This window comes from Sciurus vulgaris (genome assembly GCF_902686455.1).
Source record: "Sciurus vulgaris genome assembly, chromosome: 9".
NCBI lineage: Eukaryota > Metazoa > Chordata > Mammalia > Rodentia > Sciuridae > Sciurus > Sciurus vulgaris.
The window spans coordinates 13,183,874-13,328,052 of record NC_136469.1 but is presented as its reverse complement, the minus strand read 5'-3'; the positions used below and the strand labels follow the sequence as shown (position 1 = coordinate 13,328,052).

Below are 144,179 nucleotides of genomic sequence, written 5' to 3'. Positions count from 1 at the left end.
AACACAGAAAAAATCTATGACTTTTTTTGAGGACTATTTTCTAAAGATGCACAACAATGTCAATATATCAAGGGACAAACCAAGGCTCTTCTGTGGTGAAGTGATCTAAAATTAACTAGAATTAGTCAATACAGCCATTTACAGCTTTTCATAAAAGCTGCCTCCTTCTCCTCTTTCGACTTTCTGAGCTCTTTTGGTTTGACAGCAAACTATTATACTTTGGCAAATTTATTTTCTGGCATTGAGAAGGGAGCTGCACACAGCCGAAAGCCAAAGGCCACATCTCTCCCAGTTCCAGTGGGAGTGAGGCACATAAAAGGTTCACTATGGCACAATGCCTCTCAAACCCATTTCTGGTCTAGGGTTGAGCCCGAGGGGAGTAATGGGTATGCGGGCTGCCAGTTGGTTTGCCCTTTTCCATCTCAAAAGTTTATTTACTGTTTATGACTCATGATAATATCATGAGTGCCTAATTTTTGGACCTACAGATTCATTTTTCTGCACTTCCTTAATCACCTGGTGTCATTCTTCCGTCCAGCACCTCCAAGCAATAGGCACTAATTACTTGTTAGTCGTTTAACTATCCATCTCATGTATCAGATTGACTATTGCAGTATCAAAATTCTGTGTTTAAGTAATTCTCAGATGGCATATAGTTCAAAACTTGTGAATTATTTCTGGATTTTTTTTTATAAAATATTTAGGACAATTGCTGACTTTGAGTTTATTTTGTCTCATAGTTTTGGAAGATTTAGTCCATGATGGGTTGCCCCCATTGTTTTGGGTCTGTAGCAGCACATCTTGGCAAGAGAGTATAATGAACCAAAATTGTACCCATGGCTTGGAAGCAAAAAAGAGAAAGAAGAAGGGGTTGGGGCCCCATTACCAGATTCAAAGGCATGTCCCAGTGATTGAATATCTCCCACTAGGTCCCACCTTTTAAAAGCTCCACCATTTCCCAATAGCACCTCAGTGGTGAGCAAGCCTTAAGCTCATGGACCTTTGGTGGGACACATAAAATACAAACTATAGCATTGCGTACAAATTTTATGTTCTTGAAGAAATCTACTTTATTGCTATCTAAACTGTTCTCAACTAAGTTAGTTGCTTTCAAAGTCATATAAAGTCATTGTTTTGAGATCTTTCTGTTTTGAACACTCTTGCGTGATTTACTCTATTATTTTGAAGAGTGCCTAATCTAATAATTTATAGGAACATGCATAAAATTGGGAGAATTGTCTGAATCTCACATATCTCAGGCTATTCAAATTTTTATTCACATTTAAGCAGTGATTTTGACGGGTAGACTGCTCTAACATTAAAAAAAGAAAGTTGTACAAAATTGTGAGAGTGCCTGAGATAAACACACTAAAAGGAGGAAAGGTTTACCTTGTCTCACAGTTTCGGAGCTTTCTGTTGAGGGTTGTTTGGCTGTGCTTTGAGGCCTGTGGCAAGACAGCACATCATGGAAATGCAGTAAATACGTGGCAGAGGAAACATCTCAACTCATGAGGCCTGGGAAACAAAGAAATAAAAGGAAGAAGGCGCTGGGTCCCATGCAGCCCTCAAGGACAAGCCCCCAGGGACTACCTCCTCCAGCTAGTCCTATCTCCTAATGTTTCCACCAGCTCCTCCAGCTCCATTCCCTGGAAGCAACCCTCTGAAACAAGAGCTTTGGGGACATTAAAGATCCAAACCTTAACTGCATTGTTCCTTCCAGTTTTTAGCATACAAATTGAGAGGTCAGCTCTATCCTTATTCTTGATCCTTTGTATAACCAATGAAATTCCGGAAGTTCAGAATTAACATATCAATATGGGTCATTTTTATAAAGTTTGGGGACATTCAATGGAACTTTTTTTATCAGGAAACTCATGTTCATATATTCTGAGAAAGTTTCCTGGTGATTTCTTTGATGGTGTACTGATCTTTATCTTTTTTGTACTGTTCCTTTCTGGTTGCTGAACTTCCTGAACTGGTCCTTAAACTTCCTTCCCTTTTTCTCCATTTCTTTACTTCTTTGTACTTTTCCTTGACTTTCTGTGTTTTTCTCTTTACTCCTCTCCCGCATTTCTTCTATTAGACTTTTTTAAAAAAATCCAAATCTCCTTTTATTTTTTAATGTTTCTTTGAATTACATGGTGTCTACATTTTTCTGAACTAACCTCTTCTTAGTATGCGTTTTATTAATAATACATTTATTATTAAGAACCTTTGTTTCTCTAAGTTGCATTTTTGTCCGTCTGTTTGTTTTGGTCTTTCCCTCTCCTCTGTGGGCTTTGCTCAAATGTAGGGAGCACTAGTTTTCTGCTCATAGTAAAAAATGATGCACTAGAGCCCTCTGCAAGCCTGTGTTGGAGGATGAACATGGACTCAAAGTCGTATTCAGCGCAGAGTGATCTAGCTATGTCACATTTGGTTGTGAACAGTTAAGTCACTACATATGTACCTGCCTTCTTATCTATCACATGAACCAAACTGCACAGAGCTTCCAAACACCACATAACCAGCAGCTGCCAAAATTTTAGATGCCAAGTAGGAAAGCAAAATTAGTAAAACTGCCTTAATATTCATTGTTTTATAAATTAATAAATTCATAACACATTTCTTTAATAAATTAATAAATTTATAATAAATTTCATTCTATCTCACTCTCTTAGACATACTTCCCACTCATCCCCAATTTAAGGAGACAGATATATAGACTATTGCCTGGGACAGGCTGGGACATTCACCATCCCAGAGCAATTGAGAGAACTGGTCACCCAAATCTATACGTACTTTTGGTCTGGTTCCCCAGCCATGACTATGTCTTCCCCTTCTCTTTCAATGAATTCATGACCCTGATTTCTGAGGCTTTAGGATCTTCATGGAAAGAGTCAGGTTGCTATTATGAGTAGTGCAAGTTTGAAAATAATTTTCTTGTGTCTCTTAGGTCAGTTAGTTACTACTTGTTTTTCTGAATTATAGATTCCAAAACTTTTGTTAATCACATCTCTATCTTTTTAACTTGAGTTCTTTTTATTGTAGTTTTATTCCATTACACACACACACACACACACACACACACACACACACACACACTCATATATATATATATATATATATATATATATATATATATATATACACACACACACATATCTCTTAAGTGGTGGAGAGATGTGGGGTAGGGGAAGAGTTCTATAGTCCTATTATTGGGAAGCCATCTTTTAATGAGCCTGTGCCCCAGGGTTGTGACTTTCACAAGTACCTCTGTTTTTCCATCTCCCTTTAGATGACACAGGGAAGTTGAAAGTAGGCGGAAAATGGGTATTTCCCATTTTCTAGATTTATTAGGTTCTTACAAAACCTTAATCTGTTACAATCTGGCCAAATGTCTCTCAAAGCAGACTCTGTTCAGAACAGACTTTGTGTTAGTCAGTTTTCCATCCCTCTATCCAAAATACCTGGCAAGAACAACTTAGAGGAGCAAAAAAAATTATTTTGATTCATGGTTTCAGAAGTTCAGTCCATGATTGGCTGGTTCTGTAGTTCTGGGCCCAAGGTGAGGCACAACATTATGGGTGTTGTGGTGGATGGAAGTTGCTCAGCTTATGGTGTCTGAAAACAGAGATACAGAGGGGTAGGGGTGACAAGGGACAAAATATATAATCTCCAAGGCACACCCACCATGACCTAACTTCCTCTGGCTATGTTCTACCTGCCTAGAGTTAGTCCACTCCAATTATTATTTCAACAAGTAGTTTTATCCACTGATTAAGTTACAGCTCTCACACTCTGACCATTTCATCTCTGAATATTCCTTCATTAACACAGGAGCTTTTTGGGGACACCTTATGTCCAAACCATAAGAGACTTATTCCAAAATGGTTACTCTTTCTCTGCCCTTGCTAGAACAAGGATATTTTTTTCCCAGTCTTCATTGTGAGAACATATTGAGATCCTGGAGGCAAAACTCATAAAACATGGGGACTTGAGAAGACTAATTTTAAATTCTAAAATGTGTTCACATGAAGCCTCCAACAATTTGTCAATTGAAGTTTTCTATCACAATGTTGGTTTCCCTGGGGATTTCTGTATATTATCTTATACGCCTATCTGTATTTTTAGTTTGAGCCATGGATTTGTGATATGTGATCTCAATTATCTGATGGATCTTGAAAGGGTTGTTGATTTTCTGCTTCTTAAGTTGTTTTTGAGTTTGTTTGCTACTTTCTTTGTTTATTCTTATTGTAAGGATGGAAGTGATGGGTAGAAATCAGAAGATACCACAAACTTTTTAAAAAATTATTCACTCTGGATTTATTATGCTAAGGACAGTAGCCTCCCTTTGTTTAGTTTGTATTGCTTCCATTGATATAACTCTTTTATTGCATAGCTAAGACCCCTTTGTGTTCTTATTTCCTTAAATGAAACCTCAGAAAACCTCTTTTACTCCTAATCAAGTCATACATTTGACCTTTAAAATGTTTCTGCTGTTTCTCTTCTTACAACATTCAAATGTTTGTTTTTTAGTTTCTGAGGTATTAATCTTATTTTAAATAGTAAGTATTTTAAAGAGATAATGTTTCGATTCATAAAAAATTGCCTTTTTATCAGTAACCTTTTTCTTATCCACAATATTTTTTTCTTATCTTTACACCTGCATTGATATTTTAGATGGTTTCTTTGAAAACTGATGTGCCTATATTCAGGAATTTTAACTTCAATGACAGGTAAGGCAGTAGATAAGTCATGGCACAATGAAAAAGGGGCAAAAAGAAAATTGTAAACACTCTGCCCTCGTCACATGAAACTTCTTAATTAACATCATCACAAATTATTTTCTACAAGTGGTGAATTTATATAATTAATCATGTTTAATTGCATAATAAAATTAAAATATTATCAAGTAATGTTTTAATTTTTTTCACTAAGGTTTTACTATATGCTAGCTTTGTATAAGTATTTTAGTCACCTTTTTTGCTGCTGTGATGAAAAGGTCTGACAAGAATTTTACAGGAGGAAAGTTTATTTGGGGGCTCACAGTTTCAGAGTTCTCAGTCACAGATGGCCAGATCCATTCCTTGGGGCTGGAGGTGAGGCAGAGCATCATGGCTGAAGAGTGTGGTGGAGGAAAGCATCTCAGGACATGATCAGAAGCACAGGTTTCACTAGCCAGATACAAAATACATACCCCAAAGCCATGCCCACACAGCCCACCTCCTTCAGCTGTATCCTACCTGCCTTCAGTTACCCCTCAGTTAATCCCCATGAGGGGATTAGTTCACTAACAACCCAATCAATTCACCTCTTCTTACATTGTATCACACATGAGCTTTTGAAGGACACCTCATATCTAAACCATAACAATAGGTACTTTTTGTGTGTGTCTGTGGTACTGGGTTGAACACAGGGCCTTGTGCTTGAGAGGCAAGCACTCTACCGACTGAGTTATAGGTGCAACCCTAAGTACTATTTTTATTGCAAGGAAAGGAAGAAATGAATGTAACCAGGGGAATTAAAGGCTGTGATGGAACAAAGGATGTCTGTATGAGTTGGGAAAGAAACATAAAATGAAGTACTGTTATTCCTGGAAGATCAGAGAGAAAAACAGAGCTAATAGTTGAAGGGAGTTAATATAATCAGACAACTATGTTCTAGGATCCTTCCTCCACGACAAGTCTTAGATTCTGTAATGTTGCATAGTTTTAATGAAAAGTCAAGAGATTGTACCCTAATCTATTCGGAATTCTGGGGGTAACCACTAAACATAAATTCCCATATCAAGCCACATGAGCTAAAGCAAACTAAAAATGGTGGCAAGCAGAGGAGGCTGAGGGAGGACACCAGTATTAATAATCCTCCAACTTCTGGCATGTCTCAAGGCTGGGTTGAAATCCATGAGACTGTTGTGCAAGAGGAGAAATAACCTTGCCCAGAGGATGATGGATGGAGAGTCTATGCCAGGTTCCAGGTAGAAGACTTGACTGAAACTGAAGCAGAGTTAGTAGCATTTCTATGATTAAAGTGGGTTTGGCAGAGAGAAGCTCTGGGCACTTACCCAAAAGGAGAATGGAGAATTTCATCAGTGGTCATCTTGACAAATATAAGTACAAGCAATTTAAAGACCACTCCAGCCAAGTCTGGCTGATGAGTCCAACCAAGGTCAAAGAAGAAAGCCCTGTAATATGTTACAGAGCTTCCTCCTCCAAACTGAGGATGGCAGAACCTTTTTCTGGCACTCAAATACCTCTGAGGGAAGTGAGTGGGAGAATAAGGTGGCTTTGAAAAGACTGAATAAAATAGACAAAAACCCAAACAATAACATATCAAAATGCCATACCCTGAAAGTTTGAGTCCCTTCATTTCAATAATGGCAAGGGAGTGAGAATCTTGAGAATAAGTTTAGAGAATGCATAAAAAACAAAAAGTCATTTCATTCCTTTTCCTTTGAATAAACAGTTTTAAAATTTGGATCCAGATACAGCTTAGATCTTTCCTGTTAAGCGTTTGAAGCATCTTCGTTAAAGGTTCTAATCCCAAATTGAATCAGAAAAATGTGACTAGAACTTTGGTGAGAACGGTATTTGCCTACCCCAATATCTAGTCTCCCTTAATTTTTTAGAAACAAAATTAAAAGACTTTTAGCTAATCTTATAGACATTCAAAGTGAATACTGGCAATGTCCTTACCACTGGTAATGACTAAGTTTCTGTACAAAGAAACGTGAATTGTGGAGTGACATCATCTGTTGCAACATACACTAGAAAGTACCTATCTTCAGCCTTCAACAGGTCCTTTCATTTTTAAGTCATTTTAAGAATAGTGTACCAGAATAAGTACAAAAGGAAATTATTAACACTGTACAGAAAATCTTAATAAAAAATAAGTATAATAGGTGTCTTTGTTTCAGAAAAAGTTTTGTAGCACAAATATCATAAAAGCTGAAAGGACATTTCTTTCTCTTTAGTAGCAAAATAAAATTATCCAAGGTCTTTTACAAATATGTTGTATGATAAAATCTGCTGAATGTCTCACTGCATAAGCATACCATGAACCTTTTTATTAACTATATATATACATGCAAACACCCGCACATATATCACAAATTGATCCTTGATTTTAATAAATTTAATTAGGATATTATACTCTGAAACTCATCTGAGATTCTATTTACACTATCAGATTCACCATCATAGTTAATCTAGAACAGAATGACAGTTCTGTGTGTCAGAACTGTGTGAGCCACAAGCAATTACAAAATTGTTTGTAGACATATTGGGAATCTAAAATGGTAAAATTAATTCCAATACTATATTTTATTCAATGTTATATATCATTGAAACTGTTATTGTTATTTTCCAATTTTTCATGATGAAAACAACTTAGAGTACAAAAAAGTGTAACAGTAAATATCCACAAATTTTTCATCTTCACCCAACCGTTTATTACCTTTCTGTCCTATTGCGTTACATTGATCTACATATGGGTAAAAATAAATATTTTTGGCAAAAATATATATCAACATAAAATTAATATATAATATAATGAAATTTTATTTTTATGCTGAATTTTCAAAATCTGGTATGTGGCTTTTGTAGTTTGTGGAGCATAATTCAATTGCTGTTTGTTGCTCCTGGTGGCCACCATTTTGGATAGTTTAGCTCCAGACAGATCTGAAATGTCTCTTGGCATTTATCTTCTAAGAATTGTGATGCACATAACTTTACATTTTTTTTCTTATAAGTGGAATTTTTAAAAATATCTGAAATTCCAATTCTAGTCAATAAAAGCTAACAACTAACTACAAAGATGGATTTCTTAGAACCTTCTCAAAATTGCTATTCAATAACTGGAACATTAAAAGATCATGATGACATTATCACAGTACCTTTTATATATCTGTAGCCCTTTTTTACATAGTTCGGGATAAGTTGGAATAATTGACAAGTGAGGAAATAATTTTATAAGGTGATGTCATAACAAAGAATTTGAAGACATAGCAAAAATAAGAATTCATAATGTGTTTATGACTATAAGAAGATGCAATGGATTCAAAGAGAAATGCCAAAATGAAATAAATTTTATTCTATTATTTAAAAAGGAGTGATTTTCTCTGAATTCTTTGGAAGAATGCAAGAAAGTCATGAAATATTAATTATTGCAAATATAGAAATGTTAAAAAGTAGAAACTAGAAAACTAAGTATAAGGTTCACTGATAGAATAATGAAGTTTACAGAAACATGGTGCCTATTACTTTCCACTGTATCTTTGTCAATCCTTCTATTCAGTTGCCCGGAATGTGACGTAAGAACCTGCTGGAGTCGTCTCCAACCACAAAACACAAAGCACAAACACTCAGAGATAACATAATGGTGAATTGAAATAACGGAGTTTCAAACCGGAAACTCCCTCTGACCTAATGTGAAAGATTGCATTGGGGGTTGTTTTCAATACAGTGCAATTACAGAATGATATACCCATAAGATTTATGCTTATTTTGTATTGCCATGAATGCACACAAAGAGACTTTCACATAAAACAATGATAAAGTCAATACTGAATTGCACTGAAAAAAAAATCATGTTTTACATATTAAAAATCTTTTACCTAAGTTCAGTTTGTTCTCTTTTCCTCTTTTTGCTTGTTCAATAAATGACCAGACCGTTCAAATGTCACTCAAGGTTTTTTTTCAGCTTTAAGACTACACTGATGTTGCAATGATAAGAACTGGTGAATTATAATTATCATGTAAAGTGAAATTTACTGTAAAAATACAGACAGGTTTTTGAATAAATGAAACATCTGTCAGTATGTATATTGCCATCTCCAAAATAGCGCTGGTTCATTCAAATTGGAGTGCAGTTGTTAGAATGTAATTTTTACCCTTTGGATTTTTTATGCTTTCTTAAGTCTGGGCACTGTATTATCTATATTTGTTCCATAGTTGAATATGAATAAAACATCAAAAACTAAGTTATATGTCCAGGTAATATAAAACTGGCTTGACCTCTTTGTAGATATCATCAAATCTATCAGGGAAACACATTTTCTTTATTTCTAAACTAGAGGGTACTTTCTTTAGAAATGACTAGGTCAAGAAGGAGATTATGTGCATTTTAAAATATGGATATAGGAAACAACAAAGGAAAAGGAGCTTTCAGGTCAGGGTAATGATTCTTTGCTTATCACACCCTGATGAAAATCTACAAATGTTAAAATACTTTTAGGTTATTTCCACCACACGAATTTCAAGTATTTGAAAGACTGGCACAGAAATGCTTTTTTATACCATTGTTTTCTAAACCCAGCCAACTTCCCCTTTGGTGTTAACACTTGTGAGGAAATACGTAGATATGGAGCTTAGAAGAGAAGTCCAATGACTAATTCTGGCATAAAAGATTCTGCAGGTGAAACAAAAATATGAAATAAACATTTTTAAAGAAAAAAATCATAAACTTCATGCATTCTCTTTAACACATTTTTGCTCTTACCAACTTTTGGCACAAAATGAAATTAAAGGTGAAATTTACTGAGGAATCAAGATTTCAGATTTTCATATTTTGATTATTCATATATAACACCTGAAAATAGCATTGCTTTTTCTTTTTTCTAAAAAAAAAATCTACTTTTGTACAGATTCTATTGTTTGAATTAATTTGTTGGAAATTAAAGGCATGACAACAAACACATGGAAGACAATAACTGCATTTTGAGTTCTGCTCTGACCTTTATCTTTCAAAACAGTAACTCTCCAAAATTGCTGAAAGGTTAACTAATCTCTTAAAAGGTCATCTGTCTTTAAACTAGCTGCAGTATATAAATGCTTTTCTGCTGTCCTGGAGCAATTCATCAATAACTCATTAAAATAGCACTGTTTGTTTCTTAAGGTTTTTACTTTCTTGTAAAACTATTTCCTCTCTGTCAATATAACATTTAATGCATATCATAAATTGCAAACATGTGATTATAAAGAACTATGTAGTTCTGTTCAGTTAATTAAAACTAGTCTCAAGAACATAGTATATGCCAGGTATTGTTGCTAGAAAAGAAGATTCATATTTTGGCATTAATATGTGGCTCATATTTTTGCATTAATTATATGTTCAAATAAAAAGAAGCCAATATAATGACTGATAAATCCTTTGAAAGATAATGCTCTTATATCAATACTACTGAAATTAATTAAACATTTTCAAGACTTTCTAACTCATGAGAGCCTGCAGCACTTCTTTTCTAATATTCTTAATATTAAACATAAATTAATGCAAAAATCTGTCCTCAGATATACAATTGGATTTTTACTGTGATCAAACAGTATTAACAATGTAATGCCTTGTATACATTGACTGTGATAGATAAAAAGAGGTGGCTATTTGCAAAGATCAGATTCTGAAATAATGACTCAGAATTTGACTTCTGTGTTTGCAATTTTACACCAAAGATATTTTTTGTTACCCTAAAGAAAGTAGAATATTTTCACATAATTTTTGCTTGTTGTTTATTAGTGAATCTTACTACATCCCACTAAAATATATTCTCCCTTACCACTCAATAATTAGTGCCAGGTTTGCCAATTTACTGTGAAGGACATGTTTATGGTTCATGAAAAATGAACCCTGTCTTTCAAAGAAATAGGCAGTGTCCACATGCTGGATGAACAATTATATTTAATTTATAAATTCATTTTGCTTAAGAGAGTTATCATTTTTGCCATTCTTCAATTTCATGCTTTGAAAAGTATGGATTTGACATATATTCTCCAGGTTTTGCTGCTCATGATGACTTGAAAACAGAACAGAGAATTACAATAGAAGTTATAAGACAAAGAGAAAAACAAATGAAAATAAGGTGATTGACTTATATGAGCACTCAATATATAAAAGCTCATTCATCACAACAATAACTTAAACATACCCATGAGATAAACTTAAATACTACAGTTTATTTGGAGAAGTATTTACTATAGTTGCTATCTAAACAAATACTTAAAATAAAATTTTATATCATACATATGCTTTAAAAACATTATAACACCCTCATAGTTTTTAATGTTGGTGTGGTTCTTGTTGTCGTTTAGCTATCCAGGTGTACTGCTTACTCAGTTCTTTAATTTTGTGTTTGCATTCTTGTCTGGTGTTCTTTAGGGTACCACAGTGACTACTTTGAAAGCTATATGGGTTCTGCTTCACTGGAGTCTTACTACACAGTTGTCAAGAAGTCAAATTTACTTTTCATGGTGACACTTATCACACACTTAATTGTATTCAAGGAGAAGAAGGATGCATTTCTATATATAAATATATTTTATGCATTAAAAGCACAAAAATATCAGCTGGTAGAGTGCTTGCCTCGCAAGCACAAGGCCCTGAGTTCAATCTCCAGTACTGCAAAAAAAAAAAAAGAAAAAAAAAAAGCGCAAAAATACATACATACCATTGTGAATATTTTCAGAATTGCCCTCCCTCACCATAAACAAACAAGGGTAATAACTAATGTGGATTTGGGTTAATTAACCCTTTACTTTAGATATATGAGTCATGTATAATCCCTAAACAGATGCTACTTCCTTATAAATATTTTTAACTTTATACAAATAGGAAGCTTATTGCATGAATCCTCAACTCGAGTCCTCTCTATTCCATTAGCGCAATAGATAGTAGATAGTGTGAGCATACTGGCTATTCTTTCTTCTGTTGCTAGTCGTTAGGTTACTAATAACTCAACAGCCACTGTTTCCTCCTCAGTTATTCCAAGAATTGTTCTTGTTTGTCAGCAGCACCAGTGTTTGACAGTGTGTGTTTCCATGTAGCACTGGTGACCCCAAAGCTAATGACTAGCTGAGAAGAGCAAGTATCTGGTCTACACATGCTAATAGGGAGAAACATCCTTAAGTGATCAGGGCTTTAGAGCCCTACCTTTCGGATCAGGACAAGATCAAAACTTTGAGTATGTAATTTTATTCAGCAGTTCACCAGTATTTCTACTGGTATTTTTTTTTTTTTTTCCTAGAAAATCATTTCAACAAAGGTCACTTTTACCCAAATCCCTGTTTTATGTTCTACTTCATGATACCCCAACCAAAGTCAATGAAGTTTAGAAATGACCCTGGAATCTTGGTCTCCAGTCAAGATGGGGTATCGGGATGGATTTCCCTTCCTTCATGAAACAGACAAGATGTGTGTTCAAGACACTGACTCTCACAGAAGAGTGGACAGTAATCACTGAGAGAGAGAGGAAACCAATGAGGCAGGCCCTACAATTGTCCTTACAATTATACTTTCCAGGATTTGGGTGAAGCCCATAAGTGTCCCTGAGTTGAGTAATGAAAGCGTGGAGTCCAAACAGATAGAGGTGGCTAGATTCCACAAAAAAGAAAAATACAGCAGACAGGAGAGAGCATTAGTGAGGGATGTTGGTCATCTCTTAGTTCTTTGGTGCATAATCAGAATGCATATCCTTATTTGATCACTCACTGTTTCCCTAAATAAGATGACTGTAGTAAAAGCAATCAATAGCATCCCTTAAACTGAACATGCTCCCCCTTAACTGTGATTTCTCCTTTCCAAACACATTTCATGTATGATCAAATCCCAACATTTTCACTACCTATATCTTGGCTCCTAGCTAACCTCACAAATAGATTTTTTTTTTTTAAAGGCTTCTAAAACTGGTGACACATTCTCCTCTTGTCTCACTATCAGTCAATAATCAGTTCAGGAAAAGAGAACAGCTATAGTCACTCTACACAGCACAGAAACGGTAAACCATTGCTTGCATTCTTCAGTAATTTCCAGTTATTCTTTACAGATATTCAGTTGTGGAATGGCAGGGTCACGTCAACCTTCAAACAGAGCCTCCTTCCTTTCACCTGGAAGGCCCTTGTTAAACAACGTACATTCTCTTGAAAAGCCTAAAACCGTCTCAATGACTCTTTACTGTAAAATGCATTTCATACCAACTTTTTAATAAAAATATAATATATAGTTAATTTTTATAAGGTAACAATATTCAATATACCAGCAATATTTTGTAGTTCATAGTGTAACAGTCTTATTAATATAACTATTTTTAAAATGTGGATTTGAGCTGAGGATATAGCACAGACTTTGAGTGTGTTTCTTAGCATGAGTGAGACCTTGGGTTTGATGCCCCCGCATCACATTAGGAAAAAAATGTGTAGTTTTTGTTGAAATTTTCTTTGCTAATGAGGAAAAAGAAAAGAAACAACACTAGACCTGCTTAAAAGTAGTCTGACATCAATGAAAGCAAAAATAGCTCAGAAATAAGCTATTATTGGTATTGAAAAAATTAAAAATTGTTTAGAAATCATCAGTGGCATGTGCTACAAAACAGAAATAACAAATTGTCCAGACAGAATAACTATAAGGGAAAAAATAAAGAAGATGAAAACATATCTAATTTAGATTTTTAAAAAAGAACCGAATATATCCCCAATAACTCAAAGAAAAAGTAAGTGATACTATTATCAAAATAAAGGACATAAGATTTCAATCTGGGTTTTATAGAAATTGTTAAGAAATTAAAGGATTATGAATAAAATTGTAATTTCATAGAAGAAAAAGTATTAGAAATGAATAAAAGTTAAAATGAGAAAAAAAGGGGTTTTTGTTTGTTTTGTTTTTGTTTTTGTTGTTATTGTTGTTGTTATGGCTCTGATAGTGGCCCTAGATTTATATTTTTTCATTTCAGGAAATAGATTCTTTGAAATTTCTGCAAGTCCCCTAAACAAATTTATAAATTAATGCAACACTTAATATTGTGTTAATAAATTACTGTGTTTTCCAAAGTTTAAAAAATAGTACTAGAAATGAAAAAGTTATGAATCTGTATGTCACCTATTTTTTCTACTTCACTGCCAAACAAGGTGAAATTCTTTCAGGGGTTCAGTCAAACATGTATCTGGATAAACCTATTAGCATAAAGCAGATTGTAAATGAGAGAAATCATTCACTACAATTTTTAAATTTTGTACGCAAAGCATAAACTATGTGCTGGTACTATTAAAATTGCCAGAGTTGCTAATGATGCATTGTTTTCAGATAATTATAGTCTTGTGAGAGAGACAAGGCAAAAAATTATTTGACAAGTTAATTGTAATTAGAGAATCACACTTTCAATGGTATAGATTTACAATAATCACAAGGTTGAAGTTACACAAAAGTTTATGTCACACACACGTGTGTGTGCGCGCACACACACACAGCCTCTCATTGCTGTTTTCTATGTTTTGTCTTTATTTCTATTTTTGTTTTCTTTCTTCACTACTGGGGACAGAACACAGGGCTTCTCACATTCTAGGGAGGCACTCTGTCACTGAAGTATATCCCCTGACTCTTTTTCAAATTTTTCTTTTGTGACAAGGTCTCACTCATGTCTGGGCTGGCTTTGAATTTGCCATGCTCCTATCTCAGCCTCCTGAGTAGCTGGGATTTTAGGGGTCTGTGCCCCCACACCCAGCTATGGAGGTGCCATTGCTCTTCAAGTAATGAGCAGGAGATGGACTCTCTGCACATCTGTCATGTGGAGGCAGATTCAGCCCCTAGAATTCAAGAGGCAAAAATAAGAAAGAAAGAATGGCTACTTCAACATCTGGGAAGTCAACACTGAATTGAACAATGGATACTTTTGACAGTATTTTTGTTTGTTTGTTTGTTTCATGATGCTGGGGATTGAACCTAGGGCCTTGTGCATGCGAGGCAGGCACTCTACCAACTGAGCTATATCCCCAGCTTGACAGTATTTTCATAGTAAATATGAGTTTATGTAAAAGAGGGTAAAAAGAGATATGAATTGAAAGTAATGGGCTAAGTGAAAAAAAATCAATTTTTTGATTTATTTTCGTGAGTGACACAAAATTGCTCATAAGAAACAAGACAATAGGCACCACAAGACATCAAGAAATAATTGCATAAAAAAAAATCACTAAAACGAGAACAGGATGTCTTTGATAGTATCTCATTCTAAGTTTGAGCAAGAAAACCACAGAACCCTTGGACTGTTTCAGTTTCACAAAAATTATGAATTATATAAAAACACACAGTATATATCCAAAGCCAGATGAAGGGTTACCACTGGCACAGAGACGGAGGGCAGGAGAATGAGTGTCCTTGGGAAGCAGCTTGGGAATGGCCTCGGTCCACAGTGTTGCTCCAGTGTGCAGATCCTCCAGGAGGGATGCAGCAGTACACGCCTGTCCCCATGAGTTCAATGCCTGCTGCCAACTTTCCCACAGCAAAGAATGTGTTGTGGTTGGGAATTTAAACACCCCCCAAAATCTCCTGCATTGAAGGCTTGGTCCCCAGTGCAGCCAAGTTCAGAGGGACCACTGGGAAGTGATTGGACTAGGAGGGTTCTGACCTGCTGAATGGATTGACCCACTTACTGGATGGGGGGATATGGTGTGTGATAAAAGCACTCTCCCTGCAGCTGGCTGGCAGGAAGTGAGCAGCTCTGCTCCACCCAAGGGATCCTCACCATCATGGTCTGCCTCTTCACAGGCCCAGACACAACTGAGCCAAGTGACCACGGACTGCAACCTCTGAATCCATGAGCCACTTTTCTTCTTTTTGAGTTGTTGATCAGAGGTATTTTACCACAATAATGGAAGGATTACTATCACAATACACATCTTTCAATTCACCAAGAAATGTAGAGTTTTTCAGTTTGTTAAATTTCATATAACACTATTTCTTTCCTGGGTAGTACATGTTGCTGATTATTGTAAAAACCATAGGTATAGAAAATATACAAACATTGTAGGACGATAAGAAGTAGTAAAATTGGCAAAGTGGAACTTGTAAGAAGATAGACTAAGGGAGGCGAATCACAGGGGAGGATCTTAAGCAAACCTACAGTCTACCTCTTTTGTTAAGTTGCCTTTGTTTCTTCCTGATTGAAAGGAAACACTCAGAACATATGGGAATTTATGACTTGGGATGCTTACTCCCCTGAATCTAAAGTACCAATCAATACTCTGCATGGGAAGCTTCCTTTGTACACAAAGGTTTATAAAGGACTGTACAATAAAGGCACTTTCCTCTTTTTTTTGGGGGGGGGGGGAGGGGGGTTTGCTGGGTTTCGAACCCAGGGCCTTCTGCTTGCAAGGCAAGCACTCTACCGACTGAGCTATCTCCCCAGCCCCTCCTCTTTTTTTGCAGTACAAGGCATTGAACTCAGGGCCTTATTCATGCTATGCAAGTGCTTACCACTTAGCTGTACCCCCAGCCCTTTTTCCACTTTCTTTTGGGACAGGGCCTAAGGGCCACTTCCCCATTCTGGCATCAAATTTGCAATCCTCCTGATTCAATATCCCAAGTAGCACCGCGTGCCCAGCTGTACCTTACAGGAACTTCTAACGTTTTATTGTTTCTGTTTGTTCCCTACAATCAAGGGCTGTCATTTCTATACCAAATTGCTATCAAGAAAAATTAAACAGAATGACATTTTGAAGAGTGACAGGCATTGCAGACGGGAATTGTACTTTAGACTGGAGAGGAAAGGAAAGTCTCTCATAGGAAAGTCACGGAAGCTAAAATCTCATATTGTCACCATACAAAGCTTTCCAAGAAGAATTTCTTTCTGCATAAAAGGAAAAAACCCTAGAAGGGCATAAAAGAAAAAAAAAAAATGTAGATGAAGTAGAGAAGAAGAGAGGAAATGTAGGAGACCAGGTAAGAAAAATTACAAGATCATGGGGCAAATTTTAAACCACAATAGCAATTGTGAGTCTTATTCTGTATAAAATGTCAATATTTTGGATTTTATGTAGTAAAACAGTATCACTCTGATGGCAGGGCAGTAAAAGTAGTGTAAGGACAATTTAATTTGATGTTCTAAAAACATCTTTGACATCTTCTATTTTCCAGGATTAGAGATCTTAGACTATTATTTCCAGTCTCCATTTTAAACCAGTTTTGAATACAATGAAGATTCTGTCAATTAGACCCTTTATTTGGAAGAACAAAGTGAAATGGGGGCCATCGCCAGAAGCTTCTGAATTTGGCCAATAACAAAGTTGCGGGGCTTTGCTTAGAGGTTTTAATCCCGAAGTTTCCTGGGTATTATAGAACCAAAGTAACCTTTTTTTTTTTTGGTATCAGGAATTGACCCCAGGGGCACTTAACCACTGAGCCACATCCCCAGCCCTTTCTTGCATTTTATTAGAGATGGGGCCTAAGGCCTCTCTAAGTTGCTGAGTCTGACTTTGAACTTGTGTGCTTCCTGACTCAGCCTCCGGAGACCCTGGGATTGCAGGTGTGTACCACTGCTCTGCTGCAAAAATAACCTCTAGGTTGACACCAAATCTCCAAGTCAGAGCTTCAGTGCCTCCTCCTCATCTGTTGAATATCAGTGTCTTCTGTGAGCAGTGATGATTATCCCAATTTATACAAAATTTGACTTCTGATAGGTTATGGAATTACATATAGAAAGAAAATCTGCAAATATTTGAAAAAAGTAGAAAAATCTAAGATCTCAAAAAAAAACACAACAGAAATAATAATGAAAACCTAGTTAGAAAATGAGCAGCAGACATGTCAAGATATTGTAAGGAAAAGGATATACGGTTCCAAATAAACACATGAAAAGATATTAAAAATCATTAGCCATTGGTAAAATGGGAATTAAAACTAGGCGGCGATATCACTATGTGTCTATCAGAATGACCAAAATTTTAAAAAATGCAATAAAAAGAAGGACTGGTGTAGATGCAGAAAAACTATATCACTATTAGCTTGCTAAGTGCAGTATAAAATGGTACAGTCACTGTTGAAAGCACTTTGATATTTTCTTTAAAAAAACTAAAAATGCAACTACAATGCAACCCCACCAATTTATGTCAGGGAAATCTAAATTTGCATTCACAAAAATCCTGCACAAAATGTTGAGTGCAGCCTCATTCCAGCCATCAAAAATGGGAAAAAAATTGAGATGTCTTTTAATGGTTAAACCAGTACACACATACCATAGGATACAACTCAGAAATAATAAAGAAATGAACTTCTGATACCTAAGACCTAGATGAACCTCCTTGGAATTATGCTGAGTGAAAAAAGTCAACCCCAAAGGCTGCAGACTGTATGATTCTGTTGGTGTAACATTCTCAAAATGGCAAAATGTTAGGAATAGATAACAGATTAGCAGTTGCCAAGGGTTAGGGGATGGTGGGTTTGAGAGAGGGAGAATTTTTCATTCACAATTCTAATTCAAATGCACTGTTATTGTATAAGACATGATATCTTACACCATCAAAACTGTGTAGCATTTGGAGGGCCAAAATATAAAAACTTGAGGCCAAATTAACTTTATTTATAGAAGGATTATAAACTTGTGGACAAATTAATTTTCTTTAGAGAATGATTATTTGCAAAACTGCTTGAAAACCACATTGTGTGAGAATTGCAAGAACTATGAAAAAAATGCCTCAGTATCTGTAAATAGTTGAAAACTTGTGTTACAAAATGGACATCCACTGCAGATGTTCCAATCTGCATTAGGACTAATGAGAGGAAGTTATGAATAGGCAGACTTTGGCTCATAGTGAGGAATCTAAAAGGCATAACAATGACCAACAATTGAAGTGAGGTCTCGTAAGCGACACATCACTCAAGATGTTCAAAGCCAGGATTATAACTGTCCTAACAACGAAAAAGAAATGTAGGATGTCAAAGACAGAAATATAAATGCCTCTATGCTTCAGGATATTAAAAAACCATATATATTCTTTCTCTTTTTAAGGTCACTGAAACTAAAAAAAAAAAAATCAGTGATCATTTTGATCATCAAGAGAACAAATGTTGATTCTTTTAGTGAGAATGTCAATTAATTATTGAAAGCATTAGGTTTTTGACTCAGATGTTTTTCAGAATCAATTTAATATAAGTGCATAATACCTAAAATATAGCCAATATAATTCATGTATTAATATGACAGGAAGTTATATGTATGACAAATTTTAAAAATGTTAAAGTATTCAGTAATATTTTCCAATAATACATCAGAAGTATTAAAATATAATTTATATTAAGTAACAGGGAATGATTTTGCTGTAGCACAATATCACAGAATTATATAAAGAGAACAGAAAGAACCCAAAGGTCATCTCTATGAAGAATTTTATCTACAGATAAGAAAACTAAATCAGGGATAAGTAATTTGATTTAGAACTCAATTGATAATTTATTCCAAACCAATGATGAATTTAAACATCTTCATGTTAACAGAAGATATAGTGAATCTACGAAGTGATTAATTTGTTGTAGTTTGTTTTGAGTACCATATTGTAATAATATTATCAAATTAGAACTCATCCTTAAAAATGTGATCAAAATGATAGGAAGCCTAGGTAAAACAACATGTATGAAGGAATTTTATCAACTGCAGGCAGAAAGGAGTGTTCTTAACTATAACCATGTCTCAGGTAATGAATGACTGTCTGAAATACTGGAATTTAGAACTCAGAGTAATTCTGGACACTTTTCTTCCTTGAATTCAATACAATCTGAACTCTGTCAAAACCAGTTTCTCTCACTTTTACCATAAAACTATATATCAAGAAATTGGATGTGGATGCATTTATAAGAATCCAGCTATCTTCTATCCCAGCCTGATGTTAAAGAAACTTGGGACAATGGGAAAGAAGAACTCTCTTCTCATCTTCTCAATATATTTTTTGTCTGGGAAAATATGGTTATTTATTATGAAAGTATATTATTTATATTAGTATATACTCATTTTTAATTTTTAATTTAAAAGAAATCAATACTTATATATTAAATTTCATTTAATTTTCATCATAAAAATTATCAATAAACAAAACTCATCTAAACAAAAGGTTATTGCTCTCAATAGGTTTTAAGTGTTCTTGAGTTTCTGACTGAGAAGTTTGAAAACCACTGTGTAAATATATATGATATATTTGATCAAACACAATTCTATATGATCTTTTGAACTAATTTTACCAAAGGCAGAATTGTTGTTAGTATATTTTAGAGCATGAACATCAAAGTGTCTTTTCAGGATAGAGAGGAAATATTTTCCAGAATTTTTAACTTCACCAAAGCATTTTCTTCTGCACACTGAAGAGAAAGCAAGGACAAGATGCTCAGAAGTTCTGCTCTCATGCAGCTTGTATAGAGATGGTCAGGTACAGAGATCAAGCAGGTGACCCAAATGTTTTCAGACTGTGATCAATGTTATGAAGAAAATAAACACAGAAACAGACCAGAAAGGGACTTGCAAGGAGTTCATTAGAATTTAAGTGGGGTAGGGAAGGTCTTCCTGGGGTGAGCTTTGACCTGAGATTTGAAGGACAAAAAAATAAAACAGACATGTAAAGATTCATGGATAAGGAGCAGAGAGAACAGCTAGGGCAAAATCTAGAATGGAATGTTTGTTATTGTAAAGACCACTGAAGCTGGCACTCAGTGAAGGAGAGGAGAGGACTGGAAAATTTAATCCCATAAGTACACAAAATTCATGGAGGACCTTTAACTCTTCAACACATTGACTTTACATAGAATACAATGAAGAACCAATGGAAGATTAAACTGGGGCTGGGAAGAAGGATATGTGGAAGGAAGTGATATGATCCAAATTTAATTTATAAGAGAACTTCAGTCTCTGTGAGAATAATAGCATTTACTGAATGCCAATGGACATCTCAGAGAAAGTACTAGACTCCAGTTCAAGTGTAGAATGGGGCTGACAAAGGATGGTAGAGGTGATAGACTGGTGTCTAGGCCTTGGGAGGTGAAGAAACATTAAAGGATGAATTCCAGTTATTTTGCCCTGGGAAATTGTGTGGATGGTGGTTTTGTTGATACATGATGGTATCAGATAGCAATGGATGCGGAGAAAAATTCGTCAAAAACTTGGCCTTGGACGTGCTAAGTTTAAGTTTTGGGTCAGATATGAAAGTAGGAATTTTGAGCATTCAGTTTATTTTGTGATTCTGGGGATTAAACCCAGGGGTGCTGTATCCTTGAGCTACATTCACCAGTCCTTTTTATCTTTTATTTGAGATTAGTTCTTACTAATGGGCTGTCCCCCATACTTGCGATCCTCCTACCTCAACCTCCTGAGCTGTTGGGATTACAAGCAAGTGCCACCACATCCAGTTGAGTATGCAATTTGATTTTTTTTAAAATTGTACAGTTATAGGAAAACGGAAAGCTCCATTACCTCTGCAGTGAATCTGAAATCTGGGAGTGCCTAAATGACCATCCACATCCAATGAATATTTGCTAGATAAATAATGAAGCATTTACTTCCTTTATTCTTGACTTATTCTTCATGTAGTCTTCTAATTAATTCCTTCATTACTAATTCCCTAATCTTACTCCATATGAAAAATGATGATGGTACAGACAGGAAATCTGAATGCCTCACTTTCTGAAATCTTAAATGATTTTTACATTCAGTGATTCATATACATTGAAACAGCATTAATATTGACATACCATATGAAAATCTATGAGATACCTGATACATTTTAGGTTCCTATATCAAAGTTGCCTATCATTATTGTTTATCAGATAGACTCTTCCATGATGAGCATATGTAGTCATATGTTTATTCATTGATTTCTGGAAAACTCTGAATCTTCACCCTGACAAATTGTACCCTGCTAAGTATTAAATATATCCCCGTGGAAGGGCAATGTCTCCACTTTAGAGTACAGTGGTGGAGTGTAGTCACACCACAGAAATGCCAGCTAGCACTTTGGATTAAATAGAATGGCAATGTTGGGAAGTTTATTAGAAACATGAAGTGAGGTATTGAAGCAACTTCCTGGAAAAGTTAAAAATATTTTCCAATATTTTGGAAAAGAGGGTAAGAAAGGTTAGTCAAGGTGAGGGAAATAGAACATATTCACATTGACATAAAATGTTGTAGTGATAATTTAAGGCTAAACTAAAGAGGCGGATGAAAGAAAGAAAAGAAAATAGGGAGAGAGAAAAGCATAAGGAAGTTATTTGAATAACCCCACAAAACTCCCTGAACTGAGGTAGAGGCAGCTGGGGTAAAGAGGAACTTCAAATTTCAGACTACAAAATGTGGGGACAGATCATGTCATTCACATGCATGGAGGTGCAGAGGGGAAGGTGGGAGGGAGATTGAAAATTCCAAGTGGAAACATCTACTTAGTAGGATGGGAAGAATTAGGGGAAGAAGAAAATACAATCTTTCAAGCATCGAACTATCAGTGTGCTTAAGATATGACTACAAATTTGATAATGCAGCAAAAGTAAATGGGAATAATGCAGATGCAAATCCTAAAGAAATAAAAGTTAGAGGGCAAAGAGCATAAGTAAGAAACTCAGTAGACACAGAGATACCAACATTGAGGTATGGGATGCAGTTTCATGAAAACAGAATGTTCTAAGGAGAGGTGAATTAATAGTGTCAGATGATGCAATTGAAAATCAAGTAGCATAACATTTTAAACAAATTTTGATATAGTGAGACAAGATGAAGGAAAAGAATATAGTAATTGTCCTGCCATCATTCCAAGTGATGTTCAGAATTTTGCTAGGAAATTTTGTCAATTATTGAACAATGTAATTCAAGAAAAATTTCTTTGGTGAAAGTTTGAAAGAGAGTGAAAAAATGCTTTCAGACGACACAGCAAAAAGAGATTAAGGAAAGTAGAGATCTTCACTCTATAGAAAGGATGACTTAATACAGGTCTCAAGTACTCCTTCATATGAAGGACTCTTAAATGGAGAGTTTCCTTTGGAACAAACCCTTGGAAGTCAGGAAGTTTAGACCAAGATATTTCACTGGGAAATGCTGTATTCTACTTTAGAAAAATGGAACAAGTTGATGGTAAACACAAATGTATCTTTGAGCTTGTTTGGGGTGGGAACATTAGAGATGAATAATATAGATGCATGTTATGGTACCTATGGGAACACCAATGTTAAATTGAGGAAAATAATGCCGTAAGTGAAGTGTTTTTGCAGGTTTTATTTTCAGAAATAACAAACAACATGGTTTTATTTACAGACTAAGTGTAGCATTTTATAATGATTAAATAGGTTTTGCTTCCTGTTAATAAATAATGTTACTTTAATATTTCCTTGAAGTTTCAGATTTACGTTTTTAGAAGAAGTATGGCTTGAATAAAGAAATCTCACTTTTTGTCTTTGATGGCCTCTGCACTCGGAAGGATTATAAGCACTAGAATCATTATTTAATATTTATTAGGTACTCTAATTTCTACACTGTGGGAGCATAGGAGAGCTGCAGCTATAATTTAGTAGCAAAAGTAGATGTCAGTTTGCTAAGATATTTTTGCAATCAAAGAAAATAGTGCAAATCTAAATTTTCCTGATAATTCTTGCCTACTATGAATTTTATTGATCCCTTTAGTATGAAAATGGCAAAAAAAACCTGCCTGCTTAGCTATGCACAAGAACTATCTAGACTTTGCAGAATAGTGTGTTTTAGGACGATACCATTGACCTTTCATAACTAATGGTTTTTGATTTATTATTTTACCTCCTTTCATAAAAATGGACTGTAAGAGAGTGACAGATACTTAAAAAGGATTGAGGGTCTTATTCCTGGCCAAATTTATGATGGAATTTACTGCACTTCCAAGAAGGAAAGAATATCTTCAAGGATGGTCTTCTTGGATATAAATTTAGACATTATTGATTATATTACACTCTAGTTGAAGTAACTAATCCTTCAGCGGAGGGCAAATGGAAGTAAAACGGGTCTGATTGTTTCACTTTGAATTTTAAAAGGCATATAGTCAAGTTTAAACTTAGACAGCTAAAAATAAAACAATGGGAAAAGGTGTTGTCAGTTCACTCAACAAAAATAGAAAATTTTCATTACTTCAAAAATAATGAAAATATATTTTGGTAAAGAAGGAATCAACACTCCATTTCCAAACAGTATTTTGGAAACAGATCATAGATGCATAATGCAAGAAGATTGGATGCAAAACACAGGAAACGAAATTTAGACTTCCAAAATAATTCATGGAAATTAACTCCATGCTTTATAAATATTTATTATTAATTAAAGAAAAATTTTCAAAGATCTTTATCATTAGGGATAAGAGGAAAAAATTAAAGTCTGTGCATATACAGATATATATGTATACATAACATAAAACACACATACATGTACAAGTGTGTGTGTGTGTGTGTGTGTGTGTGTGTGTGAGAGAGAGAGAGAGAGAGAGAGAAAGACAGAATGTTCATATGTATGCATGCATTAGATATCTAGGTCTCAATTAAATTAAAGAAAAAATGGAAGCAAAATTTTTAAGGTCTTGTAAAACATAAACTTGCAAAACCTTTCTGAATGTTATGACATATACTATGGTGTTACATTTAATCAACTATGGCATATTATAAATGTTTTTAAAAACACCTGCCTATTACAATATAAGGGAAATTACTGCTAATATTTCTCATTAGAACTGGTGATTTGTATTTAAAAAGAACGCCAAAGAACAATTGCTAGGGAAAAAATCTGCACCCGCTGATGTTTTTAGCACTAGTAGCATTTAGCATATTGCTTTTGGGAATAATAGGGTTGGTCATTTCTTTTCAGTTCAATAATTGCACACCATCTAAAGTAGGGCATCACTAACATATTGGTTAAATATGTCAATTTACCCAAATTTCAGTGCCAATTTTTTTTTAAATCTGTAGATTTTTAAAACAAGTCCAAATGAACAAAGTTAACTGAATTTTTCACATTTGTAAACACCAAATAGAATCAGAACTCCCCCATTTATTGGGAGATCAGCATACTATTTCATGTGACCTCTTAGGCAAAGTAAAAATATGTGAAAGGGAGGTCTTGTGGTATTAATGCAGTAAGCAATTAAAAATAGGTCTTTATGGTTTCAAATGATATCATTAACCCTAGAAAAGAATATACTGAAGAAGATAATTAATAGTCTTATGAGTTTGACCTATTAACCTTTTTCTGTAAATACAGTTTAAACTCTGTATTAGAAAAGAAAATTGCAAAATACTTGGAAATAATTATAAAAAATGTTGCTCTTCATTCATTTTGTAGAATGAAGCTTGCTAATGGTCTAGAACTGTGCAAGCTGTTTACAATAGACAAGCATAAACTGTGATTCCTCAATTTGAGCTACTGAGGATCCTGTTCAGCAGACTCATGTTATAGCCTAGCTTCTGTGTCTCTGAATCCATCCTCAACCATGAACATCACTCTCCCTCCTCTCAGACCACCTCTGTTCCTCAGGCGTGTGAAAGATTTTCCTACTTGAGATGTTTGTGCTCAAATTTCCTCTGCCAGGGATGCGGGGCCTGATCAGCTACTTCTCAACCTCCAGGCCTTTGGCATTTGCGGCTAGTTGCTTCCCCAGTATGCCTATCTTCTGTTATTTTCCAAGTTTTCTTTTGGAGAGGAGATTATGTTTATTGTAAGCCAAACATATTAATAGTAATCTACAATTTCCAAGACTCCTTTCCCATCAGAACACACATATTTCCCAGTTGTGAACACACAAATCAAGCAAAACTCTGCTGAGCACTTTCCTGAGATAGCTTTTGCTTCCCCAAATGCACTCAACAGAGGTGATTAATCTTTACCTATTTCTGTTTTAAAAGAGGCAGGGAACGATATTGCTATGAACTGTTTTTTTAAAATGAAGAAACTTTAATCAGGTTATATGGATGGGGTTGGAAAAGTACAGACATATTAATGAGCATTAGGGGTAGAATCTATAGTTTTTTTGATAAAATAGAAGAACAGTGTTAATAATTCCTTGAAAGTATTCCAGAAGGAGGAACACTTCTGCCAGAATAAAATAGATTTTATTCACATCAACTATAAAATTGTAAGGTGCCAGATAAAATTACAATCATTCAGCGACAGTTAATCCTACATTGGAACGCAGATAAATTTCCACCTTTGAAAATACAAGCATTGGTGGGAGCATGGGAGCAGATAGATTCCTTTTGGATAGGGTATAGAAAGTGAAGTAAAAAAGAAGGTCTAGGAGAGAAAATTGGGAATCTCAATATTGAATTATTGAGGATGGAAAAAGATAGAAGGAATCGTCAGAGACCTGAGCAAATAAAAACAAGAATGATCCCTGAGAATACAGTTAAAGGACAGTTAAGTATCTGGTAGAAGATAAATTCAAAATGCATGCTAGATTTAATAGTGAAGGTTCTAGAACAATAGAAAAACTTATGTTACATACAGTTTTTTCCTATTTATCTGCATTTGCACACAAAACTTTCTGCTTTCTGTGAAAGTAAAGCAGGAAAAGAACGATCCATGTTAATGACCAATGGTGGACATCTCTCTATTCTGACAAATGTGATTGGAAGCCATATACAATTTAGGACAGCAGATTTTCTTTTTCTAGCACACTCATGTTTTGTAATGTATTTAGCTAGGACACACAACTTAAATTGACAATACAACTGAATATGACTACCTGGAGCAAAATAAATAGGATAAAATTCACCAGAGCATATTATTCCATCAAGAAAATCCTATCCACTCTCAAGTTATCATTTCCAGCTGTTTTAAAATTCTAGGATGACAAACCACTGGTAGTGAATTTTGTTGAGTTGGAGAAAAGGTTCACATTGTTCTCTCTATCTGAGGAAACTAACCCTCTGTCAAGAGAAGGGTATTTCTGAGAGCTATACAGCAATAGTTGAATTTGTACCACTATGTTACAGAGTATTTCATGCACAAATATAATTATGGCATTTTTAAGTTCTCTTGGCTACTTCCAGTTCATGCATGATAGGCAATTTAAACAAAACAATCCACAACAAAATTCTTCAATATTTCTGAGAAGGGCCTTTTCATTTCTGTATACCTTTTGAAGAAGAATGCTCTTTACAGTTTCTTTCATTCTTTGCTGAAATTTAAGAGGCATATCAAAAAGTGCACACAGAAATCATAGGGTTTACTGAATTTTCACAAACTAAGCTAATGAAATAATCAGTCCTCTGGATAATAAATAAAATTATGCCAGTACCCCAGAATTCCTCCTCATTCCCCTTCAGTACTACTCAATGGAAGGTAAGTATTACTTTGAATTTAGTATCACATATTATTTTACTTCTTTCTTTATTTGATACAAAGTGAATTTTACAGTGAGTACTCTTTTGTGTCAGATTTTATTAGTCCAATAACATATATAAACATTTATTTAATAGGTAATAGTATAAGTCAGTCTTATTGCTTTATCATATTATATTATATACCTACACTACAATGTATTTATTCATCTATATTGCTAGTAATTTAAATAGAGTATTTCACCCTGTTTTTTTTTAATCCCCTATCTGAAAAGCAGATGGCAAAGCTCTCCCATTCTGTAGGCTCTCTCTTCATGCTCTTAATGGTTTCCTTTGCTGTGCAGAAGCTTTTTAATTTGACACCTTCCAGCTTATTGAGTCTTGATTTTATTTCTTATATTTCAGGGATCTTGTTAAGGAAGTCAATGCCTGTGCCAATACGTTGGTGTGTTGGGCCTACATTTTCGTCTAGCAGTAACAGAGTTTATGATCTAGTTCCTAAGTCTTTGATCCACTTTGAGTTGACTTTTGTGCAGGGTGAGAGGTAGGAGTCAAGTTTCATTCTTCTACATATATATAGTCAAGTTTCCTGACATCATATTTCAAAAAGGCTGTTTTCTCCAACATATGTTTCTGGCACCTTTATGGAGTATCAGATGTCCAAATCATTGTGAGTTGGTCTCTGTGTCTTCTAGTCTATTCCATTGGTCTTCAGGTCAGTTTGGTGCTTTTGTTATTAGAACTCTATAGTATAGTTTGAGATACACCACTGTGGTGCCTCCAATGGGGCTCTTCTTGCTCAGGATTTCTTTGGCTGTTCTGGGTCCCTTATTCCTCCAAATTAATTTTAGAACCATCAGTTCTGTGAAAAATGACATCAGTGGTTTGATGTGGATTATGTTGAACCTGTGTTCAGCTTTTGCTAATATGACCATTTAACAACATTGACATGCTTTTCCAGGAGCATAGGAGACCTTTCTATCTTCCATGGTCTTCTTCAATTTCTTTCTTCACTGTTCTGTACTTTTTATTGTAAAGTCTTTTGAATGCTTGGTTAGATTTATTTCCAAATTTATGGGGTCTTTTTTCCCTTTGAGGTTATTGTGAATGGGATGGTTTTCCTAATTTTATTTTTAGAAAAAAATCATTATTGGTCTACAGGAAAGCAATTGGTTGTTCTGTTTAAGTGTGTTGATCTTGAATTCTGCTACTCTGCCAAATTTGTTTATTAGCTCTAGAAGTCTTTTACTGGAGTTTTGTGGGTCTTCTAATTATAGGAAACAGAGATAATTTGGTTTCTTCTTTTCCTATTTGTATACTTTTAATATCCTTCTCTTGCCTGATTTCTCTGGCTAAAGTTTCAAGGACTATATTTAATAAGAGTGGTGAGAGTAGACATCCTAGTTTCATAGCTACTTTTATAAGAAATTCTTTCAGTTTTTGTCCATTAAGTATGATGTTGATTGTGGGTTTTTCTACATAAAGCCATTAGAGTATTGAGGTAAGTTCCTTTCACCCCTAGTTTTTCTAGTATTTGAGACCTAAATGCATTCTTGACTCAGTCAAATGCTTTTCTACGTGTATTGAGATGAGTGTGTGATTCTTGTTTTAACTTTATTTGTGTGGTGAGTTACATTTATTGATTTGGGGTATATTGAACCAAACTTGCACACCTGGGAACACACCCACATACTTTTCTTTATCTATCTTCTTAATATATTCTGAATGAGTTTTGCCCATGTTTTATTAAAATCCTTTGCATCTATGTTGATCAGGAATATTGGTCTGAATTTTTCTTTCCTTGATTGTCTGGTTTTGGTATCAGGGTGATACTGGCTTCATAGAATGATTTTGACAGTATTCACAACGCTTCTACTTCATGGAACAGTTTAAGGAGGATTTCTTCTTTAAAGTTCTGGTAGAACTTGGCTGAGAATTAACCTAGTCTTGGACTTTTCTCTCTTAGAACTTATTAATTGCTGCTTCAGTTTCATTACATGATATTGGTCTGTTTAAATTTTCTATGTCTTTATGGTTTAATTTGGTCTGTTAAATTTTCTGTCCCTTTATGGTTCAATTTGTCTAGGTCATATGTGTCAGTTTCTCCTAGATTTTCCAGTTCATTTGGATTATAAATTTTCAAAATACTTTATCATAATCGGTGTAATTCCAGTAGTGTCTATGGTGATATCTCCTCTTTTCAACTCTACTTTTGTTAATTTAGGCCTTTGTTTTTTTTCTTTGGGTGGGTTTATCAATCTTATTTATCTTTTCAAAGCACCAACTATTTGTTTCATTAATTTTTGTGTTGATTTTTTATTCACATTGTCATTAATTTTGGCTCTGATCTTGATCTTATCCTGTCTTCTTCTGATTCTGGAATTAATTTGTTTTCCTTTTGCTAGGGCCTTAAGGTCTAATGGAAGATTTTTGAAAAATTTTGTATCTTTCTATTTTTTTAATGCAGTGTTGAAAACTTTTCTTCTTTGAACTGTCACAGGGATTTTGAGATACTTCATTTCTATTCTCATTTGTTTCTAACAATTTTTAAATGTTCTCCCTTTTTTCTTCAGCAATCCATTCCTTCCTTAAAAGTGTGTTATTTAATCTCAAGATGTTGGAATGCATTCTACTTTTTATGTGGTCATTGATTTCTAATTTATTTCTTTTATGATGTGATAAGATGCAAGGAACTATCTCTATTCTTTCTGTATTAGTTAACATTTGCTTTGTGCCCTAATATATAATCCATCCATTAAGTATGATACTCCATGTGCTGCTGAGAAGAAAGTAAATTCAATTGGTAATGGATAAAATATAGATATCTGCTAGTTCTATTTGATTAATAATACATTTAGTTCTGAAGAAGTTTTATTTAGTTTGTGCCTTGATAATCTACCTAATTATGAACTAGGTATGTTGAAATTGCCCAATATTATTTTATTGTGGTTCATTTGATTCTTAATATTGAGAGTGATTTGTTTTATGTGTGTATATGCACCATTGTTTGGGACATAAATACTTATATTCACTATATCTTGTTCTTGTGTGATTTCCTTAAACAGTATGAAGTGACCTATATTTTTTATGATTAATTTGGCTTGGAGTACACTTTGTCTAATAGGAGAATAGCTGTACTAGCCCTGCTTGTTTATAGCTACTGTTTACATGGTATATATTTTCCCATCATTTCACCTTCAATCTGTTAATGTCTTTGCCTGTAAGGTAAGTCTCTTATAAATAACATATGGTTGATTCTTGTTTTTTAATCCAATCTACCAATGTATGTCTTTTGATTGAAGGGTTTAGACCATTTACATTTATTGTGGGATGATTTTTATTTCCTGCCATTTGGCTTTATTTCTAATGCTTAATTCACTGTTGATTCATCTTTAATTGGCTAATCTAGTACAATTCATACATATGCTGTTTGTCATTTTAATTTTTATTTGCATTATATATTTCATTGAGTATGTTTTGTAGTGTAGACTTAGTGGTTATGAGTTCTTTTGGTTTCTGCTTATAAAGGAAGGTTTTTATTTCATTTCAAATCTGAAGGGCAATTTTGTAGGATACTGTAATCTTTATTGACAAACATTTTCTTTCAGGGTTTGATATATATTATTACAAGACCTTTCTGACTTTTAGGGTCAGAGTTGAGAATCGGTTTTATCTCTAAATGTGACCTGCCATTTTTCTATGCCAGCTTTTAAAATTCAGTCCTTATTCTGTGTATTTGTTGCTCTCTGGAGGTGGTGACGTGCCACGTTAACCTTTATTATAGGAAACTGTCTAGCTGTGGGCTCCACAAAAAGGCAGTCATGCCCAGTACGGCTTTCTGCCCAGGATTTGAGTTAACTGCTTGATCTCCTTCAATGACCTGGATGTCCATGTTTCTGTTGCATTTCAATTTGGTCTACTTTTATTCTAAGTTCTTAGCTAAGGGCATTAACCTACATGCTTTTCCTCACCCTCTTTCTCTCTCTGTATTTTCCCTCCCTCTTCCCATCCTGGTTGGGGTTCAGGGTTAGGAAACTCTGCTCTTCTTTCCTGTTATAGTAACTGAACTTCAAGTTCCTCCAGATCTCAAACTGTAATATTGGGTGTTAAATCATGGGATTCTGTCATTCATTTCTCAGGTCAGCTGTTCCTTCACTGCCTCTTTATGCTGTGGAGGGGTGAGGGACCATCACCTAGCTCTGCTCCACCATCTTCCCCAAATCCCTCATTGTGACCTTACCCTGCATTTTTCTGGTGTCCAGTGCAGCTTAGCATAGTTTTGATGTTCACTCCACTTTATCCTTTTATAAAATCTGTGTACAGTTTTTGTCCATATTTATATTGGGCTTATGACTTTCACTATCAATTTGAAAGTATTCTTTCATTATTTAGGATACAATATTTTTTTCTTTGATTCATGTATTATGAAATTTTCTCCCACTCTGTGATTTGCTTTTTCATTCTGTATGAGAGTTCTTTTAATAATGGAAGTTCTTATTTAATATGCATCATAAATAATTAGTTTCACTTATCATTAGTCCCAATCAAGAAATCTTACCCTTTCCATGAAAATACAATTCTTTTATAAAATAGAAAATTTTTCTGAAATTGATCTTTGTGTAAAGTGTAAGACATGAGTTTAGACATACATACACACATGTGTATACATGTGAATAGTCATCTTATATTACTTACTTCAGCTTTACTTATATAGAATAAATCAATATTACTCAAAATCTGTATATTATAGAAGCCATTCTTTTAAGGGCACAATTAAAACTTTGAGAATTTCTTATAATTTTAACAGAAGATAGCATTGCACTAAGATATTCTGATATGAAACCTATGACAAGAAGTGATCACAACAGGACACAGAAGCTCTGCATTCTCATTATACAGACCCAGAGGAGGGAGATACCAGACAGATGGGGAAAGACAGATGCAGAGATGGGAAAGTAGAGCAGACAGATGTTAAAGAGGTATACTGAATGGAAGTTTTCACATGAAAGGAAGCATCCTATAACATATAAATTCCCTTCCTTAAGAAAATTTTTAGTAAATTTTAACAAGGCACACATAAGAAAGAATATTAGTTTGAAAGACACACAAAAATTAATTGCAATATAAAAGCTGTATTTCTTTCTCAAATCTTATACATAAAGGAATTCATTTCACGAAGTGATGCAACTTAAAGTAGCCCTTGTATTATTTATTTATCTTATCATCATGTTTCATCTCCATTTTCCAAGAGTGAGGAGTCTGATACAGTTTCTGAAATTTCAAATAAATCTGGTGGATATGAAATAACAAATAATATCAATAGCAGATTTACATAAGAAATTTAAGCATAATCTTTAAATTGGTTTTTAATTTATTCAATGACCCACAGTAGTTTTATAGAAAATTAGTGAAAGGTATCATATTGTTTACAATGAGAGTACAATGACAGAGATGGCTTAGATTATCTGCAACATAAAAATGCACAAAAGAGAAATACATTCTGTAAATTCTGTCTCTGAAAACCCAGAGTTAACTATTAAAAGAATTAATGAAATATATTTCATTAATATGTAGATCAATTAATAACTTGCTTAACTTACTTTAATGGGAAAAGAAAATCAGAATTTGTTGCATATGCAATTCAGTAAAATTTTTATTAGGTTACTTATGTTTTCTTCCACTTTAGACTTATTCTCAACCTTGAAAAATATTTTGCCCTTTACAGCAAACCTAAACCTGAGAATATGCTCAGGAACATCTATTCCAGAATTTTAGGAAATAATAAACAACAAGCACACTAGAAGGTATAGAGTGGGGAGTCTTCTTTAAGTGCCATATGCTCAGAAGTATATAACACAAAGGTACAAAGTAGGTAACACAAAGGGACACATGGCACGAAAGTCAGTAGTTTGGAGAGCATTTTTTTATCCTTCGTAGTAATTTTTTTCCAGTGACAAAGTGGTGATGGTTTTCTGATCTTGGTGGTTTTCCGACTGCAGCTGTGACGGAGTGATGTGGCACCTGCTGACGCTGGACAAGACAGTGGTTCTCTCAGAAAGTTAATCGTGAAGCATGACTTGTAATGGGCTGCTCAACAAAACCCTCTCTTTAACCCTACCTAGAGTATGTGAGCCATTTAATAATCTGTAATGAGTTCCTTTGCAAATAAAATAACTTGAGGGGTTATTTGTGTTCTAATAGTCCTCTGATCAAGAGTGTTTGTTGTCATAACTAAAGGTAACATAATCTGCTTCCTAAAGTAACTGTGACACAGTCCATGTTCAAAGAAGGAGAGTGAGCATTGTGTTTATTGAGAGGTCCTCAAACGTGCATGATGAGTGAGCTATGCCTCAGCTACCACAGCTGAAACATACTTTTAAGCAAGACTAAAAACAAAGTGAATTTCTGGCAATTTTGAGATATTACTGGCAACTTTTAACGATTTTTCCTTATTTCAAGTGCAATTTAATTTGGGAGTGTTGGCCTTCATTCTTACTTTCATGTTTGAAGCCTCTGATGCCATTCTTCCTCACTTACAATTCAGAGAATATCAAAAGCACATTTATCATAGCTGGTCTTAAAACAGAGCATAAAACATAAGATACACATGTGATGATTAAATGAAGCAATATAACTCAATGAAGGAGTATAATTCCATCCTAGTTCGTTCACCCTCAGCGTTCTGCACAATTAAGAAACACTTGTGCATGGTGGGAATAGAATATGAGGTTTTGAACTCCATATCTATCTTATTGTCACTGTGTGTCCTGATCCTAACTCAGGGCCAGCTGTGGTGGCTCACGGAAAAAAAAAAAAAAAAAATGTTGCTATCCTCAAAAAATGAGCATTTGTGAATGTCTGCCAATTATTGTCACTTTTTTAACTTTTTCGTTTATGAGTGTTTGTGGAAAGGTATACAAATCCAAATTCACCCAGGAGTTCTGAGGCTTAGAGGGATTACTCACAGTTGCAAAGACAGAAACTGGCAAGCCAAGCACACTGAACACAGATTTGTACAAAACAAATCTTCCTGAGTAAGAGGAAGAACCCTCAGTGTGATTTTGTTCCTATTTGCAGGGTTGGGGGCTGAAAGCAGGAATGGCCTGCTGAGCTGCTCCCCAAGCCACAAGGTGCTGTCTTCCAAAGGCATTCAGAGATGTGCCACAATCTGCCTACCCAACTCTCATTTTCATTAGCGGTGCAAATGGGAATTTCTGGTCCTTCTGTTTACCACTAAAATTATCTTGCCTGCTCAAGTGTCTCCTCTGAATTAAAGAAAAAGTAAAAGCCCTGTGGTAGTGTCCTGCTCTGTGACTAAGTTAAATAATCGTATCTAAAAAAAATTTACTATAGTAAGTAGAAAAAGAAAATGATACTTCTAGATTTATATTTTACCTTTTTTTTTCTTTCAGTTTTAGTAATTGAACCCAGGGCTTTGTGCATGCTAGGCAAGTGCTCTACCACTGAGCTACATCCCAAACCTATATCTTGCTTCTTTTAAACATTAAAGTAAAACATAAACATAAAATATTGTGAACATTTTTAAAACCAGTTGTATGTCTATACACTTCTCTCTACAACCTAAGTTAGTTATTCATAGAACTCACATCATTTCATTAAAGACAATTAGGCCACACTATCAAAATACAATTATAAAAGGTTTGAAAGCTATTCAGATGGCCCTTCTGCTCCAAGGTCAATTTGTCTCTCCTTTTACAGCATGTCAGGAAAAAAAAATTTATTACTTCTTGATTTAATGCAAAACATCAACCTGAACTGTATATCTTCATTCACTAATCTTTTCAACTTATATTAATCTAAAATCTACTAAGCACTGGTATGTCACTAAACTTCTGAGATAAAAATAAATGTGTATATATATATATATATATACACATATATATAAAAAAATAAATGTGATATATATATATATATATATTCTTTATAGTTTCTTATACTGAGAACATTGCTGCCAAACTAAATATTGGGAATGAAAAATCCTTTCCTAGTCATATAGACAAATATGAGAAAGGAACCTCAAAATGCATTATGTTTCAAAGTTCTAAAATAATCTAGTCTTCATTTAAATGACAACATATAAATAAGACAGTAGATAGTATATTCAGCAACAAAAAAATTATTCTCACAGCCATTCAAAATTCATCTGATTGTTGCATTTAATTATTCATTTCGTCAACCTATTGCTTTCATATGTGAGTATCCAAGACAAAGGAGAAGTGTAGAGTCCACCCCAACATTTATGGTAAGAGCATACTATTTATTGCTGATTATAATAAAGACCACATACTCACTCAAAACTAAGATTCATTTGCCTTCTATAAACCCTTCTTAAATATCATCTCCAGAAACAATCCCTTCCCCGTACTGTACCTGGTTTTCACGCCATACTCTAAACCACATGAGCACATCTCTGACAGCACTTGGACATTGTCCTCCTCCTTCTTCAGCACTTTTGGTATTGTTCTTGGACGCCTCCACATAACAAAAACCCTGAAGACAAAAGCCATTCTTTGATTCATTTTCAAATCATAATAGCTTTCTGGAAGAAGTGAAAGAAAATCAAGTAAAAGACATATAGACGTCTATCTAAAGTCAAAGGCATCATTGAAAAATCAGCATGTGAGCTGTTGAGGAGGGAAGAGTGAGTAGGGATCCCCAGGTGGAAAGCAGCTGGGGACACTCCACACCACAGGACATACGTACCAGGTGCAAGGGTAAACAAACTGAGAAAGAAAGGGTCACTCAACTCGGGGGACATCCAGTTCAGGATTTCCAAACTGAAACACGTGAGGTTAATTTAGGAAAAGAGAAGGTTGAATTCATAGGTCATAGTATGCACTGGAATAGTTTGTATTTAATCTACTTAGTTGTGGTGTTCAAGTATTTTTAGCAATGGAAGCTTTTTAAAAAATATTATTTCATTCTATACATAAAGAAGATAAAAACGGAATGCCAGTAGTTGAAATTTTGAGCTGAATATCTAAATATCTTCTGCTCCACAACCCTTGCCTAACACATAGGTTTCAGAAGGGAAGACAATTTCTACAGCATCAAACACAGGCCTTACTTCCCAGATGTGCTGAGTTTGAGGGACAGGCTTGAAAAACAGGCATATTGCGTCTGAGTATCTGAGCAGCGGCAAACTGAGACAAAATGAGGGATTTTACCCAACAATGAATCTAGATGTTGTGGAAGAATAAATTTTTAATTTAGGATACACTGAACACATTGATATACCAAAGGTGGGAAAAAAAAGGAGAAGTTATTTGGATTGCTCCAGCACAGGGTCCAGAGAGGCAGGCAGGAAGAAATGGGATTTGTTATGGTTTAGTATGAGGTATCCCTCTTTAAATTCATGTGTGAGACAATGTAAGGAAATTCAGAGGTGAAATCATTGGGTTTTAAGAACCTTAACCTAATCTTAACCTAATCAGTGCATTCATACCCCACAGGGTATTAACTGGGAGGTAACCGAAGGCGGGGAGTCACTGGAGGTGTGTCTTTGGGGATTATAGTTTGTGTTTGGTCAGCAGAGCTCTCTCTGCTTCCTGGAGTCATGTCCTGAGCTTCTTTCCTCCTCCACACTTTCTACCCTGATGTTCTGTCTCACCTTGGGTCCAGAGCTATAGAATCGGAAATCCATTGACTGAGATCTCTGAAACTGTGAGCCCCAAATAAACTTCTCCTCCTCAAAAATTGTTCTTGTTAGGTCTTTTGGTCACAGTGATGAAAAAGCTACTAAAACAGGATTAAAAGCACTAATGACTAGCCTTGGAATTGAAGAATCAATCTTCTCTGGATCCTGAACACACACACACAGACTTTTTGGTCAACCGAGTCAATGTTATCCTGCTCACAGAGTCCTATTATAAATGGTGAGGAAAACGTTTCCTCTTGAGATGTAGAGATGGGTGCAGGTGACTGAGAGTTTCTGAGTCTCTTAGAGGATGACATAGGATCCTTTCCAACGTCACAATTATTCCTCTGCACTAGGAAGCAAGATCATACACTGTAAGTTGTGGATGAAGCAGACCCGCATTTCAGGCTTGAGGAAAATTATAATGAGCTCACACCATGAAGGGAAGGAGAGACCCACAAATTGAGGTCAGAGCAAGGCTCACTTTCTGCAACAATGGATCTGATGAAGTTTCACTAATTGATGGAGAAATTGTTGGTTAGATTATCAAATCACATTACAAAGATTTCTCCCATGACTTATTGTAATCAATTTTTTTTCTGTTAGCTTTATATCTCCTGTTTCTTGGATTGGGGAGATACACATAATAGAAATATCCAAATATGAAAACATTGTGACATGATCTGTTATTACTGATAATTGTGCACAACAAATATTAGTAAGGTAAATCATGTTAGACAGACTTTCCGTAAGGAAAGAAGAAAAAAAAAATCATCATTTCCTCCAACTCTTATTCCCTTCTATCCAAAAAGATGTTCTTTCAATCCCCTTTTAATTAAGAATAAGTAATACAATTTATCAGTGTCTTTGAGAGTTCTTATCAGCCTTGATTACATGAAAATTGATTATTAATAATATGTTTTTAAACAGATTATTTTTATTCACTCATCTTTGAGAGATGACAGCTATCCTGTACTTTCAGATGATTAGGTTAAGTGTCTATTAAATAAAAAAATACATACATATGGATATGACATATGTGAGACTATAATACATGTGTGTGTATCCACACACACTCCACACGTAAGTATATATACTATGAGGATGTCTGTCTCTTGAACACAACTTTCTAAAAGTGTAGTTTTAAAAAATATATATTTTATTTTCTGATCTTATAAATTGGGAAAGTCTAAACATATTGAATTATTAAGTAAAGATGAATTCTATGCTTATAGTAATTGCACTTCATGGAAAACAAATTACTCTAAAATAGTTTTCTGGAATAGTAAGATCAATAAAAAGTGTTTTCCTATGCAGACAGAAAGAGAAGGCATTTGTTTAATTTTATTTCCATCTCAGCTATTCAAAATAATGTTGGAAAACATTATTTTTGACAGTCCCCAATTAAAAAATAATTTCTTTACTGAAAGTTAATTAATAAGATGAATTTTTAGAGCATAGTATTTATGTTTCCATGGATCTAATGTTACAAAAGAGTTCTCAAGTTCCCTGGCTACCACATAAAGATCACTTGTCTACAAACAGTTGAAATCGTTTATGTTGATAACAGAAAATAGTTTCAGAAAAGTCAGTACTGTTTAAAATAGTGAGAACATCTATCTAAAGCTGCTCTTATATGAGTATTTGATATATAATTGAAAAAACTTCAAATGTGGCACTCATTCATAGAAAAATGCACATAACATATCGCATTGTTTATCTCATATGATGTGGGGCACAGGGGAAGACAGGCAATATTTGCCTGAAAAAAAAAAAAAAAAAAATAGAAGTCCATGTTGAAAAAACCAACTTTTTAGAGAACTCTTTTCTCTAGTGGAATAGGATTGAACTGGTAAACCATATGTAGCATGTTTGTGTGCGTATGGAGTCCATGTCCTCTTCTTCAACAGCATTCTCCAAAAAGCAGTTTGCAAAAATCACTGGTGTCACCATATAAATGGTATGATCAACTCTGACATCTTGAAGATAAATCATTGCAGGGTGTCGTAATGAGGACCAAGACACGTGCTTTTGGCACATTATTAAGTAAAGATATAATTTACTGAAGGACTTATGTGGTCCTCTGGTGATCTTATGAGTGTGGTAGTTACCTGCACATCAATGACCCTATGAGAGGTTTAGCCAGAATTTGAGCCTCCAGACATAGATTCCAAAGTCATGTCACCATGCTAATTATTACATGGCAGGCAGTAAATGTGATCATGTATATGAGAGTTTTCAAAATTTTTTTTCTTTTTCTTTTCTTTTTTTTTTCTACCAAAAATTAAATCCAGGGGAATTTTAACACCGAGTCACACACCCAGCCTTTTAAATTCTTTATTTATTTATTTATTTATTTATTTATTTATTTATTTATTTATTTATTTATTTATTTTTAGTTTGAGACAGGGTCTTGCTAAATTTCCCAGCCTGGCCTCAAGTTTATGATCCACCTGCCTCAGCCTCCCAAGTCACTGAGATTACAGTCGTGTGCTACTGTATGTAGCTCCAGAGGTTTGTTTTTCTTACAGTGAAGTCTCAGCAAGATTGTCTCATACTTGCTAGCAATTTACAACAGCGATCCTAAAGTTCTCTTTTCAAATTTCAGGAAATAAAACACATAGACCCAGTAACACCTTGTGATGTTTCTTCTTAATCTTCTATAATCTATTTAACCATATGGAACATAATACAACCCAAGTAATTGTGTACTATCATTACTACATATCTTGTTTAATATTAATAGTTTAATGTAAATTTTATATGTATCATCCCTGCAAGTTGTCAGTAATTTTATGAGGAAAGTTTAAGTATGAGTCACAAATAACAAAAACTAAATAAAATAAAATTAAGGCACAATTTGGCAAGAAGTTTTTCAAAAGTCACCCAGATTTAGAATATTAGAATTAGGACTTTGACTCAGGCTGTTTAATTCCACATCCTGGGGTTGGCGTGTGCTAAATATTTACTGCCTTATTGTACTTTAGTTCAAATTCTGCTATTTAGTGGAAGAACTTGGAGCCACACTTCTCACATCCCAGTTTTCCTTTCCTACAAAATATAAGTAACTGTTAATCAACATTTCCCAAAATATGTGCTTTATAACTCCCATTTAGGGATGTTAACTTTAGAGAAAAATATTCCATGGTCAGTGGTTTGGAATACTAGGTCAAAAAAAACTGTTAAGCAAGGACTCCTGACATACTCCCAACATGCTAAAAACTGTAAATCTTTCAGAAACTAATATGGTGTGCAGTGTTCATTTGAAAATGACAATGTCTGTACTTCTCTCCCTTCCTGATCTTCCACCCTCAGTCCAGTGGAAGTTGGGTTCAGGGAGTGTATGTTGGGGAATGTTAAATGAGATGTCTACATTTTGTTTTGCTCCAATATACTTTACTCCCTACTAAATTCTTCACCAATGTATTCCTTTCCAGCATTGTTACCATTGATTCCTACCTCATTTTACACACTCAACATACTTTCAGGCATACTGTCTTGGTCTTGAGATATAGAAAAAAGCCTATGACCTACAACTTAAGCATTAGACTCTTCATATAATTTCTAATGCTTGCACCATATGCTCTGTTTAAATCACATTTCCGTGTGGTTCAAGTGTAGGAGGGATTTATGTATCTAAAATAGTTTCTCTTTAAAATTCAGCATATAGTATATCTATTTGGAACCTTTCCAACACAGCATTATTTGATATAGGTCTTCATTTTATGTCATCTTTTTCTTCCTACTATTTAAGGGAACTAAGAGCAGATACCTAGGTCAGAGTTTACTTTCGAGCACTAACACTCGCAAGCTTTGTGATCAGGAAATGAGAACTTTTGTTCTCATGGTTTCATGGTCTGCAGATGGTTTGAAAATAGCATGTTTTTCAGGTAAGTGTTGAAAACATTAGCACGGTACTTGTCAAAAATGGGGTACCCAATGAATACTAACTTTCGCTATAACCTTAAAATTACCTAGTTTTGATTTTACAAAGCCTTATATGCTTCTTGCCAGAGTTTGGAGTTACACAAAAACTCATGGTAGACATGTTCTTTTATTATCTTTAACAAGATAATTTGTACCACCTGCCAAACTACTAATGACTGTTCTTCCACTAAAAATAAAGGAAACACTTTTAGTATGTTTTTAAATGTACAGCTGGGTCATTGGGTTCTTTTTTGTGGGGGCAAGTTTGTTTCACTTTTTTATTTCTACCCAGAATTTCCATTGAGCAAGAAATGGCACAAGAAAACATGGGAAGGGGTATGTTCTAGAAGGCTCTCACTGTAAAATGGAGATTGTTTTGACTAACAATTAAAATTCAGTTCATGACAAAAATGTACATATTAAAACTAATTTGAATGTCTGAGTTTACTATAAAACTTTACCATGTTCCTCTGGTTTTACATAGTAGAGTTAAAAGATAATCCAGTTTGCAGTAATCTTAGAGCTATCAGTTATCATGTCATGTATTATGCATTGTCTATGTATTTCTTATACTGTTGGCTAATGGGGAATAGTTCTGATCTACATCATTCATTAAGCTGAAATCTTCAAATTTATTAAAAAATAGATGCCAGTTATTTCAGAAAAATGTGTTTTAGTAGATTGGTTTTTTTTTAAAGAGCATAATTTCAGAGCCAAAAAATAATTGTGATTTCCTCAACTGCTACTTGAATGATCATCATTTCTTCCATAGATACTTTGCAGATTAAGAAGGGTCAAGCTTTACAAAGAGCCAAGCGTGGTGAAACTTCCTAGCCTAGGTGGAATACAAAAGTGTTATACTCATTAAATACCCAGTTCTGCTTGAGTTGCATTTGTTTCAAAATGTATTTTGTTCAAAATATTTACCCTCTTCCTTTGACTTCAACTGTTTCTTCTTAATACCTGTGCATTCTAGAAACAACAGAATTTAGGGCATTTATCTTAAGTTTTAAAACATTTCTCTTTACTCACAAACCCAGCCGAGGTGCCTATTCTACTCACTTGTTTTGAATATAATTTCAGGAGAGGATATGCCCTTTAAGTAGAAAAATAGATTGTTTATGCATTGCTACCGCAAAAGAACAATTTTAAGATGTGCTTTTACTGAACCCAAAGCAGTCAGGATAATTGCAGGATAATAAAAGTTAATTGTATACACTCTTTCAAAATAAAGTTTTTTAGAGTCTGTTTTTAAATAAGCATAGTATTGATTTCCAATTGTGAACATATGAAAACCCATGTGTTCTTTTTATTGTTTTATCTTATAAGGAATGTGGGTGCTTTAAAAACCCCTGATGTGTCTGTCGCTGGCACGAGGATTTTCCCTCCTGTGAGCAAGGAGCCCTGTCAACTGGGATCTCTGGGGAGGCGAGGATTGCCATGTGGGTTTTCTATTGACTTCCTGAAATGCATCCTCCTCATCTAGTCTGCCATTTCTAGTGTGACAGATCAGGCAGATGATTTCATCATTAGACCACACTGTGTTTTACCATTTGGGGCCAGGTGTCATCTCTGGGGAAGAGAAGAGAAAGAAAGCTTTTGTCAGAGAGGATTTCTCTTGTTTCACTTAACATGGACTCACCCTTTGGTACTGAAAGAATAAAAAATTACCACCTGATAAGGCCATTCCCAGGCAGAGTTTTCGTGCTACCCACGGCAGCCTCCGCAATTATAAAGATCCTTCAATAATCTGTCAAAAACTGACATCACTGTGTAAAGAGCTGTTCATTTCTATATCTCGTTTTGGATTGATGTATGTGCACTTTTATATCCTTCAGTTCGATATAGCATTTGGCCTTTCATGTTCTCAGTCTAAGCTACGGGGAATTCAAAGCTATTTCAAAGTGTAATTATGCCAATCTGCATATAAAAGGCTATATGTCCTACCGAGGGTTGGATGGAAAAGCAAACTCTTTCAAAGAAGAAAATTAGAAGTAATTCCCACAACTAAAATTCACTAAAGTTAATACATTTTTCATCTGATGAGAACAGTTTTATTTTTTTAAGCTAATAGATTAATCCAGAAAATGGTGAGAAGTGTGTGTGTGTGTGTGTGTGTGTGTGTGTGTGTGTGAGGTAGAGAGGAAAAAAGAAGATCTGAAAATTGAAGAGGCAAACAAAGAAACCATGAACACACATTATACATAATGTTTGGGAAAATGGACACATCACACCAAAAAATCAAGTCTTTATATTACTGTGACAGACAACAGAATTCTTACATATTGTATAAGTTATCTATTGCTGCATAACAATGTTCCCCAAAACACAGCAGTTTCATCCTTAAACACTTATCTCACAGTTTGTGTGGTTCAAAAATGTCAGTGAGCTTCACTGGATGCCTGTGGCCCAGGTCTCTCTCTGGAGCTTGCTTGCTGTTCAGCTGTTGGCAGTGTCTCCTCTGAATGCTCAGCTTGGGAGTCTACTTCCAAGCTCACTCTTGGTGGTTGCTTGGCCTCCATCCCTTGCCACATGGGTCCCTCCACACAGCTGCCTCCATACTTCTGCAAGCAATCAAAAAAAGAACAAGGGAGTGTATAAGAAGTTCCTCAAAATGGAAACCAGACACTTTTTTTTTTTTTTTTTTTTTTTTATAAATGTCAGCTGTGATGTCCCCTTACTTCAACCACATTGATCTTTTGGAGGTGGTTTACTGTGTTGCTCCTACATGGAAGAGAGGGGAATGCACACCATGGGCTTGAACACGGAGGTGGACATCATGAGGGTCTTCGCAGAGTCTGCCCACATGCATTCACATTAGGCTGCTTTGGGCCCTTCTTTATATTACAAAAGACTTTTCAAGATGCAAGTCCTTATAGGCAGTTCTCCACTCAAAGTAAGGCTACTACACAAATTCTTCACTTTTTTTTTTTCTTCTAAATATGTTGTTCTCCAAGTAAAATCGTGGTAGTTTTAGAAATTTTCATAACTTTCACATGGTGAAAAAATTACTGAAATCTTTAAATAACAGTTTTTATCTTTTTTTTTTTTAATGGAAATTGGCATAAAAAAAAAACAAAAAACAAAAAAAAAAAAACTCCCAAACATAATTGTGTAAATTCTGGAGCTAACAAAGTACTTAGCACAGAAGTTATGTAGCATATGGTTATCCTAGTCCTAAACAGTAAAATGTGTCTGTATGTGCCAATTCTTAATTACCAGCTCATTAACACTCAGGTGTCAATTGCTGGTGGCAAAGGCAATACCCAAATGGCCTAGTTTCTGTCATGCACAGTGTAATTAAATTGACCTCGAGTACTGAATCTTGCTAGTTTCCTGATACTATTTGGACATTAATTTCAGGCACTAGTCAAAGGAGAGTAATATGGTGAATAAACCAAGGTAGTAAGACGAAAACCATACTGGGTTTTAAATTGTATTTTCATATATAATTTTAATCTTAAAGAATTAAATAAACATTGTTCTAATCTATAACAAACATAACATTGCATGCCGTAATTTGACTTTTATATTATTGATCTAAACTCCTTTAAAATTTAAGATTCGATGGAGCTGTTGCAAAACCAAAGTGAAAAATAAATTGCTATAATGGGACTATTTTGGGAAACCTGAATAATGTATTCTGTGATTTTACTTGTTGACATGTAATGAAAGGAATTAATTATTTAACTTTACATTTTAACTATTAACTCCCAAATATGACCAAATTTCAAAACTCCAGTGGTTTTCGACACAATCCTAATAGCACTAAAATAACATATTAACAAGAATCCTACATTCAGACTCTCAGTAATGTCAAGTCAGATCCTTATGACATTCTCTGAGATTTGTCTCATTATGTCCCAAGTTCATTTTCAAATTTCTAGTTAAAGAGATAGGAGAGATAAATCCACTCACTAACCTTTCTTCCCCCCACACCCATAATTTGCTAAAATGAAAAGAAAATTTGAAAAGCACAACCAGGAAGGTGTAGTGTAAGACAAATAAGTGAGGAAACAATGATGAGGATATTTGGGGAATTCTGGATTGGAAAAAGAAGTTGTGAAGGACTTTTAGTATTAAAAATATTTAATCTTTAGAGTATGAAGAAAGAGAATAAAGAAGAAATATGACTTAATCCAAAAAAAATCAAAGACTCAGGAACCAATAGGGCAAATTAGCTCTGAAATAGGAGTGAATAGAAAAATTTAAAATATGGTCAAAAATGTTAAACTTGAAAGGCTGTGGCAGGAGGCTCTCTAGTTTAAAACCAGCCCCAGCAGCATAGTGAGTCCCTAAGCAGCTTAGCAAGAGCCTGCCTCAAAGTAAAAAAATAGGGGCTGGGGATGTGGCTCAGTGGTTAAGCACTCCTGAGTTCAATCCCCAATACCACGGGTTGGGGGGAAACTTTAAGAAGCTGTGAGACCTCCCAGATATCCTCATCTCTGGTGCTCACACAGATGATCAATGATTCCCAGGGTTGGAAGATGGGATGCATTCTCTAGGGGGCTAGAGAAAGGAAAGTCGGGATCGGAAGACAGCAGGCACAGTCTAATGAGTGATCATCACTGCAAGAAAAGTTTGGATCTTGAGTCCACCAGATTTCTTTCCTCAATTATTTCTCAGAATATAAGTACCCATGCTCATACTTGCAGGCAGATCTGAAAATATTTCTCTTGCACACCTAACTAGCTCATGAAGAAAATCATGACTAAACATAGTAACATTGGGAGCTCTCCAATTAAATGGTTCAACAATATTATCCCATAAATACCCAACAAGCCCTGCTCAGCAATGGAGTTTACTTTCAGCATTTTAGGGTTCCTATATTCTTAATTATGAAAACTCCAACAAGTATTACATTTCTATTTTTTTTTTTTTTTTAAGTTTGTAATATCAGGAATCAAGTCCAGGGCCTTGTGCACACAAGACAAATCATCCACCACCTAACTACAATCCCAGACCAACATTTCAGAAGTCTCTACTATAATTCCAAGAAAGAGACCTCATTCAGGAAAAATAAAATATAAAATAAACTATCATCCATATGTTAAGATGAATAAGAAAAAAGGATTGCATATACAAAAACTATTCAAAATGCTTATCATAAGGAATATTCAGGAAAAAAGTGTCTCAGAATTAAAACAATTATAATAAAAGGCTCAATAAAAGTTTGGAAAATAAACACTGTGGAAGATAAAAAGTCACTAATAGGTTTTAAGATAGATATGGTAAAAATAACAAAATCTCCCAATAATTAGATTCAGAAATATTGAAAATAAGAAAAAAGTGTAAAGGCAATCAGCTGGACAGTAGAAGAGATTCAGTATCCAAACAATAAGAGGAGGAGGAGGAGAAAAAGCAGGAGGAAGAGTAGAAGGAACAGGAGGAAGAGAAGGAGGAGAAAAGGAGAAGGGAAAAGTGGTGAAAGCATTTATTCAAGAAAATTTTCAAAAACAGTCTCAGGTTTGAAGATTGAAAGTTGACTAAATACATGCAGCACAGATGAAAATAGATCCATATAAAATTATGTGATATTATGAATTTTCAGAATTCAATAACCAAGAGATCTTCCCAAGAATTTCCAAAGGTGCCGAGAGAGCTTCGCAAAACATTTATTCATGAAAATGTTCTACATGGGAAGACAATATGGAAACCCTTTCACACACTCTAAACCTAGCATCAGGCAGATTTAGCTTGGGTCAAGCCTCAAAGGATTTTTAAAGTGCTCCTAGAAATTTTTGGTCCACTCTCCTCACCGTTGAGAGAGATAACACCTAAAATTAAGGCCCAATGTCATGTGCTGCCTCAATCTCTAGCCTCAGAGAGCCCCACTTCAAGTTCTCTTCCTCCTTGACTCCAGAAGATGAACTCCCTAAGCCAGACAAACCTGCATACAGAGGACCAGATGCAGGTCTTGTTTTCTTGAAGATCGGGTTTCAGTTCAAGGTGTTATTCAAAGAAGCCTTTCACATCCGCCATGGAAACCAGAGAAGCACCTGACTCTGGAAAGTGCAAAGCCCTCCTGCCAAGGCCCCAGGTTCTTCCTTTTGTTTCCAACTTCTGTGCCCCTGTGCAGGTGCAGTGTCCTCCTCCCCAGACTATGAAACTATGAGATGAACGTTGCTGTCAATCTCATCCATTCAGCATCCTGTGTAGCACATTCCCAGCTCCATACTCTAGTTCAGGACTCCTTCCTTCACCAACAGGGTAAATAAAAAGCAAGTAAAATAACCATTTCCAGTCTGACCATGACTAAGAACACCTGACTAGTTTTAATTAACTGCTCTTGAATAACTAAGTGGTTTCATGACACAGGGAAGGCTGCCTGAGACCTCACCACCAAGTACTAGCAAACTTGAACTTTGACCTGATATTTTCCTCCCTAAAATGAACTTTGTCCCAAAAGGTGACTTGGTAATTGACTATGTCTTAGCATGACTTACTGTGGGGTTCAGTTTATGTCTGCAGGTGATCTGAAGTCCCTGCCGGCAAAAATAACGATAGGACAAGCACATACAGGGCAGGTTGGCGCTTGAGCACCACTTATGAAGGCAAACTAGAGGTCTCTCGTGACTGCATCTAGCTTGGTGAAGACCATTAACTGCTGGCACAGTCATGTGGACGTTATTTGTGATTGCGCACTGTCAGGAGGAACCCAGGAATGCCACAGGGTGAGCTTTGTAGAAAGGAAGGACACAGATATCCTAGGAAGAATTAAGCAAGGCACCCATGGTACCCAGGTCATCTAACGAGAGTCGTTCTTCAGGGTAGTCACCCTGTGGATTCTGTGCTACTATTTCCCTTGCTGCTGTTCCAGGCAATCTCCTGGCTCCCAAGGGAGTGAAGGTGTACATCGTGCCATTCCAAGGCCCAAGCAGTCATGACTAAATGATAGAAGGTTTAAGAGCATTAGGCAGCAGCTGCTGGCAGACCATTGGAGAAGTGATGCAATGACTCTCCCAGTGAGAAGCCCCTGCCAGTAAGCCTGGCTCATCTTAGCACTGCTGCTTACCAGCATGCCAAAGGGCTGATCTGATCACAGAGCTTGGCCACCTGCCAGCAGCACAGATGAAATGACCTTACCAAATGTGGACCCTAATAGAGAGAAACTGACCGGAGGAGACAACCATCTATGGGTGGCGCTCAGCTCCTGAAATGGTCATCCTTAACCACCAAGAATATCTTCACCAAAGGTGATCAGGAGAACAACAGAAAGCTGTGACTACTTTAAATGGTTAGAAATCCAAAATATTCTGCACAGAGACAAAAGAGAAAAAGAAGAAAAGGGAGAGGAAGCCCACAGGGCTAGAGCTCTTTCAAATGATGATTCTGAACAACTGATCTCTGGGTTTTGAGTCCGGAGTCCTTCCCCTGGGCCACTTCATTACTATTTCTCCATTGCAATAAATACCCTGATGTCAGTGAGAAGAAAACCACCCCTGGCAGACACCTCCATGGTAGAACAAAGGGCTTAATCCGAACCCAACTCAAGTCTGGGGTCTGTTAACCCTATGATGTAGCCACTGCCTTAATTAGGAGGACCCTAACCCTGATGATGAACACTTGAGGTTTCTAAAAGAAAAAACTTTCTAAATATAAACAGAGTAAGAAAACATCTCCTCCATTGTCAAAAAAGGAAAGGGAAAAGAAGAAGGAATCTTGAATAGAGGAGGAGGAAACAAAAGCTTGAAGCAAAGGTGCAGTATTTAACCACTTACGGTTCCTGGACTTTCTGGACCCATGTGATGGCTGTAACTTGCCCATGGACTTCTCATCAGAAGGCTGTCCCTCGGTCTTCTACCAAACACCATGAGAGTGGCAATTGTTGGCCACATACTGGGCTCTACTTGAAATAGCTCTCACAGACTCTGAGCTTCTGATCCAGCAAACCGAGCTGGATATTATTCCTTGGGTCATGGATGCAGCGTTCCATGAGCTTCACGTCATTACCCAGGCCTTCTTTCAAAATACTGGAACCAAACCTGTAGCATCTAACCTATATTAGGATTGCCTCACCCCTTCTCAGTCTCACACTAGACTTACATGGTGCTAAGGAGGCCCATCTGGTCTGAGAACAATCGACAACCTCCAGAGTCACTTGAGAACAACTGAGTGCATGCTATGGGGGCTTGTGCAGACCACCTTGCCACCATGGGATATGAAGCTCAGGGGGACATTGCTATTTTTCATCCCTCAGCTGGGGTGTTCTTAAGAATGACAGGATGAGGCTCAGCACAATTGGCCACATATCAAGATGTCATCATAAAGTTGGATGCCTTGCCTAGGAAATGGGCCCTTCTGCCCTTGTTTACAAACTCCTGTTCTGTTGCTGAGAGTTGATCAACTTGAGTAGCTGGGGTTCTCTCACCTTATAGATTCAGAATACAGATTAAGGTAGCAGGCATAACTATATGATTAAAACCAAGCATTCAGGACTCCATATTTAATTTCCCATGGCCCTTGATTTTCTTCTCTGGGCAGCTTCCCACTCTATCTTATCCACTGTGTAATATGTCTGGAACTGCATGTAAACAAAGTGATCAGTATACCAAAATAATTACACTTTCTATTAAGATTTGCAAAACTAAAAATTATGTCTTGACTGGGTGATTAGGATTAAATGTGCATCATCTAGCCCACACGCTGTGAAAAGATGTTCACCAGTTTGCAAACACCAATCACCTGCCCTAAACAACTCTGGACAAGCATCTGGACAAGATGGACCTTGGATACGAGTTCTGCGTCTTCTTAACCATCTGGTTTTTGGGATGAAGTTATCTTCCTTGCCTCAGTACTTTTCCTCTTGACTTGATTGGCTGCCCGACAGCAGCCAGCAGCTGGACTTGAGTCTGGTACAAAGGCCACAATTGAAGGCCTCACCAGAACAGTCCTCACTCCCTTTACAGTTCTAGATATTATTAATAATGCTCAAGGTACTTATTTAAATTCTAAAAATAGACAGTGTTGGGCACTTGGAGAAAGCATTCAAGGCAACTTCCATGTCTCTCTAGACTTAGGGAGCCAGTTTTTAAAACAGACGTAATGATGGCCTCAAATAATTCCTACTGAAGGTAAAAAGTGGCAAGTAGACCCCGTTACAGACAGAGGCTGCCGTAGTCTAAATTTTTGTTCCCTGGGCCACACATTCTCTACACCAATGGCACACAGGCTCCTCAATGCCCTCTATTGTCTGTAAAGAGGGACACCTCTGAAGTCCATGGTTTTGAGGACCACCTCCCACATGGCATTTTATCCTCTCCTCATGCTCCTATTTCACATCCCAGGGAGACTCTTACACTCCCCAAGAAATCTCATTTCCTCATCAAGATATAAATTGATGCTAAGGTTTCAAGGAGACAATTGTGATATAAGGACTAAAATCAAGACCAATAGAGAAAGTGCTGCTTTGATACCTAGCGCAAGTAGGTGGGCCCTCGTGGCCTAACGTGTCCTTCTTCACTCTGCTCCCAAAGGTAGGATTTCCATAGCCAAACAGCTCTTTTTTATCAGGGGACCAGCAGTAGTTCCTTCTTGCTCCCAAAGAATAGGGCTTCAGTTCTAGATATGCACTACAGAATTGTAAGCCAACCACATTGCTTAGACAGCATCTATGGGGTACTATTGGCTCATTTGAGCCTAGGGAGGCTGCTCACTGTCCCTAAGTGCAACCTCAGCGTGGCCTTCTGCGTTGTGGAGTGTGCCCACCCCCACCCTACCCCAGGCTGTGACAGTATGTGACTAGCAAACTGCATTCATTCTCACCTATTTAGGGTCAGCTATGTGTGTTCTCCACCTCTGTTACCAACTGCAAGAACAGTTGGTGATTACATGAACCCTTTCTCTTTCTTCCAATTTTCCTTATGAATCTGCCCAAATTAATTGATGGAAGTTGATTTCAGCTGGATGAATTTATTAGGTGGGATGATGATGATCTGTAAAGTTTTGTGATTTTTGATGATTTTCTAAGTTTCCGGCACAAACTTTCCTATTCTTTTTTTATTATCTGTTTAAAGGCAACATCATCCACTCAATTTGTTCTTGAAGAAGCAACATTTTGTTACATAAGATTTTTCTAAGAGGTGCTCATATTGGTTTGATTCTAGTTTTACTTATTCACCGTCAACATAACATGTTATTGAGAGAAATAAAAATACATATATTAAAATATTTTATTTTAATGCAAATTCATAAAAGGACATTGAGAAACGTCTTGGGTTTCCTAAGCCAAATTTAATGATGTGTGAAAATCATCCATCCAGGTGAACCTGTGGTATAGGAAGTGCATTGAAAATTCAAAACATAAAGTAAGATTCTACATGCCATAAATTATTTGAATGTTATTAAATACACATACTTCTAAAATTTTAAATTAAAACTAGGCAAAGAGGCCGGAAATCTGACCTGAGAATTTAGTGAAGGGAAAGGGTAAATGTGAGTTTACTGTCAGGCTCTTTCATGAGTTGACCCATAACTGTCTCATCTTCTTTATACATAAAATTAGGACCATAATATTATAAAGACCCTGTTCTGCAGTAAAATTCTCTTACTGTAAAGGAAAACAGAAAATAAGGTTAATTTCTAATAAATGTTAGTTGGTAGTTGAAAAATGTGGATTCATCAACATGAAAGTTTTTTGACTCTTTAAAAAATATTAGCTAAAATCATTATTTGAACTCAGATAAGAAGAAAAGATAAATAATGTCTTACAATTATTATGTCTTTATTTTTTTTCAGATTTCTTCCTCTTCATTATGTATTGTCACATGTGTCATGAAAAACACTGGCTAGAGCGACCCAATCTGTATCCTTTTTATGTGCTCATATGTACTTCTCTCATATTTAGCCCAAATTGTCCAGATTTTTTTTAAAGAAACTTGAAAAATATTCAAACTATACATATCATTCATTTCTAGAGTCATTTCCAAACATAATTTGAAAGATGTTAGCTTCAGATAAATTTTAAATAATGACCATCAAATGTTATACAGAATATAAAGCATAATGCAGGACAGATTCCATCAATTGGTCCTAGAATCAAAATCAAAATGTTCTGGAATTGTTTAAATATCATGAAATTCAGAGCCCACTTGCATGGTAAGCATAGTAAAATTAAGCAATAATGAGAAAATTAGAAGGCCCATCTACAAACAGGACTACGTTTATGCACAAACTTTTTTCTTTCTTTTAGATTATCTTGTTTAAAGATAGCACGATCCACTTAAGCAAAAAAAAAAAACAAAAACAAAAAAAAAACTTATCTTACAATTTTTCCTTCCTGTCATCAGCCAGCTGAAGGAGGGCCATCTATCTGTCCTCTGAAATGTCTCTGGATTCTGGCCCTTCCCTGCCATTTGTCCTAGTGCATTCTGAAAGTTAATCATGATGTACTGTTACCTAACTAGAGACTCAAAAAAAAAAAAGCCTCTCCTTACCCTAACTTTTTTATTTTCCTTTTTCAATGTTATGAGTTATCTTACTAAATCTAACACAGACAATGCTTAGTTATTTGCAGAATTCATGTTTGGGGTTTTGTTGTTGTTATTATTATTATATCTAATTTTGGGATAAACTCTTCTATAGACTTTTAAAATTGTTTCTCAGAAGAAAATTTTATGTCCTAAACTAAAACTGTATAAAACCTAAACTTCAAAAATGACCTAATGCACATATTTCACTTCACAAAGTGAATTATAGCTGGAAACTTGCTTCCCATCTCAGTCACAATACCCTCAGTAATCACAGCCTGGTAACTTTGTCTTGGAGTTTCAAGAAAGGCTACACCAGTATCACAAGTTTCTTCATGATCTGTTCGTGGTATTGCCGGTTTCTCCCAGTATAGCTTCTAAAATTACAACATTATCTCTGGATCAGTATGACATCTTTAAACTGAGTAATATTTGCAAAAAAAAAAAAAAAAAAAAAGTATGCTATCCCGGTGAACCAATTCAGGATCTGAAGCTTGCTAGGCAAGTGCTCTACCACTGATAATTTAACTCCCCACCCTGAAAACCTGTTTGTGTGAATTCATGCATCTTTGTCACAGAAACAATAGAAACAAGAGATCAACATTAAGGCATCCCAGTGAGGCAATTTGATATTATATTTTTACAGAAAATTTAATATAACTCTTTTCTATTTTACTTTTTCCTAAGGTTTACTGCATCACTTTATTTCATTCTTGGTTAGATTTTAATTCAAATTACCCAATGACCATCTGTTTTCATTATTTTTCTCCTTGCTTGAACTTAAGTTCTTTCCCTCCCCAGCATCTTTCTCTTTCTCACACACACACACACACACACACACACACACACACACACACACTTATGCCCTCCTCTGGATTCAGTTTTATTCAGTTTTTTTTAGTATTACCATTGCACAGTTTTTGTCTTGTCATAAATAAGGGTGGTTTTCACACAATGTCAAAAGCAATCAATTGTTGATTTCATGGTGTTGAAAATCCCAAACCAACTTTTGGATCATCAAATACTTTTGCTTTACAATTGGGTGCTTTGATGTTCTGCTGCCTATTTAGTAAAAAGACATGGGACACCCCTGATTTCCTGTGAGATGACCGTGTTCAGGTGTTCCTTCTTGTGGGCCTCTTTTGTGCTCTTTAATGTTCCTTTTTATCACACAACCACCCCTGCATCACATACACACACACACACACACACACACACACACACACCCCACAGATATTGAAAGGTATTGCCAGAAAACTTAGAAATGGGCCATTCACTCCATTATTAACTAGAAAACACAACTAACAATAAGAGAATGCTCACACTTCAAGTTTCAGACTCAAATCCTTCACCAGCCAACACTGTCTGTTTTTTCATGATCAAGAGAAGAGTTACTCACAGTGATGAGGGAAAGGAGGGGATAGAGAAGGTTGCGTTCCTGATTTGGTGATTGCAATGTTAATTCAACTGCTCTCAAAGGAAAACAAATGAGCAAACAAAAATGTATCTCTATCCAGGCAATATTCTCATTAGAAGTTTCTACATGAATTAATTAATACCTTCTCTTTAAAATAAGAATACTCCCTTACAACACTGATGTAGTTACAGATTAATATGAACTATCTTACTTCATGTAGAAAATTTAGTTTCATTTCATGATAAGAAAAGAGAACTTTCAACTAGTTGATTCAAAAGCAAAGGGGGAATTTTAGAAATATTTTAAACAGCCAAGGACAGCTCTAGGGAGCAGTCTGCCAGACTAGGGATTGCCAACACCAAGCAGTCTACAAACAGAACAGTTAAAATAATCCAATATTATTGAGCAGATGCTGAATACTGCCCAATTATTTCTAAAATGAATAGTAGTTATATGCAAACAAAGAATGTCATATGCTAAAAAAAAATATGATTCTGTCAAATATGCAATATTTCCAACACATATTTATTTGTATGGAAATAGATATTTAGAAAGGACATTGGCATCAAAGGGAAAAAGCAAGGTAAATATGTTATAGTGCAATCACAATGCTTTTTTCAAAAGTAGGGATAAAGGGTTGCTCAAGAGTTGCAAAAGGGAGATGAAGGAGAGGACTGGAACTCAGACACAAGTTGTATTTCCTGGACTCCACAGCACTGGTAAATGGGGAGACAGAGGTGAGCAGGGCCCACTGTCATCTTGAGGTTTTGAAGTTCAGGGCCGCACTTAGATACAAATCTACAGCAGTCTGGAATGGTGAGTGAGGAAGTTTTTCCATTTGGAGGGTGTGTTCTCTACTTTTGGTAACCAAGAATAGTTGGCAAAGCAATGGGAAATAATATTAATAATAACATACACCACTTGTATGTGACCACCATGCTGTGCGTTTCGCGGACATCAGTTCACATAAATCTCAGAAAAATGCTACAACTAGTCTACTTATCCACATTTTCAAAAAGGTAAAGACGAAGATTCATCTGAGAAGTAACTTTTCAAAGATATCTTCCCTGACTTTCTACAGCATTAAATAAGTTTAAATTTAAAACAGAGCTCATATGGTACAGTACTTTTCAACATTTGGGGAACTGATGCACAGTAAGAATTGCATTTCAGATTGTGACCTATTTCACACATGTATCTGAGAAAAAACTTCTCAAGGAACTAATTACTTTTACATAAAAGTGGTATGTTTTGATATTTCTCTATCATCTATTTTTTTTTCTATTCTACTGACCTATATTTCTTTTCATGTCATTATCTTTGTACATTAAATTGATTCTCATGATCCGCTGATAGATTCTGACCATGATGTTTGATTATTTAAATATTTGGTCATTTAATTATTTAATATTTTCCTGCAATTTCTTTGGTTCCTAAAACAAACGATAATTTTCTTAAAGATACATATTACCATATATTCTTATATCCCCTCGTTGTCGGACTTCAATCTGTAATTACTAAAGTTACATTTTGCCTCTAAAAATTTACAACCTTGGTTTGATGAAACAGTTCATGATATATGGTATTTGGAGAGGGGAAAATAAGAGGGTTTCCAAGGAAGAAGATCTATAGGGGAACCCCGGCACACTGTAATTAGAGCTGATAACATTTCATGGAGAGTTATCATTCCTATGTATTTTATTCAGTTCTTTTTCACCACAGGGTGGAAAATGCTAGATATTTAAAGCAAGAAAAATACATAGTTTTCAACCTTATTGCCTTCTAAATGAACCTTGTTTGTGTGGTTTGTGTGATTTAAACTCAGAAGTCACACAAACCGCACATGAGATTAAGAAGCAGGGTGTTTCTTCTATCACTGCTTAGGTATCTCAGCATTGAAATTTCTATAGGGTTAATTTAGACTATCTTAATATTACTTAAAAAATTTAAACCTTAATTCATATGTTCTTCTTTGAAAATGATACCCATAAGAATTTTGTTCTGTCATTTCTATGAAACTTAAATATAAAATGTTTCTGAATTTTAGAAAAACATCTTTCTTTTATTGCTTAAAGGCACTCATATCTTATGTACAACCTCTCTATTAATTTGTGGACCCTTGATTTTACTACAAATCAAAAAAGTTTAAAAAAGAACAGTACTGGGTGGAAAAATATATACTTTGAGGATTTATCCTGGGTATCATGAAAATTGTGGGGAATTGCCTACATTCAAAACTATAAATATAGTGAAATCCTTTAAAACCTAGCATATGTTGCATCAAATGAGAATCGGTTTTGAACAGATGTCCCCTTAGACCCGTTATATTAAGATTAAAATTACTAAGTCAGCATTAGTTGTTTTTAAACTTAGGGTCACACTTTTGCCACTGATTTTATTCAAAGCTCCCACAGGCGTTAGTGGAAGATCCATGCATGGAAAAATGGCATATGTATCCTAGTTTTATTTATTTCATATGTATACAGCAGTATAAAATAATATATTACATTTACACTCATTTTACTTATGTATTATTATAGCATTCACAGTAACAAACACTATAGTTAAGATCAAAACTCATCTTTTGTTATAATACCCTGTTTTCACTCACAGATAACTGTCTCAAAAAATGTGTTTAGAGCTGAAATTCCCTGCTTACTTTCAGCTCAAGAATGTATGGATGTTTGGAAGTCTAAGTTCTGTGGTTCAGAGATTTTTGAGTCTTGTGTGAAAACGTAATACTTTTGCATCCTGGATGCAAGATTTTCACACAACTCAAAAATATCTGGAGAGTAAAACCTCAAACTAAGCATGTGACAAGTTTTCAAGAAATAAGTCATTTTTTTCTACTTTTACAAATACTTAAAAAATAACAGTGATTAGAAATACATGCATGCACACTAAAGGTATTAGGATTTTAGTCATATTATTGCCTGCAATACTCTGGCGGTATCCATCTACCGGCATTCTTAGAGAATGCTATAGTCTAAAACCTATGCCAAGTTTTTGAAGAAAAAATACTCTACTGAACAGTTTCACAAATTACTGTAGGAGGATTTTGCTTGACTTAGCAGAGGGATAGTCCTTGAAGTACTAACAATATATAAAATAATTTTACTACTCCGTGGTGTAAAAAATATGGAATTTTGTTATTTTCTGTTTTTCCTTGTTAAAAAGGAACATAAAAAGGATGTTAAGTGCAAAGCCTTACCACTACAAAATTAGACTTGAAAAAGATAAAGAACCCAAGATATCGCAATATGAAAAATATAAGATTTTTCAGAAAAAATCATCAAGTATACTAATGTTTTCAGTGTTTTTGATTTCCTTGGGTATTCATAGCACACATAGAAATGAGCAGGGAAAATCACATGCAACGTCAAAAACCATCCTGCTGTCAGTCAAGAGTACAAATACATCCTTTATCTTGCTTAAAGATTGCCACATTCCAGCTCCACAATTATTTCAAGATCAACTGAACTACAGTCGGTAATTTTTGGAAGGTTAGATAGTACAATCAATGCAGTTAGGAAAGCTTAGGTCGAGAACTGTGTGGAATTTTTTCTTCCTCTTACTGAAAAGCAGGAGGGCTTCCAAATGGTAGAACATCTGATGAATCAAACTAGAGCACAATTAAGAAATGAAACAGAATGAGTAATTAAAGTATTTCAGTCTTCTACTGTAGTTCTTAATTTGCAATGTTTGATATCTTTCTGAAGAAAATATACATATATCCTTAATATTTCCCAAGAAAAGATGATACACTTATGTTATTGACATTACTATAATTTAGAGTAATTCTGATGTAATATTTAATTATTTCATTGAAAATGGTTTCACAAGATTATTTTTATAAGCTAATAATTAGAATTTTATATATGGATGAAAATTTTCTAAAAATTGTCATTTGACATACCATTGAAACATTAAAACACTGTTTCCACAGGAAAATTTTCTGACTTTTACTGCTCTAAAACTCATGATGTTAACAAGGAGTAAATGGCATGATTATTCATTTATGAAATAATTTATTTATGAAATAACATCTACTAATCTGTGTATTATTTTTCCTTTACATGTACAAAAATTATGGAAGACTGGATGTTAGAATGACCAGATTAAATAGAAAGCCTATACTATAATTCCTTGATATACTAGCTTAGTAAATATTTATTTAGCAAACTTCATTGTTTATCTCCATTTTTTAGTCCCCCTCAAGGATGGATAACATTTTTGACAATTTCCTAAAATTATATCTTTATTGTAGCTTCTGACTGACTATGGATGCAATTGTTGATTAATGAGCTAATCATTTACTATTTTGTATTGGAATAATTTGTCCCTCAAAATAGGCAAACTTTTTGGAATTTTTTGTGGAATGATAATATAATTGAAGAACTAAAATGAAAATTACTGTAGGGAGATTACTATGATATATAAAAAATAGCTAATATTCAAATACATGGTATAAAAAGTTGATTAAAGAGAAATTATATACAATGATATAAAGGGCTAATGATTAAAGAAAACACCTTTACATCCAATGAATTAATATATCTATTATATATGAAGTGATTATAACATTCTTTTTCAATAGAGGTAATAAAAAGGATGGATGTGGATTTTCCCCCCTGATTATAAAATGATGCATGAAAGAATTTAATCAAAGCAGTGATTTAACAAGAAAATAACTTTCTTCTTTAAAAAGCAATTAGAACAAACTGACTTTTATCCAGTTAAATTATATATAAACATTTACTTACTAAGATAGCCTATCATTCAAAATATTGATGTAGTAAATGCCAAATGTTGGGAAAATGTTACTGCTGCACTTGGTGAAGGTATGTGCTTTTTATATATGAATGATGCATTAACTTGAGCTTTAAATGGTCCCCCAGAGACTGGAACATTATACATTATTTTGGTATATAAAGTGATTGGGATTATGACATCTTATTACCTTATTTGATAACAGTCAAATGTGTGATATTGAGACATCCTCTAAAGGTAAACATCAAGGACTTGTGAATTAGGTATGTATTTTAATGTTAAATCTAAAGAAAAAATTTCACTTCAATTACCTGAAAAATAGGTGGAGACTATTTGTGAAGTTTTAGTCTATTCTTGATTAACATTGTGCAGCTCAAACTATCACTGTACATAAGGTCAGTTAAAATTAAGGGCAGTATTCAAAATAGCTCTGTCATTTGGATGGGACATAGGTGGACATCATGATCAAGGCGTTTTAAGAGGGGAGTCATGACAATTTTGCTTTTGGCTTAGAAAATCATCTCACATTCTCTCATTTTTTTCCCTCTCTTAATTGTGTTTCAACAAGCAATAAACCATAGTAGAAAAAAAGTATGTAAAAAGAAGGAAAAATGCATCATATTGAATTTAATAATTAACCTTGTTAACATAAAAGGCAAGCTTGATTTTTCCAGGCTGACTCATGAAGAATTTTGTCATTAATAAACACTGACTACGGTTAAGATAGAAAATTTTCACACAATACTGAAACAATGATGTACCATGTATCTATCTCCAAATTTATTTAATGTTTTAAATTTAGAGATTCTTTATATTTTATGGTTATTCTTTACCAGTTCAAATACTTATATATCTCTATATATTCATATAGAGTTATAAATATATTTTATATTACTGTGTAATTGAGTCACAAAACTATGTAAAACTATGTAAAATAAAATTCTGTGTGAGTTAGATGATTGAGGACTTCTTAAAATAGTAATCTTCAATTACATATTTTACACCACAAAATGTACACACACCCATTTTTTTTTTTCCTAACAACAAGTATAGGTGAAAGATTCTTTATAAAAGCATTAAGTGATTCTAAATTCAAAGCCATAGAAATAGAATCAGAATCATATAGATTGCTAGATATTTTGATAGTATATATTCAGTGCTCTGTCTGGTAACATCCACAGCTACATCTTTGGCATTGAAAATTCAGCATGAGTTCTTGAGAGAATTTTGTAGCTTAGAGCTTTGTTTTCTTTTAAACAAGGAAAAACAGGGTTGAATAAGAAATGAAAACTGGGAGGAAACTATTAATGATACTTTTCTTAGTAAGTTTATCTTTGGACCCTGAATTACCTTTTACTTTATTGTATGATGTGGACTGTATGAATCCATTTAAAAACCAACTGATTTGTACCACATTTTAGGAAAATTATATAATATAATATATATATTTTATATTTATTTAGAAGCTTTGAAATAGTACAGTAAACACTTTGCAACACGGTGTATAAACTACAGAATGTCTTTGATATTTTGTGGGTCTTCAGAATACAACATTTTTTTTTTTAATAACCCACAGGTGAAAAGAACATAATCACAATCTCTCTTGTAAAGTTGGAATAGTTTGGGGAACACTTGATCACACAAAAATAATATAAAACAGTCAAGTTTAAAACAGTGATATTGCATTTATAATGCACAAATTTCCTTTATCTTTATGACTGGCTTCTTGTGGTGAATATAAACATCTAAAGGGCTCAGTGACATTTGGAGAGAGAGATATATAGTGCTGTAAACAGGCACACACTGATCGGGGAGGCAAAGTCAGTTGCCTCTGAAGTTTCTACAGTTCTGCACATTTCAACTCATTTCTCAGGCCTGCTGAGAGCAATTAGGTCCTATAATTGGCCACGATGACTCCGCTGGAAATCTAATACTCAGTCACACACAACTAACTGGATGGCCAAGATAATGAAGTTGAAAAGTTGATGCTTTTGTTGGTCGACTTTGTGCAAATCATGCTGCTTCAGGTAAGTTCTGTAGAATTGACTAGCATATCCTTTTCCGTGCTGTGAAAAAGAAAGAAAAATACTCTAAGAAAAAGTGGTTGACTTTGAGAGTGTAGAACTGCACAGTATTGTACAAGAAGCAATGCAAGTGGAAACTAGCTGTCCTCTGGTACAGAATTCACTTAGCTCCACCTCCCAGTGTGCTTTGGATTCTAGGAGTCACTGTTGTCCTGTTGGGGCTTTCTGCAATTTACAGTTTTGATGTATGTATAAGTGAGTTTGCATGGGAAATATATAATCTGTATATCCAATTACAATCTCTCTTGTAAAGTTGGAATAGGTGTGGGGAACACTTGATCACACAAAAATAATATTACCCATTAATAATATAAAGGTTAACTTATTAAAGTTATCTACAAAACAACTCCTATTTCACTCTTTCATGCACTATCAGAGTTTAGAAAAAAATAGGTGGCTCTTAGATTTCAAGACCAAGTCTTTAGAAAATCTTTGAGTAATTAGTTACATATTTAATTTAGTAAACTTTAAAATACACATACATACATCAATATAATGTCAAAGAAAACTACACCAAAGAATATTTAGGTAGTTTAAATCACATTCTCTGGGTTTATTTTATTTTACTTTCTTTAAAGTGTAGATAAAACATGTTTTTTATGGTCTACAATTTTTTAAAGTAAATATATCTACTAAAAGGGATAAGATTTCTTATAAAGAGGATAAAAACAAAGAAAAAGATATTGTCTTTTTGGTTCAGTCTTTTGAAACCTCTGATTATAAAATGGAAAGCTCAGATTCAGCTATCCGGGCCTATAATTTTAAGCATTTTATTAATTTGTAATGCTAAAGGACATTTTTTTCCATTTATACCTAATCTTCATAATATTTGACCATATGCACAGTGAGAACAGAAATTGTCTCCTCTAGATCACTATCAAGCACCTAATAGGTGTATAATACAAATGTGCTGAAAATTATGATGGATCAGTTGACATAAAGATCACATCTATGAGTATCTCATTAAAAATTAAGAACTACACTGGGTAGTGCAACAACTATTTGTCTTTTTTAATAAATATAAGAATATACTGATCAATTTAATCCCCCTTTCCTATTTCCACTCATTTCAAGTAAGTTACCTAATCATCTATTTTTCCTTGTTTATTTTCCCTCATTCTTCCACTTATTTTTTTTTTCTCTAAAACTCAGTTTCAGACCAATGAAATGTCCCTTCAACAGATCAACATTTGGCAGGAGGATCAGGTAAAACTGTAAAAGTCGGTACCCCATTAACAGAAATTAAAGTAAGGATGATTATTTTCATGTATTGTCTAGTCACCAGTATTGAAAGTAATCAAAGCACTATTTTATAATATCATATGATATAATGAATTATAAAACAAATTAGCCACGATTTTAGACTACAAGGCAGCTACTGTACAGCCATAATGCTACAGAGAAGATTCTACAAGCAGAGAGAAATTTTCTCTTTTAATAGAATTAAATCCTACTTTCCTATGTCCTTGAATTTAAAATTCCCTGTTTCATGGTTCACTTTAGATAAGTAATTCAAATATATTTTATTTGTACCAAATTGAATTGAAAAATTAATCAGTAGTTTAGAATACAGAAATATAGAAAATTTAATAAATTAGCTTGCAACCATAAAAATTCAAATTTATAAAATGAACTGAAACAGTTAAAGTGACCAAAATAACTTATTAGCCCAATTGAACTCTTTGATGTGTGAAAAGAAACACTATTAATGATTACCCAAGATCCTATGCTTTCTTGGTCAAACCAGGAAATATGGTAACTCCACAAATATTTTTGAAATAACTTGCAGCTAATACTTATAGATTGTAGCCTTTTCTGATTTACAGAAAATCTCATTTTAGTAGTTCAAGGACCAAAGGAACTCAGGAATAATATATGCTAAACCTATAAACTAATTCATAATGTGAAAGATTATATAACAAAAACTACACCTCTATAAATGCTGACATTAGCCAACCTAGAAGATATTTAATTTACTAAAATATCATTTCTTATTAGGTTAAGATGTTATATATGTGAAAAATATTAGTATGATTCTGTATGTTTATTTGATTTTGACTGATACAAAATGAAACTGTATTATTAAAAGGGTTCACATTTATAAGAACACAGAAGTTTTAGCATACATTATGCTGAATATCTTAAATAAAATCCTAAGCTTAACAGACATATTTCAATTGCTGCTTAGAGTTACATGTGCTTTGTTTTTACTTAAAGACCACCCATTTCAGGAGTTGCTTAGATAATATAATCATCTTTAATTGAATTGACCACCTCCTCCTTGTTAATTCAAAAATGCAAAAATAGGAGAAAGGTAAGAGATGAAGTTGGGGGTTGGAGCAATTAGACTGAGGAGGGACAACTACCTCCATTTCAGAAGTAAAACTCACACTTGTGTTACACTAAATATTTAACAGAAATACTTTACACTATGACTAAAGTTAGAGTCACACCCACTTATTTCAAACGTTTAAAGAGGTCAGTTTAAAGACAGCATTGACACTTTGCTTTTAGAGCTGATGGGTTAACACTGGGCAAGTAACAAGCAAATATATTAAACAAACGTGATTCATTTTAGAGTTGGTGCGCAGGACAACTGGTGCACGGTGTTCAGTATTAGACAGTTATTCATTTGCTGATGCATTTCAGGCTGTGAAGAATGGGTCAAATACATTGAATGTCAAAGGTTTCTGATATATTCTACATTTACATAGAATTATCAACTCATACTTGAAGAATTTTTATTTTCTTTCTATTTCATAAATGCATTTGTTTCTAGCTATGCATCAGCTTATGTAAGGAATTGATCACTTAATATTAAAGGTTTTATTTTCGGTGTAATCAAAAGTTGTAGAAAAGGGACTTTTTAATTTTATTCAATTCCAGTTTTTGTTTTTGTGGGTTTTTTTTGTTTGTTTGTTTTTTTCACAGTAGGTCACAGAAATGCTAGATGTAAGATACTTAATGTCTGAAGTATGGATGAAAAAATATCCTTAATGGGAAGATATACTCAAATATCTACTTTCTTATAATTTAACACACAATCTTTAATAAATATTTTATGGTGTATATTTTTATATTGTAGAATTCTGTCACCTTTTATAATTCACATATTAAACTGTGGGAAAATATTAAAAAATTAATACAAATATTTATGTAAAGCTGATTAATGAATGACTTAAGAAGAATGACGTAAGGTCTATATTGCATAATGATAAAATAACTGTAAACATATCCATATTGATATGCTCTTTATACTATGTAAAAGACTGGTGGAAAAATAATTTTATGCAGCACTTTAAAACGACAATGTATAATTCAAATATTCACATTCCTATACTCACATTGCAATAAACACAAAATTCTCTTTACACTTTATGACAGCATAAATCACAGAAGCTAAAGCAATAAATTATGCTTGTGAAGTAATATAATCTATTTCTGCAATTGAAAAAAGAAGAGCCTTCAAATATCTGAAATGATTGAGACTCCACTATAGTGAAAAATTTCCAGAGGCTGAGATCAGTAACCCACTCCAGAGCTCATTCAAATGTTTAATGAGCCTCACAGTGAGACACTTCTTTATACATAAGGTGAATCTGGCACACAAGGATTTGAGCCCATTACCCCCTGTGGAAGTCAGAAACACCTGCCCTCTGTTCCCTACATAAAGCAAATCATAAATTTAAAGGTAGTTTAAAAGTAAGTCTGCATTAGAGATTTGACCAGTTGAATAATCAGTTCTTTCAACTTTCTTATGTCTTATTCTTAAACCACTTTTGAGGATTCCTTTTAAAATCTTTCTAAAGATTTTTTTTTTTTTTTTTTTTTTTTTTTTCTGTTTCGCCCTATATCCAGAAATGAGCATAGTAGTGTTCAGCCTTTCAGAGAGAAATTACTTGATTGGTCTTTTACCCTTCCACTGAAAACTTTTATTTTTTAACATACAGTACATTGTTTAGATTGTAAATTATGTTTTTGCCTCACAAAATCACACACAGAGTTTAAATTATTTGTACATATATATATATATATATATATACATGTTTGTGAAAAAAAAACTCAATTACATGTTGTGAATTCTTGTGAATTATTACACAACTGAAGCCTTCTTTTAATATAACATATTGTCCTTGTGACCAATAATAATATTTTAATGCAGCATAATCTTGAGTTCTGACTTAATTTACAATGTTCTCATGATCCTTGGGCAAAATTTGCTTTTTTTCCTCTCATCAGAAGCATGCCTTTTTATTCTGTCTTGACAGAGTTACGGGATGATATTATATGTGGAAAGTAGGAATTTAGAGGTGATGATACTATGTAATATAAGCCACATTCAATCTTTTAGAAAGGCAACTTTGTGAAATAAATGACTCATACAATTCTTCAGACCATTCATGTAAGAAATATGTTGTAAAGCCAAGTGTTTAGCTTAGTTCAAAATGTGTGTATGCTATACTTACAGCATCGTTTGCAAGTATTTATTAAATTAAAAAATGCGTAAAGGATTTTTTTTTGAAGATAAGACAATTGGCAAGTCTAGTTTTGTGAAATAGAAATGTCTAGCACCGAATGAGCAGAATGGACCATGTCTAAGAGAAGAGAGAAGCCCAGCTGTCTTCCTCCATACCCTTGCTCTAGTAACTGGCTAGAGCCCGCCATCTCTCCCGAGAGTCTCATCTCATCTCTATAGAGATGGAGACTTTTCACTGACTGTGACATGTGCATTAAAAGTGAATGGAGTTTTCTCTCCTGGCAGGATGTGCAAAAGAAAGAAATTTATTTCATAATCTATAAGATTCTCTCCAAATCAAGTAGAGTTGATAAGCTTTACAAAGCCCTGAATTTATCACCAAGAAAAATTTCAGAATTTAGTCTACCTTAGTGTTTATTATTACATCAAATTTTACTAAGAAACAGGGGCCTCTGTTTTACGAGTCTCAAGGTGTGCCATTACCCTCACGTGGCTTCCCATGAGGAAGTGAATCCCAGGACATAAGCTGATTCCTTCCAGATGGAGAGTGGTGGGCACTTAGAAACCTCTCTACAGGGTGCATGACTGAATGTGTCACTGTGTCACAAAGGCAACAGGGACACCCACAGCTGGCTCACCGGAAAGTATCCACTCAAGGGATACTGTGCCTGCATCAACCCCTCTAGTGCTATCAGCAGGGAAGATGCCATTAGAGCAACTCAATTCTGTCTGCTTTCAAGACACATAGCTGCTTCATTATATTAACAGAGGGTACTTTGAATTATGGCAAAAAAACTAGCAATAGGATGTATGTTCCCTCTGTTAAACAAATCCCTCCAAACCGTATTATCTAAATTGATTTGAACATGATATCAGAAAACACACAATAATCATTTCTAACTTTTCCATTCAGAAACAAGAATTGTCAATACAAAGATATGTTTATTAAATACTAAAAGCATTAAACATTTCAATTAAATTTAATCTAAAAATGCTAAGAAAATGTGTGTAGAATTTTAGAAAAAGGGATCTATTCAAATCCTTCAACTAATGTCAAACATCATGCCTTCAGAGCTTGATTTTCCAAAAAGAGGTGTATTAGGATAACAGCACATGATCCTACCCAGGGGACTTGCCAATACACCGGGCCCTCTTTGACAAACAAAACCCGATTGCTTCATTAGTATGTTGACATCAAGGTTGGAGAATGAATAATTTTTTAATGTGCTCTGACCAAATATTGACAAATATTTTAGGGAATGAAAATGTAACATATATTTCTCTCCATGTAAAAAAAATACTGAAAAATTTTCAGGAATACTTCATCCTGCACTAAAATATAGAAATTCTGATTTGTTCCAGAAAATTTTGAAAATAGCATCTTTTACATTGACAATAAAGAAATACCCTTGAAACATTTTCAGAAGAAAAACCACTCAATTATATCTTACTTTAATCACCTTAAAGGATGATTTCATTAAAGCTAGACAAACACCAGTATTTTGTATCACTGAAATCCTAACTAGATACAGTTATGTTCCTTTAAAGAACAAATACTTCCTCTGTGTGTGTGTGTGTGTGGTTTTTTTTTAACATTATGAGCTGAAATTATTTACTGACATCTAGACACACTTACATTTCAAGTTGCTCCTTCAAAACAACATAAGAAAATTTTGGCAGTTACTTTCCTGTGAGGCTGAAATCAGCATTAATTTTCAAAGCAGAAGGCATGAAAAATACTTTAATGGGATTGGTCATCCCTGCAAACACAGGGACGTTTTACCTACAGAGACCTATTTAGGACAAACAGCATTATTATCTCCCAATATTTACTTCAAGTCCTCACAAAATGCACAACCTCATCTTTATATGAAAACCAAGCATAAATTCCAGCAAGGAAAGATAAATGTACAAAAATGTATAACACTTTCATTTTAAAAACATATACCCATGTATCTAATTTATTAAACATTAACAACTTGATTAATCAGGCTTAAAGTTCCAAAATAATTTACCCACAACCTTAAAGAAATAAGCAATAAAAATAAGTGAAAAAATATTCTGGGTTATTAAATGAAGTATCTATCACAGTCTATCCAAGCTTATTTCCAAAAAAGTCACACAGCACAGAGGATTTAGAAACAGTGTGCTAATATACGGCTATTTATTAAATATACTCGGTGATCTTATTCTCCCTGATATAATTCAGTTATTTCTGTGTCAAAGCAAACAGTAGATTAAAAGCAGGAAGTTCAGGCTCTTGGAGATTCAGACCCACAAAGCTGAACACAGACAGAGGATGTAGAAAACACACCCCCACAGTAAAAGCAGATTTGGAACCTCAAGACTCCAAGTTGGAGTAGCCCTGGAGTAGGGCTACCAGATAAAATACAGGGTGCCAGAATCAACTGAATTCAGATAAACAGTGAATAATTTGTTACATACATACGCCCCATGCAATATTTGGATGTTATGTATTTATTTTCTTTTGTTAAATCTCACAATCCTCTCCTTAGGGCACCTGCCTCGGGAAACCAGGGATGACATGCCAGGAAAGCATGAAAAATATGCTGTGCTTTTTAATCATTTTGTAGAATAAGTCTAAGTAATAAGCCTTCTACATATTTCCAACCAAAGCAATTTAAAATTAAGGTGGTATAATCCAAAAGGTAATAAAGAAATAAAATTGTTATCCAGTATATAGATTTATATTTCATGACTAATTGCCTAATCATCACATGCAAACATAATCCTAATTACTTTTAAATTATTTATATATATTAAGATTAAATTTTAACCCTGGTTTTTGAGTGAAACCTGTTTTTGTGAGATAGATATCATATTATAAATAAAGCATTCTTTTTACTTTGCATAATAAACAATTTTACCCTACCTATTCTTAAACATACTTTAATTTTAGTTATATCCTGGACTCATTAAACCACCTCCTTCTCCCCTTTCAATTAAATCGCTCATCAGATAATAAGAGATTTGAGAAATGATGGGCAGCAAAACAAATAGTCATAAAACATTTATAAATGCTAAATTGTTGAAAAAAGATTATACCATGCTGGTTAAAGATTAAAACTCATCTTAGTTATATTCTAATTAAGGCCAAGATTTAGATCCCTAAATGGTTATAATACTTTCCATAAGTTTAAACTTTGTTCAACTAGAGTTCATTTTAATTATCACAAATATTAAACTGCATACAAGGTAAAAATGTTGTGTTGCTGGGTATGTTAGTACACACCTGTGATCCCAGTATCTCAGGAAGTTGGAGCAGGAGGATCACAGGTTCAAAGTTAGCCTTAGTAACTTAGTGAGGCCCTAAGCAACCTAGTGAGATCCTGTCTCAAAATAAAAAAATAAAAAGGACTGGGGATGTGCCTGGGGATGTAGTTAAGTGCCCTTGAGTTCAATCCCTGGTACCCATCTCCAAAAAGCAAAATGTTGTGTTATGTATTTACTTATCTATGCAAGTTTTCACAAAATTCAAGAAAAAGTTAAAAACTGAAATCAATTTTTGTGTGACCAGGAAAGGATTCTGGTTAAACAGTATTGATAATGTGTATTGATACAAAAAAATCTGTATTATTTAACTATGACAAATGTACAAATCTATCTGCTTCTTTCATAATAAATTTCCTGCAAAAAAATCAAAATCTTATAATGTTATTTGAAAAAGAATCAGCATCCAATAACACCCATTAGTTACTATATTGCCATAACAAACAAACAAATATCTATGAAAAAAATATGAATAGGTAATGCAATATTGGTGATTAATAATACCATATGCTTAAAAACAGGTACATGCAAACCTCAGAAATCTGAATTCAGATAAAGTTCCTCCAGCCCTAGTTATCCAGTGCCATCAACAACCTCTGGCTCCTAACCCATGTCCACAATGGCTCCTCGTCACATTCATGTCCAAGGTGACTTACATTTACTTTCTGTGTATGTTTGTAAATTATAAGCTAAAGGTAATTGAAAAGAAACAGATTAGTGAATTAGCATCCATGATGTGAAACACTAGGTTTAAGGATTTGTAAAAGAGAAAGCGATGTAGCAGAAAAAAATAAATGAAAGAGCTAGTATAGTTTAGGTCAGAACAAAAACAAGAGAATCAACGAAGTTTGAAACACAATGAAATCCAGAGAAGAGTACAGAGGACTGGAAATGATGAGGGTTTTTTTGTTTTTTGGCCATTGGAGACTACTGTGATTACATGATTTACCAGAGTCTGGCAGATACCTGGGAGACTTGCTCAGAAAGGAAAGAAATGCACCCTTTTTCAGGATACTTCCGTTACTGACTCACTATCTGCTGGTGTTCACGTGGCTCCAGACACAGTTCTGGACACAGGACTCTTAATTGAATGTGCATGGACACTACTCTAAAAGATTTTACAATCCTGTGGCCAAATCATGTTTTACAGAGTATTTTTATTTTTATTTTTAAAATTTCTTTTAGTTGTCAATGGATCTTTATTGTACTTATTTACATGTGGTGCTGAAAATCGAACCCAGTGCCTCATGCGTGCTAGGCAAGTGCTCTACCACTGAGCCACGACCCCAGCCCCTGACAGACTATTTTAAAGACAGTAATTTTATATAAGCATCTGTTAAATATTGGAGGAAGAATGTAGGTATCTTTTTTCCCGAAGAAGACTTCTCTCAAAAGGTAAACCGGGTCACATCTCCGTTGATCATGGGAGGTGCAGATAGGGAAAACAGTGGCTTTGAAATGGGAACGCTCATTCCAGAAGCAGAACAGAACATGCAAGCACACAAGACCTGGAGAAATAGGATGCATTGATAAACTCACAGGTGACTAAAGGACATGAAGCAGAACAGGTAGGCACAGACAAATACAAGAGGTTCTAAAAGCCAGTATAGATATGAACGGCACTAAGGCTATGACAGAGAGCCTCTGAAAAATTTTAAAGACAGTGTCTTAGAGAAATGCTTGAAATATTGACAGGACAATCTACATGGAAAATTAGAGAGGTCCACACTGATTTCACTGTGCTAGGCAGAAAAGGTTGGGTTGGAGGATCAAAAAAAGCATACCTGTGCCTCCTCACCCATCCACCCATCCCAGCAGAGAACCCAGTACTTAACATGTTTGAAAACAGTCTGCTCTCCATCCATCACTCCGAATCTTCAAAATGTAACAGAATATTCTGTAGTTAAAAAGACTGCCTGGTTGTTGTGTGGCTAACTTAATTCTAGGAACATTTGTGAAGGGAAAAATGTAATGAAATGAGCTGCTCCAAAGATGATTCTATCCCCCCAACACAAGCCTCAGGTAACGTCAGCAGCAATAAAAACTAGGAGTCTACAGAAGAGCACTGGATATTTTCCCCATAACTTTTAACGAAGAAAAAATAAAGCAGATAATGATCACAGACTAATATTAAATTCACTTTATAACTGCGAGACTGAGCATTTTTTTCTCTTACGAAAGATTGCTTCTGGGTTTATTCTTTCATGGAAAGATACAAGGAAATCTTACCCTATGAAGTTCTGGTCTATAACCCAGAATTAGTGAAGATGTACGTACTATTTTAATTACAACATTTCAGATAACGTATTTTTAAGTGATTAAAGTGAGTACATGCATTTGATCAAATCTTTCCTATGCAAAAGTAACCCCTGCTATGTCTCAGTCTACTAGGGTTTTCAGTTATCTTCTTCCCCCTTTCTACTTCTCACTTCCCAAAGTCTTAGTTCAAGAAAAGAACACTAGCTTGCTTTCAAATAAAAAAAAAAAAAAATCAGACACAATTTGTCATCTTCCTTCTTCTATCTCTGCAATGCACTTCCAAACATGTTGCTAATTGGCTATCAGTGCTCTGCTCAAGTTGACTCCCTGCCAGCACATGATCTCCATTACTATTATTGTTGTTGATGCAATCTTCTTTCAGTCACCCAGTTTCAGGACTAGAGAACTATCCCTGATAATTATTTTATTTACTATTCGTTGCTGGCTTCATATTGCTTTCTTACTTTTCTTCTTTCTCTCTGTCTTTGTTTAAATTTCTCTAATAGTAATCTCTTTGTTCTCCTTCTGCATCAGCAACATTCTTGTCCAGGTCTTGTTACCATGAAGCCTGACAGCTGCAATCACACTCTCATTTCTAAACCCTAAACACACCCACCAACAACACACCTTACTGGGCTCCTCCTGACTAGTGAGTATTCAATCTCTTAAACCTGAAGATTCTAGTAGTAAGTTGATTACAAACAAGCACTTGAGAATTAGATGGTGTCAAATAAAAGGTACAGCTCTTCATCATTAGCAATGAGACCATGGGGTGAGTCACCTGACACTTCTTCTTAGTTCTGTTATCTCTAAGTCAAGTGCAGCAAGAATACATACTTCATAAGATATAGATGGATTCATCTCTGAAACATGCAGAAAATAGTACCAGGTTTATAAATTTTAAAGCTGCAAGCTACTATTTCCATTAGTAGTATTATTCAAAACATGTCTTCATTTACCCAAAAAATAAATTTCAAACCTCAACTTCACTACACCTTTGGCTGATATGGCAACCCAGAATATTTACTCCTATGATTGTCTTTTTGCCTCCAATTCTGCCCTTTTGTTTCTGCAATTCCTGACAGCTAGAATGGACTTTGTCTCTAGCAGTTCAATATCATACAGATATTGCCTGTATACTGGCACAAAAGTGAGATTTACATTTTTTCCTTGATTACAACATAGGAAACTTTCCCAAAGATAAAAAAAAGAATATTTTATTCTAATAAAGTAAATATTCTGTTCCTCTGATGAGATACTTAAAATAACACAGAATTGTTGAAAACTAGTGCATTTCATGAAGAGAGGAAATGCTTAATTGTACTTGACCATAACAATTTCCCTATTTAGTAAATGCTAAAACAATTAAAACTCTTTTCAAATTTTCATTTCATCCATAGTTGAAGATAGTATTATTAAATGCAGAAAGTTTTACTATTTTCAATGTAAAAAAAGAAAAGAGAATATTATGATTCTTGAAAAGAAATTGGGCACTGGAAATTTCTGTTAGCTTTTTGTTATTCAGACAAAACAGGATATATATGCAAACTTGATGTAGAAGGTGAAAGACAGAAAACATCTAGAATCATAAAATCATGAGAATTACACAGACAGCCCAATGAATAAACCATAAGCAGAAAGTAAAGTCTAGGCAGTTTCGTAGGTGATTTTCAAATGGGGTTGTGGCACCATTTGATAGTTCTGTCTGATTTTGAAAAGCAAAGATACAAAAATATAGAGAATAAGGCTGGTTAAGATAATCAGATGTATTAGGTAACAAGATTTTAGTGAAGAAAGATGGGGACAAGAACATGTCTCGGCTTTTATGTGTTCAAATACTGCTCTGTGGTACACACAGATCTCTTTGATGTATCTTAGAGAAATAAACAATTTTGACTCAGGTGATTTTAGGGCATCTTAGTCTCTAACTCAGGTATATTAGAAACCTTAGGGGTAACAGTATCCTGTCCATGGAGAGTATTTACACTAATGGGCAAGTATGGTTGTCAAAATAAAGGTGAATCAAAATTGTCTATACACATTGATTTGTATCACTGTGACAATTTTTTGACTTGGAAAAATATAAATCATGCTTTTCTACAATCTTCAAATATAACATGTTACTTCCTAGACTGAAATAAAAATGTGGTCTCAAAAATAAGTATTCATTGTCAGATTACTCTGTTTCTTGTGCATAATCAAGTATCCTCATTCATTGTAAACAAACACAAAATATAAGAAAAATAATGTCTATGAAATTTTAAAACTTATAATCATGGTCTGTGACTAACATTATCATAAAATGAATGAAGTTTAATCTTTGCTGTGCATTATACATTTGGTTCTGTTCCACTGAATTAACGGATAAAGAGGAAAAATAGGGATACTGTACTTTTGAAATATGTCATGTGAAAGAATATATTTATTGCAGATGCAAAATAGTGATACATTGTGGAAAGAACACTTAGAGTCTGATTTTTCTCTGGGAGTAAGAGAACATAATTAGTTCTATTTAAGCCCAGCATTTTAATTTTGTCCATACTCAGGCTGATGTCATTGTTCCAATTTTAACTGAATATATAGTTGCCTTCAACATTTAATAAGTGCTTCCTTTGGGCCAGGCACTCACTGCTTTAAATATGTTAAATAATTTATTCTCCACAATGAGCTTTTCAGGATCTATGTCACCGACAGGAGAACGAGTTACAGGAAGGCTAAAGAGATGACAGAGGTTGCACACCACAGCTAGGAATGGGCCGAATCAGTGTTTGAACCCTGTCAGCCAGTCCCCACCTGCGCTCTGAAAGTGCAACCTCACTTCTCTGACATGAGAATGTGTCCAAAGATCACTCTTATAAATACATAGGCTGAGAGGCCAGAGAAAGTAAATGCATGCTTTAGGGACAAGATAAAAAATGAGATATTCTATTATTAAAAGTTCAAAGTTATAAGAAAGTCAAACGGATGTACTTAGTGATGCTTGGGAAAACATCTTACTGCTCTGACAACAGTAAGACTAGAGCATTTTTTGAGAGTTTACTAATGATACCACAATCTAACCAGGTGACTTGCTTATGCTTCATGTCCTTTGAAAAAGGAAGTTGAAAACTTCACTAGTTCAAATATGCCCATCTACACAAGGTCAGTTTATTCCTTTCTTTAAAAAAATATGTCAAAAAAGGTTGGTAGTTTGCATGAGGCTTGGGGGGAAAGGAGGGAGACAGTCATAACAATGCTCTGGTGCATTTGTAGGATGACACAGAGCAGGTGACACTGGCCGGATTGGATCTGAGCCTTCCATCTGTGCAGTAGGACCAGCTCTCTTACAGTGAGTGGGGCGGCACTCTGCTTACGTGATCACTAGTAAGTGAATCTAGTTCTCTTACGTTAAATGTTCCCCTAGAGATCTCTCAGGAGAATCCCAGCTTATTTAGTTATTATATTTGTATTTTAAATTGTTATTGATCTTCTTATTTACACATCAATCTGTGGTGAGTTCATGAGCCATAATTATTTTCCTATATACCAGACCCTGGGAACATCATACCATGTGAGAACATTTCTATAATGTAGTTCTAGTCCAAACAAAACTAACGACCACAGAAACTGGAATACAGCGGTGCTCAACAATATGATTTATTGAACGTGCGTCACACTGGTCTTGTCAGTAGCTTGGGAAGACCTGCCTGAAGCACTGTTTGTAAGAATTTCTTGTTTGTTTGTTTTTTTACAGTTTTAAAATGTGGAGCACCTTCACGATAAAAAAAATAGTACTAAAAGTAATAGGGCCTATTGATATTTTCAACTGAAATTAGAAAAGAAAGTAAGTTAAATGTGAAGAACTTGAAAACATTAGAAAAAAAAGACATAGATTTAAACATCTAAACAATATCATGTGCCCTCATTGAAAGGGAAGGTGATCTCCCTCCATATTAGGTAGGTCGGCACACTTCCAATAAGCATTTGAAAACATAATTTTCATGAAGAATTACTGCACAGTGAACAATTTAAATTATCAAAGATTATGTTACTGAATCTCAAACTCGATTTTAACTGTGAGAGATGGAAATTAAATTATTCAATGTTAGGACTTTCCTAAAAATATTTCTAAAGCAAGTACGAATTTTTAAAAATCAATAGAAGAAAGAGACCAAGGGGAGGGAGGAGGAGAGGGAAAGAATTACAAGGCAATGACATTGACCAAATCATATTCTCATATTGTATGAATGTATGAATAAGTAATACAAATCCAATCATCATGTACAACTGTAATGCACCAATAAAAACATTCACTCCCACTCCAAACTATGAACTTTAAAAGGCATGTCTATATTGTCAACTATTAAATAATCCTCTTGCCTGCACAAAACTAAGTATATTTATAATTATATACTTACATATAATTACATAAAATATGTTTATGTCTGATTCCAAAATTATTTACCATAGACTGAGTTTCATAAGTCTTAAGCCATAATCCTTAATTGACAAGAACTGTCCCTTTATAACAATTTATGAAATTGGTATTTTTTTACACCTCTTTATCTCTTTAAATTTATAAACCGTGCACTCAGTAGGTAGCTGCTATTGTTGTTATTAAGTGTAGCTTTCATGTTTAGCTAATACAATTCCTAGTATATTTTCCTTTTCCTTTCATTTTATTTAAGCACATGATCAATTCAAGCTTCCTTGTTACCAAGATAAGGCAACATTTTAATTGACTCTCCAAAACATCAACCCAAAATATGATGATCATATGTGATATAGACCATCTGCTTACTCTATCAGTAGCAAGGAAGGTGCATCATGCCTAGGTTTAAGGACACCAGGAAGTGTGGCTGGAACAGTAATAATGGCTGTCTCATTTTTATTTAATTGTGCTCCATTTCACACTGCCACCATGGATTTTTCTTAAAATTCAGCAAAGGATAAAATGATACCAAAAGTGGAAAATTCTCATGTTAAGAGAAATAAGGCAACTCAATAAAGAAAATACTTAATATTTGACAAAGCAAGAATTTTAAGTCTCCACTCATCTGCCTTCATTTTATAAAACATTATTTTATAGAAATGACATCTTAAGCCTTCAAGTTCAGATGCATGTATTCCTAGGCTAACAGACACAATCTGTTAGTCACTGCACATGTGTACAACTGACATCTGCATACTCAGCTTTTGCATACTACACAACTCCCCAAATCTTTTTTCTAGAACTTTGATTTCTTAGTTTTTTATTCCTGTACATTTTGTCCCCTGGTGCAATTCAATGAGAGAGGTGGGGGGAACGCAGGTTTTAAGAAACCAAGATTTTTTACTTCTTCAAATGTCTAAAGAAATAAGAAGTCATCCATGGGGAGAAAAAGAGAAGAAATAGACATAATCAGAGCTTTCTCAATTGCCTCCTCGCCTTTATCTTCTAGTCAATGGAGCCTCTTCCTTCCTTTGCCAGACCCAGCTTGAGAAAAGCATTTTGTGGGAAAAGCAACATCAAAGGGCTAGAAAGTGTTATTCCACCAAATCACAGCTGGCATATGCATGCATTTGGAGTTTGCAAAGCTTTCTAGATAAAATGTTTCCTATCCCTCAGGAGCAAATACCAGTGTCAGGGTCAGACACTCCCCATTCCCTGCAACCTCCGGCTTCCATGGGCTAAGTAGATACTTAAAGACAGATTAACTGATCACTGTCTTATCTGTGCCACCATTTGTTTAAATACTTAACATTTATTATGCCATCTCTTCCCTTTTCTTCTCAATTCACAGTTCCTCAATCCCTTTAAACTGTCTTCAGATACCTGATTTTCCAAAATGTTAATCTCTTTACTTAAAATCTCCTTGAAGTATCAAGGTCATAATTTGTCACAATTCTCTTATCTGGGCTCAAAGAAATTTGAAAAACAGACATCTCAATATTTCTACTCTTTTTTAATAACCTGATAGTCAAGTTAACGTATTGAAATATTTGTTTCTATAAAAATTACTGAATTAACAGCAGGTTATGTTTCAATCACTAAGAAAGACATAATGAAAAGTATCAAGCACTACTGATAGACAAAACCTGAAGATAGCTTCAAAGATATCAAAGGAAATCAATCAGGTCCACAGAGATGACATACTAACTAAATTGTCTTTTTAGCTCACACACTGGAACATATTAGGCTCTGTGGATACTTTTCCTAGTTCTATCACAGAGGTAACTTGCTATTAAATTTTAGTAAACTAGAGCACACTCCATTATTTCCTTCAGTCCAATAATATAAAGTTTAAAATACAGACAAACAAATGATCAGTTAGTGACAAGAACAGCACTAACTGGAAGTAGGCAGAGTGGACTTCTTGAGATACTTATAATGTTTCAGCCACTGGACACAGTCCTTAGAATGCTTCAGTCACTGATTACACAAGTGTTCTCATTTTGTGACAATTTCTTGAGTTATATACTCTTATGGTTTTTGTAGTTTGCTATGTGTATTTGATATCTTCATTAAAATGTTTTAAAATAAAAATTGCAAAGATTGCTTGCTATCTTTAACACAGAATTAAATCAAGAATCAAATAAATTACTTATAAATAACATTCTTGAGAAATTTATGAAAACTTGAACAAAAACTAGACAGTTAATGAGAGTAAAAAATTCATCTTTAAAGAAGGAATATTGTTGTAGTTGTGTTCAAAATAAACTTTAATAAGCACATGCTGAGATATTAATAGATTAAGCAATAGGATAGCTGGATTTGCTTTAAAACATCTTCATAAACAGTCTACTATGTTAGTATTTGGATAAAACAATTTGCCCAAGAGTTGATGGAAAGCACAGACGTATGCTAGGCTCTGCTTTGTGCAGTTTTAACTTTCCAACATTTAAAACAATGTTTAAAAATACAACTTTGTAGATCTCTATACATTCTATATTTTCTGTCCTTAATGACCATAGCTCTTATTAAAATAGAGATAAATCAAGAATAGAGACAGAGCTACCAATATATGATCTCCAATGTAATCATCTAATGCATGATTCTTAAATAAGATAAATCTCAGAATTATAAAAATTAGAATTTTATACCACTTTTTCAGAGTGAACTCCAGATTTTTCCTATGTTTTCTAAGGGCATAATAGAAGGCAACTGCCCAACCATTATATGAACTCTCATATTTAGGTACCTATTCGTACAACCATTTAGATTAAACCTCCTTATGAAACATTTTAGTTTACATACATCATCAGGTATATTATCATCATGATAACTTTATCATATGTACTTTTCCTGATACCATTCTTGATAGAGAACTTTATGATGTGCTGCACTTTTGGAAATGAACTGCCAATGAAACATTTAATCTGATATGAGAGAAGGACCCCCACTATTCTACCCATTACCTTCTCCAGGGTGCATCAAAATTTAATTTAGAATGCATACATTTGTACAAAATCTAACTTACATACTACTTTCACGATTAGGTGTTTTCAAAAGACATTTATTTGAAAATTATGACAAAAACATTTATAAATATGCTTTTATGGAATAAAGTAGCATCTAATTTTCAGCTTAAAGTTATTCATGTGCATATGAGCCTTAAAAAACTCAATAAACTACAGTCCAGTTTCCAGCTTATGTAAAATATATGATAACTATCCAACACAGGCAAGACTGCAGTGTGTAAGATTCTAGTTAATGCCAACCTTCAGACGGGGAAAAGCCCTACTCAGGACAACATTTTTCCTAGCCGTTCAAAATAATGTATTCCTTGTAATACATAGCCCTGGAACGAGAAAACTATTTCTTCTCCAGTATCATGGTTAATTTACAAGCACTTAACACTATGAACTGGTCCTCAAAAAATGCAATCCAGACCTTAAAAATAAAGGAACAGAGAAAATGGATTGTATCCCATACAAGTTTCTCATCAAGCACTGTATTGTCATGTTAATAGCTCCTGATGACAAAGTAACCATTAGTTAAATAAGTTTATTCTGTCCAACATAATCACATTATGTTTTCCACTAGTAATTGATGGTGATAATTAAAAAATAAATAATAATTTGATAATGCTTCGTGTGGGATGTATATGTGTGTAAATGTATTCATGCAACTGAAGCTTGAAACTAGATCATAGGAAATATATTTATTTGTTGAGCTTAGTGACTTAAAGTTATCATAGATAGTTTGACTCTTGTATATTTAGAACTTTATAAAAATTAAGGTCAAATATTAGCTCCTCTATTCATATAGCTAAGAAATTATCTCTAAAGAAATAATACAACCAAGTACCTTATTTAATGTATGTAATACATGTGTACAATGTCATGTAATGGGTAATTATAGAATAAGATGGAGACCTCTGATTTTTATCTGCAGTTTCTAGCTTACAATTCATTTCTATCCATGTAGTAATTATATTCTGAGATTTAGTGTTTTTAAATCTCCTACACTCTCCCCATCTAAACTGACATAGGTCAAACTTCTCAGTGATTAGGAAGTTTCATTAGGCCTTAGTATAAAACTTCAAAGATATTTTTTCTCTAGATGACTAAAAATGACTCACCTTGTACTGACTTTAATCTTCACACAGTAATATTATTTAATACTAAACAAAGAATCTCACAGTTCAAAACAGTTTCTAAGCTCTGTTATCTAAATGATGCACATTCCTATGAAGAAGGATCTCGGACGACGCAAACTCATCCAAAAAAAAAAAAAAAATTCTAGAACATTGAGAATTAAATAATGTTTAATGATATTTGTTAGGCAATTCAATTTTTATTTTCCAGGCTTATTTACAATATCTTTAAAACTTAACACATTTAAATTTGGACTCATAAATCTTCTGTAGGATGACCAGGAAAAAATTCCCAAGTAGATATTCCTTCTCACTGAATAATGCTATTTATATTTTAATTGTTATTCTTCTTTTTTTAGGCTCCTATGATGGAAAAATGCTTACATGTGTTTACTTCCAATGTACAAAATAAGAAAGAGAATGGAAATGATCTGTAATATAAATGAGGTATAAAAAAATATTAATATGCTAAGTGTTAACTCAATAAAATGAAAATTATGAAACAAACTGCTTTAAATAGTAAAGACTCATACTAAAGTACTGTAAATATAAAATAAAAATATAAGTAGTTTTAATCTACTGTTATCTCTATATCTTAAGTGATGATATTCTATTTAATTATCTGTGAACTCAAAAATATAAGTAAAAACCCTGCAAATAAATAAGTGCTTCATGGGAATTAAGTAAAGAAAAAAGTGAAATAGAACATATACCTTTTAGCTTCATATAAAGGTGAAAGATGACAGCTAATGTATGAAATTGCTGATAAATAAAATATGTAAAAGAAAAATGATCTCACAGACTAGATAAGAAAGGAAATTAAAAATCTAAGAAAGTTAAGAAATCTGAACAAATGTGACACCTGCATATAATATAAATACATTTTCAGAACAAAAAAAAAAGTTTAAAATTTCAAGGTATTGAAAATCTACATTATATTTTAAGTACTCTCGTTAGGTGCATATCAATATTTGAATTAGTTCAAATTCTAATTTTGTTTATAAAAATCTGTAGGTACTAGTTAGAGAATACAACTAATTAAAAAAATATTTAAAATTTTTTGAAAGCAAAGAAATTTTGCTTGAAGCTTTCAGAAATCATGATGTGTGCATGTGTGCACAGTGTATGTGCAGGAATAAATGAAGAGGGTGGTATTAGAGAAAAATCAGGTATTTTAAAAATGCCCATTCTTCTATTTTTCATCACATAATTATTTGGCATTTATAATATGCATAGCTGGATAATGAGTCTAAATGTGCCAAGGAAGTAATCGTATCAGGGAAAAACACATTAGAGCAGAAGCAGAATTTAGCAAACTTAATAATTTGTGAGAAAATACTAGCAAAATATATTTAATGATAAATAACGGTCATGTAAGTCTCATTTTTAGAATATGAAGGTCTGGGTAAGCCACAGGTCACATTTTCAAAATAAGGTCAATTTAATTTGTTGTCTTATTAAAATGATGCTTTAAATATCACAGAGTATTATAAATTAGTATGTTGCCAAAATAAACTAGGAAACTGTTATTCAGCAAAGAAACAGAAATTTCTTGGAAGCTAATTAGTTCTAAGTTCTCCAAAAGCACAAATTTTAAGTGACATGAGATAAGTCACAGGAACAACATCTTAACAAGTAAAAGCAAACTTCCCACAGAAATGGACACATGTAAAATGAAAATCGCCATTTCCTACCTGCATCTCAGAAGGATTTTTATAGCTATCACTTTGAATGGTGTTAGTTGAGCTAGATCATTACACGAACAATTACGGAAAAAAAACAAAATAATATTATAATATCTCACTTATCTAGTGCTGTGCAGGGGTGGGAGGGGGTGTCCAGGCAACTGCTTCTATTGGTTAACTGGAATAATGATGTGAACTGTGAACAGATTATCACTTTTCAAAGACGTAAATAGAATATGATTCAGAGAACACTGAATTCTGACAGTAGAAATGTAGAGAATAGGAATAGGGTTGGGTTTTTCACTGGTCCCTAGTTATCATTTGCCTCATTCTCACAGGATTGAAGTAAGTAAACTCTCTTGATTGTGACAGACTTCTTCCCAACCCTAAATAAAAATGTCAAGAGGGAAGTGGAAAGACTGTGTGATTCTAAGACCAGAGATCTGTCAAAAGAAATAGGTTGAAAATGCAATAAAGTTGGAGTCACAAGTGTAGATGTGTATAAAGAAAAGTGAGAGAACAAGAAGACCCTCTTGAAACACCAGATGACAAATAAGTACAAAACTTGAGGGAAAGTGGACAGAAATTAGCCTATCAGTAGAAAAAAAAAAAAAAAAAAATCCTAAAAAGCATGTCCATTTGTTTAGTGACTTATGGGTCTACAGGAGAGACATGTTAAAAAGGCCTGAAATGAAGGTGCTTCTTGGTAGACTTTCACACGGGGTGATCACGCTGTATCATGGTATTATAGGAATGGACCTCCCCAAAGGTAGTACTACTGGGGGTACATAAATATGAAGTCACTATCAATAAGAGAAGCCACTTCACCGTGAATTCCATACTTGCTCTTAGCACACTATTGAGTTCCAGGCGTTATGGAAACTCCCAGAAGACTGAGATGGTGAAAAGACTGGAGGAAAAGTCTCTGCACACAGCATGTTCCACAATTCCAAACAGCCAAAAGCCTGAACTGCTCATAGGTATTACATAGATAGGTGCCTGGAAGAGCTTTCACAAAATGAGGTCTACTGAAGAGTAATATTGTCAGCAATATTTTAAATACAATGTTTCAAAAATTTGACTTCTTTTGTCACAATAGGAGCAAGTTATAAAATTTCAAACTTGATCACAAGTTGGCAAAAATAAAATTAGACAGAGAGCCAGTGATGTTTTGTTGTACATGAATTAGTCTAAATCTTGCATATGATGAAGGTAGGATGGACGGTGAAATTTTTCACTAAATGGTTCCCTATAATCCTATGATTCTAGAAAGTTCCAAGATCAGATACCAATGTAATTTTTCACTTTACTCAATATAATTAATTATTGTATGACAGTGTAAACAAATAAAAACTTTTCACAAATATAATTTGGATGTAATTTCATTGGTCATCTCATGATAAACTTGACCATCAAGGAATTGACTATTTTATTGTTAAGAAGTCAACAAGTTTCCAAGTAACACGTCATTATGCATTTATTACTGCATTGTTTGGGCCAGCTGGAACTGAACATATTCATTCAGTGACAATAATTTTAAGATGTGACCTTCAAAGTGTAAGGGCAGAATCAAGAATGATAACAAAATTATTTTTGAGTATTACCATAATTACTGGGATTTTTTCAAAATTATATAAACTACATTGGTTTTTATCAATCACATTCCTCAACTTTACCTATTTTTCTATTTCTCATTGACTGAGATTATCCAAATAGTTTATGTATAAGGCACTGTTGTCATTTGAAAGATTAAATTATTTTAAATGAGATATTTGTAATATTAAACAAATCCTTAAAAACAGAATGATTTTAAAACTCCAGAGAACATTTAAAAACTATTATTTAAAGTTGGAAAGCAATTCCTAATTTTAATTAAAAATTAAAATTGTGTTTTAATATTTTTTATTAGTTTAGTAAAAATTAAAGGTGAAGTGAACTAAAAATAACATTTTCAGGTAAATTTAACAATGTTTAGAATATATGGCTATATTCTATATATTTAAATTTACTTTCTCAATCTTTCTGTGTCTTCTTTTCCAATGAAAATAAAAAATGAAGCTCATGACTAACTCAGGAATTATTGAGAGATAAGTTTAAAATTAAGAGTAATTTTAAACAACATTTCATTTGATTAAGTGAATCTTGCCTACTCTTCATGGAAAAGGAAACAACTGTATTTAGGCATCTGGATAAACATAAAATACATTTTTTATGTGTGACTACACCTAATTTTGTCTAAGACTTGACTTCTTGTAGATTTTAACTTTAACAGAGGTATAGAAATTAAAAGTTACTTGTATAGACAATGATCTCAGTTATATTTTTAGCCATATCACCATTTCCTTGTCATCTTCTTATAAGTGACGGTGGCAGTCTTATTAGGTATTTTAGAGCTTTACAAAAATAACTGCATATACAGGTACTTTCCTGAACATCAAAATGTATATTATGTTCATTATAAAACGAAATACATGTTTAGCAAAAGAAAAACAGCAACCTCAATAATTAAACATTCTGATTAAAAGCAAGTAATTAGTGTCAATTTTTAGCTTCTTTAATTACATAAGGGACGTGCTTTATAATTTAGAATATGAGAATATTTTCACTCCTGATGATAAATGACACAAGTATTAAAACCTATCACCATACGAATCAGGGGTGAAAAGTGATCAGGAAATATGGTATATAGTGTGTAATATTAGATTATCTAATTAGATTAAGATCCAATCTATGCCTATTAAGTTGGAACTAAGATGTAATTTTATATATAATTGTATGAGTCTAAGGAGATAGTATAACAAAAAAAAAAAGAAATATTTACATGATTAAGGTTGTATGAAGAACTAAAGATAATATTAATACAAACATTTTTCTGCTAATTTTCCATTCGGGTCATAGTTAAACCCAAACCCTTAATTTTGAGCAGTATAAGCCAGCTAAAATGTGTGAAAAAATATATGTATATATACACATAACTATATATTTAAAAACTAATTTATTCTGACATGTATGTCTGAACAATATGCAAACACATCTAAATTTACCTGGCAAAATAATAAATTCATTCCTAGAATAATATATTTATTTCTAGAAACACATATATGCTAAGAAATTTCATAATCTCTGAAATAATATTTCTAAATGAAAATACTAGTTTCTTAAGATGTAGAGAAATCTGCATTAAAATAAATGTGGAATTTTTACTTAATATACATTGTTACTGTGATTATTAAAATTTAAAAAAAATCAGTGGAGTAAATTCATTTGTAGATATTTAAAATTCTGTTTGTATGTGTAAGTGAAAATTATGAAGATTGGTACTCACTAAGATCAAAGAGTGGCAAGCTGATATTCTACTATATTTGAAGTAGATTTACCAGATAACAGAAAGCAAACACTTGTATTTTTAAAAACTACAAATTTTGATTCCTCTGAATCAAGAACGCTTTCTGTTTTTGCCTCAAGATGACTGATTGTTTCTATACTATGCATTCTGCAGTGAAACAATAGTGAAATATGTTGACAAAAATTTAGAAAAGTTGTATTTTCAACAACAAAATTTTAATTTCAGAATTCAATTTGAGGGACAAGGACTACACTACAGTCTTCACCTATTAAATCTGATTTTAGGCTACTTTAGTTCACTTTAATATATATGAACATGTAAATTCAGATTACATCTTTGACTTCTCAATACTTTATGTATTTGTGCGCTCCTCATACAATATAACTTGTAAAGTTATACAATATAACTTTTAACAAATAAAGCTAAACAACTATCAAAGATTTATAGGATGACACAACCTTTTGGTTCAGAAGTGCTACATCATGCCGGAGTAATGGTGCTCTAAATAATTCTAAAAGCCAAACACAGTCTTCCATGTAGTGCATATCATCACTATTGCCATCACATTCCATGCATCTGAAGACCCACAGGTTCAATCCTATGTACGGCACCTGTCTCTTCTCGTTACCAGTCTAGACCAGCAGCCACAGCCTCCTGCATTCAATCTGTGCCTTTCACCTTGTACATTTGTTAGGGCTCAACTCTATGTTCCAGATTCTCCTTTCCTTTAAGTTTCTAAAAAGAAAAATGTCTTCCTTCCTATTTCATCAGTTATAAAAGACACAATACATCTATAATTTGTGTCATCTTTTGCCTCTAGCTCATGGCTCCATGAATTTTTTTTTTAATGATACTAGAAGATGAAAGAAACCATGTAAAAGGATTTCCAATGCATGATAAAAGTCATCTTTTGATTGAGTTGGTGTGAGTTTCATCTTTATTAATTAATGTTTATACACTATGACCAAGACATTGAATAATCAGTAGTATTTACCTATGAAATAAAAGGAAAGTATTTTTACATGGCAGAGAATAATGGGAAAAGTTCATTCCCAAGATCCTCAAAGGAAACATACTACAGAATCTCAGATCATTTTTATTGTTCATAATGGTTGTATGAAATAATCCACTTAGAGTATATGGTCTCAATATTGAACGAGCTAGTGCAATTAGCAGCTTCTGCGTGTTAGAAGAAGCTACTGTTCTAAATAAACCAGGACTATCAAGGTCCTGACATTCTTCCATCAGAGAGGGCCACTGGTTCTGATCAGACTCGACTGCACACTGAGATACTCTCAAATCATTTTGAATGAAATGACACCTGCACGGCTCTCTGGATTTGGCTTCATGTGTTTCCCTTACTAGGGTGAAAGGATGACTGGGGGAAAAGACTAACATCAGTAAGAAAAGAAGATGAAGATCAAGAGGGGACTTGTTCCACCATAATTTAACCCTTCAAAACACAGCAATCAAGCAAGCAAGACACATCCTACAGAAACATGAGGAACATTTGAAAAATGCTTTCATCAGACGCACAAGTTGTGCTTTACTGCGGTCAACAATGACACCCTGACACAGGGACCTATCTTCCTGTTAAGTCTGTTCCTTTTTCTATACTAAAGTGCTGCCTGTATGCAACTTTTATCTTCATTTCTAAATGCAACTTGAGTCCCGTTTTGATCAAGAGCAATGATGAACTTTATTTCCTCAAAGGGAATACTTTTATACAGCCTTTTGTGTGATACTTACTCAAATACGGTGGTTTATAAGGCGCTCGTGTGTTAGACAGCAGTCCATCCAGCTCCTTCCTCTCCAGAGTGCTGTGGAGGGCCTTCTCTTTGCCAAAGGTGGAGAAGGACCGCTCAGCCGAAGGTTGGGCTTCTGGAGTTTCAAACACCTCGGTGTCTGGAACAGAGTCCATGCCGGGAACATGCAGGTTGCTGCGGTAATCGGCAGCCTGGCGTCCATCAGAAGGGACAAAAGAAGGCATCCAGCACCGATCTGAGTGGCCCAGGGCTTTACATTCTTCGGTGCAGTTGGAGAAGAGATCCATACCTGTAAGCAAAAATAGAAAAGAAAACAGAAAAAAAAAAAGAAGAAGAAGAAAGAAAGAAAGAAACTACAGGTGTAGCCTTCAGTAACAGGACCAGTTAGTTACTTGGTGTTTAAGTAAAGATACAGGTAGCATCAGGAGTGATGGGTGAGGATATCTTAGCAAATACTTCTGGTCGTAAATTGATAGGAACCAAAAGTCTCCTTCTATCAGTTTGTTCATCATTTTTAAAAGACAAATGATCTGCAAATATGAAGGGCAAGACTTCTGGCAAAGATACGTCTGAGAAAGATGTTTATAAACTACTGAGAGCTGGTGGAAATGTTTGCTCTAAATTATTCAAAGAACCAGGAAATGGTAAGGAGAAAAAGAATGCATATTTTTTTTTTTTAAATCTCTGTGAAGTTCATACAGAGGGGGGAAAATGCAGGTGTGAAGGCTTCACCATCCATAAACCCTAATATGATGAATCTGCTGATTTTTTTTTTTCGTAAAGACAAAAAATGGAAGAAACATGCTAACCTTCAGCAATGATATTTAGATTATAGGCTCTAGACAAGAAACAGATAAATTCAACAGAAATATGGCATACACATTGATAAACCAGTAAATATCAAACAAAAACAAGACTACATGGGCAGCTAAAAGCACGTTTTCTGAGATTCCAAGCAAATGATTTCCTAAAAGTATTTCTCATTGGCACTCTGGTAATCCATATTACTACAAATCACTTATTATTTACCGCCTTAGACAAACCCAGAACAAATGGCTGTAATTAGTGAAACCAATGTAACCAAATGCAGAGTGAACCAGCTGCAGATACTATTGACAGTTACCTTATTACTTGTCCTCTGTTGTAAATACTTGTCCCAGTCAACACAAAACTACTAACTAATCCTATAATAGCAAGATTTCTAAAGACAACTTCAGATTTCATTGTCTTCCTCAGATTGACAAGACTATTAATTAACTGATTGTGATCAAGAAAGTTCATTCAGGTTCTTAAGCAAGGTATAAGAATTTTTGAGTACTACAGAAAACTATTTGATATTCATTTTGATATATAGCACTGCAAAGAAAAGCACATGAACAAAATAGTGTTTTAATGTTTCGTAAGCATAGTAACGCATTTACTAAATATGTTTCAAAACGAGATTAATTTGAAATAACCGAAGTATGATTTATCTCTACAGAAGAAGCTCTTCAGAAAATGCCAAGTAAGGAAAAACTGGGATATTTTTAGCCAACAGAAAAATATTTATTTAATGAACATACTTGATTATTACTTCTATAAGTGTAACAAACAATTTGAGCCCTTAAGCAAGTATTAGTTTTCAAACTCCTGGCAGTATTCACTTATATATTGATTTGTGTATGTTTGCTAGTATGCATTAAGGTTTTCATGCATAAAAAATAAGTTTTCAAAATTCTAAAAAAAAATTCTAGCTTATCTACAAGTATTTTAGAGTTAAGAACAGTTAATTACATATTTTTAAAGAAATAACACCAAGTCTTTTATCATATATTAATCTCACTATCTAATGACTTCTTTGTTTTAAATTAAACTGGGTATAATGCCTAGTCTGACTTTGATTATAACATTCCATTGATAATTGTCATGCATAAGTCTGGAAATAAATTACTGATCAGCGAACTGTTGAGGAATGAAAACGTGAGCTGAAGCTGGTATTAAGGAATCTAACTGAGAACACATGTAAGACATGTAAATGTTCCACTAGACACTCAAGAGAAGCTCAGTTATTTATCCTAGTTCTACAAGAAGATATGTAGAAAGAAAAAGTAAAGGGAAGGAGAATGTCTCTGATATATAAGAACATAGTATATAAGTAGAGACCCAGAGAAGAGATTTTTATTTTGACACTCTGCTATAAATGCTGCTTCTTTAATGGTGTGATGCAGAAAAAAAGGCTTTTTCCCCCACAGAAGAAATTATCATTAAGAGTAAAATTATTATGAGAAATTAATTATTTTCAAAATAAATTTAAGATACTACAATTTGAAGAGTTGATGGAATTATATTCAACTTAAGATGAAATTGTTTAATTAGATCTGGTAGAGTTAGATCCTAATGCAAAATCTGCAAGTAATACAATTTTTCTTCATGTGATTAGTATATATATCATTTTAAAATTTCCAAATAAGACCATATAAAATCTTTTCGCTTCTTTTTCTGCAACCATGGTCAAGTACTCTTCTAATTGTGAATATTGCAATATCGCACAGAATTTTTTAAAAAGTGATTATGTTCACATAAAGATGTTGCTTTATGATGTCAAAAAGTACTTTTGGTGGAAATTATTTTGTGGGTAGTTTACACTCAATAATGCTCATTTTTTTCCTCTGGGAACCTGTGGTTTTCTGTCTGTCTTAACTATTAGAGGCTGATTAAATTCCTTAGATGATATAATATGGTTCTTATCAGTTTATAATCTGTCCAAATTATAGAGCATGTGCATAACAAAAAAGGATTATATAAAAGTGTTTTGTGAAAGAACAAAATTCACTCAACAAAAGGAAAAAACTGTATATAAGGTGTTTAATAAATTTATGAATTGATCCTTTCAGAGTGGAATTTCCTTAGCAATAATACATACCGGATTACATAACTAGAATGAAAGATGAAGTAGCTCACATTGTGCCTGGTGTTTTACTACCTTTATTGATAAAACCAAAGGATCTATTCTCAAAAGGAAACATCAGACATAGAAATGAAAGGAAACATAACATAGTCAATAAACTTCAAGTAAGTGACAGAGAAATTAATTGAAATTGGATTTTTTTTCACTTTTCATTTAGATATATAGTTTGAGAGCCAAATAAATGTATCACATTGCAGGGGTTCTCACCGTAGGGAGTAACTGTATGACCAATATTATTCTTCTATCATTTATCACTAGTCTCATTAAATGTATTACCACAAATACCAAATAAGTAGGGGTACATTTAAGTTTTAGTGAACTGACATGTACCTATGACATGTTAAAATACATATTTTTTGCTTTACTCTTAAAAATGTTTTAACTGGCTCAAATTGGAAACTTAAGATTTAATGTTAACATGTTTTTTCATTCAAATGACCTAACTTTTGAGCTGGGGATTTGTAGAATAGGAAAAGTACAGGACAAACCTCATTTTTAAATTTTCTTAATATCCAAGAAATGTCTCAACATATTTTTTTACTTGCAATCTCTTTTTCCACTTATTTATTTTTTCCAGTCCTCAGAAATAATCTGTTCTGCAAGGCATGACAGCTGACGTGATAGACTGCCTGTTATGCAAAGATATATTTAGATAAATTTTTAAAGTACATATTTTTAAATTTGTCCCTTAAAGTCAGAGGAAGTGGATAATTTCAATGAGAACAAATTGTGATTTTAATAATATTAGAGTTGTATTCAACTGGTGCTGGCTTCTGGTGATAATAATAAAAAAAGTGCATGCATATTTCTTTATCATGTAACATGCCTTCATTAAGTATGATAAATCGGTTTTAAATAAACCAACTTTCATTTTTTTAGGAAGTTTCCAGTCTTCCCTCAACTGCCTAATAATGGGAAACTAAGAAATGCTAACTATAACTATAAACATTTCTCTAATTTTTAAGCAAATGTTTGGAAGCAGATATTCATGAACATAATTAACTCATGAAAAAATAAAGGTATATCAAAATGGTGTCCCTACTTATTTTGCAAAGTAGTTTTCTCTCAAACTTTTGTCTTTCATATTTTCCCAGTTAAAAATCCCTTCACATTATAAGTTGTAGTTCAGGGATTCAAAAGAAACCTGAATAAGTTTTTGAAAACAAGTGGTGTGAAATCATTTTATTTACAAAGCTAAAAATTAATTTGCCAATATTTAAATTCTTATTGGAGTAAGGAAAATGATGTTTGTACTTTATGATAAACCAATAATTCTCTTGCTGATATTGTAGTGGTATGTGGCTTAATATATTAATTTGAAAGTAATGACATTGAAGTCACTTTACTTTTTAGATTTACAGCCAAATTTTGACCATACATAATGTTGGATCTCATAATTGCTGGCTAAGAACTAAACATTAGTAGACAAACTTCTTTACAAATGAAGAAAAATTTATAAGAGATACTTGAGAATTTTTAGGCCAAGTATAACAAGTAACTCAATCACTCTTCAGAGTTCTCCTCTTCAGCATGTTTTCTTAAAAGAACGAATTCATAATTAATTCTAATGTTATTTATAGTATAGGTATTCAATAATTGAAGGAAAACTTTCTCAGTACTAAGAGATCCTAGATATAACTCCAGTTATATTTAAATGTTTAATATGTAACTAAAACTGTTATAAACCGAAAGGGAAAAATTATCTTTTATCTAATGATTTAATAAGAAGATTGAAAATATATATTTTTAAGTCTACCTTTTTAGTTCTTCAAGCTGTGATTAGTCAGTTTTTCCTCTTGTGATGGTTTATGCATGCATTTACCACATCTCCTTGGACTCCTGCCATACCTAACCAATACATCAATAGTGTACTGAAAAAAACGGAAAGCACCTTGACAAGGCTATAGAAAGAAAAGTGGCACAGAGCAGTGGTCAAGCCCAAGAATTTCACACATGGAGCCAGGTGCAGTGGAAAACTGAAAAAGCTTATGTGGTTCTCTGTGCAGCTGCCTTCGTGCTTAAAGCCCTTCTGTGCACAAGACTGGTGACTGCACATGGCTTAGAAAGGAGAGAAAGCAAGAAGGGAGGGAAGAGAAAGAACAGAAAAGAAAACTATTCATAAAGAATAAACAGAAGGCATACCCAAATAAATAAATATGAAGTAACACTAACACAGGAAAAGAAAAGTAAGAAAATAAAGGAAGAGGAAGTTTGAGCAAGTGAAGCTCTAAGCTAAAGAGTGTGGGTACTGTCGTTGGGATGAACTACAAACTGCAAGGAAGAATTCAGAATTTTTTTTATCTTTCCAAGATTATTTCCTTAATAATTAATTTCCCCTGATAATTTAATTTCCCCATTTAATATGCACTTAAGTGGGGTTTGTTTATAGTGTGATATTTTGGTTTTTTAAAATTTGCTTAACCTGAAACAGAAGGGTTATAAATGGTATTATGAATTTTGTGAACTTGGAAGATCATTATTACCTGGCTTTACCAACAAATAAAACAGATGTATTTGTGAAACGGGCTTAACTTTTTAAAAAACATTCAAGCTACTGACTGTGGGATGTATAATATACAACATCAGTATGGGCTGAAAAAAGTCATTAAATAAATGCATTTTAATTTTCTGCATTTAGGACTTAAAACTTTAAAAGAAAACACTTAAAATCATTCTACAATAAATTAGACATATAATTCTGGTTGTGATTCAACACACAAGGTACAACTTACTTAGTGCAAGTGCTTTATTACAACTAAAACGGCTTTTAGTGTGCCTAGTATGTTGTGGTTGCCCTGTAACTACTAATGAAATACATAAATGGATTGGTAATTCTGTAATTGATACTTTACATGCTCAAGAGCTTTGGGATCTGAGAACATTTACCATTTTGATAAAGAAAAGAAAAACTGACTTCTTCAAAATGTTTTTCAGTGAATACTTTACATTTTAATATTCCCCTAAATGCTTTGACATCTCAAATAATTTGAAAGAAACATTACCAAAATGGAAATACTGAGTGCCTTTGCAATAAAATAGCTAGTGGGAAGACATCAATAAGAATGTATTCCCATCTATCTTGCAAATTTAGCCCTTTCTGCAGATGTTTATTGTTTTCCCGTTCTTCTGGTTAGGTTATTATGGCTCATTATGTCTAAGGGACCTAAACTAATTGAAATGTTCATTGAGATTGGAGTGCTACGGAAAAAACCAAAGGGGGTGGGTGGGAAAGAAGAAAACTGCATCCAAAAAACATGTAGCAGATATTCATTTTTTTCTCTCAGACACCTTGTTTTAAAAGGCTTGCAGTTAAGTTGGAAACTGCAAAGAAAGACTAGAAATGGAACCATTCGGAAGGTATAGTTTTTTTTTAAAAGATGACAATAAATCATATACCATATATAGGGCAAAAATGAAAGGGACTTTGTACTTGCACATAAACTTCTGGCAAGATCTGATTTGTTGTCAGGTTCCCAGACACTAAATAGATGCTCTGTTCACTTAGCGTGACGGCCCGCAAGGGGCAGGGACCTCCGGGGATTCTTGGCAGTTCTCAAGTCTCATTAGGTCTGCATATTAATGACTTGGTAGGCAATATAAAGAGACCCTTGAGCAGCCTTTTCCCCCTTCATCCTGCCTGGGTTTCCCAAGGCTAAGGCAGCCTCAGACACAAGCACACATTGGCCAAGTCAGAGGCTTGTAGCAACCACTTGCTGCCAGGCCACCATGGGGTGTACACTGCCCTTTGACACACTGCCTCAGCCCTGTTCAGAGGTCGCCCAAGTGTGTTAAGGAATGGATGCTCTCGAGGACTAATGTCACCTTAAAAATAAGACCCCGTCACCTAGGCTAGTATTATTAACCAAAATCAAGATTGAAATCTCAAGCAAGCCGTGTGGACTCCAGAGATTGTCCAATGAAGAATATTTTTTAGATATTACAAAAATCGACTAGCCTTTCTATTTCCTTGTGTGCCAAATAAAACGCAAAATCAGGAGAAAAAAGTTTACACTTCAACAAGCACCCTTCAGAGGTGAAATCCAATGAAGTAACAGAAAACCAGAAATTTGTGAAATTTTCATTTTAAAAAACATTTTTCATTTATTTTGGGATTAGTAATTAGAACGAATATAAACCTTAAAGGTGTGAACTTATTTAGAGGAAAAACTGAAGCACAATACAGTGAACAAAAAATATTATATTGCACCTTCTCATCAGTAACTATCAGTCCACATATAAAGACACTCAGAGTCAACTCTTAACAGAACACAAACCCTGTGAAAAATACAAGAAAACCTAAGGTGCTTCAAGAACACACATTACACATGTTTAGTTGTGTCCTGAAGCTCAAAGACTCAAGATTGGAAACCCTATTTTCAACCCACCCATGAGTTACAGTCAGCTTTCCTTCTCTCAGGTCAATACTTTGGTGGATCACAAAGTGCATTACTAGGGAATTAAGAAATTTGTGGAAACTAGGACCCCAATCGTCCATTTATCTTCTGTGACCTTGTAGAGGTCAATCAATTTCATTTATTTTCAGAGACCTTACCCATAAATAAGTCTAATAATACCTAATTAACTGAAAGACTGGGGACCGGACCAGATGAAAGATCTATGGTTTTCTGTATGCAATATAATTCCACTAAAGAACATTACAAATGAAAGATGTTCCACAATGATTTCCTAATTTCACCTATCCAAGGCAATTTTACATTTTTATACTCCTCTTTGAGCACACAACAACATAAGATGACATCATCTTTCTGACAGAATCAAAACTGACAGAAAGTTACCTAGGACACCATCTTTTCTAGATTCATTTAAAAAAAAAAAAAAACTATCAAAGATAGCACTTAGATTGCCCTTTGATCACACTTACCAGCTGATTGACCGCGGTTGGTGGCATCATGATCACTATCTCCCTGTTCACTGTCTCCATGACCACTGTCCTTAGAGCTTACTATGTCAGCTTCTTGGAATGCAGAACTAGAAGTACAAAAATGCCAATATTAGAATAAAAAAGGTGAAGAAACAGAAAACATCTTCTGCCACCACATGGTCACAGATGTGTGCTGCAGACTCACAGACCTCTTAGTTGGCTTTATTTCTGCATAAAGCTAGTTTTCATAACCTAAGCCTGCCTCTTTGAAAATTGATCATGGCCAACTTAAATACTTAAGACGTGGTAAAGTTTAGCCATTTTCTATGATTGGACTAAAGTATATATTTACATCTCATTCATAAAACAGATGTAAATATACATCTAAATGTTATGAAAACTATCATAAGCCATGTAAGCCATGTACACTGACAAAAATATCTTATGATTGTATATAATGAAATATACTCCTATAAAAATGTGTAGTATAGGAAAAAGTATCGACATTTTTGTCCTGACTGAATTTAAAATACTTTGTATACTTTATACTTCAATATCAAATAATTATACCTACTTTCTACATTTTACTAGGTAGTAAATTGTCCACACACCATGCTAGGGCAAGAAAGGGTCCATACCTGTTAAACTCGGCGAGGTCTGTCAACTAGATAGCTGAGCTCTGCTCGCTGGTGTTTAGTCTAGGAAAAAAAAATAAATAAATCAAGAGCATTTGAATGCTAAGGGTTTAAACTTACCGTCTGCATTTGAGGTTAGAAACAACATCTAGTTTAAGAAATTGTGTATACTTTTATGAATTTCTAAGCTTCTCTAAGACCTCAGCCTAGTGATTGCTGCCTAAGTCCAGGGAGATAAACAGAGACGTTTGAGTCCAAATTTCTTCTGTCAGCTGTAAAGGTTTAAAAAAATATTGGCCAACTTTAGATGTGTGTCTTTTAAAGAGAGAATGGAATGTCCTCATAGCTAGGGCTCATGAACTATTTTGTCTCTAACAGAGTCAACCTAGTTATACTCTGGGTCTCTCCTTCAGTGCCTAAAATGGTGTTTGGGTGCATACTGGTTGACACGGAAAAAAACAGCACGCTCAATAAGCAAAAAGTTTGGATGTTTTATGGAATTATTTTGTTGTTATTTTCAAAATGTGCTTTAGATACAAATGAGCTGTACAAATATATTCATGAAAAGTCAATGATTAATATCTGACTCAAATAAATAAGTTAAGGGAGCTGCCAAGGAGGTCAAAATCCTGCCCACCCCCCTCAACCTTCTCCCCCTCAAAGGCCCCTCTTATTGTTCTTCCCAGCCTCCACACCCCACACAAACCTTTTCCGGTCCAAACTTGTACATAAACCAACTCCATTCTCCCCATCGCCCCACCATCCAACTTTGCCACTTCTCTAGCTCTTAAAAAGAAAGTCAGAATTGACAAGCCAAATCTTTGATGAAGAAAGCCAAAAGTAGTGATATATCAAAAACAGTGGCAAGAACATAATTATTAGCCCAAAAGTTATTTAAAAACAATTGTTGAAGCTTTCCTTTACTTTATTTACTCTTACAGGGGTTTGTGCCAAAGCAACTTCATTCAAATTCACACTGTGTGGGCGTTCAGCTTCAAGAGCTTCAAGAGCGTCTATAAATGCTGTCCAGAGCAGAACTGAAGGCTTTTTTTTTTTTTTTTTTTTTCCCTGCAACCCGAGTTCAGAGGATAAGGATCTGATAACTTGTTCACTAAAACATGCATTCGAGTTTAGACAACTGGGTAAAGTCAAACAATCTATAGCTTACTTGTACACGCGACTGAAAGCAGCGATAAACAGAGCAAAATAGAATCAACTTTATTAACGTCTGGGACAGATGCGAAGAGAAAAAGACCTTTGCCAGTGCTAGCAAGCCCCTCCCCCACATTTTCCTCTCCCTTCGCGCAGTTCCCCTAACATCCCCAGGTTTCCAAGAAGGGAAGGGGCCGACAGAGGGTTAAGATCTTAAGGAAACATGGGAAAGAGAGGGAGGGGAGTTTCAAGGTGGCAAAGCACCAAGAGGGAGGAATGAAAATAAATGTGGAGGGGTGGAGCGCAGAGAATTAGGAACAACGCGAAAGTTGGGTTACACACGAAGGGGGTGGGAGGAGGTAACCCCACATCCACGACTCCCACAACGATACAAATAAGCTAATATCCGAAAAATAAATACATAGTGCACCAGAGATACAGGGGCCCGGGCTAGAGGAGGCTTTCGGATGGAGGAGATGAGAGATGGTGGTCCTTTCGCTTCAGCCTTACCTCGTTGGACAAAATGCTTCCATTGGAGATGATGTCTGGTTGCTGGTCGGTGTAACCGGTGACGATGGCCCCACAAGGATTGTGCTCAGTGTCCGTACTCCGAGAAGGGCTGCAAGGCTTAAGGAACATCAGGTCGGTCTTAGCGGACTCTGGGGTCAGGCAGAACCTGGTAGCAGTAATTCTGGTTGTGGTGGTGGGAGCCAAAGGCTCCGGATTCCTCCACGGGGCACCTGGGCTGGGTTACTTGGAACATTGGAGCTCTGCACCAGCATTATGTCCGACTTGCTGAGTTTCTTCTTGCGTGCCCGGGCTTGGCGGCCACAGCAGGTGGAACCCCCGCCGCCGCAGCAGCAGCAGCAGAGGCAGCAGTCGCTGGCCAGACACGTGTAGAATGTTGAGCTTTTTCTCTTTTTGGCAACGTACAGCCAGCACGATCATGGCCAGCAGGAAAATGAAGGACACCGAACCCAGTGCGATGATGAGGATGAGGGTGAGGTCTAGCGACGTTTCTCCGCTGCCGGAGCGGCTGGGGCGCTGATGCTCCCCGGACCCGCCGCCTACGCCCCCGCCCCCGCCCTGGGGTTCCACCGCGCCATCCACGAGCTGAACCACCAGGGTGGCAGTGGAGGACAGGGGCGGCTGCCCGTGGTCGCGTACCTCGATCACCAGCTCATAAGGCCGCTGGGGGTCGCGCTTGGTTGGAACCCGGCGCGCTGTGCGTAGCTCCCCGGTGCGCCAGTCCATGCGGAAGAGGTTTCATTTCGTTGCCCCGCACGATGCTATAGGTGAGGCGGGGCGTTCTCGCCGTCGTCCGCGTCCACCGCCGCCACGCGAGTGAGCAGGTAAACCCGGCTCCGCCGAGCGGGGCAGCACCTCGCGGGCTGGAGTCCCGTTGCGCCCCGGTAGGGGCGCCACGATGGCAGGGGCGTTGTCGTTCTGATCCACTATGAGGATGTTGACGGTGGCGTTGCCCGCCAGCGCCTGGGGGCTGCCCGCGTCCCGGGCTTCTACCTGAAAGCTGAAGTCCTTAAGCTGCTCATAGTCGAAAGATCGCAGAGCATACAAGTAGCCATTCTCGGAGTTGATGGACACGTAGGTGAAGACGCTCATGCCCTGGATCTGACACTCGAGGATAGAGTAGGCTAGCTGGGCATTGGCCCCCTCGTCGCGGTCAGTGGCGCTCACCGCGTAGATGTAGGCGCCTGGCACGTTGTTTTCGGTCACATACACGTCGTAGACCGGCTGGCTGAAGCGCGGTGCGTTGTCGTTCACATCCGACACTTGGACCTGATGGACTTACTGGTGGAGAGCGCCGGCTCGCCCCGGTCCCGGGCCACCACCGTAAGGGTGTAGGAGTCTCCTGCCTCTCGGTCCAGGGGGCCTCGGTCACGATGGTATAGTAATTTTTGAAGGAAGACTTGAGGCGGAAGGGCACGTCCCCCAGCAGCTCGCACTGCACCTGCCCATTCTCCTCGGAGTCGCGGTCGGTCACGCTGAACAGAGCTACCACTGTGCCTGGCGCCGCGCCCTCGCTCACCGCCTCCTTCACGGTGCTGAAGCTGATCTCCGGCGCGTTGTCGTTAGCATCCAGCACTCGCACCAGCACCTTGCAGTGCGCAGGCACCGCGTTGGGGCCCAGGTCCTTGGCTTGTACATATACCTGGTACACGGGGCTCTCTTCATAGTCCAGTTCACCGCTCACCTCTAGCCGGCCGGTGCGCGGCGAGAGTCCGAAGAGCTCCCGAGCCCTGGAGAAATGTGGCTGCTGAAGGAGTACACGACCTCACCGTTCTGGCCCTCGTCGGGGTCCGTGGCATTGAGCTGGATCACTAGCGTGCCGGGGGCGAGTTCTCTGGTAGGGACACAGTGTAGACGGGTTGGTCGAAAGCGGGCACATTGTCGTTGGAATCTAGCACTCGGATGGTGAGTAGGGCCGTGCCGGTGCGCTGCTGCTGGGGGGGCAGGCCTGCTCCCCCGGCGCCTCCCCCTCCTTCTCCTCCTCCCCCTCCTCCTCCCCCGTCCACAGCGGTCAGCACGTAGCGGTGCACCGCTTGCTGCTCTCGGTCCAGTGGCTTCTCTAGCACCAGCTCAGCGAATCTGTTGCCATCTCCCTGAGTCTGCACGTCCAGGGAGAAGTAGCTGTTGGGGGTGATCTCGTAGTCGCGCAAGGAGTTGGTGCCCACGTCTGGGTCGAATGCGCTCTCCAAAGGGAAGCGGGTGCCCGGCGTGGCGCTCTCAGAGATTTCCACAGTCAGGTCTGGCTCCGGGAAAGAGGGAGGATTGTCATTTATGTCCAGCACCTCAATCTCCACCCGGAACAGCTCCAGGGGGTTCTCCAGGAAGACCTCCAGGTGCAGGACGCAGGAGGGACTCTGCTTGCAGATTTGCTCGCGGTCGATCTTCTCATTCACGTACAGCACCCCAGTCTCCAGGTTGAGGTCTAAGTAAGGGGTCCGTGAGTTGGCCACCGTCTGAAACCCGCGAGCTGAAAGTTTTGTAATGTCCAAGCCCAGATCTTCAGCGATATTCCCCACGAAAGTGCCATGTTCCTGCTCCTCCTGTACGGTGTAGTGAAGCTGGGAAAAGACTCCTTCCACCATCCAGAGCAAGGCAAAGAATAATAGCACAATCATCTCCAAAAGGAAAGGAAGCAGCTTCCCAGTAGCTAGTCAGCCACCCAATCACCTCCCCCACCACCACGAAAAAAAAAAAATCTCAAAAAGAAAATACAAATAAAAGTGTGTTACGTGGGGGGTTCCTGTGGCTTTCGGTTTTTAAAAATCTTGTTCTTTTTGCTTCATTTTAAAGCTTCCCCCAATCCAGTCTAATTTTTCAATCTTAGCGCAGGAAGGGTGACAGACGTCCCCTTTCCTCATCTGTAATCTTCCTACTAACCAATTAATAAATAATGATAATACAATAGTCAGCGTCCTTTATTCCGACAGTCTTGGCGCAACGCGGCGCTGGCAAATCCCAAGGAGGAAATTTCGATATTTCAAGACTGTCCTCGGTTTGTCTTCTTGCTGATGGGAGGAGAATGAGGAGGAGGAAAAAGAGGAGGAGGAGGAAGATGAAGAGGAAGAGGAGAAGGAAAGAGATGCTGCTGGCACCGCTAAACATGCCTCTTAATATCAACGACTGGCTAATGCAGGAGAGCTTAAAAACAGCGAGAAAATTTTGTGCCGGAAAAACACAGAACGGCTCTGCAGCATAAAACTTTCATTTCTTCATTTCTCCGGCTGGATGTTCTTCTTGACATTTTTTTTCCCCCTCTTTCGCTCTATTTGTATTTTCTGGCTTTCACAGTCTTCTCTCCCTCTGTCCTCATCTCCACCGTCACTTGCCTCTCCGTAAATATAATGAGCAGTTTTCTTTTCTGCTGTTTCCTTCCCAAGGCTCTTTGCCTCTAACCTGTCTCTTTTCTTTCAGTCCTTCCTTCCTCCAGCTTCAGCCTCAAAGCCTGTGATCTCGGCTGGCAGTTTCTGAGCTCCGAGCGCTCGGCTTCTCTGTTTTTGCGCAGCGCCCTCATTCTGCCAACCAATGGTCGAGGAGTACCACCCACTGAGCAAGTGCTTATTGGTCAAACCGGCCGTCAAATAGGCACGTCACTCGGCAGCCAGTCCGGGCGGGACACAACCCGCGCCCGGGCTGCTCGGTTGAGTGTGAGTGTGAGCGAGAACAGCCCGGCAGGTCCCGAGGCGCTGGCTGGGGACTCTGCCGCGGAAAGTTCCCCAGTCCCCAGGCGCAGGTAATGGGAAGGGAGTAGAGAGGTTCCCCTGTTTGCATCAGCAAATGCGAAAACATAATAGCAACAGCTGCGGTGTTATCTCCGAGGAGCGGGATTTCCAATGATGCTAACATTCTTTTTCCTTTAAGGTATTTTCCCTGTTACTACTGATCATGGAAAAAATCACCGAGAAGGAAAAAGTTGCACAAGGGCCACTAATTTTCAGGGGTTGCCCAATTAAGGGACTGTAGCAGAGACTGGCAGGACGTTTAAAGAGTGAATATTATGTAGCATGTGTCGATCTAAACCTGAGGGTCTGAAGCGATCCTGTGGAAAGGAACGAAAGGTTGGAATGGGGTACGGAGGTGGGTCCTAAAAAGCGGAGGGATTTTGGAATGACAGCTTCTATAGACGTGCTTCCGCGTTAGACGTGCTTCTTGCCTCCCTAAATGCATATCCACAAAATTTTTACCAAATAGATTAATTTATTTGGGGGCATGGATTTGAGCCGAAAGTGCATTGATTAAAGACTGAAGGGTTTCATTTGAGCTACTGACTACGAGTCCGCCATCCAAACGCCTGGCTCCTGGGCAAGGTTCAGAGCACCACCCGGCGCTGCAAGGTTCTTACGATATCCCTGCGCCTGCTCTGGCCAAGTGCCACGCAGAGACCGGGAGCGCGGGCTATTTTCTGCCCTATTTTTTTTTTCCCCTCTTTTGACATTGGAGATCTCTCCCCGCCCCATGCTGGACCGGGTACCAATTTTTGCCCTGCCTGGGATCAGCTCTCCGGTGTGATCGCGGGGCTGCTGCGTAGGCGGGCAGGGCGGTGAGCTGGTGCGGTACACACGCGGGGCCTCGAGTGTGCACCGCTGCGGGTATCTGCAAACACGTTTGCACGTCACGGTGCTCGCCTTCATCCTCCCTGGCCCTGTGCTCGGTTCTATGTAAGCCCCAGCCCATCCTCCCCTGAGTTCCGAAGGAGTCGCTTGACCAGCTCTGAGTGCCCACTCCCGAGGCTCGGGGCAACGCGGCGCATCCGCACACCCAGTTCTTGTGAAGTTAAAATACAGCGCGAACTCTTCAATGCTGGAGAGTGGATTGAATGCCAATTCTCCAAGGAAAGATATACAAATATATTTTATATTCATTAACGGGTTGCTCACAGGGAATGGGTTGTTTATTCACCAAAGCAGCCCCTGTTCAGTTTCCTTCTCCTGCCACAGGATGGGAAGATTCCCTAGCGGCTTTCTGCTAATGAATGACCCAAGAGTAACACCACCACAATCTGCGGGAAATGGTGAGTCGTTTCCGACCCCGAGGTATGTTGCCATTTTCTCCAGGCAGGGAGTTAAAGAGCGGGAGTGTCCACGGGCGTGCTTGTAGAGGCATCCTCCCGAGTCCCGCGAGTTCCTGCTGCCGCCCCGCTCCCCTCCCCCCTCCAGTTGGCTCTTTCAGGGAGATGGGTCCTGCTTTTGAACGGTTAGAAGGAAAGGATGCCAGCAAAAATGGCTAATTCTTTTCCAGCTGCAGTAAATTGACGACTGGCCAAAGCCAAGCGAAAACCGCTGCAGTTAAAATGATTTTAGCATCACGTCTGCGGCCGGAATGGAGCGGCACTGTATAAAAGGACCTGTGGATCAATGAAAAGGAAATTATAGTGTATCTGAATATTAATACGGTATTCTATCTCTACTTATCACCCCTTCCCCCTTTTCTGTTTCTTCAGATCTGCAGGGTTGAAATGAAATGTTTTGAGCTCTTCAAGCTGACTCATCAGAATCCAGGAGCCTAGTAAAAATGATGGTAATTTTCTAATGTGTTCATTTGTACGTATGGAAACACATGTGTGTGCGCGCGCGCGTGTGCGCGCGTGTTTACGTGTGAGAGGCATGCGGCTGAATGACAATGCAGATCCAGAATTGGGGAGATAGGTTTTCTGCTTCCGAAATGTATTTGAAGTTTAAGCAGACTTAGGCGTTTGCTGAAAGCCAGAGAGGTTCCAGAGGTGGAGCTGAGAACGTGGAGAGATGGCCAGATTTCCCTGTAAATAATCACTACATCCACTGTAACACTTGAGCTGCATTTTTTTTTTTTTTTTTTTTTTTGGTAGCAGATGTGTTTGAATGGGAACTCTCTCCGCAAACGTGGGTTACAAGCGCCTCCTAGCGGCAAAAGCGGCGTAGGGCAAGCCAGATAATTCTGCTTTGGAGCCCTGGTTCTGCAGGGCTCGCCTGTTGGGGGCTCTACCGAATTTCTTGGGTCAACAAGGCCGGTGTCCGCGCTAGCGACGCCAGGCCTGGGTCCTCCAGAGATCTATCCTCCATGACTTCTAGTCTCCGCGGCGCCGACCCGGGACCAGAGGGGTGACGATGGGGTGTTCTGGGCAGAATAGAACCGCGCCCGGCCCTCCGCCCTTCGCGAGGCGACTCCTTCCAAGGACAATTGCAAGATCATTTTGTTTGGAGCCAACATTTGGACTTTGGCATTAATAGCTTTCTGCCTCTTTACCCTGGAACCATTAAAATAACTCCACCCAAGAAACAAAGCAACACTTTAAAATTGCCTTCTTAAAATGCCTTTTAAACTGACAGGTTTACTTTCTAGCTTGCTGTGGCAATTAGGCAGATCCCCCCACTCCCTTTTGCTTTTTCACTCTCTCTTCCGTGGACCCCAGAATTTAGCGAGGTCATGATTACACGTGCAGCAGCCTAGGTGACGAGGTTGACGATCTCTGAGCTGAAGAGTGTCAGGTATATTCTGCGTTCTTGGGCTCCCCATAACTGGAGTGGGAAGGGAAAAGCAAATTTAGTGTACATAATCCACCCTCAGTCCCTCTCCAAGCCCCAGGAGCGCCAGCTGTCTGAGCTAGGAGGAACTGCATCCCTGAACAGAGGGGAAGGTTTTATCATTGGAGGGAGATTATAAACTTCTGGGTTCATAAGTCTTGGTTTATATGTGATAGCGATAACGCACATTTGTCTTTTCATTGCGCTCTAAGTGCAACAGAAATAATTGGGTCGCTAAGAATCCTTGAAGTGCGTTTTACAAACTTTGAAACAGGTTTCAAAGCGGTTGTTTTCTTCCCTAGCCTTTGCTGGAAAGGGCTGGAGAGAAACCAGTTTGTTAACCCGCCTTTGGATAAATGAGTGTTTGCGTTGACTTAAGTTAATGCAAAAGCAATTTGTTTCTAAATCCTCTTATTATCGCAATGTGCTAGGAGATTTGAGAGAAAATATCTTAAAAAAAAAAAAGAATTAAAAGAAATAATGATTTATCAGTAAGTAGTGTTTCAGATGCCAGACTGGACCAGGATTGAGCAAGGTGGTTTCTGTCACTTGTCATTTCCAGTAAGCACAGCCCAAAGTTCAAGGCAAAGGACCCAGACTGCTTGCATGTTTTGTGGTAACCATGAAATCTGTTTCTTTGTGGTAATCTGACCTAACTTAAGAAGTAGGAAAGCCAGGCTTTGGAACTAGTGCCATGGACACTTTTATTTTTTGTTTATCTTTAGTAAACAGTGAATACTGACTGGAAATTCTGCAAAAGATTTATAGCTTATGCTATTGTAAGTACTCAAGTATTTCTAGTTACTGTGGTGTAATGTTTTGAACTGAACAGAGAATAAACCAGTCCTTGTTCTTGGAACTGAGAATACTAGATATTCCACTAAGCACCATTATCTTGATACTCAGAGTAGAAATATGCCTCTTCATTTTGTTTAACCTGGCTGATATTGGTGTGGCTTCACATTTCAGTGTCTTTTTAGTTATCAGACAGGGCCAGCATTTTGTTAAACTCTAAACAGTGAATTAAAAGCACTGAATGAGCTGAAGCAGCCCTCTAATGCAAAATGACAAATTGCACTTAAGCAATACATGAACAAGAAAATGATTTATGGATTTTTACAATAGCCCAAGCAAATGAAAGCAACATGAATTATACATCCTAATGCTCAGGATATCATTTTCTAATAATACTGTTTCAGGGCAGATACTATATTCTCCTCCTTTCTATAAAAGAAATTGATCAATAAGAGAATATTTTAAAATAAGGCAATGGCTTTTGATACTGATTAAAAAAAATATATATATAGTTTGATACATATTGTTTAATACTGATTTGAATGTATGTATATACATACATATATTTATGTATGTATGTGTATATACATATATATATGTGTGTGTATGTATGTATGTGTATATACATATATATCTTTCTCCCTGGGATTTGGGAGTGGGTGTATAATGAAAATGGAACATACATTCTTCTTGCCCACTGCTTTACATATTATGTCTTTTGGTAGCAAATAGATTTTTTAAAACTTCTGCTGTCCCACATCATCTTTCAGAATGCAAATAAATAGATCTGATTCAGTATGACAATCTTTATTGCCTCATGACCTCTTTTTCTGAAAATCATAATGCATTATCTCATCTTACCCTTTTCTTCCATTGCTTTGGAAATTGAGAAATCTTATTTCACCAAAATGTCTCTAACCTCTTCATATTTGTTTTACCCTATCTTTTTTTAGAATATTGTTTTATTTTTAGTATATTAGAGACACATTTGGGTTAATAAAAAGTCAATGCACCTAAGTGTTTTTTTTTTCTTTTTGTCTTAGTAGACAAAATAGATCCTACAGGCTTTCATAAGTTACAGAGAAAAAAAATCAATCAGAAAAAACGTTGATATGATATCTATGTTTTGAATTGGAAAAATACAAAAATCTAGTTACCTCTGAATTATGAAGAGCTTTTCATTTAACCATCTGTGGCTTCTAGAGTGGGTGTATTTTTTGGAGGCATGTGCAATTTTAAGTGGGTAGTGCCTTTTCTGTGTTGCTTACTCAACAATGGGAAACTGCTAATCACCCAGAGCCCTCTAGAGTCACATTATTGGGCTTCATCTTAATCACTCATTTTTATTAAAAAAAGTAAGAAACAACATACTGAATACTAGTTTTTGCTTTTGACAGCATTAATAACCACTCTTACTGAAAGATTGCTGAAATCAATGATGTGATTAGGATTGTAAATAAGAACTACAAGACAGACATTTAAAAACCAGCTGCTTCACTAACAGGGAGATGTGTGGGTTTACTGATGGGCCCCTAGGCAGAAAACAAAGCTTCAAACATTGAGATAGATATAGAACAATTTCAAAAATTAATTGCAAGTTCTGATTAAGTTCTTATGAGTAAGAGAGAAGTTATCCTGGAAAAGCTCTTATTCTTTTCCTTCCCCAGTGGTTTTACTTATTTGACAGTGATACCAAGCTAGCATAGTACTTCTCTCTCTCTGGAAGTGCAAATTGTTTTCTTAAGAGACATCCTTGATTTTATAAATACAGAATGAAATTACCCAAATTGTGATTGAGGTTTAAGCCACACAGCTGTATTCTAAAGAGTTTTAAAATACTACTGGAGAGGGCACTATAGAAAGAATATTGAACACATGCTGAAAATTTTATTAGTAATTAGAATTACAGTAGTAAGTCAGAACAAATAATAAAACAGATACTTTGATTAAAAATTACTTTCGGTTTTACTTCCTGGTTAGTATAATGCTTTGCATAAAAAACTAGATTTCCATGATGTCTTATTTAAATGGACTTGCAGTACCATATTCTATAATGCTTTATTTTATTGAAAGATTTCATATTTTTTAGGTGAAAGTAACTAATGACTTTCATCAGCTATTGAGTGCCAAGAATTATTTTTTGTGTTATAATATTTCCCTCTCTCTGTAGGTATTATTACCCCAACGTTGTAGATAACACCAGAAAGCATGTTTAGAATTCAAGTTCACATCAGGTCTTCTGCTGCTGGTGTCCTAGCACATTTTACTGTTCCATATTTCTGCGGTCTAGTCCAGTTGAAAATAAGGCAAAAAATGGGCTAGTTTAGACATAAGTTTCATCCAAATTTTGTACTGACAGGAATGCTTATTTTATCCCAGTCATAACAAGCATGGAGTTGAATCATGAAGAATTCATAAAAACATTTGAAGTGACCTTCATGGTGGCACAAGCCTGTAATCCCAGTAGCTGGGGAGGCCAATGTAGGATTGCAAGTTCATGGCCAGTCTCAGCAATTTATGGAAACCGTGTCTCAAAATAAAAAATAGAAAGGACTGGTGACGTGGCTCAATGGTTAAGTGCCCCTGAGTTCAATCTTGGTACTAAAAAACCAAAACAAACAAAAAAGAAAAATGTTTGAGGTCTTTTTTCTTTCTTCTTTCTTCTTTTTTTTTTTTTTTTTTTTAGATGTGTTTTGTTTTGTTTTCAATCAGGGAACCAAAGATTGAATATATTTTCCTGCAAGAGAGTGAGATTATAAACAGCCATCTCTTTCTCATGCAGAAGTGCCTGACATGGGAATCATAGATTTTAATGAAGGAACATGGAAATTAATAAAACATATATGTCTAAGCAGCAGAGCCTCTGCTTCATTCCTGAAAATCACCACATTGGATCCGTCTTTGCAGAACGTTTGCCTGCTCTCCTTGTTCATCAGAGGTTATAAAAGTAAGGTATAAACGGGAAGTGGATTCACTTTGAACAATGAAAATAATGTTTATTATGTATGCATTTCTCAAGTTTTTTTTTAAAGGGGAAATATGTTTTGTTAGGTGAAATCCAACTATCACTTTATACTAATTTATTCATCAATGTTGCTTTGAAAAATTGTTTTAATTAATTAAATTTACTTAAATTTTTTTTTTTAAATTAAATCATTAGATTTATTTGTACCAAAGGAAAAATTTGAAACAACTTAGAAGTAATTTTAAATTTGGAGAGAAATAATCAAAAGAAAATAATCATGATATCATTTTTACTTACTGTAAGTAAAATTGTTTTAATATTTTGGTAGTAAGAACTGAAAAAAAAATCTTATTTTTTTCTAGCTGTATATGCAGTAATCCAAGTTATGTAATGAGGGCTTTGTGGGTAAATTATAACATCTTTCTCATTTCTGATGACCCTCAACTGTGGCAGAAGATGACATGGTAAATTATAAAGATCATAAACTTTAGAATTTAAATTGAATTGGGCTGAATTCCTTGCTTTTCCAGATATTTGAACTTGGCCAAATTATTTAACTTCTTTGAAACCCGTTAAAAAGTGACAGACACTCTAAACATCTGTTAAAATATGATGTATATTTACCTCATTGAATCATTGTGAGGCTTAAACTACAATGATAAATATGTAAAATGATAGATGTAAAATTTTTAGCCCATAGTGAATGTTAACTCCTAGTACATTTAAGATGTTTTGAATGGGGTAGACTTAATCAATTGACATTGATTTTCATGGTTTTGTTCCTTTATGCAATACACATTATTTACTAAACTGGAATAAAAATAATTTTACATTGTTGCTATTATAATTTATAATACAAATTTTAATACTATATGCATATGTTAAATGAAGAAGACTAATTATGCACAAGCTTAAAACCATAAAAATCCAATTATAAATTTTCTTTTTCTTCTTTTTTTTTTTTTTGTAGTGGTGGGATCAAACCCAGGACCTTGTGCACGCAAGGCAAGCACTCTACCAACTGAGCTATCTCCCAAGTCCCAAATTATGAGGTTTTTCCAAAGTCATGTTTTAACACTTCTATTTGCTTCCTTCCCAAAATTTTAAATTCTAAGTTCAAATTTATATGATAAAATGATAGGCAGATATAGCTTAAAAATCATTTTGATAGGAAGACAGTTCTTGAATTTTAAAACACCATTTTCTTATTTCTAGGTTTCTCAAAATTTTGGGAACAATGGACTTGTGATGATCATTTATTTTCTTCTAACTTTTTAACATAGTATCTTAACATATGATACTCCATTCAGGCCAGTTCTCAATATTAAAGGCAAATTGGTGAAAAGTCCACATTTATAATAGCATGAGTTCATCAGAATGTCCAGAATGAGCACTAAGTCTCAATAGTTTTTGACTCTGTCTTCAACCTCCTTCTTGCTAATTCTGCCTAGTACTGCTTTTATTTGCATTTTATTTCTTTTTTAAAAAAAATTTTTAGTTGTAGATACACACAATGCCTTTATTTTATCCATTTATTTTATGTGGGGCTAAGGATTGAACCCAGTACCTCACATGTGCTAGGCAAGCGCTCTACCAGCAAACTAAAACCCCAGCTCTTTATTTGCATTTTCTGTAGTAACTTTTTACAACTTGAGAATCCAAAACTTCTGGAAACATGCACTGGTGCTGATACGATGGGAACCCGGCCACAGGAATACTGAAAGAATGGGAGAAAAAATGTAAAAACATGAATGTGTTTCTCAGCAATTTCATAACAATTGTATAGGAAATGTGAATATATGCAAAGGTTTCATAGCTTCATTAACAACATCAAGAAATAGTTTAACATACATAATGACTATAAATAATAAATACTTGGAAAGTCAAGATAAGGCTGGAATGAGGTAAATTATGCAACAATTTCTAGAGAAGAGAAATTTTTATTACAATTTTAAGGACAGAAGTGGCACACATTGGTGAGAAGAAATTATCTGAAGCAGGTTAGAGAGATCTGCACCATAAAGAAGTAAACCTGGGGATGAAAACAAGGTTTTGGTAAAGATCATAAAGATGGCAAATAATTTCACTTAAGACCGGTGTGCTGCTTTTGACCCATTCTTAAATCTATAATTTCAGCCAGTCTCCATTTTTCTTTTGATTATCCCCAACTCCTAAGCTTAATTCAACTCACGTAAGGTCAGAGGAGATGGGTGAGACCCTCATTCAGCATTTGTATATGAAAAATGGTTTTGGTATGTCTTGGGCTAATAGCCAATGTTCAGTCTTGGAATTCTGACAAAACCTAATGTTGCTTGTTCTTCAGCGTATTTGAGAAAGTTGGCTGTTGTTAATTTAATAGTAAAGGGCTGATTGCCGAGTTTCTAAAAAGTTTTTTTTTTTTTTAATCTTATCTAATCAGACTACTTTCCCAAATAAATATTTAGCAGTAACACATTTACATTCTGCTGGACAGGACAAGAGCTAGAAGTACTGGTTAAACCCAAGGAATCTAACTAGCATTCAGGGGAGTGGCTGCATTTTTGATGGATTTGTAGGCCCTGTATCTAGTACTTAATAAAGATGTGCTAAGTGAGTGAATACTGGACTCTTTAACTTTTGGATATTGTTAATTGTAACAGATATTTCTTGTATAAAAATAACTAGTATATACTAGATATTTCTAGTACAAAAACTCAATTTCAAAAACTATTTAATGATGTATACTCAGTATGTCCATGAAAGCTTACATAAACTGGAAAATTTCACTGTACTTTACTAATCCTGTGTTTAAATCACTTGATGCATCTCTCCAAACTTCCACTAGTCAACAGCAATGTATCATTTTATGATTTTCTTTTGTTTTCTAATTTTTTTTGTACTTCATATACACTATGTTGAATGTTTAAATATGAACGAGCAGGTACATTAGCCACTATTCTGATTGCTTTATCTTCTTGTAAGATCATGATAACATGCTAATAATGAATCCCCTGAGATTAGAATGTCAGCTGTTTTAGAGTAAATGTGGCTGAAACCACAGGGCATTTGATGCCTTAGGTGGAATCAGGAAATATCATGATTTTGAAATATGTTGCAGAGCTAAAAATAAATGTTGGTTGATTTGGTAGATTTAAAGTGATGTCTGGAATTGCAAGCCAGAAGAGACAGACTCTAGCCTCTCATTCTGTACTCTTCATCCTCCTGAAATGGAGATATTTAAATTCAATAAGGGGTTACCGCCACTATTGTGTATTTTCGATTCCTCCCCCAGGGTGATCGACTACTAACCTGCTTATTTGTAGTTTAGGTAGTGTGAAGTTTGGAAATACTTACCTCTGCAATTCAACTCATGATCTTTTTATACACATCACCTCAAGAGTAATCCTGGAAGCTTTTCACAGGTTACATTGGGTTTGTTGGCAAGAGTGAAAGGGTTTAAGTGGAAATGTAAAACACATGCACCTCACACACATATGCATGCCTTAGGAAAAAGAGGCATTGCAGTTAAACTATGCTTTTGAATTTAAGAACATATAAACAGCTCTTTGGAAGAAAATCAATCTCACAAGTCAGATGATACCATGTATAGAAGTTTCCTTGGTTTACAGAGAACTTGCACATGCTGGAGAAAACGAAGACGTGGTTTGTTAGTTTACCAATATGTACAAAGGATTCTAGATGGTTCTGAGTATTAGATAACATTGTAAAACCATGGGAAAACTAGGTATACAGGTATCGAATATTTATATCACTCTAGGTCTGTTTCTTAAAACACCACTTAAACTTGTACTTTTCAGGGCTACTCCCAGTGGCAGGAAAACAAAACAATACATCAACAACAAAAAAACAACCCGGAAATACCTGGTTGAAGGACATCAGAAGTGGCAAGGTTTTCCGGTGATAGGAGACACTGTCTTCTCTTGGCAATTACTCCCTCCCGCCTAGCCCTTCTCACTACTGATGGTGGCGACTGATGGAAAATTCTGGAAAGGGAAACTGAGGTTTGAAAATTTTGGACCATCTCTCTTAAAATGTAAGCCCCTTTTATCATGGGGTGGGAGAGGAGGATTTAGATGGTTCGCCTTTTAATATATTCTGTCTTAGGAAGATTTAAAAAAAAAAAATTCTGGCTTTTGGTCTTGGGATTCCAAAGAATCTAGCAAGACTTTTCATTTGAAGATGTTTAATGATAAAGTAGTTTTCAGATTCTAAGGGGAGAGCAATTTTTTGGAATTCTGAGATCTGTTACTTCTAGCACACATAGATGGTTTTGACAAGTTCTCTACTGATTAGAAAGCTGTTAGTGTATTTTTAATGGTTAATTTGTACTGAAATTCACATTACAATTTTCTAAAAGTTTTTTGTTTGCTTCTTCATTTATTTGTGTATTAGTATACTGGTCTTCATGTGATTAAATATGTTTTCCTAGAATTAAAACATAAGATTATGTTTATCTCAGAAAGGCAAGAATGAATATTCCACCTAGAGCACATGATTTATTTATTTTAAAATGTCTATCTGACCTCTATCATTATTCTTTTTAAGAATGTCAGAATTAAGCTATGTCAAGATGGAAAAATTCATTACAGTTTTAAAATGAGAGCTTCTCTACCAAAAAAGAAAAAAAAATTAAAACAAAATAAAATGTTCCTTTCCTTCCCCCTAAAAGTTACTAGTTTGAGTTTAACTGGCAATGTCATGATTTTGTAGTGTTTTCGTATCTTAACTGAAAGCATGCTTGGGAGCATGAGATCTGATTCCTAGGTTGCATATTATAAGAACTTCTATTTCCTTGAAACCCTACATATGAAGAAGAGTTTTGCATGTAAAGGTCATATATAATAAGTGTTAGTTTTATTTTAAGTTTAATAATTGTGAATAAAATGAATAAAGGAAAAAATAAAGAAGACTGGTATTTAAGAGCATGTTTTTAAATAATACTGTATTTATTGTCTTAAATTGCTGGTGTTCACCCTGTCCCTGCTCAAATTGAGCTGTATCAGGAATGTTTGTGAATTTCCTCCTTTATCTGAGGTGTTATATTTCAGTGAATTGTAGGTGGCAGTATACACAGCTAAATTCTGTGTTTTACAGCAGGTAGATGGAATATTTCTGAATTGGTTAACTATTTCATTTCGTTTTATTTCTTTCTTGGTGCTGGAGATGAACCCAAGGCCTCACATGTGTCTCCTGAAATAGTTATTATTTCCTCATGGTAAAAACACACAAAATCCTTTCTTCTAGCTTTTGGAAATATATACTACATTACTGAATTTGTGTTTGCACACATTCATGCTGGCCAGTTGTTTTGGACCATTTGGTTATTAACACAAGCAGTTTGAGAGTGAGCATCTTTTCATCTAAACCTACCATCTTCTCCCTGGATATTGCACCGTAAAATGTATTTTTAAGGCTAGTTCCCTGCAATATGGAGACTGTGGCAAAAGGATTGCATGTTTGAGGCCAGTCTCAGCAAATTAATGAGACCTTGTCTCAGAATACAATGAAAAGGACTGGCAGTGTGACTTAGTGGTAGAGAGTTCCTGGGTTCAATCTCCAGTACCTACCCCCACAACATGTCTTTTTAAACATACTAGTTGGTTGAGATTTCAATCATTCTCATTACTCATGCTTTGGTTCCATTAAAAAAAAAATCAGTCTCTTCACAGAAATGTGCCTATCCTAGTATAATTACACCTGACTTCTTTTGCACATTTGGCTATAGTCTAGGAAAATAATCATTTAGGTTGTGCCTTCATGAACTTATATAATAATCTAGATATCAAAACCTTTACTTTTATGAACTTCTGTTTCTATAATGGAGAATAAATCTAACAACTTGAAACTTCAGTTTAAAATGAATAATGCAAAATTGTTGGATTTCTTGATTGATTACTATATTCATTCAACAAATATGTATATTGAACTAGGACTCTGTGCCAAGATGCTTAGAATATATTAATGAAAAAGGCTTATGCTTTCATTGTGTGTGTGTGTACAGACAGATAATAAGGAATGAGTACATTCCCTAGATAAAACCCCGAGTGTACTAGAAGTTGAAAAGCACTGTGAAGAATAAAACCTAGATCAGGTTAAGAGGATCTTTTACTTTAAAATTAAGTACTTCCTCCAAGTTTGTGAGGATTGTAGAAGGCCATCACAAGGTCAGGTGGGTTTTAGTAGTGACTGTGGTTTCTATATGAAAGGAAGGGGAAGATGCAAAAGACAGCTCTTCTTCTGTAAGGCTTCCTTTGGGAGTTGCTTTAAAGTTGATTTCTCATTAGCCACTAAATTGAATGTTTTCCCTCTAGGCAATTTGCCCCAAACACTAAATTAGTGGGAGAACCACTAAAACAACTCTATCTTACTGATGGCAAGAAGGCTTCTGAAGTAAAGCATGTCTGGTTGTAGAGGAGGTTTTCATTTTTTGATAGTTTGTCTTTTAATTTTGGCAGTAACAAAAGTTAATATTTAAGAATGTGTGGGCTGGGATGTTGAGTCTTTGCTGGAGATCTTGGAGATCTTTCAGTAATTCCTTGTTTACCTTAACAAAACTGTCATTATCCCCAGGGAGTGGCCAACCAATGACATGAATGCAGAGACATTAAAAGCAAAAAAATCTAGTTAGTGTTATTTGGACACATGAATTCCCCTCAGAAACTGAAGACAGTGAACTGTGTCAAACTCAAGTACTCTAAGAGCATGCCTCCATTGATTAGCCTTTGCACAAAATCCTGATTTGTAGTCAGGGAGGAATGAAAATGCTTAATGATGCTGAATGTCAACGTGATGGGCACTTCTGGAATGTGCTCTGGAGCTTTGCTCCCTGGGATGTGTATACCTTATAAGGTTTTTCTCAATTCATTCAGTTTTATGATTAGATAGGCAGTAGCCTTAGATCAAGTCAAGGTCTTCTCCTGTGAAATCTCTAATTACAAAATGCTTACTTGTAGTGCTATGGAGAATTTTGTCCCGCTGAAAGATCATTACTTTACCAGCATTCCTATCACCCAAGCTGACTTCTTTATTGACTTACAATCTTCATGCACGTATTTAGTCACATATTAAGAAAAATGAAATATGCACCTATATATTTGAGGTGTTGCACTAGGTGCTTGCAGACGTTTTTCTCTGGGTAAAAGTATTCTCCTAGGCCGTGGTAAGAAGATAGCACTAGTGTAGTATGTGTGCCATCTCTGAACCACCAGTTAGTTCTTTGTAGGAACAGCTGTACATAGATTAAAAAAGTAAGGTGTCTGATAGTATGTAAGTACTAGTATCACTGGGTGCATTATCAAACAGAAATCAGCATCAATTCAGTGAGGAGCTACATATATGATATTCACAAAGATAACAGTGATAAAAATTTAACTTATGTTGTGTGTAGTCCTTTTAATAAGGCAGGGACATTTTTCTGCATTTCAGAATGATTTCAACACAGTGGTCCACATTTATATAATAATAAATACACTGATAATATTAATCTTAATAATCTGTGAAGTCCCTCATTATTTTAAAAACTCCTTTTGTAAGAAAACTATTTTCTGTGCATTATCTTATTTATAGACTTTGTAGACATGTCACTGCAGATTGTATTTACTGTATTTTAAAAATTCACTCCATGTATATTTACCTTACAGATTTATGATGCCTGGTTTGCTACAAGACTGTTTTTAATAAAAAAAATTTTACTTATAGATTTATCATGCAATGAATATATTTTTAATTATACTTTTTCTAAATATTTGAAGAATTACATTTGAATCATTCTTTCCTCAGTGCATAATGAGCTTTACTTTAGTAAAATGTATATGGAATTATATACATTTACTCGTAAATGTTATATTTCTAACTTAATTTCACCACATAAAGTTGGAACCATGTGTTTTAGTTTCTGTGGAAAGATTGTTAAATTTCATGTAGTATCTTTCTGGGAGAAATGAAAGTAATTAAGAAGCACAGTGTTACCTATTTAATTAGCCTATTTGTATCCTCAGAAGAATCCTTAGTTGTGAAAGTGAAAGTGGAGAGAGCTTGCCCTTGGCTAATTGAATCAGGGTTTTTTTTTTTTGTTTTTTTTTTTTCTTTTCTTTACTCGTTCACATTTCTCCCTATGTATTTGGTCTAGTTTTGTTAGCTTCAAAATGACTCAACAGAAAATTGGATCATATGCCTACAACCTATAAGTCTGTGGTCATCTGTGGCCAATATCAACCCCATTGTTGTTACAAAACAAAAACACAAACTACAAAAAATATATGATTTTTCAAAAAAGACATTCAATATGAAGATATATCACAACGACATTTAAGAGTTAAGGATTTAATTAATGTCTTGGCTCTGATTGAACAGTTCAAAATTGAGATTCAGGCCCGCTTAATCTTCCTTTCCTGTGCATACTGCTAAAGCACAGGTATGGGGGTCTTGATTTACATGTGGCTCCTGCCTTCTCCAGATAATTGTAGTATTTACTGAAATGAACTTTACCTTTTCGGCTTAATATTCTTGAAAGGCAAGTCCCAGTTTGGAAGCCAGTGAATAAAAGGCATCATGCTTTTAATTACTTTTGAAAAGAACCTAATCTTTCCTCTTTGAATACTCTAAATTAGATTAAACTTTTCTGGGGAGAAACAAAGCAGAGGAAGGCAATGACATTGACCAAATCATATTCTCATATTGTATGAATGTATGAATAAGTAATACAAATCCAATCATCATGTACAACTGTAATGCACCAATAAAAACATTCACTCCCACTCCAAACTATGAACTTTAAAAGGCATGTCTATATTGTCAACTATTAAATAATCCTCTTGCCTGCACAAAACTAAGTATATTTATAATTATATACTTACATATAATTACATAAAATATGTTTATGTCTGATTCCAAAATTATTTACCATAGACTGAGTTTCATAAGTCTTAAGCCATATCCTTAATTGACAAGAACTGTCCCTTTATAACAATTTATGAAATTGGTATTTTTTTACACCTCTTTATCTCTTTAAATTTATAAACCGTGCACTCAGTAGGTAGCTGCTATTGTTGTTATTAAGTGTAGCTTTCATGTTTAGCTAATACAATTCCTAGTATATTTTCCTTTTCCTTTCATTTTATTTAAGCACATGATCAATTCAAGCTTCCTTGTTACCAAGATAAGGCAACATTTTAATTGACTCTCCAAAACATCAACCCAAAATATGATGATCATATGTGATATAGACCATCTGCTTACTCTATCAGTAGCAAGGAAGGTGCATCATGCCTAGGTTTAAGGACACCAGGCAGTGTGGCTGGAACAGTAATAATGGCTGTCTCATTTTTTTTAATTGTGCTCCATTTCACACTGCCACCATGGATTTTTCTTAAAATTCAGCAAAGGATAAAATGATACCAAAAGTGGAAAATTCTCATGTTAAGAGAAATAAGGCAACTCAATAAAGAAAATACTTAATATTTGACAAAGCAAGAATTTTAAGTCTCCACTCATCTGCCTTCATTTTATAAAACATTATTTTATAGAAATGACATCTTAAGCCTTCAAGTTCAGATGCATGTATTCCTAGACTAACAGACACAATCTGTTAGTCACTGCACATGTGTACAACTGACATCTGCATACTCAGCTTTTGCATACTACACAACTCCCCAAATCTTTTTTCTAGAACTTTGATTTCTTAGTTTTTATTCCTGTACATTTTGTCCCTGGTGCAATTCAATGAGAGAGGTGGGGGGAACGCAGGTTTTAAGAAACCAAGATTTTTTACTTCTTCAAATGTCTAAAGAAATAAGAAGTCATCCATGGGGAAAAAGAGAAGAAATAGACATAATCAGAGCTTTCTCAATTGCCTCCTCGCCTTTATCTTCTAGTCAATGGAGCCTCTTCCTTCCTTTGCCAGACCCAGCTTGAGAAAAGCATTTTGTGGGAAAAGCAACATCAAAGGGCTAGAAAGTGTTATTCCACCAAATCACAGCTGGCATATGCATGCATTTGGAGTTTGCAAAGCTTTCTAGATAAAATGTTTCCTATCCCTCAGGAGCAAATACCAGTGTCAGGGTCAGACACTCCCCATTCCCTGCAACCTCCGGCTTCCATGGGCTAAGTAGATACTTAAAGACAGATTAACTGATCACTATCTTATCTGTGCCACCATTTGTTTAAATACTTAACATTTATTATGCCATCTCTTCCCTTTTCTTCTCAATTCACAGTTCCTCAATCCCTTTAAACTGTCTTCAGATACCTGATTTTCCAAAATGTTAATCTCTTTACTTAAAATCTCCTTGAAGTATCAAGGTCATAATTTGTCACAATTCTCTTATCTGGGCTCAAAGAAATTTGAAAAACAGACATCTCAATATTTCTACTCTTTTTTAATAACCTGATAGTCAAGTTAACGTATTGAAATATTTGTTTCTATAAAAATTACTGAATTAACAGCAGGTTATGTTTCAATCACTAAGAAAGACATAATGAAAAGTATCAAGCACTACTGATAGACAAAACCTGAAGATAGCTTCAAAGATATCAAAGGAAATCAATCAGGTCCACAGAGATGACATACTAACTAAATTGTCTTTTTAGCTCACACACTGGAACATATTAGGCTCTGTGATACTTTTCCTAGTACTATCACAGAGGTAACTTGCTATTAAATTTTAGTAAACTAGAGCACACTCCATTATTTCCTTCAGTCCAATAATATAAGTTTAAAATACAGACAAACAAATGATCAGTTAGTGACAAGAACAGCACTAACTGGAAGTAGGCAGAGTGGACTTCTTGAGATACTTATAATGTTTCAGCCACTGGACACAGTCCTTAGAATGCTTCAGTCACTGATTACACAAGTGTTCTCATTTTGTGACAATTTCTTGAGTTATATACTCTTATGGTTTTTGTAGTTTGCTATGTGTATTTGATATCTTCATTAAAATGTTTTAAAATAAAAATTGCAAAGATTGCTTGCTATCTTTAACACAGAATTAAATCAAGAATCAAATAAATTACTTATAAATAACATTCTTGAGAAATTTATGAAAACTTGAACAAAAACTAGACAGTTAATGAGAGTAAAAAATTCATCTTTAAAGAAGGAATATTGTTGTAGTTGTGTTCAAAATAAACTTTAATAAGCACATGCTGAGATATTAATAGATTAAGCAATAGGATAGCTGGATTTGCTTTAAAACATCTTCATAAACAGTCTACTATGTTAGTATTTGGATAAAACAATTTGCCCAAGAGTTGATGGAAAGCACAGACGTATGCTAGGCTCTGCTTTGTGCAGTTTTAACTTTCCAACATTTAAAACAATGTTTAAAAATACAACTTTGTAGATCTCTATACATTCTATATTTTCTGTCCTTAATGACCATAGCTCTTATTAAAATAGAGATAAATCAAGAATAGAGACAGAGCTACCAATATATGATCTCCAATGTAATCATCTAATGCATGATTCTTAAATAAGATAAATCTCAGAATTATAAAAATTAGAATTTTATACCACTTTTTCAGAGTGAACTCCAGATTTTTCCTATGTTTTCTAAGGGCATAATAGAAGGCAACTGCCCAACCATTATATGAACTCTCATATTTAGGTACCTATTCCTACAACCATTTAGATTAAACCTCCTTATGAAACATTTTAGTTTACATACATCATCAGGTATATTATCATCATGATAACTTTATCATATGTACTTTTCCTGATACCATTCTTGATAGAGAACTTTATGATGTGCTGCACTTTTGGAAATGAACTGCCAATGAAACATTTAATCTGATATGAGAGAAGGACCCCCACTATTCTACCCATTACCTTCTCCAGGGTGCATCAAAATTTAATTTAGAATGCATACATTTGTACAAAATCTAACTTACATACTACTTTCACGATTAGGTGTTTTCAAAAGACATTTATTTGAAAATTATGACAAAAACATTTATAAATATGCTTTTATGGAATAAAGTAGCATCTAATTTTCAGCTTAAAGTTATTCATGTGCATATGAGCCTTAAAAAACTCAATAAACTACAGTCCAGTTTCCAGCTTATGTAAAATATATGATAACTATCCAACACAGGCAAGACTGCAGTGTGTAAGATTCTAGTTAATGCCAACCTTCAGACGGGGAAAAGCCCTACTCAGGACAACATTTTTCCTAGCCGTTCAAAATAATGTATTCCTTGTAATACATAGCCCTGGAACGAGAAAACTATTTCTTCTCCAGTATCATGGTTAATTTACAAGCACTTAACACTATGAACTGGTCCTCAAAAAATGCAATCCAGACCTTAAAAATAAAGGAACAGAGAAAATGGATTGTATCCCATACAAGTTTCTCATCAAGCACTGTATTGTCATGTTAATAGCTCCTGATGACAAAGTAACCATTAGTTAAATAAGTTTATTCTGTCCAACATAATCACATTATGTTTTCCACTAGTAATTGATGGTGATAATTTAAAAATAAATAATAATTTGATAATGCTTCGTGTGGGATGTATATGTGTGTAAATGTATTCATGCAACTGAAGCTTGAAACTAGATCATAGGAAATATATTTATTTGTTGAGCTTAGTGACTTAAAGTTATCATAGATAGTTTGACTCTTGTATATTTAGAACTTTATAAAAATTAAGGTCAAATATTAGCTCCTCTATTCATATAGCTAAGAAATTATCTCTAAAGAAATAATACAACCAAGTACCTTATTTAATGTATGTAATACATGTGTACAATGTCATGTAATGGGTAATTATAGAATAAGATGGAGACCTCTGATTTTTATCTGAAGTTTCTAGCTTACAATTCATTTCTATCCATGTAGTAATTATATTCTGAGATTTAGTGTTTTTAAATCTCCTACACTCTCCCCATCTAAACTGACATAGGTCAAATTCTCAGTGATTAGGAAGTTTCATTAGGCCTTAGTATAAAACTTCAAAGATATTTTTTCTCTAGATGACTAAAAATGACTCACCTTGTACTGACTTTAATCTTCACACAGTAATATTATTTAATACTAAACAAAGAATCTCACAGTTCAAAACAGTTTCTAAGCTCTGTTATCTAAATGATGCACATTCCTATGAAGAAGGATCTCGGACGACGCAAACTCATCCAAAAAAAAAAAAAAAATTCTAGAACATTGAGAATTAAATAATGTTTAATGATATTTGTTAGGCAATTCAATTTTTATTTTCCAGGCTTATTTACAATATCTTTAAAACTTAACACATTTAAATTTGGACTCATAAATCTTCTGTAGGATGACCAGGAAAAAATTCCAAGTAGATATTCCTTCTCACTGAATAATGCTATTTATATTTTAATTGTTATTATTCTTTTTTTAGGCTCCTATGATGGAAAAATGCTTACATGTGTTTACTTCCAATGTACAAAATAAGAAAGAGAATGGAAATGATCTGTAATATAAATGAGGTATAAAAAAATATTAATATGCTAAGTGTTAACTCAATAAAATGAAAATTATGAAACAAACTGCTTTAAATAGTAAAGACTCATACTAAAGTACTGTAAATATAAAATAAAAATATAAGTAGTTTTAATCTACTGTTATCTCTATATCTTAAGTGATGATATTCTATTTAATTATCTGTGAACTCAAAAATATAAGTAAAAACCCTGCAAATAAATAAGTGCTTCATGGGAATTAAGTAAAGAAAAAAGTGAAATAGAACATATACCTTTTAGCTTCATATAAAGGTGAAAGATGACAGCTAATGTATGAAATTGCTGATAAATAAAATATGTAAAAGAAAAATGATCTCACAGACTAGATAAGAAAGGAAATTAAAAATCTAAGAAAGTTAAGAAATCTGAACAAATGTGACACCTGCATATAATATAAATACATTTTCAGAACAAAAAAAAAAGTTTAAAATTTCAAGGTATTGAAAATCTACATTATATTTTAAGTACTCTCGTTAGGTGCATATCAATATTTGAATTAGTTCAAATTCTAATTTTGTTTATAAAAATCTGTAGGTACTAGTTAGAGAATACAACTAATTAAAAAAATATTTAAAATTTTTTGAAAGCAAGAAATTTTGCTTGAAGCTTTCAGAAATCATGATGTGTGCATGTGTGCACAGTGTGTGTGCAGGAATAAATGAAGAGGGTGGTATTAGAGAAAAATCAGGTATTTTAAAAATGCCCATTCTTCTATTTTTCATCACATAATTATTTGGCATTTATAATATGCATAGCTGGATAATGAGTCTAAATGTGCCAAGGAAGTAATCGTATCAGGGAAAAACACATTAGAGCAGAAGCAGAATTTAGCAAACTTAATAATTTGTGAGAAAATACTAGCAAAATATATTTAATGATAAATAACGGTCATGTAAGTCTCATTTTTAGAATATGAAGGTCTGGGTAAGCCACAGGTCACATTTTCAAAATAAGGTCAATTTAATTTGTTGTCTTATTAAAATGATGCTTTAAATATCACAGAGTATTATAAATTAGTATGTTGCCAAAATAAACTAGGAAACTGTTATTCAGCAAAGAAACAGAAATTTCTTGGAAGCTAATTAGTTCTAAGTTCTCCAAAAGCACAAATTTTAAGTGACATGAGATAAGTCACAGGAACAACATCTTAACAAGTAAAAGCAAACTTCCCACAGAAATGGACACATGTAAAATGAAAATCGCCATTTCCTACCTGCATCTCAGAAGGATTTTTATAGCTATCACTTTGAATGGTGTTAGTTGAGCTAGATCATTACACAACAATTACGGAAAAAAAACAAAATAATATTATAATATCTCACTTATCTAGTGCTGTGCAGGGGTGGGAGGGGGTGTCCAGGCAACTGCTTCTATTGGTTAACTGGAATAATGATGTGAACTGTGAACAGATTATCACTTTTCAAAGACGTAAATAGAATATGATTCAGAGAACACTGAATTCTGACAGTAGAAATGTAGAGAATAGGAATAGGGTTGGGTTTTTCACTGGTCCCTAGTTATCATTTGCCTCATTCTCACAGGATTGAAGTAAGTAAACTCTCTTGATTGTGACAGACTTCTTCCCAACCCTAAAAAAAAATGTCAAGAGGGAAGTGGAAAGACTGTGTGATTCTAAGACCAGAGATCTGTCAAAAGAAATAGGCTGAAAATGCAATAAAGTTGGAGTCACAAGTGTAGATGTGTATAAAGAAAAGTGAGAGAACAAGAAGACCCTCTTGAAACACCAGATGACAAATAAGTACAAAACTTGAGGGAAAGTGGACAGAAATTAGCCTATCAGTAGAAAAAAAAAAAAAAAAAAATCCTAAAAAGCATGTCCATTTGTTTAGTGACTTATGGTCTAACAGGAGAGACATGTTAAAAAGGCCTGAAATGAAGGTGCTTCTTGGTAGACTTTCACACGGGGTGATCAACGCTGTATCATGGTATTATAGGAATGGACCTCCCAAAGGTAGTACTACTGGGGGTACATAAATATGAAGTCACTATCAATAAGAGAAGCCACTTCACCGTGAATTCCATACTTGCTCTTAGCACACTATTGAGTTCCAGGCGTTATGGAAACTCCCAGAAGACTGAGATGGTGAAAAGACCTGGAGGAAAAGTCTCTGCACACAGCATGTTCCACAATTCCAAACAGCCAAAAGCCTGAACTGCTCATAGGTATTACATAGATAGGTGCCTGGAAGAGCTTTCACAAAATGAGGTCTACTGAAGAGTAATATTGTCAGCAATATTTTAAATACAATGTTTCAAAAATTTGACTTCTTTTGTCACAATAGGAGCAAGTTATAAAATTTCAAACTTGATCACAAGTTGGCAAAAATAAAATTAGACAGAGAGCCAGTGATGTTTTGTTGTACATGAATTAGTCTAAATCTTGCATATGATGAAGGTAGGATGGACGGTGAACATTTTTCACTAATGGTTTCCCTATAATCCTATGATTCTAGAAAGTTCCAAGATCAGATACCAATGTAATTTTTCACTTTACTCAATATAATTAATTATTGTATGACAGTGTAAACAAATAAAAACTTTTCACAAATATAATTTGGATGTAATTTCATTGGTCATCTCATGATAAACTTGACCATCAAGGAATTGACTATTTTATTGTTAAGAAGTCAACAAGTTTCCAAGTAACACGTCATTATGCATTTATTACTGCATTGTTTGGGCCAGCTGGAACTGAACATATTCATTCAGTGACAATAATTTTAAGATGTGACCTTCAAAGTGTAAGGGCAGAATCAAGAATGATAACAAAATTATTTTTGAGTATTACCATAATTACTGGGATTTTTCAAAATTATATAAACTACATTGGTTTTTATCAATCACATTCCTCAACTTTACCTATTTTTCTATTTCTCATTGACTGAGATTATCCAAATAGTTTATGTATAAGGCACTGTTGTCATTTGAAAGATTAAATTATTTTAAATGAGATATTTGTAATATTAAACAAATCCTTAAAAACAGAATGATTTTAAAACTCCAGAGAACATTTAAAAACTATTATTTAAAGTTGGAAAGCAATTCCTAATTTTAATTAAAAATTAAAATTGTGTTTTAATATTTTTTATTAGTTTAGTAAAATTAAAGGTGAAGTGAACTAAAAATAACATTTTCAGGTAAATTTAACAATGTTTAGAATATATGGCTATATTCTATATATTTAAATTTACTTTCTCAATCTTTCTGTGTCTTCTTTTCCAATGAAATAAAAATGAAGCTCATGACTAACTCAGGAATTATTGAGAGATAAGTTTAAAATTAAGAGTAATTTTAAACAACATTTCATTTGATTAAGTGAATCTTGCCTACTCTTCATGGAAAAGGAAACAACTGTATTTAGGCATCTGGATAAACATAAAATACATTTTTTATGTGTGACTACACCTAATTTGGTCTAAGACTTGACTTCTTGTAGATTTTAACTTTAACAGAGGTATAGAAATTAAAAGTTACTTGTATAGACAATGATCTCAGTTATATTTTTAGCCATATCACCATTTCCTTGTCATCTTCTTATAAGTGACGGTGGCAGTCTTATTAGGTATTTTAGAGCTTTACAAAAATAACTGCATATACAGGTACTTTCCTGAACATCAAAATGTATATTATGTTCATTATAAAACGAAATACATGTTTAGCAAAAGAAAAACAGCAACCTCAATAATTAAACATTCTGATTAAAAGCAAGTAATTAGTGTCAATTTTTAGCTTCTTTAATTACATAAGGGACGTGCTTTATAATTTAGAATATGAGAATATTTTCACTCCTGATGATAAATGACACAAGTATTAAAACCTATCACCATACGAATCAGGGGTGAAAAGTGATCAGGAAATATGGTATATAGTGTGTAATATTAGATTATCTAATTAGATTAAGATCCAATCTATGCCTATTAAGTTGGAACTAAGATGTAATTTTATATATAATTGTATGAGTCTAAGGAGATAGTATAACAAAAAAAAAAAGAAATATTTACATGATTAAGGTTGTATGAAGAACTAAAGATAATATTAATACAAACATTTTTCTGCTAATTTTCCATTCGGGTCATAGTTAAACCCAAACCCTTAATTTTGAGCAGTATAAGCCAGCTAAAATGTGTGAAAAAATATATGTATATATACACATAACTATATATTTAAAAACTAATTTATTCTGACATGTATGTCTGAACAATATGCAAACACATCTAAATTTACCTGGCAAAATAATAAATTCATTCCTAGAATAATATATTTATTTCTAGAAACACATATATGCTAAGAAATTTCATAATCTCTGAAATAATATTTCTAAATGAAAATACTAGTTTCTTAAGATGTAGAGAAATCTGCATTAAAATAAATGTGGAATTTTTACTTAATATACATTGTTACTGTGATTATTAAAATTTAAAAAAATCAGTGGAGTAAATTCATTTGTAGATATTTAAAATTCTGTTTGTATGTGTAAGTGAAAATTATGAAGATTGGTACTCACTAAGATCAAAGAGTGGCAAGCTGATATTCTACTATATTTGAAGTAGATTTACCAGATAACAGAAAGCAAACACTTGTATTTTTAAAAACTACAAATTTTGATTCCTCTGAATCAAGAACGCTTTCTGTTTTTGCCTCAAGATGACTGATTGTTTCTATACTATGCATTCTGCAGTGAAACAATAGTGAAATATGTTGACAAAAATTTAGAAAAGTTGTATTTTCAACAACAAAATTTTAATTTCAGAATTCAATTTGAGGGACAAGGACTACACTACAGTCTTCACCTATTAAATCTGATTTTAGGCTACTTTAGTTCACTTTAATATATATGAACATGTAAATTTCAGATTACATCTTTGACTTCTCAATACTTTATGTATTTGTGCGCTCCTCATACAATATAACTTGTAAAGTTATACAATATAACTTTTAACAAATAAAGCTAAACAACTATCAAAGATTTATAGGATGACACAACCTTTTGGTTCAGAAGTGCTACATCATGCCGGAGTAATGGTGCTCTAAATAATTCTAAAAGCCAAACACAGTCTTCCATGTAGTGCATATCATCACTATTGCCATCACATTCCATGCATCTGAAGACCCACAGGTTCAATCCTATGTACGGCACCTGTCTCTTCTCGTTACCAGTCTAGACCAGCAGCCACAGCCTCCTGCATTCAATCTGTGCCTTTCACCTTGTACATTTGTTAGGGCTCAACTCTATGTTCCAGATTCTCCTTTCCTTTAAGTTTCTAAAAAAGAAAAATGTCTTCCTTCCTATTTCATCAGTTATAAAAGACACAATACATCTATAATTTGTGTCATCTTTTGCCTCTAGCTCATGGCTCCATGAATTTTTTTTTTAATGATACTAGAAGATGAAAGAAACCATGTAAAAGGATTTCCAATGCATGATAAAAGTCATCTTTTGATTGAGTTGGTGTGAGTTTCATCTTTATTAATTAATGTTTATACACTATGACCAAGACATTGAATAATCAGTAGTATTTACCTATGAAATAAAAGGAAAGTATTTTTACATGGCAGAGAATAATGGGAAAAGTTCATTCCCAAGATCCTCAAAGGAAACATACTACAGAATCTCAGATCATTTTTATTGTTCATAATGGTTGTATGAAATAATCCACTTAGAGTATATGGTCTCAATATTGAACGAGCTAGTGCAATTAGCAGCTTCTGCGTGTTAGAAGAAGCTACTGTTCTAAATAAACCAGGACTATCAAGGTCCTGACATTCTTCCATCAGAGAGGGCCACTGGTTCTGATCAGACTCGACTGCACACTGAGATACTCTCAAATCATTTTGAATGAAATGACACCTGCACGGCTCTCTGGATTTGGCTTCATGTGTTTCCCTTACTAGGGTGAAAGGATGACTGGGGGAAAAGACTAACATCAGTAAGAAAAGAAGATGAAGATCAAGAGGGGACTTGTTCCACCATAATTTAACCCTTCAAAACACAGCAATCAAGCAAGCAAGACACATCCTACAGAAACATGAGGAACATTTGAAAAATGCTTTCATCAGACGCACAAGTTGTGCTTTACTGCGGTCAACAATGACACCCTGACACAGGGACCTATCTTCCTGTTAAGTCTGTTCCTTTTTCTATACTAAAGTGCTGCCTGTATGCAACTTTTATCTTCATTTCTAAATGCAACTTGAGTCCCGTTTTGATCAAGAGCAATGATGAACTTTATTTCCTCAAAGGGAATACTTTTATACAGCCTTTTGTGTGATACTTACTCAAATACGGTGGTTTATAAGGCGCTCGTGTGTTAGACAGCAGTCCATCCAGCTCCTTCCTCTCCAGAGTGCTGTGGAGGGCCTTCTCTTTGCCAAAGGTGGAGAAGGACCGCTCAGCCGAAGGTTGGGCTTCTGGAGTTTCAAACACCTCGGTGTCTGGAACAGAGTCCATGCCGGGAACATGCAGGTTGCTGCGGTAATCGGCAGCCTGGCGTCCATCAGAAGGGACAAAAGAAGGCATCCAGCACCGATCTGAGTGGCCCAGGGCTTTACATTCTTCGGTGCAGTTGGAGAAGAGATCCATACCTGTAAGCAAAAATAGAAAAGAAAACAGAAAAAAAAAAAAGAAGAAGAAGAAAGAAAGAAAGAAAGAAACTACAGGTGTAGCCTTCAGTAACAGGACCAGTTAGTTACTTGGTGTTTAAGTAAAGATACAGGTAGCATCAGGAGTGATGGGTGAGGATATCTTAGCAAATACTTCTGGTCGTAAATTGATAGGAACCAAAAGTCTCCTTCTATCAGTTTTGTTCATCATTTTTAAAAGACAAATGATCTGCAAATATGAAGGGCAAGACTTCTGGCAAAGATACGTCTGAGAAAGATGTTTATAAACTACTGAGAGCTGGTGGAAATGTTTGCTCTAAATTATTCAAAGAACCAGGAAATGGTAAGGAGAAAAAGAATGCATATTTTTTTTTTTTAAATCTCTGTGAAGTTCATACAGAGGGGGGGAAAATGCAGGTGTGAAGGCTTCACCATCCATAAACCCTAATATGATGAATCTGCTGATTTTTTTTTTTCGTAAGACAAAAATGGAAGAAACATGCTAACCTCTTCAGCAATGATATTTAGATTATAGGCTCTAGACAAGAAACAGATAAATTCAACAGAAATATGGCATACACATTGATAAACCAGTAAATATCAACAAAAACAAGACTACATGGGCAGCTAAAAGCACGTTTTCTGAGATTCCAAGCAAATGATTTCCTAAAAGTATTTCTCATTGGCACTCTGGTAATCCATATTACTACAAATCACTTATTATTTACCCGCCTTAGACAAACCCAGAACAAATGGCTGTAATTAGTGAAACCAATGTAACCAAATGCAGAGTGAACCAGCTGCAGATACTATTGACAGTTACCTTATTACTTGTCCTCTGTTGTAAATACTTGTCCCAGTCAACACAAAACTACTAACTAATCCTATAATAGCAAGATTTCTAAAGACAACTTCAGATTTCATTGTCTTCCTCAGATTGACAAGACTATTAATTAACTGATTGTGATCAAGAAAGTTCATTCAGGTTCTTAAGCAAGGTATAAGAATTTTTGAGTACTACAGAAAACTATTTGATATTCATTTTGATATATAGCACTGCAAAGAAAAGCACATGAACAAAAATAGTGTTTTAATGTTTTCGTAAGCATAGTAACGCATTTACTAAATATGTTTCAAAACGAGATTAATTTGAAATAACCGAAGTATGATTTATCTCTACAGAAGAAGCTCTTCAGAAAATGCCAAGTAAGGAAAAACTGGGATATTTTTAGCCAACAGAAAAATATTTATTTAATGAACATACTTGATTATTACTTCTATAAGTGTAACAAACAATTTGAGCCCTTAAGCAAGTATTAGTTTTCAAACTCCTGGCAGTATTCACTTATATATTGATTTGTGTATGTTTGCTAGTATGCATTAAGGTTTTCATGCATAAAAAATAAGTTTTCAAAATTCTAAAAAAAAATTCTAGCTTATCTACAAGTATTTTAGAGTTAAGAACAGTTAATTACATATTTTTAAAGAAATACACCAAGTCTTTTATCATATATTAATCTCACTATCTAATGACTTCTTTGTTTTAATTAAACTGGGTATAATGCCTAGTCTGACTTTGATTATAACATTCCATTGATAATTGGTCATGCATAAGTCTGGAAATAAATTACTGATCAGCGAACTGTTGAGGAATGAAAACGTGAGCTGAAGCTGGTATTAAGGAATCTAACTGAGAACACATGTAAGACATGTAAATGTTCCACTAGACACTCAAGAGAAGCTCAGTTATTTATCCTAGTTCTACAAGAAGATATGTAGAAAGAAAAAGTAAAGGGAAGGAGAATGTCTCTGATATATAAGAACATAGTATATAAGTAGAGACCCAGAGAAGAGATTTTTATTTTGACACTCTGCTATAAATGCTGCTTCTTTAATGGTGTGATGCAGAAAAAAAGGCTTTTTCCCCCACAGAAGAAATTATCATTAAGAGTAAAATTATTATGAGAAATTAATTATTTTCAAAATAAATTTAAGATACTAAATTTGAAGAGTTGATGGAATTATATTCAAACTTAAGATGAAATTGTTTAATTAGATCTGGTAGAGTTAGATCCTAATGCAAAATCTGCAAGTAATACAATTTTTCTTCATGTGATTAGTATATATATCATTTTAAAATTTCCAAATAAGACCATATAAAATCTTTTCGCTTCTTTTTCTGCAACCATGGTCAAGTACTCTTCTAATTGTGAATATTGCAATATCGCACAGAATTTTTTAAAAAGTGATTATGTTCACATAAAGATGTTGCTTTATGATGTCAAAAAGTACTTTTGGTGGAAATTATTTTTGTGGGTAGTTTACACTCAATAATGCTCATTTTTTTCCTCTTGGGAACCTGTGGTTTTCTGTCTGTCTTAACTATTAGAGGCTGATTAAATTCCCTTAGATGATATAATATGGTTCTTATCAGTTTATAATCTGTCCAAAATTATAGAGCATGTGCATAACAAAAAAGGATTATATAAAAGTGTTTTGTGAAAGAACAAAATTCACTCAACAAAAGGAAAAAACTGTATATAAGGTGTTTAATAAATTTATGAATTGATCCTTTCAGAGTGGAATTTCCTTAGCAATAATACATACCGGATTACATAACTAGAATGAAAGATGAAGTAGCTCACATTGTGCCTGGTGTTTTACTACCTTTATTGATAAAACCAAAGGATCTATTCTCAAAAGGAAACATCAGACATAGAAATGAAAGGAAACATAACATAGTCAATAAACTTCAAGTAAGTGACAGAGAAATTAATTGAAATTGGATTTTTTTTCACTTTTCATTTAGATATATAGTTTGAGAGCCAAATAAATGTATCACATTGCAGGGGTTCTCACCGTAGGGAGTAACTGTATGACCAATATTATTCTTCTATCATTTATCACTAGTCTCATTAAATGTATTACCACAAATACCAAATAAGTAGGGGTACATTTAAGTTTTAGTGAACTGACATGTACCTATGACATGTTAAAATACATATTTTTTGCTTTACTCTTAAAAATGTTTTAACTGGCTCAAATTGGAAACTTAAGATTTAATGTTTAACATGTTTTTTCATTCAAATGACCTAACTTTTGAGCTGGGGATTTGTAGAATAGGAAAAGTACAGGACAAACCTCATTTTTTAAATTTTCTTAATATCCAAGAAATGTCTCAACATATTTTTTTACTTGCAATCTCTTTTTCCACTTATTTATTTTTTTCCAGTCCTCAGAAATAATCTGTTCTGCAAGGCATGACAGCTGACGTGATAGACTGCCTGTTATGCAAAGATATATTTAGATAAATTTTAAAGTACATATTTTTAAATTTGTCCCTTAAAGTCAGAGGAAGTGGATAATTTCAATGAGAACAAATTGTGATTTTAATAATATTAGAGTTGTATTCAACTGGTGCTGGCTTCTGGTGATAATAATAAAAAAAGTGCATGCATATTTCTTTATCATGTAACATGCCTTCATTAAGTATGATAAATCGGTTTTAAATAAACCAACTTTCATTTTTTTAGGAAGTTTCCAGTCTTCCCTCAACTGCCTAATAATGGGAAACTAAGAAATGCTAACTATAACTATAAACATTTCTCTAATTTTTAAGCAAATGTTTGGAAGCAGATATTCATGAACATAATTAACTCATGAAAAAATAAAGGTATATCAAAATGGTGTCCCTACTTATTTTGCAAAGTAGTTTTCTCTCAAACTTTTGTCTTTCATATTTTCCCAGTTAAAAATCCCTTCACATTATAAGTTGTAGTTCAGGGATTCAAAAGAAACCTGAATAAGTTTTTGAAAACAAGTGGTGTGAAATCATTTTATTTACAAAGCTAAAAATTAATTTGCCAATATTTAAATTCTTATTGGAGTAAGGAAAATGATGTTTGTACTTTATGATAAACCAATAATTCTCTTGCTGATATTGTAGTGGTATGTGGCTTAATATATTAATTTGAAAGTAATGACATTGAAGTCACTTTACTTTTTAGATTTACAGCCAAATTTTGACCATACATAATGTTGGATCTCATAATTGCTGGCTAAGAACTAAACATTAGTAGACAAACTTCTTTACAAATGAAGAAAAATTTATAAGAGATACTTGAGAATTTTTAGGCCAAGTATAACAAGTAACTCAATCACTCTTCAGAGTTCTCCTCTTCAGCATGTTTTCTTAAAAGAACGAATTCATAATTAATTCTAATGTTATTTATAGTATAGGTATTCAATAATTGAAGGAAAACTTTCTCAGTACTAAGAGATCCTAGATATAACTCCAGTTATATTTAAAATGTTTAATATGTAACTAAAACTGTTATAAACCGAAAGGGAAAAATTATCTTTTATCTAATGATTTAATAAGAAGATTGAAAATATATATTTTTAAGTCTACCTTTTTAGTTCTTCAAGCTGTGATTAGTCAGTTTTTCCTCTTGTGATGGTTTATGCATGCATTTACCACATCTCCTTGGACTCCTGCCATACCTAACCAATACATCAATAGTGTACTGAAAAAAACGGAAAGCACCTTGACAAGGCTATAGAAAGAAAAGTGGCACAGAGCAGTGGTCAAGCCCAAGAATTTCACACATGGAGCCAGGTGCAGTGGAAAACTGAAAAAGCTTATGTGGTTCTCTGTGCAGCTGCCTTCGTGCTTAAAGCCCTTCTGTGCACAAGACTGGTGACTGCACATGGCTTAGAAAGGAGAGAAAGCAAGAAGGGAGGGAAGAGAAAGAACAGAAAAGAAAACTATTCATAAAAGAATAAACAGAAGGCATACCCAAATAAATAAATATGAAGTAACACTAACACAGGAAAAGAAAAGTAAGAAAATAAAGGAAGAGGAAGTTTGAGCAAGTGAAGCTCTAAGCTAAAGAGTGTGGGTACTGTCGTTGGGATGAACTACAAACTGCAAGGAAGAATTCAGAATTTTTTTTATCTTTCCAAGATTATTTTCCTTAATAATTTAATTTCCCCTGATAATTTAATTTCCCCATTTAATATGCACTTAAGTGGGGTTTGTTTATTAGTGTGATATTTTGGTTTTTTAAAATTTGCTTAACCTGGAAACAGAAGGGTTATAAATGGTATTATGAATTTTGTGAACTTGGAAGATCATTATTACCTGGCTTTACCAACAAATAAAACAGATGTATTTGTGAAACGGGCTTAACTTTTTAAAAAACATTCAAGCTACTGACTGTGGGATGTATAATATACAACATCAGTATGGGCTGAAAAAAGTCATTAAATAAATGCATTTTAATTTTCTGCATTTAGGACTTAAACTTTAAAAAGAAAACACTTAAAATCATTCTTACAATAAAATTAGACATATTAATTCTGGTTGTGATTCAACACACAAAGGTACAATTACTTAGTGCAAGTGCTTTATTACAACTAAAACGGCTTTTAGTGTGCCTAGTATGTTGTGGTTGCCCTGTAACTACTAATGAAATACATAAATGGATTGGTAATTCTGTAATTGATACTTTTACATGCTCAAGAGCTTTGGGATCTGAGAACATTTACCATTTTGATAAAGAAAAAGAAAAACTGACTTCTTCAAAATGTTTTTCAGTGAATACTTTACATTTTAATATTCCCCTAAATGCTTTGACATCTCAAATAATTTGAAAGAAACATTACCAAAATGGAAATACTGAGTGCCTTTGCAATAAAATAGCTAGTGGGAAGACATCAATAAGAATGTATTCCCATCTATCTTGCAAATTTAGCCCTTTCTGCAGATGTTTATTGTTTTCCCGTTCTTTGGTTAGGTTATTATGGCTCATTATGTCTAAGGGACTAAACTAATTGAAATGTTCATTGAGATTGGAGTGCTACGGAAAAACCAAAGGGGGTGGGTGGGAAAGAAGAAAACTGCATCCAAAAAACATGTAGCAGATATTCATTTTTTTCTCTCAGACACCTTGTTTTAAAAGGCTTGCAGTTAAGTTGGAAACTGCAAAGAAAGACTAGAAATGGACCATTCGGAAGGTATAGTTTTTTTTAAAGATGACAATAAATCATATACCATATATAGGGCAAAAATGAAAGGGACTTTGTACTTGCACATAAACTTCTGGCAAGATCTGATTTGTTGTCAGGTTCCCAGACACTAAATAGATGCTCTGTTCACTTAGCGTGACGGCCCGCAAGGGGCAGGGACCTCCGGGGATTCTTGGCAGTTCTCAAGTCTCATTAGGTCTGCATATTAATGACTTGTAGCAATATAAAGAGACCCTTGAGCAGCCTTTTCCCCCTTCATCCTGCCTGGGTTTCCCAAGGCTAAGGCAGCCTCAGACACAGCACACATTGGCCAAGTCAGAGGCTTGTAGCAACCACTGCTGCCAGGCCACCATGGGGTGTACACTGCCCTTTGACACACTGCCTCAGCCCTGTTCAGAGGTCGCCCAAGTGTGTTAAGGAATGGATGCTCTCGAGGACTAATGTCACCTTAAAAATAAGACCCCGTCACTCTAGGCTAGTATTATTAACCAAAATCAAGATGAAATCTCAAGCAAGCCGTGTGGACTCCAGAGATTGTCCAATGAAGAATATTTTTTTAGATATTACAAAAATCGACTAGCCTTTCTATTTCCTTGTGTGCCAAATAAACGCAAAATCAGGAGAAAAAAGTTTACACTTCAACAAGCACCCTTCAGAGGTGAAATCCAATGAAGTAAACAGAAAACCAGAAATTTGTGAAATTTTCATTTTAAAAAACATTTTTCATTTATTTTGGGATTAGTAATTAGAACGAATATAAAACTTAAAGGTTGAACTTATTTAGAGAAAACTGAAGCACAATACAGTGAACAAAAATATTATATTGCACTTCTCATCAGTAACTATCAGTCCACATATAAAGACACTCAGAGTCAACTCTTAACAGAACACAAACCCTGTGAAAAATACAAGAAAACCTAAGGTGCTTCAAAGAACACACATTACACATGTTTAGTTGTGTCCTGAAGCTCAAAGACTCAAGATTGGAAACCCTATTTTCAACCCACCATGAGTTACAGTCAGCTTTCCTTCTCTCAGTCAATACTTTGGTGGATCACAAAGTGCATTACTAGGGAATTAAGAAATTTGGAAACTAGACCCCAATCGTCCATTTATCTTCTGTGACCTTGTAGAGGTCAATCAATTTCATTTATTTTCAGAGACCTTACCCATAAATAAGTCTAATAATACCCTAATTAACTGAAGACTGGGGACCGGACCAGATGAAAGATCTATGGTTTTCTGTATGCAATATAATTCCACTAAAGAACATTACAAATGAAAGATGTTCCACAATGATTTCCTAATTTCACCTATCCAAGGCAATTTTACATTTTTATACTCCTCTTTGAGCACACAACAACATAAGATGACATCATCTTTCTGACAGAATCAAACTGACAGAAAGTTACCTAGGACACCATCTTTTCTAGATTCATTTAAAAAAAAAAAAAAAACTATCAAAGATAGCACTTAGATTGCCCTTTGATCACACTTACCAGCTGATTGACCGCGGTTGGTGGCATCATGATCACTATCTCCCTGTTCACTGTCTCCATGACCACTGTCCTTAGAGCTTACTATGTCAGCTTCTTGGAATGCAGAACTAGAAGTACAAAAATGCCAATATTAGAATAAAAAAGGTGAAGAAACAGAAAACATTCTTCTGCCACCACATGGTCACAGATGTGTGCTGCAGACTCACAGACCTCTTAGTTGGCTTTATTTCTGCATAAAGCTAGTTTTCATAACCTAAGCCTGCCTCTTTGAAAATTGATCATGGCCAACTTAAATACTTAAGACGTGTAAAGTTTAGCCATTTTTCTATGATTGGACTAAAGTATATATTTACATCTCATTCATAAAACAGATGTAAATATACATCTAAATGTTATGAAAACTATCATAAGCCATGTAAGCCATGTACACTGACAAAAATATCTTATGATTTGTATATAAATGAAATATACTCCTATAAAAATGTGTAGTATAGGAAAAAGTATCGACATTTTTGTCCTGACTGAATTTAAAATACTTTGTATACTTTATACTTCAATATCAAATAATATACCTACTTTCTACATTTTACTAGGTAGTAAATTGTCCACACACCATGCTAGGGCAAGAAAGGGTCCATACCTGTTAACTCGGCGAGGTCTGTCAACTAGATAGCTGAGCTCTGCTCGCTGGTGTTTAGTCTAGGAAAAAAAAATAAATAAATCAAGAGCATTTGAATGCTAAGGGTTTAACTTACAGTCTGCATTTGAGGTTAGAAACAACATCTAGTTTAAGAAATTGTGTATACTTTTATGAATTTCTAAGCTTCTCTAAGACCTCAGCCTAGTGATTGCTGCCTAAGTCCAGGGAGATAAACAGAGACGTTTGAGTCCAAATTTCTTTCTGTCAGCTGTAAAGGTTTAAAAAAATATTGGCCAACTTTAGATGTGTTCTTTTAAAGAGAGAATGGAATTGTCCTCATAGCTAGGGCTCATGAACTATTTTGTCTCTAACAGAGTCAACCTAGTTATACTCTGGTCTCTCCTTCAGTGGCCTAAAATGTGTTTGGGTGCATACTGGTTGACACGGAAAAAAAACAGCACGCTCAATAAGCAAAAAGTTTGGATGTTTTATGGAATTATTTTGTTGTTTATTTTCAAAATGTGCTTTAGATACAAATGAGCTGTACAAATATATTCATGAAAGTCAATGATTAATATCTGACTCAAATAAATAAGTTAAGGAGCTGCCAAGGAGTTCAAAATCCTGCCCACCCCCCTCAACCTTCTCCCCCTCCAAAGGCCCTCTGTATTGTTCTCCCAGCCTCCACCACCCACACACCTTTTCCGGTCCAAACTTGTACATAAACCAACTCCATTCTCCCCATCGCCCACCATCCAACTTTGCCACTTCTCTAGCTCTTAAAAAGAAGTCAGAATTGACAAGCCAAATTCTTTGATGAAGAAAGCCAAAAGTAGTGATATATCAAAAACAGTGGCAAGAAAATAATTATTAGCCAAAAGTTATTTAAAACAATTGTTGAAGCTTTCCTTTACTTTATTTACTCTTACAGGGGTTTGTGCCAAAGCAACTTCATTCAAATTCACACTGTGTGGGCGTTCAGCTTCAAGAGCTTCAAGAGCGTCTATAAATGCTGTCCAGAGCAGAACTGAAGGCTTTTTTTTTTTTTTTTTTTTTTCCCTGCAACCCGAGTTCAGAGGATAAGGATCTGATAACTTGTTCACTAAAACATGCATTCGAGTTTAGACAACTGGGTAAAGTCAAACAATCTATAGCTTACTTGTACACGCGACTGAAAGCAGCGATAAACAGAGCAAAATAGAATCAACTTTATTAACGTCTGGGACAGATGCGAAGAGAAAAAGACCTTTGCCAGTGCTAGCAAGCCCCTCCCCCACATTTTCCTCTCCCTTCGCGCAGTTCCCCTAACATCCCCAGGTTTCCAAGAAGGGAAGGGGCCGACAGAGGGTTAAGATCTTAAAGGAAACATGGGAAAGAGAGGGAGGGAGTTTCAAGGTGGCAAAGCACCAAGAGGGAGGGAATGAAAATAAATGTGGAGGGGTGGAGCGCAGAGAATTAGGAACAACGCGAAAGTTGGGTTACACACGAAGGGGTGGGAGGAGGTAACCCCACATCCACGACTCCCACAACGATACAAATAAGCTAATATCCGAAAAATAAATACATAGTGCACCAGAGATACAGGGGCCGGGCTAGAGGAGGCTTTCGGATGGAGGAGATGAGAGATGGTGGTCCTTTCGCTTCAGCCTTACCTCGTTGGACAAAATGCTTCCATTGGAGATGATGTCTGGTTGCTGGTCGGTGTAACCGGTGACGATGGCCCCACAAGGATTGTGCTCAGTGTCCGTACTCCGAGAAGGGCTGCAAGGCTTAAGGAACATCAGGTCGGTCTTAGCGGACTCTGGGGTCAGGCAGACCTGGTAGCAGTAATTCTGGTTGTGGTGGTGGGAGCCAAAGGCTCCGGATTCCTCCACGGGCACCTGGGCTGGGTTACTTGGAACATTGGAGCTCTGCACCAGCATTATGTCCGACTTGCTGAGTTTCTTCTTGCGTGCCCGGGCTTGGCGGCCACAGCAGGTGGAACCCCCGCCGCCGCAGCAGCAGCAGCAGAGGCAGCAGTCGCTGGCCAGACACGTGTAGATGTTGAGCTTTTTCTCTTTTTGGCAACGTACAGCCAGCACGATCATGGCCAGCAGGAAAATGAAGGACACCGAACCCAGTGCGATGATGAGGATGAGGGTGAGGTCTAGCGACGTTTCTCCGCTGCCGGAGCGGCTGGGGCGCTGATGCTCCCCGGACCCGCCGCCTACGCCCCCGCCCCCGCCCTGGGGTTCCACCGCGCCATCCACGAGCTGAACCACCAGGGTGGCAGTGGAGGACAGGGGCGGCTGCCCGTGGTCGCGTACCTCGATCACCAGCTCATAAGGCCGCTGGGGGTCGCGCTTGGTTGGAACCCGGCGCGCTGTGCGGAGCTCCCCGGTGCGCCAGTCCATGCGGAAGAGGTTCATTTCGTTGCCCCGCACGATGCTATAGGTGAGGCGGGCGTTCTCGCCGTCGTCCGCGTCCACCGCCGCCACGCGAGTGAGCAGGTAACCCGGCTCCGCCGAGCGGGGCAGCACCTCGCGGGCTGGAGTCCCGTTGCGCCCCGGTAGGGGCGCCACGATGGCAGGGGCGTTGTCGTTCTGATCCACTATGAGGATGTTGACGGTGGCGTTGCCCGCCAGCGCCTGGGGGCTGCCCGCGTCCCGGGCTTCTACCTGAAAGCTGAAGTCCTTAAGCTGCTCATAGTCGAAAGATCGCAGAGCATACAAGTAGCCATTCTCGGAGTTGATGGACACGTAGGTGAAGACGCTCATGCCCTGGATCTGACACTCGAGGATAGAGTAGGCTAGCTGGGCATTGGCCCCCTCGTCGCGGTCAGTGGCGCTCACCGCGTAGATGTAGGCGCCTGGCACGTTGTTTTCGGTCACATACACGTCGTAGACCGGCTGGCTGAAGCGCGGTGCGTTGTCGTTCACATCCGACACTTGGACCTGAATGGACTTACTGGTGGAGAGCGCCGGCTCGCCCCGGTCCCGGGCCACCACCGTAAGGGTGTAGGAGTCTCCTGCCTCTCGGTCCAGGGGGGCCTCGGTCACGATGGTATAGTAATTTTTGAAGGAAGACTTGAGGCGGAAGGGCACGTCCCCCAGCAGCTCGCACTGCACCTGCCCATTCTCCTCGGAGTCGCGGTCGGTCACGCTGAACAGAGCTACCACTGTGCCTGGCGCCGCGCCCTCGCTCACCGCCTCCTTCACGGTGCTGAAGCTGATCTCCGGCGCGTTGTCGTTAGCATCCAGCACTCGCACCAGCACCTTGCAGTGCGCAGGCACCGCGTTGGGGCCCAGGTCCTTGGCTTGTACATATACCTGGTACACGGGGCTCTCTTCATAGTCCAGTTCACCGCTCACCTCTAGCCGGCCGGTGCGCGGCGAGAGTCCGAAGAGCTCCCGAGCCCTGGGAGAAATGTGGCTGCTGAAGGAGTACACGACCTCACCGTTCTGGCCCTCGTCGGGGTCCGTGGCATTGAGCTGGATCACTAGCGTGCCGGGGGGCGAGTTCTCTGGTAGGGACACAGTGTAGACGGGTTGGTCGAAAGCGGGCACATTGTCGTTGGAATCTAGCACTCGGATGGTGAGTAGGGCCGTGCCGGTGCGCTGCTGCTGGGGGGGCAGGCCTGCTCCCCCGGCGCCTCCCCCTCCTTCTCCTCCTCCCCCTCCTCCTCCCCCGTCCACAGCGGTCAGCACGTAGCGGTGCACCGCTTGCTGCTCTCGGTCCAGTGGCTTCTCTAGCACCAGCTCAGCGAATCTGTTGCCATCTCCCTGAGTCTGCACGTCCAGGGAGAAGTAGCTGTTGGGGGTGATCTCGTAGTCGCGCAAGGAGTTGGTGCCCACGTCTGGGTCGAATGCGCTCTCCAAAGGGAAGCGGGTGCCCGGCGTGGCGCTCTCAGAGATTTCCACAGTCAGGTCTGGCTCCGGGAAAGAGGGAGGATTGTCATTTATGTCCAGCACCTCAATCTCCACCCGGAACAGCTCCAGGGGGTTCTCCAGGAAGACCTCCAGGTGCAGGACGCAGGAGGGACTCTGCTTGCAGATTTGCTCGCGGTCGATCTTCTCATTCACGTACAGCACCCCAGTCTCCAGGTTGAGGTCTAAGTAAGGGGTCCGTGAGTTGGCCACCGTCTGAAACCCGCGAGCTGAAAGTTTTGTAATGTCCAAGCCCAGATCTTCAGCGATATTCCCCACGAAAGTGCCATGTTCCTGCTCCTCCTGTACGGTGTAGTGAAGCTGGGAAAAGACTCCTTCCACCATCCAGAGCAAGGCAAAGAATAATAGCACAATCATCTCCAAAAGGAAAGGAAGCAGCTTCCCAGTAGCTAGTCAGCCACCCAATCACCTCCCCCACCACCACGAAAAAAAAAAAAATCTCAAAAAGAAAATACAAATAAAAGTGTGTTACGTGGGGGGTTCCTGTGGCTTTCGGTTTTTAAAAATCTTATTCTTTTTGCTTCATTTTAAAGCTTCCCCCAATCCAGTCTAATTTTTCAATCTTAGCGCAGGAAGGGTGACAGACGTCCCCTTTCCTCATCTGTAATCTTCCTACTAACCAATTAATAAAATAATGATAATACAATAGTCAGCGTCCTTTATTCCGACAGTCTTGGCGCAACGCGGCGCTGGCAAATCCCAAGGAGGAAATTTCGATATTTCAAGACTGTCCTCGGTTTGTCTTCTTGCTGATGGGAGGAGAATGAGGAGGAGGAAAAAGAGGAGGAGGAGGAAGATGAAGAGGAAGAGGAGAAGGAAGGAGAGATGCTGCTGGCACCGCTAAACATGCCTCTTAATATCAACGGCTGGCTAATGCAGGAGAGCTTAAAAACAGCGAGAAAATTTTGTGCCGGAAAAACACAGAACGGCTCTGCAGCATAAAACTTTCATTCTCTTCATTTCTCCGGCTGGATGTTCTTCTTGACATTTTTTTTCCCCCTCTTTCGCTCTATTTGTATTTTCTGGCTTTCACAGTCTTCTCTCCCTCTGTCCTCATCTCCACCGTCACTTGCCTCTCCGTAAATATAATGAGCAGTTTTCTTTTCTGCTGTTTCCTTCCCAAGGCTCTTTGCCTCTAACCTGTCTCTTTTCTTTCAGTCCTTCCTTCCTCCAGCTTCAGCCTCAAAGCCTGTGATCTCGGCTGGCAGTTTCTGAGCTCCGAGCGCTCGGCTTCTCTGTTTTTGCGCAGCGCCCTCATTCTGCCAACCAATGGTCGAGGAGTACCACCCACTGAGCAAGTGCTTATTGGTCAAACCGGCCGTCAAATAGGCACGTCACTCGGCAGCCAGTCCGGGCGGGACACAACCCGCGCCCGGGCTGCTCGGGTTGAGTGTGAGTGTGAGCGAGAACAGCCCGGCAGGTCCCGAGGCGCTGGCTGGGGACTCTGCCGCGGAAAGTTCCCCAGTCCCCAGGCGCAGGTAATGGGAAGGGAAGTAGAGAGGTTCCCCTGTTTGCATCAGCAAATGCGAAAACATAATAGCAACAGCTGCGGTGTTATCTCCGAGGAGCGGGATTTCCAATGATGCTAACATTCTTTTTCCTTTAAGGTATTTTCCCTGTTACTACTGATCATGGAAAAAATCACCGAGAAGGAAAAAGTTGCACAAGGGCCACTAATTTTCAGGGGTTGCCCAATTAAGGGACTGTAGCAGAGACTGGCAGGACGTTTAAAGAGTGAATATTATGTAGCATGTGTCGATCTAAACCTGAGGGTCTGAAGCGATCCTGTGGAAAGGAACGAAAAGGTTGGAATGGGGTACGGAGGTGGGTCCTAAAAAGCGGAGGGATTTTGGAATGACAGCTTCTATAGACGTGCTTCCGCGTTAGACGTGCTTCTTGCCTCCCTAAATGCATATCCACAAAATTTTTACCAAATAGATTAATTATTTGGGGGCATGGATTTGAGCCGAAAGTGCATTGATTAAAGACTGAAGGGTTTCATTTGAGCTACTGACTACGAGTCCGCCATCCAAACGCCTGGCTCCTGGGCAAGGTTCAGAGCACCACCCGGCGCTGCAAGGTTCTTACGATATCCCTGCGCCTGCTCTGGCCAAGTGCCACGCAGAGACCGGGAGCGCGGGCTATTTTCTGCCCTATTTTTTTTTTCCCCTCTTTTGACATTGGAGATCTCTCCCCGCCCCCATGCTGGACCGGGTACCAATTTTTGCCCTGCCTGGGATCAGCTCTCCGGTGTGATCGCGGGGCTGCTGCGTAGGCGGGCAGGGCGGTGAGCTGGTGCGGTACACACGCGGGGCCTCGAGTGTGCACCGCTGCGGGTATCTGCAAACACGTTTGCACGTCACGGTGCTCGCCTTCATCCTCCCTGGCCCTGTGCTCGGTTCTATGTAAGCCCCAGCCCATCCTCCCCTGAGTTCCGAAGGAGTCGCTTGACCAGCTCTGAGTGCCCACTCCCGAGGCTCGGGGCAACGCGGCGCATCCGCACACCCAGTTCTTGTGAAGTTAAAATACAGCGCGAACTCTTCAATGCTGGAGAGTGGATTGAATGCCAATTCTCCAAGGAAAGATATACAAATATATTTTATATTCATTAACGGGTTGCTCACAGGGAATGGGTTGTTTATTCACCAAAGCAGCCCCTGTTCAGTTTCCTTCTCCTGCCACAGGATGGGAAGATTCCCTAGCGGCTTTCTGCTAATGAATGACCCAAGAGTAACACCACCACAATCTGCGGGAAATGGTGAGTCGTTTCCGACCCCGAGGTATGTTGCCATTTTCTCCAGGCAGGGAGTTAAAGAGCGGGAGTGTCCACGGGCGTGCTTGTAGACTGAGGCATCCTCCCGAGTCCCGCGAGTTCCTGCTGCCGCCCCGCTCCCCTCCCCCCTCCAGTTGGCTCTTTCAGGGAGATGGGTCCTGCTTTTGAACGGTTAGAAGGAAAGGATGCCAGCAAAAATGGCTAATTCTTTTCCAGCTGCAGTAAATTGACGACTGGCCAAAGCCAAGCGAAAACCGCTGCAGTTAAAATGATTTTAGCATCACGTCTGCGGCCGGAAATGGAGCGGCACTGTATAAAAGGACCTGTGGATCAATGAAAAGGAAATTATAGTGTATCTGAATATTAATACGGTATTCTATCTCTACTTATCACCCCTTCCCCCTTTTCTGTTTCTTCAGATCTGCAGGGTTGAAATGAAATGTTTTGAGCTCTTCAAGCTGACTCATCAGAATCCAGGAGCCTAGTAAAAATGATGGTAATTTTCTAATGTGTTCATTTGTACGTATGGAAACACATGTGTGTGCGCGCGCGCGTGTGCGCGCGTGTTTACGTGTGAGAGGCATGCGGCTGAATGACAATGCAGATCCAGAATTGGGGAGATAGGTTTTCTGCTTCCGAAATGTATTTGAAGTTTAAGCAGACTTAGGCGTTTGCTGAAAGCCAGAGAGGTTCCAGAGGTGGAGCTGAGAACGTGGAGAGATGGCCAGATTTCCCTGTAAATAATCACTACATCCACTGTAACACTTGAGCTGCATTTTTTTTTTTTTTTTTTTTTTTTTTTGGTAGCAGATGTGTTTGAATGGGAACTCTCTCCGCAAACGTGGGTTACAAGCGCCTCCTAGCGGCAAAAGCGGCGTAGGGCAAGCCAGATAATTCTGCTTTGGAGCCCTGGTTCTGCAGGGCTCGCCTGTTGGGGGCTCTACCGAATTTCTTGGGTCAACAAGGCCGGTGTCCGCGCTAGCGACGCCAGGCCTGGGTCCTCCAGAGATCTATCCTCCATGACTTCTAGTCTCCGCGGCGCCGACCCGGGACCAGAGGGGTGACGATGGGGTGTTCTGGGCAGAATAGAACCGCGCCCGGCCCTCCGCCCTTCGCGAGGCGACTCCTTCCAAGGACAATTGCAAGATCATTTTGTTTGGAGCCAACATTTGGACTTTGGCATTAATAGCTTTCTGCCTCTTTACCCTGGAACCATTAAAATAACTCCACCCAAGAAACAAAGCAACACTTTAAAATTGCCTTCTTAAAATGCCTTTTAAACTGACAGGTTTACTTTCTAGCTTGCTGTGGCAATTAGGCAGATCCCCCCACTCCCTTTTGCTTTTTCACTCTCTCTTCCGTGGACCCCAGAATTTAGCGAGGTCATGATTACACGTGCAGCAGCCTAGGTGACGAGGTTAACGATCTCTGAGCTGAAGAGTGTCAGGTATATTCTGCGTTCTTGGGCTCCCCATAACTGGAGTGGGAAGGGAAAAGCAAATTTAGTGTACATAATCCACCCTCAGTCCCTCTCCAAGCCCCAGGAGCGCCAGCTGTCTGAGCTAGGAGGAACTGCATCCCTGAACAGAGGGGAAGGTTTTATCATTGGAGGGAGATTATAAACTTCTGGGTTCATAAGTCTTGGTTTATATGTGATAGCGATAACGCACATTTGTCTTTTCATTGCGCTCTAAGTGCAACAGAAATAATTGGGTCGCTAAGAATCCTTGAAGTGCGTTTTACAAACTTTGAAACAGGTTTCAAAGCGGTTGTTTTCTTCCCTAGCCTTTGCTGGAAAGGGCTGGAGAGAAACCAGTTTGTTAACCCGCCTTTGGATAAATGAGTGTTTGCGTTGACTTAAGTTAATGCAAAAGCAATTTGTTTCTAAATCCTCTTATTATCGCAATGTGCTAGGAGATTTGAGAGAAAATATCTTAAAAAAAAAAAAGAATTAAAAGAAATAATGATTTATCAGTAAGTAGTGTTTCAGATGCCAGACTGGACCAGGATTGAGCAAGGTGGTTTCTGTCACTTGTCATTTCCAGTAAGCACAGCCCAAAGTTCAAGGCAAAGGACCCAGACTGCTTGCATGTTTTGTGGTAACCATGAAATCTGTTTCTTTGTGGTAATCTGACCTAACTTAAGAAGTAGGAAAGCCAGGCTTTGGAACTAGTGCCATGGACACTTTTATTTTTTGTTTATCTTTAGTAAACAGTGAATACTGACTGGAAATTCTGCAAAAGATTTATAGCTTATGCTATTGTAAGTACTCAAGTATTTCTAGTTACTGTGGTGTAATGTTTTGAACTGAACAGAGAATAAACCAGTCCTTGTTCTTGGAACTGAGAATACTAGATATTCCACTAAGCACCATTATCTTGATACTCAGAGTAGAAATATGCCTCTTCATTTTGTTTAACCTGGCTGATATTGGTGTGGCTTCACATTTCAGTGTCTTTTTAGTTATCAGACAGGGCCAGCATTTTGTTAAACTCTAAACAGTGAATTAAAAGCACTGAATGAGCTGAAGCAGCCCTCTAATGCAAAATGACAAATTGCACTTAAGCAATACATGAACAAGAAAATGATTTATGGATTTTTACAATAGCCCAAGCAAATGAAAGCAACATGAATTATACATCCTAATGCTCAGGATATCATTTTCTAATAATACTGTTTCAGGGCAGATACTATATTCTCCTCCTTTCTATAAAAGAAATTGATCAATAAGAGAATATTTTAAAATAAGGCAATGGCTTTTGATACTGATTAAAAAAAATATATATATAGTTTGATACATATTGTTTAATACTGATTTGAATGTATGTATATACATACATATATTTATGTATGTATGTGTATATACATATATATATGTGTGTGTATGTATGTATGTGTATATACATATATATCTTTCTCCCTGGGATTTGGGAGTGGGTGTATAATGAAAATGGAACATACATTCTTCTTGCCCACTGCTTTACATATTATGTCTTTTGGTAGCAAATAGATTTTTTAAAACTTCTGCTGTCCCACATCATCT

The 144,179-nt window shown here is 35.8% G+C and overlaps 1 protein-coding gene, 2 long non-coding RNA genes and 1 pseudogene across 6 annotated transcripts in view; 2 read left to right on the top strand and 2 right to left on the bottom strand.

The window, feature by feature from the left end:
- Positions 1 to 39,131: 39,131 nt before the first annotated feature.
- On the bottom strand, positions 39,132 to 99,016 carry LOC306669916 (protocadherin-10-like; annotated as a pseudogene). The gene is made up of 5 exons (XR_013766747.1): positions 95,887 to 99,016; positions 94,228 to 94,287; positions 93,590 to 93,696; positions 85,744 to 86,049; positions 39,132 to 43,203 (listed from the first exon to the last, which is right to left on the bottom strand). The product of XR_013766747.1 is annotated as a protocadherin-10-like (transcript).
- A 544-nt stretch (positions 99,017 to 99,560) lies between these two features.
- On the top strand, positions 99,561 to 106,086 carry LOC306669918. 2 transcript variants are annotated; one of them, XR_013766240.1, is made up of 4 exons: positions 99,561 to 99,634; positions 100,839 to 100,912; positions 101,342 to 101,418; positions 105,979 to 106,086. It is a non-coding gene; the product is annotated as an uncharacterized lncRNA (long non-coding RNA). The 2 variants fall into 2 exon arrangements; XR_013766241.1 differs by lacking the exon at positions 99,561 to 99,634 and having other exon boundaries at positions 100,680 to 100,912.
- Positions 106,087 to 125,454: 19,368 nt separating this feature from the next.
- Positions 125,455 to 139,558, bottom strand: PCDH10 (protocadherin 10). Its single transcript, XM_079154118.1, has 4 exons — positions 136,090 to 139,558; positions 134,438 to 134,496; positions 133,798 to 133,904; positions 125,455 to 126,250 (listed from the first exon to the last, which is right to left on the bottom strand). The coding sequence occupies exons 1-4, from the start codon at positions 138,718 to 138,720 to the stop codon at positions 125,895 to 125,897; spliced, it is 3,153 nt and encodes a 1,050-aa protein (XP_079010244.1). The 5' UTR covers positions 138,721 to 139,558; the 3' UTR covers positions 125,455 to 125,894.
- Positions 139,559 to 139,722: 164 nt separating this feature from the next.
- The window catches only part of LOC306669862, a 6,594-nt gene continuing 2,137 nt past the window's right edge, over positions 139,723 to 144,179 (top strand). Inside the window, exons 1-3 of one of the 2 annotated variants that reach the window (XR_013766228.1) lie at positions 139,723 to 139,841; positions 141,048 to 141,121; positions 141,556 to 141,632. This is a non-coding gene — a long non-coding RNA (uncharacterized lncRNA). Of the gene's footprint in view, positions 139,842 to 140,888; positions 141,122 to 141,555; positions 141,633 to 144,179 lie in introns of those variants that run through there. The other variant, XR_013766229.1, reaches the window with a different exon arrangement.

Excerpts from the sequence above, each read along its gene's own strand:
- PCDH10 (XM_079154118.1), bottom strand. The coding sequence starts at position 138,720 with ATGATTGTGCTATTATTCTTTGCCTTGCTCTGGATGGTGGAAGGAGTC. Across the intron at positions 134,497-136,089 it reads GAAGCATTTTGTCCAACGAG|ACTAAACACCAGCGAGCAGA; the intron begins GTAAGGCTGAAG and ends TTTTTTTCCTAG. Across the intron at positions 126,251-133,797 it reads CAACCGCGGTCAATCAGCTG|GTATGGATCTCTTCTCCAAC; the intron begins GTAAGTGTGATC and ends TTTTGCTTACAG.